Here is a 115322-nt window from a genome sequence, read left to right as displayed (position 1 = left end):
CTTATGTCTTATGGCGGTGGTCGCATGCGGCTGGGAAACCGGGGGTGGCATGCGTCTCTTATGTCTTATGGCGGGGTGGCAAGCGGCTCTTATGTCTTATGGCGGGGGTGGCAAGCGGCTCTTATGTCTTATGGCGGAGGTGGCAAGCGACTATTGCGTCTTATGGGTGCGGTGGTACGGTAACCCTTTTCAGTATAGGGATCGGTCGCACGCGGCTTCGTTGTTGGTATGTCGTACTTCGTGTTGAATATGTATCAAGTAAATAGTCACGTGATTGGTCCTTAATTAATGTGTATATTTCAAATTACGGTGAGTACGACAATGATATATCGTTATTCTTATGGACGCGGCGATGATTCGTAATTTCGGGTATATAGACTTACGAGCGGCATGTCGTACTTTCAGAAAAAAGGGTGTGAAATAGTTTGCTAAATCTAGGAATCACTCGCATGGTAATGTTTTGGTAATTAGTTTGCCACAGAGCCGGCGTAGACAGCGATTCAAATACCAACAATAGCCGCGTTCACATACTAACACTTCAAAAAGGTGTGAAATATTTGTAAAATCCTACGATCGCCCACAAGATAACACCTCAGACATAGTCATCTTTCACGACTTGATGTCATAGCCATACCGATCGCTCACGCGGTGGAATTTTAGTAATCAGTTTGTCACAGAACTTTATTTCGCTGGCAAGATTTAATAAGTAACGACTAACAGAACCGCCAGTGTCGGTAACTTGAATAGCAACAAATTGCCACTTATTTCCGGCCTAACCCTAATCCTTTGCGAGGTTACCGCATACTCAAATAGGTGTGAAATAATTATAAAATCCCACGATCGCTCACAAGGGTAAGGAATAACAGATCCACAACGGCAACGACTTGAACTCCAATATTTTTAAGAGTATAATCCTTTTGAAACTGAATATTACTTGACTTGACCAACTTTCAACTCCGTTTCCGGATCATTCACACATTCCACGCCGTTTTAACACTTATAGAATCAATATTAACTATCTCTAACCCGATAATATTCAATCATTTTGGTAATTTACCAACTTTAAATCCGTTCGTCAGATGTACTACAGGTAACTGAGATAATCAAAAATGAAATATTTTGACTTGACATAGTGTGAATTGAAATAGGATTGACAAACATGACTACCAACTTTCAACCCACCCATATTTCGAAATTATACGCACATTAATTTGAAACAAGTGACGAAAACTTACAACTGTATTCGCGAGTTGATTTTCCGTTTGTCAGTTTCAGTAAATACTATCGCGATATTTTAATGTGTTACTACACAAAATAGAGTCAATTAATGAAATATTGCCCGTTGTTGAAAACATTTCCAACTTGACAACCGCTTGCACATAACGCGATCGAGTTGCAATGCGATGAGTTGAATCGGAATATTTCAAGCTACTCTGTCATATCGCGATTTGAAGTAGGATTGCCAGACAGGTTTGGTAAACTTTCACTCCACTGCGTTTCAGATTTATTTATTCACACGATCACCATCTCGCTGTCTTTACACTTACACAATCGCGTACTGTTCCCACTCGCAACTTCGGTACGATATTTCAACTTGTCACAATAACTGATTATTCACATGTTGATTTGAAACAAAAGAAGCCTTGAACAAGTTAGCTGGGTATTTTTTGTCACAATCGAGTTAATGGAAATAGTATTACACCTCGAAATTTTAACATCTTACCAAAAGAGTCAATCATGAAAACCTTGTCAATTAAATCCGTTTGTAACTTAGCCAACTAACTAGACAGTACCCGTACAGAAAGAAGACAAGATTACGCGAGTACATACAATCGCTACAGTCTGAAATCCATAGCAAGTCCGGTTGTAGTCATGTACCGCCAAATCGTCTATTTTGTTCAACTGTAAAAGTCGATACTATTCCGTAAGATAAAGTAATTACTACTCGGTATATTTTATAAACCAAAGTAAATACCACTCGGTGTGCGGTTTGAGATTAACACATTGCATTTGAGTATACGAGATTTGAATGTCTGACCAACGTAATTGAGAATTCATTTCTTACAATCGAACGGAGGTGTTATATTGAAAATTTTCACGATGTAAACATATGAATTGACACATTGATTTTGACATATGAGATTTTGTGATAGTCGATCATGACTTGATTATTAAATTATGACATTATTAGACCAGGGTTGTGTTGAAGGTTAGTACGATACCAACAAACTTTTCAGAAACATTGTTATTAACATATCGATTTGTAAAACTAGATTAACATGTCTGAAATGTTTTGATTGGGAAGATTACGCCGTGTTCGTAAAAACCACGCAGCGTATTGTGGAAATGAGGAAATAATTTACAAATGTTATTTTCTCCAGTAACCAAGACTTAAGATAAAACAACAATTTCCTTTGTTGAACAATAACCGGTACAATACTTTATTGTCGTAATCTGCGGTTGAGAATTGAAACACTTTCGCGCATTATCCGGTGTCAAGATATCACACTATAGGTGAATTGACATACCGCCGCTTGATTAATGCTTAATCCGTTCACACCATTTCACACACACTTTGATCATTACAAAAAATAAATTGGAATATGTTTGCTAGCCACCTCCTATTCAACTATACTTGAGTAATACAGAAACCTCTTAACATTAATAAAATCGAAATATGCGCTACACTTAAATCTACAAAATGTGATTGTATTGTTGTTCATAGTAGTGATCATACATTATCATTGGGATATTCTAAAGTAATCGTAATCATAAAAAACCAAACTACTGAAAGTCATTTCCACCACAAAAACAATTTGTATGATATTTGTTAAACGCATCCTAACTCAGTATGCAGAAATTATTTATAGAGTACATACCGGCGTCGAAATCAGGGTCACAACCAACACCGAAAATAATAAACACGTTTCTCGTTACTATTGATACAAATTCATTTCTATCGGGCGAAATAAATTGATTTGTTGATTAAAGATTTTGTAAAATTTTGGATGAAATACAGCATTGACGCGAGACGTTGCATAATTATGAGATGAGCTACGCGTGATTGGTTGATATCGCAAGCCACGAGAGCAAAATGTCAAGTCCTATAATTTATAGGAGTGCGGAATGTTTGCTAGATAGCAAATGAATAACGATCAACTGGCTATTTAAAACGCGGCCGATAAACCGCCTGACTAACACATTGCAATGTTACTGATGGATGAAGATGCAACATTATATTGCATCGCATTTGTAAGTTAAGTTGCGCTTTAGTAGGCTCGCAATATGTATCAGCCAAAACTGTAGCTAGTGTATGGTCTGATGTCAACCAGAAGATTTGTGCAGCTGGTCGGTTATCAGACTTCCTTCGAGTTAGAAACCATAATTTAGTCAAGGTATAAGAAAGTTTCTCAGCACAGTATTTTGAGGCTAAATATGGAATGGAAAGGAATGCCTATTCCACCAGCAGTATTGCTTCTAGCAAATACTTTTGTTATTTTGCTGACTGCGCAGGAGCATTACATTATATTTTTAGTTTGGCGGAGTTTAACAACCATGAACACCACACCGTTGCAATCGCCGAGACCACGGGTGGGCAATTATCCCCCTCCGGGGGCCAAATGAGATGTAGAAATACGGTGGCGGGCCGAGTGAAAAATATTTGCTATATTTTCCAGCGTATTTTAATTTCATTCTTAATCACATAGTCATGGGAACGTGACGGTTAATTGAAAAGATACTCATTTGCCGTCATGATTCGAAACAATGGCGAAATGATTGCTAAAATTTCATGACCTTCGAAGTTTGTTTTTGATTGTTTTGTGGTATTCGTCGACATGTCATTTAAAACAGGCTGATGTTCTTCATTTTATTTCCGTAACGGCCGACTTATAGCACGGCCTACTCGTAGGCTTTTTATAAGACTCCACTTATACGCGGATGAGGAGGCGAGGAGGAGCCTAGATAACCCTCCAACAGTTAGGTAGGTATTCTGAAGTCGACCTCGGTCGGACTCGAACACGTACCCATTGACGTTGCAGCCTCGCTATCTCACCACTTCGCTAATGAGGTCGTACAACTTCGCTAGATTATAATTCAACTTCAACGCATCGCATCACATCCCATGTCCAAAAAAATGTCTGATAACGAGCAAATTTTATCTAGATATCGAATTCATGCGGCGCTACCTCTACAAAATTTGAAAAGTTGCCCGCGAGCCGTTTTGAGTTGGCGACCCCTGATTTAGACGAAGATGATCTGAAGCAGGGTTACCAGATTTTGGAATCAGGAAAGGAGGACGTATGGTAACCCTATTGTGAAATTATTGCTAAAATATTATGTCTTTCGAAGTAGTTCAATGCAACAAGACCAGCATATAATGTTGTTGAGACGAAGCTTTACAGTTGTCGATTTATGTTACTGCAGTCTCGGATCGTAGGTTCGGACGATCCCCAAAACATATGGTGCGCCGATCAATATGGCGTCGTGACAATATATGTAGGAATCGTAGTGGCATCTAACCGAAAATCAGTGATACCACTAATCCTCTGCAATAGATTCGCACAAAAAACGCCGATTGGATCCAGAGATTTATAGATATCCCTGGTTAGATCGAAAACTGGATAAGAACAATTCATTTGCATACTTAGGGCGGATATAATAAAGTTAGCTGATCAGGGAGAATGCTAATCATGTGAATAAAAACTGCTAATCGGGACACATTTTAGGCGAAGATAATAAAGTTAGCTGATCCGGAAGAATGCCAATCGCGTGACTAAATACTGCTAATCGAGGTGCATAAAGTTGGAAAGGGTTGCGCGATGGTTAGTCGAGGTGTCCGAGTTTTCAATCAAGTAGCGTTATCTGTTGCATCATAATGCGAAAATGCGTTACAGGCAATTTGTTGAATGAAACACCAGCCTGATGCTTATAACGATACCGCCACTGCAATAGCTAGAATTACCATCATGGGGAAATGAAAGTCCAGTTCGTTCGGTTCGGCTAAGAAACGGATTATAGAATATTGATATCGCTCTGCAATTGCAGGTACATAATTCGTAGATTGTTAGTGAAGCCATTACTTAGAAGAGAGTCGGCACGGTCATTATCGGAAATATTCGTGCGTAGGAATGGTACGCAGTGTACGCAGTTACACCAACTTTATGAGCTGCGATCAACCGGTTTCCTTAATCCTGGGTTGATAAATCTTGACGAACGCGATAATCGACTTTATTGCTAATCCAACTTTATTATCTCCGCCGTAAGTGGCACAGAGATGGATATGGCGATATAGACGTAACAATTATCACCGGTGCTGTTGTATAAAACTATCTCTGACAATGTTATTCCACTACCACCGGTGCATGCAAACCATGATTGCAACGTGTCCAACATCACTCGTGTAACCGGACAAATGCACCTACTGGGGCGGATATTACGTATATTCTGTCACATGGAAACTGTCATAATATTCTACTGGAATTAGAAATGTGCGTACATACAATGAGAATTTCAAATACTTTATTATACTGAGGATGAAATCAGAGCATTGCCGGTTGAATTTTCACCTTTATCGTATAAAGTGCCTCCAAGATGATCTGTGCCAAACCTGCTGGTAGAAGAGATGGTCGAACACTTCTTGCTAGTGTGTCCAGTATATGCCTTCCAAGTATAGGGTATGTGGAGTGTGTGGCTAAAGGCGGAACCATGACGACCTGATAATATACGGCCCGTAGTAGCGTCTATACATACAAGTCGGCCTGTTAATGAATTCGTATTAGATCGCCGATAAATGTAATGTTGCGGATTTTCGAAGTGGTCTGGTGCACACAAAACCATAGTAGTTACGCATAATTAACCCGACATATACAACAATAATAACCGCAATCGCATATTTAACTTCGTCGCTGTATGAGGCGAATTCTCAGTCGCCATGAATGCGACGCTGCAATACTTGAACTAAAGTTGATACGTAACAATGTCAATCAGCACATTTCCACGTATAATATTGAATGACCAACGGAAACAAACAAATCATATCGCTCGGTGACTTGAGTCAGCTTACATATCTCATAGGCCTATATCTCACTGAGATAAATCTATGTGTCATTGTTGATTCAGAAACTTGCTGCCGCGTGGATTGAAATATAAGTGATGTTAGCCAAGTGAATGGATCATACACTCTACTTATACCAGGGGTCGCGGGCCACTTTTCAAAATTCGTAGAGGCCGCATGACTTCAATATCGAGATAAAAATAGGCCACGCAGTTTGGCAACCACGTTTTGATAACTCGTCGTCAGTACAACGCTGTGCTCTCTAACATGGTTGACGGGCATAGTTAGTTACCAAAAGAGAAATAATAGTATATTGAAGAAATACAAACACAACAAAAAATATCATGATCCTCATTTTCATTATATTTTGAACGATGAGCACGATACCTGAAAACACTCTTCAGCAACTAAAGCAGGTATGGCCATCCTTTGTAGTATTCACGGCCGCATTTCGATTAGGCCTACTTGCGTAGCCTACGGCCGCATTCCAGTGAATAGTCGTAACGAACTAACTGACCAAATATCCACGTTAAAGGGTCCATGTTCAAATTCATTGACGGTGAACTTCGGACCTATTTAGCCTACTAATATTAGCTTACTATGCGCACCCGAATCGCGATTAGTCATGTTATGAATAGTCACAGGACAGTGTTGGGATTAAGTCACTACCTTCGAGTCACGAGTCATTTCGAGTTATTGCAGATTTTGACTCGAATCAAGTCAAGTCAATCAATTTTCGAAGGTGACTCAAGTCAAGTCAAGTCAATCGATTTTTGGCAGTGACTCGAGTCAAGTCGAGTCAAGTCAAGTCACGAGTCAAGGCACAATTCAAGTCAAGTTTTCTTTTCAAAGTGAGGCATGCTTGCGTCATTGCATTTTGCTAGTTGCCTGAAATACAGATTCAGTGGACATTGATTCGGAACCGATGAACAAATATAGAGTTAAATATGCACACAAGAAGTTGCTGTATCGCTCACATATACATATAAATGATAAACTAGGTATAATTACATAGCCTAAGTTTATAGTTACCAGCCAAAATAGAGAATAGAGAAACGAATTGGTAAGATGCAATGCATCACCCATTTACAAATTGATATGATACAATTCGAGCCTGTGCCAATGGTTGATGACTATATACCTTATTCGAATTCAATTTCAATTAAACAAGAGTTTTGGTTAAGGTAAGAACAAAAAACAGAAATATACATTTTGCTATTAAATTACTCTACTATACTAGTTTACGGCAGCGTAAGCTGTAAGCTACGATCACTTCATTTGCGGTCAATTGATTTGTGAGAGAACAATGGAGGCTCTGTAAAACACAAGATCATTGAATGATTGATTGGTTGCTTTCACGGGTCACACCAGCGTTTTGCGAACAATCTGACCATATGCAAGACACAGTGATTTTATCGACATCGATTATTATTATTATTATTATTGGTAAAAACGATGAAAAGATAGTGACGCTTTTCACATTAAAGCCTTTTGCGTCACACCATAGCATGCATATGAGAAATGCACAAACTTATCACGCAAGAAATATTAGAACGATGGAAAAATAAATCGTCGACAGAGGCATACGTAGGCATATTTCAGTGATCTGTTGGCACACATCAAATTCAGAGATATAACCATTACAAATTCATACATATAAAAATTTGAATACCGCGCCTTGTTTCCTTGACATATTGAATGACATGATCTAACATGCATTCACTAGGTAATAGGCATGCAGGGCTGGGCAAAATCGAGTACCTGAGTGATTCGATTCTGAATCACGTAGAATGCTTTGAGTCGAGTCGAGTAATCGAGTATCACTCATTATGACGCCATAGCAGAATATTATTTGTCAAAGTTCGAATAAGTACCTTTTAAGCGACCACAAAGAATATAATGCCTGTTATCCATCACATTAAGGATACTTTGTTATTTTTTTCGACCATACCGATTTCATTGCACTTGGTGATTGTGGGATGATCATGAATTCGGAAATGTGCTATTTCAGTAACGTTCGAAGCTTTGTACTTCATGTTCCGTATGCTACAATACGGCCAATCAAGGTTTCAAGGCTTCAACAGTGAAATTAGCATAAACTCGCTGATCGTTGATAAACTTCTCGTTGATAAATCAACTTTCAGTGGTGGGGAGCGTATAATTTCAGTACTCGAAAAAATCGTCTTTTACTACTCGACTCGAATCATTAAAATTATTACTCGATTCAGATTCGAGTACTCGAATCATTGTGCCCAGCCCTATTAATAGGTCTACTATATTAAAAAAGACTGTCATTATTAATATAGCGTTTCAGATTTGCACGTTGCCGTACATACTTCAAACAGTTTATTAGATAATGATCGACGGTTTCGGGCAACGAACATTGTTCACATAGAGGAGAATCATTGCATCCAATCTTATGCAGGTGGTAGTTGAGCCGACAATGGCCTGATCTCAACCGAAACAGAATGATTTGCCCTTTTCTCGATGCTAAACTTGGTAACCTCTTGTAAATCGTGTCTTTGATGAGCTTGTACTTACTTCCGGCGTCGCTTGTCCTCTACAGTTGACCCCAGGAGCGAGTACGCATCCCTGCGGAGACGAAGTCCAACTGTTGACGGGGCGGTGTTTCTGATGCTGTAGCGCGTCTTGCAAATAGGTCGGCGATTGCATTGTGCTGAATACCGCAGTGTGCTGGAATCCACATACAAGTGATATTGTGACCTCGCATTGTTTCAATTGGTATCTTCTCGACTATCTCGGTAATAAGGAGAGGGGCTGCGATATTGAAATTTGCTATACATGTTAATGCGCTCAAGCAATCACTGAGTATTGCCACTCTAATCTGGGTATTATCAGGGTTGTAATGACTCGAGTCATGACTCGACTCGAGTCTGACTCGAGTCACGATTTCTTTGTGACTCGACTTGACTCGAGTCATTTTCTTGAAATGGGAAAATCACTCGACTCGACTCGAGTCAATATTTGGAATGACTCGACTTGGACTCGAGTCATTGCGCATGATTCGACCCAAGTCATTGACTTGACTTATTATATATGACTTGAAGATGAAGAAATTTGCAAATCGTAATGGCTAGATCAACGCATCTGACGAACTCTGTCGCCATCGCTTTTTGTCACCACTGCTTCCGATGCACTCGACTGATATCAGACATGCCGCTGCAAAAACAACAGACAATGGTACATATTAGCAATGCATTGCACAAAATGATCCAGTAATGAAGGTGTAATAGATCCTCCGCAATCTGAGTACTCAAGACTTTTCAATTATAAAAGACTTTTTAATTATACAAGCAAACAATAGTAGTATAGTAGATCGTTGGCGATTCGTAATGGGCTCTTATGGGTGCGGTGGCATGCGGCTGGGAAACCGGGGGTGGCATGCGGCTCTTATGTCTTATGGCGGGGGTGGCATGCGGCTATTGCGTCTTATGGCGGGGGTGACAAGCGGCTCTTATGTCTTATGGCGGTGGTCGCATGCGGCTGGGAAACCGGGGGTGGCATGCGTCTCTTATGTCTTATGGCGGGGTGGCAAGCGGCTATTGTGTCTTATGGCGGGGGTGGCAAGCGGCTCTTATGTCTTATGGCGGGGGTGGCAAGCGGCTCTTATGTCTTATGGCGGAGGTGGCAAGCGACTATTGCGTCTTATGGGTGCGGTGGTACGGTAACCCTTTTCAGTATAGGGATCGGTCGCACGCGGCTTCGTTGTTGGTATGTCGTACTTCGTGTTGAATATGTATCAAGTAAATAGTCACGTGATTGGTCCTTAATTAATGTGTATATTTCAAATTACGGTGAGTACGACAATGATATATCGTTATTCTTATGGACGCGGCGATGATTCGTAATTTCGGGTATATAGACTTACGAGCGGCATGTCGTACTTTCAGAAAAAAGGGTGTGAAATAGTTTGCTAAATCTAGGAATCACTCGCATGGTAATGTTTTGGTAATTAGTTTGCCACAGAGCCGGCGTAGACAGCGATTCAAATACCAACAATAGCCGCGTTCACATACTAACACTTCAAAAAGGTGTGAAATATTTGTAAAATCCTACGATCGCCCACAAGATAACACCTCAGACATAGTCATCTTTCACGACTTGATGTCATAGCCATACCGATCGCTCACGCGGTGGAATTTTAGTAATCAGTTTGTCACAGAACTTTATTTCGCTGGCAAGATTTAATAAGTAACGACTAACAGAACCGCCAGTGTCGGTAACTTGAATAGCAACAAATTGCCACTTATTTCCGGCCTAACCCTAATCCTTTGCGAGGTTACCGCATACTCAAATAGGTGTGAAATAATTATAAAATCCCACGATCGCTCACAAGGGTAAGGAATAACAGATCCACAACGGCAACGACTTGAACTCCAATATTTTTAAGAGTATAATCCTTTTGAAACTGAATATTACTTGACTTGACCAACTTTCAACTCCGTTTCCGGATCATTCACACATTCCACGCCGTTTTAACACTTATAGAATCAATATTAACTATCTCTAACCCGATAATATTCAATCATTTTGGTAATTTACCAACTTTAAATCCGTTCGTCAGATGTACTACAGGTAACTGAGATAATCAAAAATGAAATATTTTGACTTGACATAGTGTGAATTGAAATAGGATTGACAAACATGACTACCAACTTTCAACCCACCCATATTTCGAAATTATACGCACATTAATTTGAAACAAGTGACGAAAACTTACAACTGTATTCGCGAGTTGATTTTCCGTTTGTCAGTTTCAGTAAATACTATCGCGATATTTTAATGTGTTACTACACAAAATAGAGTCAATTAATGAAATATTGCCCGTTGTTGAAAACATTTCCAACTTGACAACCGCTTGCACATAACGCGATCGAGTTGCAATGCGATGAGTTGAATCGGAATATTTCAAGCTACTCTGTCATATCGCGATTTGAAGTAGGATTGCCAGACAGGTTTGGTAAACTTTCACTCCACTGCGTTTCAGATTTATTTATTCACACGATCACCATCTCGCTGTCTTTACACTTACACAATCGCGTACTGTTCCCACTCGCAACTTCGGTACGATATTTCAACTTGTCACAATAACTGATTATTCACATGTTGATTTGAAACAAAAGAAGCCTTGAACAAGTTAGCTGGGTATTTTTTGTCACAATCGAGTTAATGGAAATAGTATTACACCTCGAAATTTTAACATCTTACCAAAAGAGTCAATCATGAAAACCTTGTCAATTAAATCCGTTTGTAACTTAGCCAACTAACTAGACAGTACCCGTACAGAAAGAAGACAAGATTACGCGAGTACATACAATCGCTACAGTCTGAAATCCATAGCAAGTCCGGTTGTAGTCATGTACCGCCAAATCGTCTATTTTGTTCAACTGTAAAAGTCGATACTATTCCGTAAGATAAAGTAATTACTACTCGGTATATTTTATAAACCAAAGTAAATACCACTCGGTGTGCGGTTTGAGATTAACACATTGCATTTGAGTATACGAGATTTGAATGTCTGACCAACGTAATTGAGAATTCATTTCTTACAATCGAACGGAGGTGTTATATTGAAAATTTTCACGATGTAAACATATGAATTGACACATTGATTTTGACATATGAGATTTTGTGATAGTCGATCATGACTTGATTATTAAATTATGACATTATTAGACCAGGGTTGTGTTGAAGGTTAGTACGATACCAACAAACTTTTCAGAAACATTGTTATTAACATATCGATTTGTAAAACTAGATTAACATGTCTGAAATGTTTTGATTGGGAAGATTACGCCGTGTTCGTAAAAACCACGCAGCGTATTGTGGAAATGAGGAAATAATTTACAAATGTTATTTTCTCCAGTAACCAAGACTTAAGATAAAACAACAATTTCCTTTGTTGAACAATAACCGGTACAATACTTTATTGTCGTAATCTGCGGTTGAGAATTGAAACACTTTCGCGCATTATCCGGTGTCAAGATATCACACTATAGGTGAATTGACATACCGCCGCTTGATTAATGCTTAATCCGTTCACACCATTTCACACACACTTTGATCATTACAAAAAATAAATTGGAATATGTTTGCTAGCCACCTCCTATTCAACTATACTTGAGTAATACAGAAACCTCTTAACATTAATAAAATCGAAATATGCGCTACACTTAAATCTACAAAATGTGATTGTATTGTTGTTCATAGTAGTGATCATACATTATCATTGGGATATTCTAAAGTAATCGTAATCATAAAAAACCAAACTACTGAAAGTCATTTCCACCACAAAAACAATTTGTATGATATTTGTTAAACGCATCCTAACTCAGTATGCAGAAATTATTTATAGAGTACATACCGGCGTCGAAATCAGGGTCACAACCAACACCGAAAATAATAAACACGTTTCTCGTTACTATTGATACAAATTCATTTCTATCGGGCGAAATAAATTGATTTGTTGATTAAAGATTTTGTAAAATTTTGGATGAAATACAGCATTGACGCGAGACGTTGCATAATTATGAGATGAGCTACGCGTGATTGGTTGATATCGCAAGCCACGAGAGCAAAATGTCAAGTCCTATAATTTATAGGAGTGCGGAATGTTTGCTAGATAGCAAATGAATAACGATCAACTGGCTATTTAAAACGCGGCCGATAAACCGCCTGACTAACACATTGCAATGTTACTGATGGATGAAGATGCAACATTATATTGCATCGCATTTGTAAGTTAAGTTGCGCTTTAGTAGGCTCGCAATATGTATCAGCCAAAACTGTAGCTAGTGTATGGTCTGATGTCAACCAGAAGATTTGTGCAGCTGGTCGGTTATCAGACTTCCTTCGAGTTAGAAACCATAATTTAGTCAAGGTATAAGAAAGTTTCTCAGCACAGTATTTTGAGGCTAAATATGGAATGGAAAGGAATGCCTATTCCACCAGCAGTATTGCTTCTAGCAAATACTTTTGTTATTTTGCTGACTGCGCAGGAGCATTACATTATATTTTTAGTTTGGCGGAGTTTAACAACCATGAACACCACACCGTTGCAATCGCCGAGACCACGGGTGGGCAATTATCCCCCTCCGGGGGCCAAATGAGATGTAGAAATACGGTGGCGGGCCGAGTGAAAAATATTTGCTATATTTTCCAGCGTATTTTAATTTCATTCTTAATCACATAGTCATGGGAACGTGACGGTTAATTGAAAAGATACTCATTTGCCGTCATGATTCGAAACAATGGCGAAATGATTGCTAAAATTTCATGACCTTCGAAGTTTGTTTTTGATTGTTTTGTGGTATTCGTCGACATGTCATTTAAAACAGGCTGATGTTCTTCATTTTATTTCCGTAACGGCCGACTTATAGCACGGCCTACTCGTAGGCTTTTTATAAGACTCCACTTATACGCGGATGAGGAGGCGAGGAGGAGCCTAGATAACCCTCCAACAGTTAGGTAGGTATTCTGAAGTCGACCTCGGTCGGACTCGAACACGTACCCATTGACGTTGCAGCCTCGCTATCTCACCACTTCGCTAATGAGGTCGTACAACTTCGCTAGATTATAATTCAACTTCAACGCATCGCATCACATCCCATGTCCAAAAAAATGTCTGATAACGAGCAAATTTTATCTAGATATCGAATTCATGCGGCGCTACCTCTACAAAATTTGAAAAGTTGCCCGCGAGCCGTTTTGAGTTGGCGACCCCTGATTTAGACGAAGATGATCTGAAGCAGGGTTACCAGATTTTGGAATCAGGAAAGGAGGACGTATGGTAACCCTATTGTGAAATTATTGCTAAAATATTATGTCTTTCGAAGTAGTTCAATGCAACAAGACCAGCATATAATGTTGTTGAGACGAAGCTTTACAGTTGTCGATTTATGTTACTGCAGTCTCGGATCGTAGGTTCGGACGATCCCCAAAACATATGGTGCGCCGATCAATATGGCGTCGTGACAATATATGTAGGAATCGTAGTGGCATCTAACCGAAAATCAGTGATACCACTAATCCTCTGCAATAGATTCGCACAAAAAACGCCGATTGGATCCAGAGATTTATAGATATCCCTGGTTAGATCGAAAACTGGATAAGAACAATTCATTTGCATACTTAGGGCGGATATAATAAAGTTAGCTGATCAGGGAGAATGCTAATCATGTGAATAAAAACTGCTAATCGGGACACATTTTAGGCGAAGATAATAAAGTTAGCTGATCCGGAAGAATGCCAATCGCGTGACTAAATACTGCTAATCGAGGTGCATAAAGTTGGAAAGGGTTGCGCGATGGTTAGTCGAGGTGTCCGAGTTTTCAATCAAGTAGCGTTATCTGTTGCATCATAATGCGAAAATGCGTTACAGGCAATTTGTTGAATGAAACACCAGCCTGATGCTTATAACGATACCGCCACTGCAATAGCTAGAATTACCATCATGGGGAAATGAAAGTCCAGTTCGTTCGGTTCGGCTAAGAAACGGATTATAGAATATTGATATCGCTCTGCAATTGCAGGTACATAATTCGTAGATTGTTAGTGAAGCCATTACTTAGAAGAGAGTCGGCACGGTCATTATCGGAAATATTCGTGCGTAGGAATGGTACGCAGTGTACGCAGTTACACCAACTTTATGAGCTGCGATCAACCGGTTTCCTTAATCCTGGGTTGATAAATCTTGACGAACGCGATAATCGACTTTATTGCTAATCCAACTTTATTATCTCCGCCGTAAGTGGCACAGAGATGGATATGGCGATATAGACGTAACAATTATCACCGGTGCTGTTGTATAAAACTATCTCTGACAATGTTATTCCACTACCACCGGTGCATGCAAACCATGATTGCAACGTGTCCAACATCACTCGTGTAACCGGACAAATGCACCTACTGGGGCGGATATTACGTATATTCTGTCACATGGAAACTGTCATAATATTCTACTGGAATTAGAAATGTGCGTACATACAATGAGAATTTCAAATACTTTATTATACTGAGGATGAAATCAGAGCATTGCCGGTTGAATTTTCACCTTTATCGTATAAAGTGCCTCCAAGATGATCTGTGCCAAACCTGCTGGTAGAAGAGATGGTCGAACACTTCTTGCTAGTGTGTCCAGTATATGCCTTCCAAGTATAGGGTATGTGGAGTGTGTGGCTAAAGGCGGAACCATGACGACCTGATAATATACGGCCCGTAGTAGCGTCTATACATACAAGTCGGCCTGTTAATGAATTCGTATTAGATCGCCGATAAATGTAATGTTGCGGATTTTCGAAGTGGTCTGGTGCACACAAAACCATAGTAGTTACGCATAATTAACCCGACATATACAACAATAATAACCGCAATCGCATATTTAACTTCGTCGCTGTATGAGGCGAATTCTCAGTCGCCATGAATGCGACGCTGCAATACTTGAACTAAAGTTGATACGTAACAATGTCAATCAGCACATTTCCACGTATAATATTGAATGACCAACGGAAACAAACAAATCATATCGCTCGGTGACTTGAGTCAGCTTACATATCTCATAGGCCTATATCTCACTGAGATAAATCTATGTGTCATTGTTGATTCAGAAACTTGCTGCCGCGTGGATTGAAATATAAGTGATGTTAGCCAAGTGAATGGATCATACACTCTACTTATACCAGGGGTCGCGGGCCACTTTTCAAAATTCGTAGAGGCCGCATGACTTCAATATCGAGATAAAAATAGGCCACGCAGTTTGGCAACCACGTTTTGATAACTCGTCGTCAGTACAACGCTGTGCTCTCTAACATGGTTGACGGGCATAGTTAGTTACCAAAAGAGAAATAATAGTATATTGAAGAAATACAAACACAACAAAAAATATCATGATCCTCATTTTCATTATATTTTGAACGATGAGCACGATACCTGAAAACACTCTTCAGCAACTAAAGCAGGTATGGCCATCCTTTGTAGTATTCACGGCCGCATTTCGATTAGGCCTACTTGCGTAGCCTACGGCCGCATTCCAGTGAATAGTCGTAACGAACTAACTGACCAAATATCCACGTTAAAGGGTCCATGTTCAAATTCATTGACGGTGAACTTCGGACCTATTTAGCCTACTAATATTAGCTTACTATGCGCACCCGAATCGCGATTAGTCATGTTATGAATAGTCACAGGACAGTGTTGGGATTAAGTCACTACCTTCGAGTCACGAGTCATTTCGAGTTATTGCAGATTTTGACTCGAATCAAGTCAAGTCAATCAATTTTCGAAGGTGACTCAAGTCAAGTCAAGTCAATCGATTTTTGGCAGTGACTCGAGTCAAGTCGAGTCAAGTCAAGTCACGAGTCAAGGCACAATTCAAGTCAAGTTTTCTTTTCAAAGTGAGGCATGCTTGCGTCATTGCATTTTGCTAGTTGCCTGAAATACAGATTCAGTGGACATTGATTCGGAACCGATGAACAAATATAGAGTTAAATATGCACACAAGAAGTTGCTGTATCGCTCACATATACATATAAATGATAAACTAGGTATAATTACATAGCCTAAGTTTATAGTTACCAGCCAAAATAGAGAATAGAGAAACGAATTGGTAAGATGCAATGCATCACCCATTTACAAATTGATATGATACAATTCGAGCCTGTGCCAATGGTTGATGACTATATACCTTATTCGAATTCAATTTCAATTAAACAAGAGTTTTGGTTAAGGTAAGAACAAAAAACAGAAATATACATTTTGCTATTAAATTACTCTACTATACTAGTTTACGGCAGCGTAAGCTGTAAGCTACGATCACTTCATTTGCGGTCAATTGATTTGTGAGAGAACAATGGAGGCTCTGTAAAACACAAGATCATTGAATGATTGATTGGTTGCTTTCACGGGTCACACCAGCGTTTTGCGAACAATCTGACCATATGCAAGACACAGTGATTTTATCGACATCGATTATTATTATTATTATTATTGGTAAAAACGATGAAAAGATAGTGACGCCTTTCACATTAAAGCCTTTTGCGTCACACCATAGCATGCATATGAGAAATGCACAAACTTATCACGCAAGAAATATTAGAACGATGGAAAAATAAATCGTCGACAGAGGCATACGTAGGCATATTTCAGTGATCTGTTGGCACACATCAAATTCAGAGATATAACCATTACAAATTCATACATATAAAAATTTGAATACCGCGCCTTGTTTCCTTGACATATTGAATGACATGATCTAACATGCATTCACTAGTTAATAGGCATGCAGGGCTGGGCAAAATCGAGTACCTGAGTGATTCGATTCTGAATCACGTAGAATGCTTTGAGTCGAGTCGAGTAATCGAGTATCACTCATTATGACGCCATAGCAGAATATTATTTGTCAAAGTTCGAATAAGTACCTTTTAAGCGACCACAAAGAATATAATGCCTGTTATCCATCACATTAAGGATACTTTGTTATTTTTTTCGACCATACCGATTTCATTGCACTTGGTGATTGTGGGATGATCATGAATTCGGAAATGTGCTATTTCAGTAACGTTCGAAGCTTTGTACTTCATGTTCCGTATGCTACAATACGGCCAATCAAGGTTTCAAGGCTTCAACAGTGAAATTAGCATAAACTCGCTGATCGTTGATAAACTTCTCGTTGATAAATCAACTTTCAGTGGTGGGGAGCGTATAATTTCAGTACTCGAAAAAATCGTCTTTTACTACTCGACTCGAATCATTAAAATTATTACTCGATTCAGATTCGAGTACTCGAATCATTGTGCCCAGCCCTATTAATAGGTCTACTATATTAAAAAAGACTGTCATTATTAATATAGCGTTTCAGATTTGCACGTTGCCGTACATACTTCAAACAGTTTATTAGATAATGATCGACGGTTTCGGGCAACGAACATTGTTCACATAGAGGAGAATCATTGCATCCAATCTTATGCAGGTGGTAGTTGAGCCGACAATGGCCTGATCTCAACCGAAACAGAATGATTTGCCCTTTTCTCGATGCTAAACTTGGTAACCTCTTGTAAATCGTGTCTTTGATGAGCTTGTACTTACTTCCGGCGTCGCTTGTCCTCTACAGTTGACCCCAGGAGCGAGTACGCATCCCTGCGGAGACGAAGTCCAACTGTTGACGGGGCGGTGTTTCTGATGCTGTAGCGCGTCTTGCAAATAGGTCGGCGATTGCATTGTGCTGAATACCGCAGTGTGCTGGAATCCACATACAAGTGATATTGTGACCTCGCATTGTTTCAATTGGTATCTTCTCGACTATCTCGGTAATAAGGAGAGGGGCTGCGATATTGAAATTTGCTATACATGTTAATGCGCTCAAGCAATCACTGAGTATTGCCACTCTAATCTGGGTATTATCAGGGTTGTAATGACTCGAGTCATGACTCGACTCGAGTCTGACTCGAGTCACGATTTCTTTGTGACTCGACTTGACTCGAGTCATTTTCTTGAAATGGGAAAATCACTCGACTCGACTCGAGTCAATATTTGGAATGACTCGACTTGGACTCGAGTCATTGCGCATGATTCGACCCAAGTCATTGACTTGACTTATTATATATGACTTGAAGATGAAGAAATTTGCAAATCGTAATGGCTAGATCAACGCATCTGACGAACTCTGTCGCCATCGCTTTTTGTCACCACTGCTTCCGATGCACTCGACTGATATCAGACATGCCGCTGCAAAAACAACAGACAATGGTACATATTAGCAATGCATTGCACAAAATGATCCAGTAATGAAGGTGTAATAGATCCTCCGCAATCTGAGTACTCAAGACTTTTCAATTATAAAAGACTTTTTAATTATACAAGCAAACAATAGTAGTATAGTAGATCGTTGGCGATTCGTAATGGGCTCTTATGGGTGCGGTGGCATGCGGCTGGGAAACCGGGGGTGGCATGCGGCTCTTATGTCTTATGGCGGGGGTGGCATGCGGCTATTGCGTCTTATGGCGGGGGTGACAAGCGGCTCTTATGTCTTATGGCGGTGGTCGCATGCGGCTGGGAAACCGGGGGTGGCATGCGTCTCTTATGTCTTATGGCGGGGTGGCAAGCGGCTATTGTGTCTTATGGCGGGGGTGGCAAGCGGCTCTTATGTCTTATGGCGGGGGTGGCAAGCGGCTCTTATGTCTTATGGCGGAGGTGGCAAGCGACTATTGCGTCTTATGGGTGCGGTGGTACGGTAACCCTTTTCAGTATAGGGATCGGTCGCACGCGGCTTCGTTGTTGGTATGTCGTACTTCGTGTTGAATATGTATCAAGTAAATAGTCACGTGATTGGTCCTTAATTAATGTGTATATTTCAAATTACGGTGAGTACGACAATGATATATCGTTATTCTTATGGACGCGGCGATGATTCGTAATTTCGGGTATAGACTTGCGAGCGGCATGTCGTACTTTCAGAAAAAAGGGTGTGAAATAGTTTGCTAAATCTAGGAATCACTCGCATGGTAATGTTTTGGTAATTAGTTTGCCACAGAGCCGGCGTAGACAGCGATTCAAATACCAACAATAGCCGCGTTCACATACTAACACTTCAAAAAGGTGTGAAATATTTGTAAAATCCTACGATCGCCCACAAGATAACACCTCAGACATAGTCATCTTTCACGACTTGATGTCATAGCCATACCGATCGCTCACGCGGTGGAATTTTAGTAATCAGTTTGTCACAGAACTTTATTTCGCTGGTAAGATTTAATAAGTAACGACTAACAGAACCGCCAGTGTCGGTAACTTGAATAGCAACAAATTGCCACTTATTTCCGGCCTAACCCTAATCCTTTGCGAGGTTACCGCATACTCAAATAGGTGTGAAATAATTGTAAAATCCCACGATCGCTCACAAGGGTAAGGAATAACAGATCCACAACGGCAACGATTTGAACTCGAATCTTTTTAAGAGTATAATCCTTTTGAAACTGAATATTACTTGACTTGACCAACTTTCAACTCCGTTTCCGGATCATTCACACATTCCACGCCGTTTTAACACTTATAGAATCAATATTAACTATCTCTAACCCGATAATATTCAATCATTTTGGTAATTTACCAACTTTAAATCCGTTCGTCAGATGTACTACAGGTAACTGAGATAATCAAAAATGAAATATTTTGACTTTGACATAGTGTGAATTGAAATAGGATTGACAAACATGACTACCAACTTTCAACCCACCCATATTTCGAAATTATACGCACATTAATTTGAAACAAGTGACGAAACCTTACAACTGTATTCGCGAGTTGGTTTTCCGTTTGTCAGTTTCAGTAAATACTATCGCGATATTTTAATGTGTTACTACACAAAATAGAGTCAATTAATGAAATATTGCCCGTTGTTGAAAACATTTCCAACTTGACAACCGCTTGCACATAACGCGATCGAGTTGCAATGCGATGAGTTGAATCGGAATATTTCAAGCTACTTTGTCATATCGCGATTTGAAGTAGGATTGCCAGACAGGTTTGGTAAACTTTCACTCCACTGCGTTTCAGATTTATTTATTCACACGATCACCATCTCGCTGTCTTTACACTTACACAATCGCGTACTGTTCCCACTCGCAACTTCGGTACGATATTTCAACTTGTCACAATAACTGATTATTCACATGTTGATTTGAAACAAAAGAAGCCTTGAACAAGTTAGCTGGGTATTTTTTGTCACAATCGAGTTAATGGAAATAGTATTACACCTCGAAATTTTAACATCTTACCAAAAGAGTCAATCATGAAAACCTTGTCAATTAAATCCGTTTGTAACTTAGCCAACTAACTAGACAGTACCCGTACAGAAAGAAGACAAGATTACGCGAGTACATACAATCGCTACAATCTGAAATCCATAGCAAGTCCGGTTGTAGTCATATACCGCCAAATCGTCTTTTTTGTTCAACTGTAAAAGTCGTTACTATTCCGTAAGATAAAGTAATTACTACTCGGTATATTTTATAAACCAAAGTAAATACTACTCGGTGTGCGGTTTGAGATTAACACATTGCATTTGAGTATACGAGATTTGAATGTCTGACCAACGTAATTGAGAATTCATTTCTTACAATCGAACGGAGGTGTTATATTGAAAATTTTCACGATGTAAACATATGAATTGACACATTGATTTTGACATATGAGATTTTGTGATAGTCGATCATGACTTGATTATTAAATTATGACATTATTAGACCAGGGTTGTGTTGAAGGTTAGTACGATACCAACAAACTTTTCAGAAACATTGTTATTAACATATCGATTTGTAAAACTAGATTAACATGTCTGAAATGTTTTGATTGGGAAGATTACGCCGTGTTCGTAAAAACCACGCAGCGTATTGTGGAAATGAGGAAATAATTTACAAATGTTATTTTCTCCAGTAACCAAGACTTAAGATAAAACAACAATTTCCTTTGTTGAACAATAACCGGTACAATACTTTATTGTCGTAATCTGCGGTTGAAAATTGAAACACTTTCGCGCATTATCCGGTGTCAAGATATCACACTATAGGTGAATTGACATACCGCCGCTTGATTAATGCTTAATCCGTTCACCCCATTTCACACACACTTTGATCATTACAAAAAATAAATTGGAATATGTTTGCTAGCCACCTCCTATTCAACTATACTTGAGTAATACAGAAACCTCTTAACATTAATAAAATCGAAATATGCGCTACACTTAAATCTACAAAATGTGATTGTATTGTTGTTCATAGTAGTGATCATACATTATCATTGGGATATTCTAAAGTAATTGTAATCATAAAAAACCAAACTACTGAAAGTCATTTCCACCACAAAAACAATTTGTATGATATTCGTTAAACGCATCCTAACTCAGTATGCAGAAATTATTTATAGAGTACTTACCGGCGTCGAAATCAGGGTCACAACCAACACCGAAAATGATAAACACGTTTCTCGTTACTATTGATACAAATTCATTTCTATCGGGCGAAATAAATGCCACCACAAAACTCAGAGCATGCAAAGGTCTTGATTGATATGCATTTCGATTTGTGTGTTATGATACCAGCAAGCATTTTAGAAATACTATGATTCGTTAAACCAAAGTCGTATGTCCGATTATTAATTGATTGGAAACTTGTTCACGTACCTTAACCATTACAGAAAAGTATAACACCTTTGTCCGACAATCTTTTACAAAAGGATCGAAAGCAAGTAACCCAAAGTCGTTGCCGTCACATAAACAATTTGTACGACGTTTGATAAATGTACCCTATACTTTGGTGTACTAGAAATATTTGTTGAATACTTTGTTGCGCCGATAGCAGACGATATATATAAACGTAAGACCTTGGTAGCTTTCACACTCTATTTAACGTCCACTTGCGAATGAATATAACTTTATTAGTTACACGAGCTTTTGGAGCGCTGCTCCTTCATTAGGTGTCAAAGCGAAAGTAACGCAAAAAGATTTTCAATTTGAACATATACATATTATGACTAGGGCCATTTTTATATGACCTTAAAAAATCAATTATATGACTTTATTTTATGGAAAATATGACTTTATATGACTTTATGTGAAAATAGTGTATTTTACATGTAACCAACGTCACTCATGGAACTGACGAGTAAAACATACACAACATAGCAGTAATAGCCTACGCATCCATTTTTATTTCAAACCACTATTGTAGTACAGTTTCATGTTGTGTGGAATGTTGGAGTCTTTAAAGTGACAATTTGGACGTAAAATGACTTTAGTAAGGAAAATGAACGCTCCACAGACGCTGATGTTGGTCGACACTTCTGCAGTTTTGCATACAGCGCTGGTGAAATGTCTTGCCTTTGTAGCTCCATAATTTGTTTCACATCGATTTCGTCCACTCGCTTCTTAATGTAATTTTTTAGCTCAAGCGGATCTCTTCTGAAATCAAGGGCATTTAGATCAGCATCCTCTATCTATATTCAGCCCTCGTCGGAAAGTATCAAATTTGTCGATATATTTTTGTTCGGTAGCCTTGCGGAGAGTAGCGTCTTCCATGTTCCCGACCAATACATTGACAGTCATGTCGCTCTCCGAGTGTCCAGCGGAAGAATAATGATCACCGACAGGCTTCGATTTGTTACCTTTCGAGATATCATGTCGGTGGCCATTTACTCTCTTGTGGAGAGGTTGACTGGTTTCTCCTACGTACCATGCATTCGTACATCCTTTTCGACAGCGAATCAAATATACGACATGATTTACAAGTAAAATGGCCTTTGATGTTGTGCCGGGCGGGTCCTCTTGTAATCACCGTGCTGTGATTGAGAATAGCACACGTCTTGCATGATGGCTGTCCGCAATTTTCCACGCCATTTTCTCGTCTTGACCGAGGTAGCCTACTATTTACCAAAATGTTACGCAAGTTGCGTGGTTGCCGTATGGCTAGAATAGGTCTTTGCGGGAACACTTCATTGCATTTCGGATCGTTGATTAGTATTCGCTGATGTTTTCGTAAAATCTTACGGATCTTTTCTGCTCCCGGGAAATAAGTAGTGACCAGCGGCACTCTGCGATCTTGAGTTTCCTCATTGTGATTTCGGCTGCAATCAAGGAGCTTTTCTCGTGGTACATTGAGGGCCCTTTTTATTTGATTCCTTATCAGCTGTTGATCGTAGCCAGAGTTGATTAGTTCGTGTTTCAAAACTTCCAAATGTTCATTTTTGTCCTCTTTCTTCGAGCAAATTTTATGAATTCGAAGGGCTTTGCTGTAGACTATTCCTTTTTTGCAGTGTATTGGATGGAAACTGTGGTAGTTTAAAATCTTACCAGAGTCCGTTGGTTTACGATAGAGTGACGTGAAAATGCGACCTTCTTCGATGTTGACAAGCGTGTCGAGGAATGAAACTGCAGTCATCGAGCTCTCCATGGTCAGACGAATGTTAGGGTGAAATTCGTTTATTGATTCATGAAACTTTTTCAGTGACTGTTCTCCATGGGTCCATATCATGAAAATGTCGTCGATGTATCTCGTATAAAGTATTGGCCGCAGTTTTTGTGTCTCCATGAAATCCTCCTCAAAATGATGCATGAAAAGATTTGCGTATTGCGGAGCAAATTTCGTGCCCATTGCCGTTCCTTGAAGCTGTAGAAAGATCTCTTCGTTGAATTCGAACGTGTTGTGAGTTAACGTGAAGCCAATAAGTTCCATGATGGATTTCTTTAAAGGATGTCCAATTTCTGCAAGAGATCTCTCCACAGCCTCCATGCCATCCTTATGAGGAATACTTGTATACAGGGATGATACGTCCATGGTGACTAATATCGTTCATGAGTTTGTTTAAAAAGTCCGTGGTGTCGCGACAAAAACTTGGTGTGCTTTTCACCAATGGTTTAAGGTGTTTTTCCACGTATCCGGATATGTCTTCCGTTAGAGTTTTGTTGCATGACACGATGGGGCGTCCAGGAATATTCTCTTTGTGCAATTTCGGTAGAAGATAGAAGCGGCCAAGAGAGGGATCATACGGGATATTGATCTTTGATTTCTCGTCTTCTTCCATATCCAACGATTTTATAATATTCTTTAATCGTTTTGTGTGTTCTTTCGTTGGGTTTGTAAAACACACTTTTTTTCGTTGGGTTTGTAAAACACACTTTGATAAAGAAATCGACGAAAAGATATTCTACACCTAAATCTGGTAAAACCATTTTACACTTTTTGTTCGTTAGTATAGTATCCATTTGAATTTTTCCATTTCCTCTCGTCAAAGTAGATGTAATCATAGTCGCTAAAGAACTTACTTGGACGTGCTTGAATTTTAGACATATAGTTCAGATTTACCCGACACAAGACCCAAAAACAACTTTAGTTTCAACCGAGCACACATATCCAAAATATCGCACACTCCACTAGTCCTAAAGCGCGAAAACCCGATACAAAATATTACTTAATGTGTTGTTGTGGTGTCATCTTCACAATATCGCACACAATTCAAATGATAATTATGTGTAACATGTCGTTGATTTGAATCAGACCTACCTGGAAGAGGATTTACTCACTCTCTACATAATGGATATTGACCAATATCACGTCCTCGGTGTGTGCCGTTTTTTCTAGATACGAATTATGTTAGTGTAGCAGAAACATTTTAGTGTAACGGAATAAAATTCCACTCTCCTGTATTATGAATCCAATGTGTTAGCGTTCATTCAATATTTTGTCTGTGTCAACTAGTTAGTTTGCGTGATACGATTGACGACCCCTGCGACTTTTTCCGATCACAGTATGAAAAATATTTACATCACGCAAAATACTCCACTCTATATTCTCATACTACGAAACTATGGAAGGATTGGTCATGCTTTCAAACTATAGAATGATTGGTCAGACTCTACAAAATGTTTTGGTAGCACAATAACTTTTTTTTTACACGAATGGTCACGCATCTAGATATTCAACTAATCCAACACACAACTATAGTAGCCTACTTGCGGAAATATCATAGTTCTTGTAACAACGTTGCAAGTAGTAGTATAGATCGGTCTGGGGGTGCCTGGGGCTCTTATGGGCGGGGTGGCGAGCGGCTGGAAAACCGGGGGTGGCGAGCGGCTCTTATTCCTTATGGCGGGGGTGGCGAGCGGCTATTGCGTCTTATGGCGGGGGTGGCGAGCGGCTCTTATTTCTTACGGCGGGGGTCGCAAGCGGCTGGGAAAACCGGGGTGGCAAGCGGCTGTTTTGTCTTATGGCGGGGGTGGCGAGCGGCTATTGCGTCTTATGGCGGGGGTGGCAAGCGGCTATTGTGTCTTGTGGTCGCGCGGTAACCCTTTTCAGCATAGGGATCGGTCGCACGCGGCTTCGTTGTTGGCATGTCGTACTTTCGGGTATAGACTGCAGGCGGCATGTCGTACTTTTAGCAAAAAATGGTGTGAAATAGTTTGCTGAATCTAAGAATCACTAGCAAGGTAATATTTGGTAATTAGTTTGCCAGAGAGCCGGTGTAGACGGCGATACGAATATCAACAATAGCCGCGTTCACAAACTAACACTTCAAATAGGTGTGAAATAGTTTGCAAAACCCCGCGATCGCTGACAAGATAATGTCTCGGAGATAACCATCTTTCACGACTTGGTGTCATAGCCATACCGATCGCTCACGCGGTGAAATTTTAGTAATCTGTTTGTCACAGAACTTGATTTCGCTGGTAAGATTTAATAAGTAACGACTAACAGAACCGCCAGTGTCGGTGACTTGAATAGCAACAAATTGTCACTTATTCCTACTCTAACCCTAATCCTTTGTGAAGTGTACGCTTATTCAAAAAGGTGCGAAATAATTCTAAAATCCCGCGATCGCTCACAAGATAACACCTAAGACACAACCATCGCTCGCGACTTGATTTTACATACATTTCAATCACTCACAGGGTATCATTTTGGTAATTAGTTTGTCGCAGAGCTGGATTTCACTGGTAAGATTTATCATGTGACGAATAACAGAACCGTCGCAGACGGTGATTCGAATACCGACAAATTCTCACTTATTTCTGATCCAACCCTAATCCTCTGTGAAGTTGACGCTTATTCAAAAAGGTATGAAATAATTGTAAAATCCTACGTCGCTGACACGATAATGCATCAGACGTAGCGGTCTAGTTATAGTACGGTGTCGGAATCCATTCGCGACATGTTCTATAGGTAAATTCAGATAATCAAGAATGAGGTATTTGGACTTTGACATAGTCTGAATTGAAATAGATTGACAAACATGACTACCAACTTTCCCGCAGTCCCATTTCGATATTATCTGCACATTGATTTGAAACAAGTAATGAAACATTGCAACTCTATTCGCGATTCCGCTTTCCGTGTGTCAAAGAGATATTTTAACATCTTACCATACTCAAAAGAATTATTCACAACATTAACAAGTGTTCAAAATCTAGTTTTCACTTACTTGATTATATCACAACAACTGACAAACTTGAATTAATTCATCTGGTTGTATTCATATGACCGATAATTTTTATTCAATTGTAAAGGTCGTTACTATTCTGAAGACAAATATTTACTAGTCAATGCATATACGACTTGACATGAACATATTATATTTTGAGTATATGAGATTTGAATGACTGAATAATAACTGAGAATTAAATTATCACAAGTGAATCCGTATATTACAGCGTAAAAGATATTGGAATGTCAGCAACTCTGTACGGTCATAGTTACTACCACTAATTTACCCGACCAACTCGTCATGATCATTCCTGAAATCAACACAAACACGACCACTGACTTGAGTTAACCACAAAACGGCATCAAGTTTTTAATCAGTTAGCAGCTGACAGATTATTCGAATGCATCGATGGGGAATATTATTGAACTCGTCGATATTGTTATTTCAACAAATTATCGCTTACGTCGACTGCGAAAGTTAATATCGAATGGTAAGACTTGATCGCATATTTGTTGAACACAGACATGACAAAGAACATTACCGAGCTTTTATAAACTAGTCATATTACTTTTCACATCTATCAATATCAGAATACAAGGCATCAAACTTTTTGTTAAATGTAACATAGCACTTTTGGAATCGGATTCGTTATAGTCATACAAATTGTATTAAACCCAACACCAAAACAAAAGGACTTTCAAGCTCATTGAAATCAAATCATTCATCTTCGACTTGCGCTTTATTAGATTGCACGCAACAATTCGTTACGAATGAGCTGTAACCAAAGTTAAGAAATCTTTGTGCCCACAGATATGGAAGATGAATATAGCTAACACAATCACGAATCGACGTTTCAGAGTATTTCACGGATGTAATAAACTTGTTAGTGTCGCCTATCTAAAATTATGCATGCGTTCGATTTCCATACCGACTGTTGCGATGTTTAGGATTCGCTTACAATAACCAAGAGTGAGGATTTAACATCAATGTCGTTACTGTCGGTATTCACAACAGAGAATCGAAACATTACACAGTGTGAAAATATATCTTTGATATCAAAGCACTATCCCAAGTACACGATTAATACTCAACTCCGTTCACACTTTCCATAGAACGTGCTAAATGCAAAATATCGCGAGGAGACTTTGATCATTACAAAAGTAAATTGGGGTTTGTTTGCTAGACGCATCCAATTCAGTTAGAAATTTCTGGTGCACAACAATCGTAATATCAAGGAAGTACTTGCTACACTGTAATTCACTAAACGCGTTTTGCATTGTTGGTCGTTTGTAGTATTGATTGAAATTGTTTTTCAACCCTCAAATAATAATTCCCGACATGAGACCAAACCGCTGAAAGTCATTACCATCACAAAGAAACAATTTGTACGATGTTTGTCAAATGTGTCCTATAGTTGGGTGTACTAGAATTATTTGTGTAACCCACCGACAATGCAATCAAAAATTTTTCCGTTGTCATTCACTAAAGTAAATGTCATCACAATACTCTGTCACTAAAAGACGTTACTTGTATGTGATTGAACCCCTAGCGATTAACTCACTAAACCGAACTCCAAAGAAATTTTACTCACTCGACGGATATGAAACAGCGTCGCTTAATCGGTCTACATCGTTTTTCTAAATGTAAATCATATCCACCCAGCAGAAAACAATTTTCACTCGCTTGGTAATGAAACCGAAGTCCCCATTTGATATTTTATTTTTGGTCAAATACTTTGCAAAGAACACATTTGAGTGGCTGAGCTTTACATCATCAAGCTGCCATCTGTAAATCAAGATTACATCCAACTTGTAACTGTATCGTTTAACTACCGGGTTGCATCAGTTTGCTATTTTTGTCATTTAGTGACTGCTGAACATACCAAACGATACACATTCACTTACGAAATACTGTGTTGATCGTAATTTCCATGATCGTGACAATCGAAGTACATTTGTTTCGAGTTCATCACAACCGACTTTTCTATGATATGATGAATTTTTGAAAAGTTTAGAAGATTGGCGCTCCTCGCGAAAAATAATATACTACTCATATGGATACTGTTACTCCATTGACCGGTATTTTCAAACGAGTCGATTTTCAACCGAGCAAAATTTATTACTTGAGTTGTCCCGCTTACTATATTTAAATGTAAACTCGCCCGTCTTTCAAAACCACAACAAACAATGACAAAAAAGTACACAAGCAAACACAACAAGTTTTACTTTTGTAGGACACTAATTATTATTCCACGCATCTCATTTCATACTAAGTGTATATGAAAGATATTCACGGTACACGAAAACATTCGATATTCCATGCTACGAACATACGCAATGATTGGTGACGCTTTCACACTATTTCGATTTAGTGTAACAAAATCAACAACAACAATTTTCACTCTCTCGACTTATGAAAACAACAGACGAACCTTCATTCAATATTTTGTTTTTGTCAACTAGTTACTTTTTCATGAGACCCCCACAACTCTTACAAAAGTACGAAAGATATTTACATCACACAAAGTAATCAACTTTACTCGATATTTTCACATTACGAAACTAAAGAATGGTTGGTTTGACTCTACAAACTGTTTCGTTACCTCAAGACCTTTATTATCTGAATGGTTGTTCATGTGTCTTAAGAACCAAATAGTTCAACACAGCACTAGTACCAACAGTAACATCAGAGTTGTTTACACAAAAGTTTGTATGTGCGCAGTATGCGAATACCACGTGTAAGTCCAGCACAATTGTAGTATCCAGCTGAGATTAGTTAACACCAATTTATTACAACGGAGCCACGTAAACTTTCGTGAATGTAAGGCATACTCACTTCTCGATATTCTGTCAATGTCATAGCAATAAACCAACTACTCCAAAAACAGAGTACATATGTTTTCTAGTTACGGTGCTTACATCTTTCACAGAGATCAATCTACTTTGCTAACGAAAAGCGCTGTGTCATCACATGATTATCCTCACAACAACCAGTAGATGGAGCTGTATTAAAATGTTCCTAACCCCTTGCACACCAGTGACAAATTGTTTTTCAGCGTCAAGTCCCCATGTTGAAGCGTACATTAAAACAGCGCAATTCAATTAAAACCACGAATCTATTTTCATTTCCTCACAAACTGTCACATACAGAAAAGTAAATTTTATATTCCCAACACATACTTGTAACCAATCGCTTTCATTAAACACACAACTCTATAAAAGTATTTACTTCCTACAACATAGACATTCCGATGTAGTCAAGAAATATTTTTATTAATCAAAATCATCGACTTCTGTTTACGGCGTTAGTGTGTGCATGTCATACATGTGGGGCCCGTATTGAAATGGACACGACACGACTGAATGTAAGGAGATAGAAGTCTATCGCATGGATCGGGACCGAACAAGTTAGTTAATGTATTCACGGTCATGATTGTGTTTGTCATATACGAATGATAGGGTTACTGCCAAATCTACATACAACAACCTTCTGGCACTCATAATAACAATTTCATTCTCCCCCATGATAACAATTTCATTCTCCCCCTTCGTAATTGCATACTCACGACAAGTATATTGTACAACTCGACAGCTACGTTTAACAATACCAACGACACTAAACATACGATACCTACCCAAGTAAAATTACCATTTTCACCTGGAGGTCAGGCGTTACCAGAGTAAAAAATACCATTGTCCTTTGGAGATTTATCGTTTACTCAGAGTAGCAATACATTTTCACTTGAGGGTCTATCGTTTCCTAGAGTAACAAACCTTTTTCACTTGGAAATATATTTTTTCACCGGGTAACAAACCTTTTTCACTTGGAAATATATTTTTCCCTGAGCAACAAACCATTTTCACTTGGTGGGTCGTCGTTTACCTGAGTAAAAATATAATTTTTCTTTGGAGATCCGGGTCCGCGATGTCCGGGTTCGCGCTTTGGATTTTCCAGAGTCAAAATGTCTGAATAAAACACCTCCTCGACTTTGGTAACTGGTTGGTACACGGATAATGATGTTCGGAAAACGGATGAATTTATGTTCCCCATCGCGCTAACAACTCTGTGTTACTTGCGGGTTTCCTCAGGTCTGTTTACTATGTTGTGTCTTTACTGGTCAATACATGTCGCTCCAGTCAGCTGAAACCGGATCACTAATATGAGAAAGTATGTGGACCGGATCAGGATATTCACTCATGAACCAACGACCAATATTCAAGTAAACATGTTACAGACCGTGTTTTGTCTCCATGAAAAAGACCAATGCATACACCATCACATCAAGTACGTCACGATTGTTCATACATACCAAGTATTCGCGTAAACGACGTGTACATACAATGTGTGGGTGTACAAACATCATGGAAAACAAATTCATGTTCTCAAGTCTCATCATGCGACGACTCTGTACATTCAATGTGGGCATAGATGACTTGGGGACAGACAAGCAGCTATATTTGGACGTAACACGATCTTAGTATGAACCGCCTCCACCCAACTTGTGAAAAATGCATCTCACACGAGTACAACACTTTCACGGGCTCACACTTTGATTTTACAAGATTGTTCGGATTCTCAGGTAGACTTGCATCGTGATCCAGACCTCGACATATAGTAAAATCGGGTTGCGTAACTCGCTCAATCCCCACGTATTGTTGGTCATAACCTGTGAACTTTTTTACTGAGATCGCAGTGATTCACCTTGGTTGGTTTAATGTATTTGGCGATTACCATCGTTATCAATCTTTCACGCGATGTATGTCGGATGTCGATACTCGCACATAACGGCTCCAGCTAAACATCGTGAACAGTGACTCCGGATTGAAATCGTAAACAGGGATTATGTGTATGTGTGAATCTCGAGTTCAATCACGATTTGATAATGTAATCCAAGGTGTGTCTCTGCGGGTTGAAGACTGATTTCGTGTTAACCACTCCACAAGAGGGTGCTGTCTCGTAATTCTACATGTCGTTATAAAACGCGGTTGGAAACTTTTGGTCTAGTTGACCCAGCTACGTATTGAAACGGCGAACCCACGCAGACCGCTGAGAAAACGTTGTCGTTACCTGACTATATCCACGAGTAAATATGGGACTACGCGTAACGTTCCATAGATTCCTCTGGCCCCACACCGTGGTTTTACGACACAGACAAGATGCAGCGGTGAAAATATTGAAAATGAAAAACGATACCTTGGTGACATTTGATTTGGATTTTACACCTGATGAACCATACACTCGATTGGTACATTGGGATGACAACTCTATCGTCGAAGTCGAGGGAAAAGAAATGTACAGATTTGTTGGTGTTGTGGATATTCAGCGAAAATCAGGGCATATGGTTGTGTATGGTTCGCATATTTGACTGAGAATATATCGGTATGCATAATGCATTGTCCATTGTATCATGTCGAGTGTCATCTATGCCCACATTGAATGTACAGAGTCGTCGCATGATGAGACTTGAGAACATGAATTTGTTTTCCATGATGTTTGTACACCCACACATTGTATGTACACGTCGTTTACGCGAATACTTGGTATGTATGAACAATCGTGACGTACTTGATGTGATGGTGTATGCATTGGTCTTTTTCATGGAGACAAAACACGGTCTGTAACATGTTTACTTGAATATTGGTCGTTGGTTCATGAGTGAATATCCTGATCCGGTCCACATACTTTCTCATATTAGTGATCCGGTTTCAGCTGACTGGAGCGACATGTATTGACCAGTAAAGACACAACATAGTAAACAGACCTGAGGAAACCCGCAAGTAACACAGAGTTGTTAGCGCGATGGGGAACATAAATTCATCCGTTTTCCGAACATCATTATCCGTGTACCAACCAGTTACCAAAGTCGAGGAGGTGTTTTATTCAGACATTTTGACTCTGGAAAATCCAAAGCGCGAACCCGGACATCGCGGACCCGGATCTCCAAAGAAAAATTATATTTTTACTCAGGTAAACGACGACCCACCAAGTGAAAATGGTTTGTTGCTCAGGGAAAAATATATTTCCAAGTGAAAAAGGTTTGTTACCCGGTGAAAAAATATATTTCCAAGTGAAAAAGGTTTGTTACTCTAGGAAACGATAGACCCTCAAGTGAAAATGTATTGCTACTCTGAGTAAACGATAAATCTCCAAAGGACAATGGTATTTTTTACTCTGGTAACGCCTGACCTCCAGGTGAAAATGGTAATTTTACTTGGGTAGGTATCGTATGTTTAGTGTCGTTGGTATTGTTAAACGTAGCTGTCGAGTTGTACAATATACTTGTCGTGAGTATGCAATTACGAAGGGGGAGAATGAAATTGTTATCATGGGGGAGAATGAAATTGTTATTATGAGTGCCAGAAGGTTGTTGTATGTAGATTTGGCAGTAACCCTATCATTCGTATATGACAAACACAATCATGACCGTGAATACATTAACTAACTTGTTCGGTCCCGATCCATGCGATAGACTTCTATCTCCTTACATTCAGTCGTGTCGTGTCCATTTCAATACGGGCCCCACATGTATGACATGCACACACTAACGCCGTAAACAGAAGTCGATGATTTTGATTAATAAAAATATTTCTTGACTACATCGGAATGTCTATGTTGTAGGAAGTAAATACTTTTATAGAGTTGTGTGTTTAATGAAAGCGATTGGTTACAAGTATGTGTTGGGAATATAAAATTTACTTTTCTGTATGTGACAGTTTGTGAGGAAATGAAAATAGATTCGTGGTTTTAATTGAATTGCGCTGTTTTAATGTACGCTTCAACATGGGGACTTGACGCTGAAAAACAATTTGTCACTGGTGTGCAAGGGGTTAGGAACATTTTAATACAGCTCCATCTACTGGTTGTTGTGAGGATAATCATGTGATGACACAGCGCTTTTCGTTAGCAAAGTAGATTGATCTCTGTGAAAGATGTAAGCACCGTAACTAGAAAACATATGTACTCTGTTTTTGGAGTAGTTGGTTTATTGCTATGACATTGACAGAATATCGAGAAGTGAGTATGCCTTACATTCACGAAAGTTTACGTGGCTCCGTTGTAATAAATTGGTGTTAACTAATCTCAGCTGGATACTACAATTGTGCTGGACTTACACGTGGTATTCGCATACTGCGCACATACAAACTTTTGTGTAAACAACTCTGATGTTACTGTTGGTACTAGTGCTGTGTTGAACTATTTGGTTCTTAAGACACATGAACAACCATTCAGATAATAAAGGTCTTGAGGTAACGAAACAGTTTGTAGAGTCAAACCAACCATTCTTTAGTTTCGTAATGTGAAAATATCGAGTAAAGTTGATTACTTTGTGTGATGTAAATATCTTTCGTACTTTTGTAAGAGTTGTGGGGGTCTCATGAAAAAGTAACTAGTTGACAAAAACAAAATATTGAATGAAGGTTCGTCTGTTGTTTTCATAAGTCGAGAGAGTGAAAATTGTTGTTGTTGATTTTGTTACACTAAATCGAAATAGTGTGAAAGCGTCACCAATCATTGCGTATGTTCGTAGCATGGAATATCGAATGTTTTCGTGTACCGTGAATATCTTTCATATACACTTAGTATGAAATGAGATGCGTGGAATAATAATTAGTGTCCTACAAAAGTAAAACTTGTTGTGTTTGCTTGTGTACTTTTTTGTCATTGTTTGTTGTGGTTTTGAAAGACGGGCGAGTTTACATTTAAATATAGTAAGCGGGACAACTCAAGTAATAAATTTTGCTCGGTTGAAAATCGACTCGTTTGAAAATACCGGTCAATGGAGTAACAGTATCCATATGAGTAGTATATTATTTTTCGCGAGGAGCGCCAATCTTCTAAACTTTTCAAAAATTCATCATATCATAGAAAAGTCGGTTGTTATGAACTCGAAACAAATGTACTTCGATTGTCACGATCATGGAAATTACGATCAACACAGTATTTCGTAAGTGAATGTGTATCGTTTGGTATGTTCAGCAGTCACTAAATGACAAAAATAGCAAACTGATGCAACCCGGTAGTTAAACGATACAGTTACAAGTTGGATGTAATCTTGATTTACAGATGGCAGCTTGATGATGTAAAGCTCAGCCACTCAAATGTGTTCTTTGCAAAGTATTTGACCAAAAATAAAATATCAAATGGGGACTTCGGTTTCATTACCAAGCGAGTGAAAATTGTTTTCTGCTGGGTGGATATGATTTACATTTAGAAAAACGATGTAGACCGATTAAGCGACGCTGTTTCATATCCGTCGAGTGAGTAAAATTTCTTTGGAGTTCGGTTTAGTGAGTTAATCGCTAGGGGTTCAATCACATACAAGTAACGTCTTTTAGTGACAGAGTATTGTGATGACATTTACTTTAGTGAATGACAACGGAAAAATTTTTGATTGCATTGTCGGTGGGTTACACAAATAATTCTAGTACACCCAACTATAGGACACATTTGACAAACATCGTACAAATTGTTTCTTTGTGATGGTAATGACTTTCAGCGGTTTGGTCTCATGTCGGGAATTATTATTTGAGGGTTGAAAAACAATTTCAATCAATACTACAAACGACCAACAATGCAAAACGCGTTTAGTGAATTACAGTGTAGCAAGTACTTCCTTGATATTACGATTGTTGTGCACCAGAAATTTCTAACTGAATTGGATGCGTCTAGCAAACAAACCCCAATTTACTTTTGTAATGATCAAAGTCTCCTCGCGATATTTTGCATTTAGCACGTTCTATGGAAAGTGTGAACGGAGTTGAGTATTAATCGTGTACTTGGGATAGTGCTTTGATATCAAAGATATATTTTCACACTGTGTAATGTTTCGATTCTCTGTTGTGAATACCGACAGTAACGACATTGATGTTAAATCCTCACTCTTGGTTATTGTAAGCGAATCCTAAACATCGCAACAGTCGGTATGGAAATCGAACGCATGCATAATTTTAGATAGGCGACACTAACAAGTTTATTACATCCGTGAAATACTCTGAAACGTCGATTCGTGATTGTGTTAGCTATATTCATCTTCCATATCTGTGGGCACAAAGATTTCTTAACTTTGGTTACAGCTCATTCGTAACGAATTGTTGCGTGCAATCTAATAAAGCGCAAGTCGAAGATGAATGATTTGATTTCAATGAGCTTGAAAGTCCTTTTGTTTTGGTGTTGGGTTTAATACAATTTGTATGACTATAACGAATCCGATTCCAAAAGTGCTATGTTACATTTAACAAAAAGTTTGATGCCTTGTATTCTGATATTGATAGATGTGAAAAGTAATATGACTAGTTTATAAAAGCTCGGTAATGTTCTTTGTCATGTCTGTGTTCAACAAATATGCGATCAAGTCTTACCATTCGATATTAACTTTCGCAGTCGACGTAAGCGATAATTTGTTGAAATAACAATATCGACGAGTTCAATAATATTCCCCATCGATGCATTCGAATAATCTGTCAGCTGCTAACTGATTAAAAACTTGATGCCGTTTTGTGGTTAACTCAAGTCAGTGGTCGTGTTTGTGTTGATTTCAGGAATGATCATGACGAGTTGGTCGGGTAAATTAGTGGTAGTAACTATGACCGTACAGAGTTGCTGACATTCCAATATCTTTTACGCTGTAATATACGGATTCACTTGTGATAATTTAATTCTCAGTTATTATTCAGTCATTCAAATCTCATATACTCAAAATATAATATGTTCATGTCAAGTCGTATATGCATTGACTAGTAAATATTTGTCTTCAGAATAGTAACGACCTTTACAATTGAATAAAAATTATCGGTCATATGAATACAACCAGATGAATTAATTCAAGTTTGTCAGTTGTTGTGATATAATCAAGTAAGTGAAAACTAGATTTTGAACACTTGTTAATGTTGTGAATAATTCTTTTGAGTATGGTAAGATGTTAAAATATCTCTTTGACACACGGAAAGCGGAATCGCGAATAGAGTTGCAATGTTTCATTACTTGTTTCAAATCAATGTGCAGATAATATCGAAATGGGACTGCGGGAAAGTTGGTAGTCATGTTTGTCAATCTATTTTAATTCAGACTATGTCAAAGTCCAAATACCTCATTCTTGATTATCTGAATTTACCTATAGAACATGTCGCGAATGGATTCCGACACCGTACTATAACTAGACCGCTACGTCTGATGCATTATCGTGTCAGCGACGTAGGATTTTACAATTATTTCATACCTTTTTGAATAAGCGTCAACTTCACAGAGGATTAGGGTTGGATCAGAAATAAGTGAGAATTTGTCGGTATTCGAATCACCGTCTGCGACGGTTCTGTTATTCGTCACATGATAAATCTTACCAGTGAAATCCAGCTCTGCGACAAACTAATTACCAAAATGATACCCTGTGAGTGATTGAAATGTATGTAAAATCAAGTCGCGAGCGATGGTTGTGTCTTAGGTGTTATCTTGTGAGCGATCGCGGGATTTTAGAATTATTTCGCACCTTTTTGAATAAGCGTACACTTCACAAAGGATTAGGGTTAGAGTAGGAATAAGTGACAATTTGTTGCTATTCAAGTCACCGACACTGGCGGTTCTGTTAGTCGTTACTTATTAAATCTTACCAGCGAAATCAAGTTCTGTGACAAACAGATTACTAAAATTTCACCGCGTGAGCGATCGGTATGGCTATGACACCAAGTCGTGAAAGATGGTTATCTCCGAGACATTATCTTGTCAGCGATCGCGGGGTTTTGCAAACTATTTCACACCTATTTGAAGTGTTAGTTTGTGAACGCGGCTATTGTTGATATTCGTATCGCCGTCTACACCGGCTCTCTGGCAAACTAATTACCAAATATTACCTTGCTAGTGATTCTTAGATTCAGCAAACTATTTCACACCATTTTTTGCTAAAAGTACGACATGCCGCCTGCAGTCTATACCCGAAAGTACGACATGCCAACAACGAAGCCGCGTGCGACCGATCCCTATGCTGAAAAGGGTTACCGCGCGACCACAAGACACAATAGCCGCTTGCCACCCCCGCCATAAGACGCAATAGCCGCTCGCCACCCCCGCCATAAGACGAAACAGCCGCTTGCCACCCCGGTTTTCCCAGCCGCTTGCGACCCCCGCCGTAAGAAATAAGAGCCGCTCGCCACCCCCGCCATAAGACGCAATAGCCGCTCGCCACCCCCGCCATAAGGAATAAGAGCCGCTCGCCACCCCCGGTTTTCCAGCCGCTCGCCACCCCGCCCATAAGAGCCCCAGGCACCCCCAGACCGATCTATACTACTACTGTTGCATATGTACAATACTTATCGTAAGTCCTACACATTCACGATAGCCGTCCGAGTTTGACTTTTAGAAACATTATACCGACATCGCGACATCTTTCAAAATTAGAACCACGGTGGCTACTTGAGAGATCTATCAATGATATCGCAGTAATACAGTTACTTCCACAAAAGAGTATGTATTCGACTTACGTTCCACAAATCTAACGCGTAAAACAATTTACTTTGCTAACGAAAAGTGCTGAGTCATCATATGGTTATCCTCACAACAATACAACTAAAACATACTATCATACAAAATGGTCGTTATAGTTTGCACACCAACGGTACATCGTACAAGTAACAAGTCTCGAGAATCCAGTTATTCAAAAAACGTGAAAGCGTTTCTACGCCAAGTCGTTATGTTGACGAAAGCGTGTATTGTAATATCATGATCGATTTGCATTCGTTGGTCGCAAAATGTCACTACTCTAAATATTTATTTTTCACTCAAACACAAACGCATACTTGTCACCATTCGTTTTCATCAAGCACGAGTTCAAGAAACTTACTTACTACGACATGAATTGTTATTTTTATGTTGTGTAAATATAGGTAACAATTAATTTTAGTAACACTATATCAACATCATCGAGTTGTGCGAATAGATTTACATGTGGTCTTGTGGTTTTAATCGAAGTATACAGCACGGTCTAGTGTAGAGTCATCTCTATTGTACAGTAACCGGTAATCGAAATGTATGCATTGAAATTTAAACAGTGATCTTGTTTCGTCACGCGAAAAATATGTTCATCATCGCGATACTCTGCACAGGACGTGCAAATCCTTTTCACACTCGTAATACTATACCAACGGCTACCGGCGACAACGTTTAACAATACCAACGACACTAAACATACGATACCTACCCAAGTAAAATTACCATTTTCACCTGGAGGTCAGTCGTTGCCAGAGTAAAAAATACCATTGTCCTTTGGAGATTTATCATTTACTCAGAGTAACAATACATTTTCACTTGGGGGTCTATCGTTTCCTAGAGTAACTAACCCCTTTTCCTTTGGAAATCTATTTTTTCCCTGAGCAACAAACCATTTTCACTTGGAAATATATTTTTTCCCTAAGCAACAAACCATTTTCACTTGGTGGTCCGTCGTTTAGCTGAGTAAAAATATCATTTTTCTTTGGAGATCTGGCGTTTACCCAGTGTAACAATACATTTTCACTTGGCCATCTCGCTTTTCCTAGAGTAACAAAACCATTTTCATTTGGAAATCTGACAAGTCCGAGTCACGAGTCAAGCTTACTTTTGTGGTTTTGACTCGAGTCAAGTCGAGTCATTTTCAGTTCATCACCGAGTCGAGTCCGAGTCCAAGTCACCGTTTAAAGGGTCAAGTTCGAGTCATAGCGTTATGACTCGAGTCCGAGTCCAAGTCAAAGTATTGAAGTCATGTTCAAGTCATGTTTTCAATCCTGCTTGGGTGATATCGAATTCCTATGCTACAGATAGACGAGACAGACAGCCGATATGATAACTCTAATCTTAGAACTTAAAATCAAATATCTGTCTTGTCAGTCTGATATACATCACAAATACAAGCATTCAGTTTTTATTACGAGCACTTCGACGACAGCTCACAAATAGCTGATAGAGAACCAACGAATTCACGTCTAGATACCAGCTGATAGAGAATCAACAAATGCATGTTTATGTCTGGAGCGGTATTTTCACCAGGCCAGCATGCTGTAAAAGCGGGCATGCAGCTATGTACAGTGACAAAAGAACAGATACCTTTTGATACTACTAAAGGTTTTACCGATTGCATTACAGACTACATCGCAGTTACAGCACTGGAGAAATAATTGTACAACGGAGCTGTTCAAAATCATTTTTTCAAATTTTCCGACTACTTCTGAAAATTGTGCATAGCAATCGTACATAGTAAAGTCATGCTCGTGTCACATCGATAAGATTATTTATCTGCCTGATGCCTGTGTGCAATGCACCACTGAGCTATATAAGCACCGCACACGTGGTGGTTTCCAACCGTTTATGGTCGCGACTCCATTTCCAATACGAAAATGTTCCATGGCCCAGCTCAAAATTTGATAAGCTGATTACTAATGAAAGGTCGGCACACTTGCGCGGGCTAGTCCACGGCCTATTTGGAAACTGAATTGACTTTCCAACACCGTTGTCAATTCGGTTTTTACTGTCGCTGTGTGATGACACAATAGGTTAGTGCACGTGTTGTGACTTTCGTTTAGTATGATGGATCACACTATGCAGCGTTTTATATCGTTGATTCGAGTATACGAACATGAATTCCTGGCGATGCCAGAACTGCCAAAAATAAAATTGGAAAAATGCCCAAAATAAACTATCTTTGGCAAATGCACAAAAGAAGACGGCTTGAATGACCGATTTCTTTTGATGCACCTTGCGTATAAAAGTTTTTAACTGTAATAGCAGAAAAAGTATGCAGGTCTACTATATGTTCATCGAAATTGCTAGTATAAATGCTAAAAAACTATATCTAGATACCTTTTCTAGTAGCACAGTGAGCAAAAGATTTTTCACCTGGGAAATCTATTTCTTCGATAATATTGGTTGTTTCATATGTTACTGTCAATATTCATCTTGCCGCACGTGATCAGATTAACTGGTGATGCTATGATGGAGGGGGTGTCTTCGAAAATTCTGGGCGACAGATTAATGTGATGCATATCCCAGCTTTTATTTGCCTCTTTTTCGTGTTTTGTTATTCTTTGGCCTCCCATCAGGATTGTGGGCATAGTCGAAATGTATACTGGAATTGATACCAGAAAAACCATCTTTCGTAAGACTCGTGTGACTCCAACTTCGTATCTTTATGGGTTAGGCCTACATCATTTTCCTCTGCAGTTTGCATTTGTACGGTGGGGACAGATTTCACCATTTGATTAAAAACGAATTTACCCTGAATCTCGCCATGCGATAATCTAACTTTCAAGCTCATTAAAAATCTCTTAAGTATTTAGGAACCAATTCGTTAACTCGAATTACACGCCGCCGACCGCGAACGTCTGCGGTGTAAATGACCGCATTTAGGTATAGCGGCTGCATGTGTCTGACCCATCCGTACCTCTGCAGATTGGCTTCCTCTGAGCTGTTGAAATAAGTATGAACAAGGCAGCAACGTATTTGAAATGCTAAATAATAATCAGGGCTCGATTTTACCACATCACAATCTAGCACAGTAGTTCTCAACCTCGACCCCTCGAGACCTGGCTATACGCTCATGCAATTTCGTACACTTCTCTATTTAGAAGCATCTCACGCGAAGAACCGATTTAAATGCCTGATGTCTCGCGGCGCTTTCGTCAAGAATCATTATATACTGATATTGCATGCTGAACACAGGTCAACTCCATCTTGCTCTACTCCAAAATCAACCAATAAGTCCATTACCAACGTTTAAATGATGAGAGGAAGTATTAGCCTATGTCTTTCAAAAGAATGTAATATACAAGTTGCGTACATCTGATATGAGCATTGTACGATATTGCACACACGGTAAACGTCAACATGTTCTGTAGCATAAACGTGCCTATTTATTGCGATGGTTAGTCATCGGTCCACTGTAATGCGGTTCTGGTACACCCAGAAACACCCCATCTGAGCGGTTCACCTCTGCGATGTACGATGCACCCTGTTGAAGAGCCCTGCCCTAGATTACATAAAGGGTAGACTACTGTCTGAACGTTCGGCTTCTTGATCGGTATAGAGTGGGTTTAATCTACGTGTGACTCTGTCCGAAGACATGATCAGTAAAGCTGGTATCCTGCTGGCCATTTGTTTGCATGGATAATGTGACTCTGGTTGCTGGAATCGTCAGTATAAAGACGACTCGAATGGCATAACCTATAGTCAGTTCGTGATATTCAGATAACACGAACTGACCAGGTTATGCCATTCGAGTCTTTAGACTTACGATTCAAACGATTGTATTACTTACGATTGTATTTTCAGGTTTATCTCATGCAGTTACAATATATTATCACGTTTTCGTAATAATGGCTGAAAGGTGTGAAGAACAGAATTCTGGAGTGACCGATATCCCTATGTCGTCATCTTCCGGGACAAGCGGTACAAGCGGTGAGTATAAACCCTGAAATATTTTAGTTGCTAATCATTTTATCAAATTTATTAACATAAAATCTTTTCAAAGTTAGTTAAATACTATATATTATAATAATATCATACCAATATGTGACCTAATACTTGTAATTGTAACGCTGAGACGGTTCAATTGTCCTATCCTTATACATTGATCCAACATTTGAAGTATGCATAGCAACATCGTATATTATGCTAGTATCGTGGTGTCTCAGGATCTGCGACGCTGGCAGAAGGTGAAATCGGCAATCTGCAGATCATGAACAGCACGGTTAACATTGTGTCTGGAAATCTGATCATCAACAACATTAGAAATGATGAAAACGAAGCAAGTCATGCTCAAGGTGAGTGTAATCTTGTTTTATTCGGAACTAGAACTAGAACTACTCAATTTTTAAAATATAGCTAGTACTAAAACTAAAACTACCCGACTTTTAAAATTCGCAACTAGAACTAAAACTACCCAGATTTTTAAACTCGCAACTTTTACACTAGAACTAGGACTGCCCAACTTTCAAAATCCGTTAATAGAACTACTCAATTTTTAAAATATACCTAAAATTACAACTACCCAGTTTTTTATACTCGCAACTTTTATTAGAACTAGAACTACCCGATTTTCGAAATCCGTAACTAACTACTCAATTTTTAAAATATACCTAAAGCTACGAGTACCCGACTTTCAAAATCCGTAACTCGAACTAGAACTATCTAATTTTCAAAATCGACAAGAAGAAATAGAACTTGAATTGGTCAATTTTCAAAATCAGAAACTAGAACAAGAACTACAACTATTCAATTTTCAAAATCAGCAGCTAAAACTAACCTAGAACTACTCAAAAATCGTTAGTTAGTTGACCATCAACTAACTGAATGGGTAGTTCGCACAAGTCAGCCTGCGTAGCTTTCTGGTAGCCCCACAGATTACATCAGATATGGTATGCACCGTGCACACTGTGTATATTTATGTTTTGTGACTCACTGAAAATTAGGGGTTCACTGAATGCTTTTAGATTAGCGTAGGGCAGACCTGGGCAAAGGGCGGCCCCCGGGCCAAATGCGCCCCATCAAGCCATTCTGTGCGGCCTCCGAAAGGTTGCTTGGAATTCGTAACATAAAACCTGCTTTTTAAATGTTGACTCGTGGACTAAAACCATAGGCTGTATCAAGTAAACAGATAATTCGTTGACTTTGAAGCCTGTTCATTAATATGCCACGATTACGCTGCCTACGTACCGTACATGCCTAATCCAGATTTAAAATAAAGGCAATGTGGCTAAGTATGAATAGCAAGTAAAGTCACAAGAAATCCCTGCGCACTGCCGGGAAGGCAGCGCAATAAACATTGTTCTATGCCATATACGTTTAAGTACAGTAGTTTTCGAAGTGGGGGCGTGAAAGCATCTGAAGAGGGGTGCGAAGCCGTAGTTGAATTAATTTTTTTCGCGCTCTGCAAGATTTATCCCGTGCTTATGGTAACATAGTTATGGCTCTGTGTATTGTCCTACTTTGATATTTAAGAAATCTCTCATTATCAGCCACAACCTTCCATGTCAACAAACCACCCGTAGGGGGTTGCTAGCATTCTCGATGCTCTATTTAATATTTTGTGATATCATGATGGCGAGGGGGGTCGAAATTTTTCGTTATCATAGAGGGAAGCTTGCCTAAAAAAGTTTGAGAAATACTGTTTTAGTGTCTTTATGAAAGAACGTGGAGAGGGGTTTTATTGGAGTTTAAAATGCACCATGTTCAACATTGTTCCCAGATCAAATAGATCATTTTGTAATTAACCGCCACTTTCTCATTACCTAACATCAGTGGCGTAGGAGCATATGCTGCCGCCCATGGCTTTCGTTGAAAATGCCGCCCAAATTTTAAAGTAGTTTTATATTTACTGGAAATCTTGTTATGTTAATTAAAAAAAGGTCATCACTTGTCCTCGACTCGGCATTACCCACCTTTTTTAGTATTTCTGTATATAGTGTTGACTAAAGAAACAAAAAGGTCATCACCTCACATTTTGCCGCCCATGGCGCAGAGCCACTGCCTAACATTAACACATTCACTGAGCAGCATAAATAACAACGTAATTTAGAAATAAAATTAAAATGCGCTGGAATATAAAGCTAATTTTTTTCACTCGGCCCGCCAACGTATTTTCTACTTCTCATTTGGCCCGCAGAGAAAAACAATTGCCCACCCCTGGCGTAGGGTATACCCGAGTATTTTACGGCCCGCGGAGCAATTACGGACAATACGCGGAATTGCGGAGAGAAGTTTTAAAAAAAATCTGCCGCAAAAGACCCTATACGAAATAATTTGGATTCACTTTCGAGTGTTTTCACATTTTGAAAACTTTGCTTCACTTTTTGCAAGAAACATGGTCATAATATTTCTCATCAAATCATTTATCTTGTCATGAAAAATCATATTGCGTGCCACTTTTGGCATGTGTGCCAGGAGTGGCTGATCCCTGACGTAATCTATATTGAAAATGAAGTTGATATAAGCATACAGTCATTCGACTGAGGTTGCGAGAAGACAAATGCGTAAAACCTGCCTGTGAAACTACCAAAACAACAGGAAGATTTCACGCGCCGAAAGTACGATTTTTCTTTGTAGTGACTAGGTTATCATAGTCTTATTTTAAAATAGATACCGCCGCTCTCCAGCCCAGAGATCGTTATTGGGAGGGAACATAAAACTACCAGCTAATTTCGCATTGCGGAAAATACTGTATCTATTCCCAGATTTAAAATGTTCCTTGTTCACTCTTTCAGGTATCAATTATGGAAAACTAATACAAATTTGTAACTACAATACTAAGAAGCTGGCCGCCATTGATATCCTCGAGGACTTCACATTTGAAAAGCTTCAGCAACCTGACTTTGAAGTTTATCCGCAGATGCAACAAGTAGATGTGTACGATTATTACAAAGGTAACTATAGCAATAATCACCTGGTACATGAAGTTGGATTTCTAAGCGAGTACAGAATCGGAGCGGGAAATATCGGAATCAGCGACGTAGTGGCATCTATATGCCAGAAGAAAAAATTAGACCTATCAAAACCAGTTGGCATAACCGCTATTGTGGCATCGGCCGGATCGGGAAAATCCACACTTACACGAAGAATAGCTAGTCAAGTGCTCGGTGTAACAATGAATCAGGTTGAAGACCCGTCCTCTTATGGTAAAAGAATGGTGCATTACATTGAATTGAAGGATGTGGAAGTGGAGGATAAAATTAAACCGTCAAAATTTTTATTTGGTGGGCTTTACGAAAATGAATTTGAAGAGGATCAGGCATTCAAATGGTTGGATGAAAATCAATCTGAGGCAGTTTTAATATTTGACGGGCTTGATCAAGCAAGATGGGATTTTGATGAAAATAATCTTCGTCAAATAAGAAAGCACGAAAAAGCAAGCTCTTGGACAGTGATGTATAACATTCTATCCCGTAATATCCTTCGCCACGTTAAAGTCTACATAGCGTCACGCGAGTTCAAGATTTCGGAGTTACCAGCAAAGGCCCGACCCGAAACCATCGTCACGCTTAATGGTCTAACTCTAGTAGACGCGCATAAGCTGTTCGCCTCTCTACTCCGAGAGGAAGGAGAGGTTCTCTGGCAGAAAATTGAAACTATGTCCCCAAGATTGCTCAATTTAGTTTCGGTTCCCGTTTTCTTGATTCTAACTGCAGTTGTGATGGGAAGAGATCCAAGTAAACCTCCTCCGACAACGGTAACAGAACTATACAACAGAATCATATCATCTCTACAAAGCGTCGAAAACATTCGTAACCGGCAACAAATTTTAGCAATCGTCAACAAACTAAAGGTATTGGCATTTAAAGGTATGAAAGAAGGACGGGTCGTATTCAATGAGGCAGACTTGAAGTTATTTGGAGTTTCTGCGAAGGAAGTCCAAGATTTAATGACTAAAGTTCCGGGGAACAATTTACTGAGCCGACATTTGATGCAAGGAGACTTCATATTCTTCTTTTGCCATCAAAGCATTCAAGAATATCTGGCAGCGATCTTCGTAGCAGAAATGGAGTTCGACGAATTCTCTCGCTTCGACGAAGAACATCTCCATTTAAAACGATGGTCCGTCGTGCTAAGATTCGTGGCAGGCGTCGTCTTCTCGAAATCTCAAAATGATATTTACAGAGGTCAGATATATTACATGTGACTCAGTTAGATGATGTTTACTCCATAACTCAACGCCAATGGTCAGACCTACGCCATTAGGGTGAACGTAGGCGTTCTTTGTTTATAGTGGGAAATCTTGATGGCTATTGCTTTAACTGGGCATTTCATGAATCAAAGAATCAAATGAATAACTTCCAGGCGTTAAATATCAATGACCACATATGTGGAAACACCGGAATTTGGCGATGAGTTAAGACAGCAACTATAAATCGTTTCAGCATCATAAAGTATGAATTCGAATAAAATATTCATATTTATTCCCGAAGCTTTATTCGGCTGACCCTCGTCAGGGGATATCGTATAACCCTGAACACAATATGTGTAGATACATTTTAAAAGTATAGTGAGCGGATTTCAATAAGCCAACTCACTTAGGTCATATAGCGAAGCTGGACTTAACTTTCAAAATGGTGCATGATATATTTGACTGGCACATATTTTAATTGTTGGCGTCAACTTCTACACATGCAGTCATAATCACACGGATAACCTTCTTTGTCTCTTCTGTATGGAATCGTTCTAAAATCATGTTGAATGAGTATGGCCGAATTAAGGAATGAGCTGCCCGTGGTAAAGTATCGAAAATTATGGTAGGCTCTGCACTGTGAATTGTGACGCTTGTCGCCAAGAGGGTCAATCACCATCATGTTTCGTGTTTCTTCACAGTGTCGTCTCAAACGTTTAAGCGGCAAGTCCTCCGGCGATCAATTCGTTCACAGCTCGAGAAGAAGAGACTCGGCGGCAGCCGCGTGCTCATGGAACTTTACACGGTGATCTACGAATCAGACGACGACGATCTCATGGAACAGCTTGACGTTATCAATGTATCTGGCATCCGATTGAGTCGTGACCAAGCGCACGTCGTTGGAACGCTCGTTGCGAAGAGTCGAGGACTTGAGTGGCTGCATTTATACAAGTGCGATATAGACGACGAGATGTTGGCCATCGTCGCGAGATGCCTCAAGGAGTCGGTCCACGTGAGTAGCTTTATAACGTCATTCCTTCAGCAGTAGACCAACAAAACCGTTCCAGGCTAAGACAGTGAATTTGCAACGCAACAATTTCTCAGCGCGCGCGCTCCGTTCGCTTCTCGGACATCCTCGGATCGAATCTTTGTCTGGAAACTTGCTCTGGGAGGTCAGTCACGAGATCTATGAATCAATGTCCGTGACGTTTGACGCTTCACACGTCACGTCACGCTTCTCGAAGCTCAGGTAGTCAAGCTCGAGATGGAGCGGTGCCGCTTGGAGAACGTGGTCGGCGACGTCATTACGATTGGTGGGAGCGATAACATCATCTACTCCGTTATGATCGGCGTGTCGGGTCGCTTCAACATCGAGGTTTGTTTTACCTCTGAATGGCGTTAGTGACAGAACTGACGTAATATCTTCGCAGGAGTCCAGCCTGTCATTCGAGAGGGTTCCTTCCCAGAGAGAATTTTTCGAGGAACTTTTTGGCGCAAAGTTTAAGAAGGTTGATTGAAGATTTCTGCGCATTTGACAACCCGCTTTCATCGCAATTTATCAATAGACCCGAACAATTCGGACTTGGACTCGGACTTGCAAGAGGATTACGCAGTGCGTGCGGCCTATATTTCGAATGACCTGTGCGCTGAATTATTTCCCATCCAGCCGTGTGCTACTATCGATTATTACACTAGTCCAATCAGTGCGAAATAGTGTGCTAAATCTATGAATCAGTCGCATGGTGTTACTTTAGTAATTAGTTTACCACAGAACCGGCGTAGACGGTGATTGGAAAACCAACAATAACCGCGCTCGCAAATTCACACTTCAAAAAAGTGTGAAAAATAGATTGCAAATCCCACATCCGGGATTAAAGTGGAAAACGGTTGGATAGGCCGCACGCACTGCGTAATCCTCTTGCACAACCGATCGCGTTTCCAAAACGGACGTAGTTAGTGGGTCACACATATCAAATCGCAAGCGCAAACATCTGTTTTTCAAAATCGCACAATGTACTGCGGTTTAGTGAATTTCCCCGTCGGAAATAAGTGACAATTTGTTGGTATTCAAGTCTCGCCGGTGGTGTATCTGTTATTCGACACTTATTACACTTATCATGAAATTAGAGTGAGAACATAAAGCATCAAGTTGTTGTTTTCGAATAGATCGATATGCCGGAAGTGGTATCTTGTGAACGATCGTAGGATTTTACAAATATTTCACATCTTTTTGAAGTGTTAGTTTGCGAACGCGACTATTGATGGTATTCGAACCGCCGTCTACGCCGGCTCTGTGGCAAACTAAATTCCCGAGAGTACGACTTACCGCCACCGCTTATATCCGAAAGTACGAATCACGACCCCGAGTTTTCAATACGAGTCACCGCCGCAGCCTATACCCGAAAGAACGAATCACGACCGCGCCCATAAGAATAACGATATATCATTGTCGCACTCACCGTAAACGTTAGGATTACCTGGATTCGGTCATATTTAATAATTTGCGATATACACATTAACTAAGAATCAATCACGTGACTATTTACTATACCTGATACCTATTCGACATCGTGCGAGAGATGCCTGTACCCGAAAGTACGAATCACGACCGCACCCATAAGAACACATGGCGAATCACCAACACAACCTATAGCAAAAAAGGAACAACATTAGTTCACTACGACACAAGAATCCGTGGGCACATCGCCACAGCATATATCTGAAAGGGTACCATCATCACCACATAGGCACATCATCACCACATGGGGGTCTGAAAGGGTACCATCATCACCACGAGTTTTCACGGCACGTCATCACCGCAGCCTATACCCGAAAGGGTACCATCATCACCGCATCCATAAGAACACATGGCACCTCACCGCCGAGAGGGGGGGGTCAAAAGGGTGCCATCACCACCACGAGTTTTCAGGCACCTCACCGCCGCACCCATAAGAGCCCCTGCCACATCATGAGCGATCTATATAACTACTTATAGCAGGCACATTTACGTCGTATGCCCACCACATCGGTTAGCAGCTTGATCTAACAACGACATGCGATACAAAACGATCCTTGTACCCAAGTGATCAAGTATCCTCTGACATACACGGCATCGTTAGTGACTGCGATACGCATCTCATTCGTACATTATTTGCTTCGACCTGGAAGAGCGGCACCTAGTTGGATATACAATATACATTATACAAACAAATTATATAGGATCGGAAACGAGATCAAAATCAAATTTCTGGGAACAAAGCCCCACATATTACCAATATTACCGGTAGGTTAGGCTACATCGTTGCCTTTATTCTACATCTACAGCAAATCTGCAGTGTGTCAAGTTCACGTGCTGCTACAGCATAGAAATATTTTTAGATTCATCGACACAATTCTCATTGTGCAAATGAGTGCAAGCTCCATTGATGTTGAGGATCTCGAACGTCGTATGTATTGTATAGAAGTACAGTAATCAAATATGTAGGCTGTATAACCGTATATCGCCGACTCATCATAGACCTGATACAGAAAGGAAGGATTGTATCAGCCTGGCATTATCCCATTCACAGCTATTGAGGTATACGAAAGATAACAAACTATGGAATTGTTTGCAACTACGTGTCCTATAGCGTGGCAAAGACATATCAGATCGGGGGAAGCGGAATGTTATGTGGATTTCACAGCTTTTCTGGAACTTGAAACAGTATTTTCTTGGTTCTTTGATTCCGTAATTGTTTCGTTCGGGTACTTCATTACGGTATTTAGTATTGAAAACTATAAAACAGGTAAAATGACCGCATATTGACAGATCCAGTATCTCGATGGAACAGATTATGCATTCAAGAAGGTATACAGTCGAGTCTACTTAAGCGTAAATGGAAAATCGGCAGTGAATTAAGACAAATTCCCAATACAGTATTGTATTATTCATAAATTCATCAGGGCAATCCACAAAAGATTTTGAACTGCCCCTGAACTGTTTGTATACAAACATCCTTAAACTGCATGATATCAAATATATGTATTACTTATTCGCATCACAGACTCATCATAAACGATAAACATGGTTGAAAATGATTTGTCTGGTTTAGGTTCGTGGTGTTTTAATTGGCCGAGGAGAACTTCAAATTCCGCAAACACTTCCTCATTCTTGACAGTGGTAGGCGGCAGGCATGGATCCATGGCTTCTGCTCACTCTTGGATTACTGTAGAACCCGGCAAACTTTTAGGCAATATCCTGACAGAGTGGAAGATCGACTACATCGAACACCTCGAGAGCCATGCCATTACACTTAGACTAACAAAGAACAGCTATAATATCGCAACCGCTCTCGAAAACACAATAATTACAGAATTACACAATAATAAGTCAGAATGGAATAGCTTCATTTAAAAATAGATATCATTTGTTTTTTACAATGACTTATTGTCATATTGTATATTTCATTGTAGCAACCGACGGTCTCTTTTTAAATCATCAGGTTGGAGAATGTCGGAGAATAATTGTCCTAGAATTTATTGGTCAAATCAACAACCTTTGGCCAACTCTATTTAATCATATATATTTGTAATGATACTTTCTCAAGGCCAACATACATTTAACGCAAACTTTCACCATGATTGTAGCAGGTAGTTACATGTATAAATATACCAAAATCTCAATATGTGTTGGTGATCACTGATCAGGTAGTTTCATAGCTTTAAATAAATCTGATAATAGTACCAAAAAAATGAAAAAATATAAAAATGAAAAAAAAATGTTACTAAATACAACATGTATCGTGTGTAATGTGTTTACATTTTGATTATTTGTATTTGTATTTATCTGTATCATGATACAAACAAAATGCAATAAAAAATAACTAACTAACAAAAATTACCAAAAAACATTTGTTGAACATATCTGTGTCATACCAGCGCAAATTCAATTATGTAGGATTTTCTATGTTCCATCATCATCTTGTGAGCACTTTTTATGTCTTAGTACAGTTGACATCAGGAGAAAAATTGGATAATAATCTAACCTAGTTTATAACGTCCATTACCAAGATATTTCATTCTCAATTTCTCATTGAAGTAATATCCTAAAGTTAGCCGCCAAAGAGGCGAATTATCAATGTACAACGATCTGAATTTCTGATGATCGTATGAATGCGATTCATTATTTCCTTTTTACTGAGACTTTTTGATTAGCTGCTTGACATGCTATAAATTGTATTGTTTTCATGCTATGGAATGTGTGGAATTGGTTCGAAATAAACAATAATTAGTCATTTGAGGTTCACATTCCGTTGGTTATCAGAATGTGAGGAGATTTGTACTATGGGGTGCGTATAAAGCGACAAGACGTGGCGTAGCAATTCGGAAAAAGACCAGATGATCGTTGTATGTGTTAGAACTTAATTCACGGGTGAGGTAGGTAGGGGTAGAACAGATGTGAGGATACATATTGCCACATTTTAGTTATGCAAGGAAGTGTGGAAGGCGAAGGCAAATTTAAAACTTGAGTGAGTACTACAAGTGGAAAAATTGACTCAAGTATACTCCGATAAAGTAGAGTATTTCGATGATATTTGATGTAGAAGTGGAAGTAGCATGAAGACACATTCATTTAATCAAGTCCTGCGAGTAGGAAAATCTAGTTGAGTGCATCGAAAAAGTAGAGATAATTCAACTAGATGTGTACAGCGCTCATTTTTTGCATATTTTGACATATTTTGACATATCTCACTCACAAAATCCAGATTACTGTCAACTTTTAAAATTAAAAAGTGCGCAGAGTCAGTGGATTTATCGGAAAAACTCATGTAGAATTATAAAAAGTAGCAGAAAATAACACTGGTAGTGCAAGTAGGCCAAACCTACTTGAATAGTTTGAAAAAGTAGAAGTACTTCGTCACTGAATCCCATGACGCGATCGCTGGGTTGCTGTAATACCTTCATCATTGAATTATTCGATTACAATTTCTCAACAGCATTCTACAATTGCAAAGTTGAGATCACTCAACGTGCCATCAAAGTTTCCTATATATTACGAGCCTACTAGGGTTGGTAATGAGAGGGGGTCAAAGTAGTCAAGATTAAACCTTAACTACTTGAAGTAATAAAAGAATTGGCTGGCTTTGAAAATTACTTAAATTATTTTAGGCATGTTCCCGTGATTACAAGTTTCGGTAATTATCAAAACGTCTCAATCCATTTGACAGTAGAGTAAGCGTCGTATCAATTTGATTCAACGGGATGAGGTAGCCTACCTATTCCATGCTCTATATCAGTCATGAGCGAACTATGATATTTTTCAAAGCACAAACTCCACTTCTATTATTGAAAAAATGAATAACCGCACGTTTCAGAGAATCATTGAACTTCGTGCAGAGTTGTAACCAAGTCACAAGGCTCCGAGTCACAAGTCAATCTCACCTTAATAGTTTTGACTCGAGTTAAGTCGAGTCATTTTCAATTAACCACCGAGTCAAGTCCGAGTCCAAGTCATTGTGTTGACAGCTCAGTTTCCAGTTAAAGTCTCGTTAAAAATGCTTTTTATAACTCTATTTGGTGATATCGAATGGTTCCCATTGATAATATACTAATTTTCCTCACTTTCAACAGTTTCTGTGGCATTTTCAAATGCCAGTGCCAATAGACGAAATCCCAATAATGTCGTTAATAGTTTACTATTCTTTGAAATTGCAATAAAATATCGGTCTTGGCCGTCTGAGTCTCGAGTCATATGACTTGGTTCGAGTCATGCATAATGACTCGAGTCTAAGGCAAGTCAAAACAGAGATTGACTCGAGTCGAGTCATGACCGTATTTAAAGAAAATTACTAGAGTCAAGTCGAGTCATCAGAAAATTGCAACTCGAGTCGGACTAACGTCGAGTCATGACTCGAGTCAATACAATCCTGATTTCGTGTAATAGAAGCCGGGCCTAAAATACACAACATGTACGATTATGCCCTTCTCCTGTATGCCTACTACACATCACAGTAATGTTCATTCTACGTTAAAGCAACAAGACAGCTATTTTAAACTAGCAAAACTGCGTGTCTATATATAGGTTTACCTGAATAATCACAAAATGTACAATGTATAATTCTAGCCTACGTATATATGCGTAATGCCGAAAGAGAACTTGTGACATACTGAACAAACTTGCTAGTATTTGCTTCGGCAATTCAATACGCCATAGGTTAACGTTAATCAGTGAAAATGAGCTATACCTTAGTGACCTTTAACAACATTTTCGCCTGACATGTGACCGGTATTCCCACTATGATTGGGTTTCATACAAACTATAAAAGACTACCACAGTGCCAACCACAGTGCCACGCTTTAAAAAGAGGAGACCACCATCCACTCTGCGACGGTCACATTCGCAAAATTACTACCGCTCTCAGCGTGGGGGTTTTTGCACTGGTCCTGACATTACAAAATAAAAACTTCCTGAAGCAACGACTTTTCTCGTGTCTCCGATCGTTCCGTGGTGCTGATTTCGAAACCAACGTACCCCAGTCCCGATTTTTCCATGCTAAAAGTCCAAGTCAAACGGATCCATTTAAAAAAAAAATCACAATCCGCACCCAACGAAAATAACCCGTAGTCCGGATCCTATCCTATCCAGTCCAGTGCTCATATCAGAATTAGTCCGTTGAAACCACTGAAACCACCGAATCTATCAATCTCTCACGAATAAACCTCTAAATCGGGGGTGTAACCATCAAACGACCAAAATCTCTCGGGTAGCCTATATGATGTTGAAGTTTTCATTTAGGTTTCTGTTGTTGCAGTCGTCCGCAGGTCAGAATTGTATATTGTTGGGATATGAGAAATATTCACCGATTACATTACCCGAGTATCAAAACACGATCTGTAGTTGTCAGATACGGGTCCGATTTAGAAGTTGCTGAATGATAACCATTGTTGCGCTTGTGATGAAATGCACGGATACCGTGTCAGTAAGTGGGGTTCGGGGCGACATTCTTATTCTGAATCAGTCTTTTTTGCGAAATAATTTGATGCAGATGTAACAAAACGACTCAATTCTGATATCCTATTGTCATACCACATATAGATCACATTAACACTTTGACTGCCAACAATCCCAAATTTAGGATTTTACTCAATCCCTTAAAGTGCAAGCGATCCTATATTAAGGATATTTTTGAAATGCGTACAGTAAAGTCCGGAATTGGTTATATCCCCGGATTACGGCTGTATCCGAGGCTACTGAATAGGCTTGTTGTCATAAACCACCATTTTTGTTGCCGGAAGTATTTTTTTTAAATTACATCTGCATACAATAGGTCAACCTTTTTTTTTGGTTTGACCACTAGGTGGCTTTTTATAAATGAGCAGCAAAAAAATTGAATCATTTTTATAATTCATTGGTGCTTATTTTTTCATAAGTTCCACAAGGTTCGCACTTATCCGCACGCCCGATTCCAGCGAAATATCCAACTGGTCGAAAATTCATTGTTCGCTGGCGTTTACCGGCAATTTCCATAATAGGCCTTGTTGGCTAAAGTGTTAATACATTTTAACAGACAAAATTGCTTCCTTCCAAATGCACTAGTTGAGCTTTACCTCCGCCTCTGTTAAAAAAATGAAGCGCATGCCTCACCTGGAACTATGCAATTCATCATAAACAGCTCTGAATTTGAAATAACGGGAACTACTGGAGTATTATGGGAATTCTGAGCTAAAATCAACGGATCTTCTCAGAGTGTGTGGCTATATGCTGACAGTCACTGTACAATGTCCACGGACCACATTTACTAGCGCAGTTATAATTCGTATCAAGCTGTTGTTTTATAAATAGTTTCGATTCTCTAATTTCAATTATCTCATTTCCGATTCTGATAATTCTATAGAACTGTGCAGTGCGAAACCGGCCACGTATGATGTAAGGGCATTTGTCATCCTCGTGCTTATGATAATGAAGTGTTATTTGATTTGAACTGAGTCTGGTTGTTGTTGTAATTCTTTCTAATACCAAATTTATTTCATTATTCACGTTTTTGCAAACCCGGCGCTACAACTCATATTCGTGAACTGCCAAGTTATAATTGTGAAAGAGAAAACGGACACAGAAAATTGTACATGAAAAGCGGTGGCGTAACTGCCAGGTACTGAACGTGAATTTTGAACTTGTGTCAAAAAATTTGGATATTTTATTCGCCAACTTCTGAGAAGCCACTTTTTACAAATCTTAACCAGTGGTTCTCAACCGGGGGTCCACGAAGCATTTTCAGGGGGTCTGCAAAGCCTCAAAATATTTGATAGACTATTTTTAAATTCGGAAAATCACGAGGCAGTCTCGCTTCATTACAAGTAAAACTCCAGAGCTCACATCAACAGAATGGCCGTCTAAGAGGAAATATCCTAGTGTGGAGACGCAAATGAATTGCTAGATTGCCAATAGCCTACTGATACAAATATTTTGCGGTTTAGGTAGGGTTACCATATTTTTGTGAAGCAAATTCCGGACACTTTTTAGCGCCCAATAGCGGATTTTAAAATGAGGTGTAACACATTGACCGTCAATATGACGTTACACTAGCATAGGGTTGTCATTCGTCCGGAATTTCACTGAAAAATCTGCGTCTGGGAGGAATTTCTAAAATATGCCTAAATGGTCGGAATTTTGACGGTTTGAAGCAGGCTCAAACATTTTTCGTAAATCAACATACACAATATTATTTTCAAGCAGATTTATGCCACTCAAAACTGTTCTTGCCGCCGCGCGCGAGTTAATGCAACGTATGGTGATCTCAGTATGAGCACCAGGCACCATAACCTCGTCAAAAATGAAATCAAAATAAATAACCATCATTTACTGAAATAAGTCTGATTGTAATCGCAATTTTAAGCTAACGGTATATTCCTAGAGTTGGTTGAGGCCGATTGGATGATTCAGTCACAGACAGTGGTTCCAAATCTTGGGGTCGTTTGCCTTTATCTGGGGATCGCGATGATGTTGGACGTAATCAGCTTCCTAGGCCGTGAGTAAGTTTGGGCAAGCTGAATTTTTTTAGTAATTAGCTTATCAAGTGTCGGGCTTTGCCACGGAACATTTTCTGGTGGGAAATGAGGTCGCGAGCATAAAAGGTTGGAAATCACCGGATGTGTAACTTGCTGGTGCATTTTATAGTAGCCTAATATATGGAAGAATCAATATTACTGACAGAATTCATACATAAAACTTAACAGCCAAATGCATATAGTAAGTACCCAACAAGTTACATCGACTAGACTACCCTATGGTGCGTGAGAATGTACGAAAAATGTGGGTGACGCTTGGATACGCCAGTACGTCGGAGCTGGTGATAGACTAGTCAGGATAATCTAATTCAGTGGTTCCCAACGTGGGCGATATCGCCCCCCAGGGGGCGATTTATCGGTGCAGGGGGGCGAAAACGGACGAAGGGGGCGATGGCGCGTTGATATGGCTATATTGGCGTCCATGACCGTAACTGCCACACCCAAACCCCCCATTGGGATGGGGGCCCGAGCTCGAAGGGGACCACAATTCTTTCGTGAATGAACATTAATTATTGTGGAAATTTAGGCAACTTTTTCAAAAAATTTCCGCGCTGCGCGCCTTTTCGTGGTCTCATATTCTTACTTATTGGATACCCTTCCTCCAAGAAATAATATGCATGAGTTATAGACATGGGCATCTCGGCGTCAGTCATTATCACACCATGACGCACCAAGACATATGAAGTCTCAGGCCATGTAACATGTGACTCCGAGAAGTGTGCCAGAACGAGAAAACCTTAGGGAAAAGTACTGCCTTTATGCTGACCGACTTCGATATATATACGATAGACATATATATTTAATTGTCAATAGGCGCCTAAATGGCTGGCGCCAAATGTTCCTGTCGTGGCAATCAGAAACCCACAAAAAATGCTATCTCACAGAGAAAAATTCATTGCCTGTGCATACATACCAATTTGAAATCGCGTGAATCTTTTAGTTTACTACGTATGGGCGATTTGGATATCTTTTGACATAGCAGACAGGCCACGAATAGTGGTTACGTAACGAAGTCATTATACCCACGGGTCCGCCAGAATATGTTCAATTATTATCTACGGGCCCTACATTTTCGAAGACACCTCACTCAGCTTTACCGGTAAATCTGAATACATGAGCAGAGAGAGGATAAGAAATTGACAGCAATATATATGTAATCCCCTATCATATTGACCGATTCAATCAGAATGATGTAAGTTTTTTGCGCTTCGCGCGAGTTAAGCCGACTAACTAATGAGTCCAACAATTTGTGCTGAGAAGTAGCGGTGAAGAGGTATTGGGGGAGTAGGATATGAGGGGTGCAGAAGTTTGCTTTATCGCCCTATGGAGGGGGGTCAAGAACAACGTATTGCGGGGGGGGGGGGCTGACGAAGTGCTGTTATGGTCCTTTTGGAATCAAGTCGGAGAAATCACCTTTTTTGTTACTCAACTCACCAAAATTTAGCTGGGAAAGTGAAATTTCGAGGTCGAGCCGATAAGTTGACCTTTTTTCTTAGTCAACTCGCAGGTGATTTCAGTCTGTACGCCCATTTTTCGGTTCCCAATATTTGGGGGGCGATGATCGGTGTGGAGTTTGAAAAGGGGGCGATGAGTCAAAAAAGGTTGGGAACCACTGATCTAATTCTTGGTTGGCCTTGCAAGTTCACAATAAATTATACCTCGGTAATATATTTTTGATGAAATAGCTAGTTTCGATAATTGACTGGCGGGCCACGGGTAGGCCGCCACTGCGTGCTAGATAGAAAAAGCCAGGCTTGCCGTAATATGCTCATTAAAAAAATCTGTTTGTCAATTCCGGTGTTATATTTGTTGAGATCACACCCAAATGTGTCGTCGGACGCGTTACGCGGGATTATTACATTCGTCGACACCCATATTTGTGGAAATGGGTTTTGGCACTTGTTGATATCACAGTGAGGTGCGAATTTTCAGGAAACGACCATGCATTTCGAGAAAAATGCAGTTACAGGATTCGCTTTGAAATAATCGAAGTCATCCAAATTTCTACATGAATGGTATGATCTTCTGTTCAAAAAAAGTCATTTCGTTGCTGCTTATCCCTAAGCCTACTGTTAGCATTTGCACAAGAAGGTTGACGGTTGCACGATAAGTGAGCCAAATTTGAGCTGAAACTTCGTGGGGGTCCGAAAGGAGTCCGCGAAGAAAAAAAGGTTGAGAACCATTACACTTGTTGATAAATTTTTAGGTTGCCTAATTGAATTAGGCTCCCTTCCAACCAGTAGGGGCAGCGCTATAAAAGAGTAAAAAATATTGGATTTATAAAATATGAAACGAAAATCCCTCAAATTATACTGGCTACCACATGAAATAGTTCCATTGTTTAAAGAACGATGCACAACAAATTCGACTCAATTTCAAGTATTGAAGCCAAGTTATCGGAGTGGCACATCGAAATGATAGAATTTCCCAGCAAATACAAATTTTTTCAAATCCCAAATTTTTGACACCGATAACTTCGCTTCAACGGGTTGCAATTGATTCAATTTTGACAACCAATCATCCTACGATCCATAAGCTGGGTCGCATCAAAAACAATGAACATCGCTTAATCAATAATGATTACTACGAAAAAGGACAACACGCATTTCAAAGAAATTCCTTATGTTAGGCAGTATATGGAGCATGAACATTTTGTAAGATTTGTCTCAAAAACTGTTGCAACGAATGGATGGTAGAAGGAAACTAGGAAAACATGGTGTCACGTAACGAATATCACTGATTGGTTGGCAAAAGACAAGGCAATAAGCAAAACTTATCAAAGAATCAGCCACACTTGTTGGAATATTGACAACAAAGCTTCATCATATGTTCATATACTACACAATATAGAGTTCAATTTTTGTACTAATGAAACAGGCTGTTACCGAGGACGAGAGTTCAAAGCAGCATTATCCAGGATATGGTCAGAAAAGTGGTGCATTTCAGCAAAAACTTTGCAAATCGAGAATTTGAAGGTTTCTATTCCGAAGCGAGCATTTGAGCGCCATTCATTACAATGTCATAACAGTACGAATGATGTGAAAAGTTCAAATATCAAACTTTTATGCGATCGCAAAGAATATAATGCAAATTCTACAACCAATAGATGATATATTTTTCGACCATACCTATTTCCTTTAATACTATTAAAACTATAATTCTCGGTGCTCAATTACCTCTTCGTGGCAAGTAGTATGTAATTTCACTGCTTGTAAAAATCATCTCTCATTTCTCGGCTCGAATAGCTAGAATAAATACTCAATTGAGAATGGTGTTCTCAAATCATTCTGCAACACTCCAATTTCAGCGTGAACAATGCTTGAGGATTGATTAGGGAGATAGACATTTGACCGCAGGACTTGTTTGGCAATCCTGTAGCTATCCGTGAGTTTCATGCACCGTTATAACAAATATAAAGGGCTTAACGTTAGCAAGATTTCAAAGATGAAGAGAACAAGTATTAATACTAATGATTTGAGTGGTCGTATCAGATCGGAAATGACATATCCGTGAAGTGATGACAAACTCATGGGATTGTGACAAAAACGAAATAAGCATGGTCAAAAAATTCCAGATTATCTTTACTATGGCGTAGAACAGGCGTCATATTCTCCGTGCTGGCGTAAAAGGAACATATATGAGCTTTCCATTCATACTGCTGTAACACCATAAATAATATTTGAATACTCGACTCAAAGCCTAACATTCGATACAGAATCTTGCCTGGTGCCTGGCAGCACGTTTTTTACTCTGTTGATTTCTCAGGATGGTTCTTGGACGACAATGATTTCAGCGCAGTCTTTTTTTGCGGCAAAATACTGATCATGCTGGTGGTGGGCCCTGTACGTTTCTGTACGATCGCGATGGTTTTTAACGAAGACACAGACAATCCTTTCAGGCTCATCAAATGAGCCGATTTGACCCGGTTGCTTTTGGTGTAACGGAGTGGTATTTCGCGACAACGTGCCGCCGTTGTGTACGTCGAAGTTGTTGATTGCGATGCCGTAACTGCAGACACTGCCGTTTGTAGCTTTTTCTTGTGCTTTGCGATGGACTTGAAGATTTTCTGTTGATTCGACTGTGATAGAGGATTACTTTCCGTGAGAAAACATGAATACCATGATGCTATTGTAGTCGCGCAGTTTGTACACAGCCAGAGGTGCATAGCCAGCCGATAGAAATGGGAGGGGTAAAACTAAGGAGAAGAGGGATATTTTGAAAAGAATGTTCTAAATCAGGGGCGGGCAACTTGAAACCGGCCAATGACTGAATTTTGAACGGCCCTCAAGACAGATTCTACCCTGAGAGAGAAATTTCAACCTGAACCTTGCACAATTTTTTGCGTCACTGAATGAATCCAAATTTACCAACTTGGAAAAGATGGCCTTGGTCGGGTCTACAAACGATCTCGAGCAAATATTTTCGTTCATGAACATGAACAAGACCAAGCTGCGTACCAACCAGCCTTAAAAGAACTCGTTGACAACTCTGATCGACCAAAGATGTCTCGTCGACTGCAACGGCTATTGAAGTACATTACATTCATAGATTCATTGAATACGGTTTTGGTCTATATGCTTTAAACTTAAAGTTTATACATTATATGCGATTTTATTTGTTGATTCCGGCCCGCCTACTTCATTCTCCCATATACGGCCCCATCACGGGAGAAGTTTCCAGCCCCATTATAATAGGGTCACTTGGTTAAATCTAGGTACAAATGTCAATGCACCAAGGATCAGATCATCTTGCTCGTGTTAACACTTCTCTATACGTATAAACATTATGGCTGTTCAAAAATATTATCTTTTTATATTCAGCTTGAGTTTTTAGTAAACAGCTTTAGTCTTGATCGTTGGGTTACCAAAAAAGAAACTGCACAAAAATTTTGGCTCCATTCCAGCCAGTGGACGAAAAGTTATTGCAGTAGAAAATTTTAGACCTATTCACTAATTTTCAAATTTCACTGGGTACTCCATGAAATTGTTAGGTAGCTTTGAAGAGCGATGCGCAACAAATTTGCTCCGATTGCATCCCATACAAGCGAAGTAATCAGAGTATAAAATATTGGATTTGAAAAAAAATCATTTACCGTGGCAAATTCTCTCATTTTCTATCATACATCTACCAACCTAAAATACAATAGTTCAAAATCCTAAATTTTCCGTACCTCCAAGCAGAGCATTCGTGATACCCTTTCCATCCCTTTTCCGGTGAAATGATCAAGATAGTCATACTTACGATAGTGAACGCTGGTTCGAACACATCAGGCGGCTTCCGTCTTCTGCTCGTCTTTCTGCGGCCGTCGGCAGACACAACACTTCCAGACTTTACGTTTTTTGCCTGGACCTCGCCATTGCCGTCATCATCATCACGCTCGTCCACACAGTCCGAGCATTCCCTGAAGCAGAGCATTTAAAATAACTGCCTGTGTTCAATGATGAAAAATTGAAGCAGTTTCTAGTCCACACTCACCACAACGAATATTTTGAAACTGGATTCGCCTTTAACGGCGGCTCGCAACACTCCCAATGGTAGCGCTTCTTGCACGTGCTACACTGCACGATCCGGGGCTGATCCCGCGTATCATCACATACCGAACACGCCACAGGCGTACATGGTTTCGGTTTCACCATTATTTCATCCGGTGAGACGCAGCCGTCATCATTTTTCGAAGCAGAAGTGCCTTCCATATCATTCGAGTCCGATTCAGACACTTTTTGATAGTATCTTAAAGGATCGGCAGAATTTTTCCAAGGAGACACCGTGAATTGGTACATTTTCGCCTTTTCCCCGCCTTTTTTCAAAGGTTTCGCGGCCGCAAGATTACTAGACTTCATATACTCTCCTACAGACATGATGGGCGTTGGTTTGTCCTGCAAGTTTTGCGGCACAGTCTTATGAATTGCGATAGCACTGTAAGGTATTTGATAAGATTTTCCATCGCTCGCCACGATAATGTTGCTGTTTAACAGTTTGGCAGACACTGTTTTGCTATCGTTTGAAGAGATATTACTGGACATTGTGTCTGTTTTCACAGTCGTCGTTGGATTGGCAACGATGTGTTTACTAGGGGCGAATCTCTTGGTTGCTACTGACATGGTTGTAGACGCGATACGTCTTTTTAAATTTGCGAAGTTTCGGCTTTTAACCTTGTTACCTGCGTCGGCACAAGAGTCGGCACCTTGCGAAGTCGTTGCATTGGCATCCGGAGATGTTATGCGTCTTTTTAAATTCACAAAGTTTCGGCTTTTAACCTTGTTACCAGCACCGACACCAATGTTGGGACCTTGCAAAGTCTTTGCATTAGCATCTTGAGGTGTGATCCTTCTTTTCAAGCTCACAAGCTTATGTCTTTTAACAGGTTTACCTGCGACAGCTATAATATCTGTACCTTTCGAAGCCTTTGTGTTAGACACGTGAGATGTGATACTTCCTTTCAAGCTCACAAGCTTTGTACAAATAACAGGTTTACCTGCATCTCTGACAGTGTCTGTACCTTTCAAGGTCTCTGCATTAGATTCGATTTGAGACGACTGCTTAATTTCCGTAGGCAGAACGTGCAAAGGGTTGCACACAGTCTCTTTAGCACACAAACTTTGTTTCTTAGTTAGTCCAGATTGTGTAGAGACACTTTTGGCTGATATATCTATAGAGTCGTGATGGGAAATCGAAGGCAGCACTGGCGTAAGTTTATCTTCTCCTATTCTCAGTACGGAATCAACTGGTTTTTTAACCCTATCGGTGAGAGTTGGTTTTGTTTCCGACTTTTTAGCAGCTTGTTTTAAACCGGCCGGTCTCGATCGGTTGTGAATCGGGAAGGCTTTCTTCAAAATTATGATTTTCCTCAAATTTTTAGGTGTTGCTTTAGCTGCGACGGATTGCCTTTGATTTATTATTGGTGTCCTTGCAGCCACACTGAGATAATTGTCGCACGACACGCCTAGCGATAAATTTGCAGACGCCTGTGACGCATAAGCAGGTTTCGCGGTAGACTGAGTCCTGCATTTTGGGTAATTGTCCGATTTCTCCGATTCCGAGTGCTGGCTGGCGCGCTTTTCGCTTGAAAATTCCTGTCTCGCTATGTTTTCGAGGGCCTCGCGAAGTTTCTTCTGGTGCTTGTGCATCAAACGCGACTGTTCGGCCTGAAAAGAAAGAGACGATAATAAATAAAGATAAGAAGCCAACTTTTAGAGGTATAGAACTTCAATATGATGTTGAATGATGTATCCATATTGAAATATACCCAAATAATTTCGACTGACACTCGGTAACTAGTAGAGAATTCAAAGACTAATGGTATCTCTTGATAATATGTCACCAGCAGGAAATTTCGATAATCAGGGCAAATAGATCACTTATGCTAGTTTATTTCTCTAGAAGTAGTTCGAGTGTCACCTGAAAATGCTACATTGAGTTTAAGCGATGTCTCTACCCTGGTTGCTTGAAATTTCATGCTGGTGACGTCTTATTTGGTGATACAATTGTAGATACACAATGTTCTAGCCAATTCACATCAACATTTTGGCGTTTATAATTGGTTTAGGTTCTAGCAGGAGCATTCGTTACGCCAATACCCTAAAATACAACCAAATTTTACACTATCCAACTCTAACCTTAATCTTCTCAAGCTTCTGTAGGCTACTCCATATTTCCATAATAATTATTTGCAACTATAAACAAATCCTCTCTCTCACAGTTCAGTACAGTTTACACTAAGCAATTCTTACAATCATGACTTGGCATATATTATTCCTACACAATCAGCCCACCATTTGCCTCTTAGTGGCCCTGTCCAAAAATCCTATAGCCAGCTTTTCAGGGACTCTCCTAACGCGTCGCGTGGCACGTCGTCCGTCGGTGCAGATGAAGCTTCCTCGGTTGAGATTTTCAGAATCGCTCGACGATGAACTGCTGCTGTCCGCGCACTCGGAGCATTGCCTGAAACGGGGTGGTCAGATAAGTAAGCCAGGGCCAAATGAAATGGTCGCCTCGAAATCAAGTAATCAACGGGAAAATGGCATTGAAAGAGCCTCTTGGAGGCACACAACTGCAATGTACAGCTAAATGATATGTTGATATTGAAATAAGCGTGTACATCACGCTCGGAGAAATATTCGCCCCTGAAGCTGGATTCGAAACAGGCAAAGGCAATAAATTCTTCTATTGGTAAACGTTTGTTGGATAATCCTGTTTGTGTGAAAAATTATTGAGGCAACAGATTTCACGTGGTCAGGAGAGGACGTTCACACTTTCATTTTATCATAATACGCCGACCTAGTATCTGCCAACCAAAGGTGTTTCGAAAAAATAAATGATGTTTTACATGTTCACATGGAAGTGCTACCTCTTCATCTGGCTACTATGTACTTCAAGTATTTTTCACGTGTTTTGGCAATTGCTACTTCCGCAGATACCCACCATAAAGCAAATTTGGTCCGTTTAGGCATCTGGGTCAATGGCGGGTCCAGGCATCCCAGGTGCTGCCATTGCAGACATACGTCACATTTAGCTAGCAGGTGCTGGTCGTCTTGCCCGTTGCAAATACCACAGGTCTTCAGCCCAATGATGGAATCTGAAAGATGAATGACAGATACAAATTTCGATGAACTGGGATTATCATCTTGAATAATATGTTTATATAGAAATAAACCCGAGTATTTTTGCTGACATTCATCAGTGGTAATCATGGACAACTAGTAAAGAACTCCCCCGCAACCGTCACTAACTGGACGCCAAATACCCATGCTAAACTGGTAACCGGACTAAACACCTTTTCCACAAGTTTCCGAGTCACAAATCAACCTTACTTTTATAGTTTTGACTCGAGTTAAGTCGAGTCATTTTCAAGTCACCACCGAGTCAAGTCCGACCTCCGAGTCATCAAGCAGAGGGTCGAGTCCGAGTCATGGTATTATGACTCAAATTCAAGTCCAAGTCATTGTGTTTACTGCTTAGTTTCCAGATAAGTCTTGTTAAACCCACCTCTTATAACTATGTTTGTTGATATTGAATGGTTTGGATTTATAATATACTAATTCTCCTCACTTTTAGCAGTTTCTCGTCACATTTTCAAGTATTTTCAAGTAGCATTTTCAATAGTGTGGTTTCTTTACTATTCTTCGAAGTTACAATGACATGTCGGTCTTGGCGGTCTGAGTCTCGAGTCATATGACTTGGTTCGAGTCATGACACACAGATTGAGTCGAGTTATTTCCATATTTTGAAAAAATGACTCGAATCAGGTCGAGTCATCAGAAAATCGTGAGTCGAGTCATTACAACCCTGGCACAATGACTCGAGTACAAGTCAAGTCAATACACAAATTGACTACAGTCGAGTCACTGTACACATTCGAAAAAATGACTCGAGTCAATTCGAGTCAACAAAAAATCGTTACTCGAGTCATACAACTCTGAGTCAAATTTTGAAATCCGAGAGAAGAAACACACCTGCGTCTGGTATGGGCTCTTTTGACAACGCGGGAGACCCCGGGAAAGTCACATCTTTTTGAGGCGGAGCACTCGATTTAGATGATGTTGACTCAACTTTCGCGACACTGCCATCGAAAAATGAATACACGTCTATTATCAACTTGGTAACTGCTAGTGTAGAAGACTTACCCAGATCCCGGCGCCTTGTTCTTGGCTATGTCCACGATCGCCGAGAACAATTTCTTCAGTTTGTCATATTCCTTCTTCAACTCCGACTTCATGCTGTCTGCTTTGATCAAAATATCTCGAACCTAGAACAACACATCGCTACCTCAGCACAGTGGAGAACAAAAGTCAATTAAGTTCAGTCAAATCAGACTCCGGAATACCAAGTCAACTCAAGTCATAACTCGGTGTCGTCATTACACTTTTACAAACAAAACTGCCAAATAAAATCATCCTTACCTCGTTATACCGCGACTTTTCCCGATTCTGTTTCTCTAATAACGTCCGGTTGACTTTCATGGCCGCATCCAGCTGGACCCTTTCCTCCTCGATACGCAGCTCCCTGTCCATGAAATACGCAGCAAACTCCGTGGTCAGAGTCGGGGCTACGTTGTGTTTCTTCCGAATCTCCGTGGGCTTTGGTATTATCAATGCAGGGTACTGCGGACGAATGATATATAAAGAGACTTCAGTTTACAATCAAACAGCATATTCTTATGAAACAATGACGAGAGAGAGTCCTAAATACGAATATATTCAGGATTTAACACAGATACAGCCCCAAAGGAAAGGAAAGGACGTAGTTTATTTTTGTCCTTGATGTTTTTGCGGCATATACTCCGACTCATGATACACATACACACGATCTGCGCATATGCATACCATGAGTGCATGATGTGCATATGCCGCTGGACAAGGAAGTGCAGATATAGCCTTTACGACTTTCTAAGTCATGCACCACCCCTCCATGCTATCCCAGTAATGCATGAGCGCCAAGCAGGGAAGCCATGGATACCAGTGTTACTAATCAGGTCTTTGGTCTGACCCGGTCGGGAATCGAACCCACGACCTACCGATCAAGAAGCCGGACGCTTATCCATTACGCTATCTTGATCGGCCAAGCCACAAAAGCCACAGATACAAGTTGTAGTGATCGGCTATCGGTTTGCAGCAAGAAGCCGGAAGCTCCACCATTACGTTATCTTGCCTCAGTGGTTAAGCGGAACTGATTTCCAATCATTTGCTGCACCGTAAGCCACGCACCTTTGTGTTGATTCCAAACATCTTCTCCGCTTTGTAGTTGAGCAGCTTTGTGAAATGCGCGTTCGAAGATAAAAGTCTCGGGGCCTGTTCCAAGGGTGCTGCTGGGCTGCGAAACGCGTTTCTGATATCGTCACGGCTCTTTCGAAGGTCATTCAACTTGTTGACAACCAATTCCTGTGAGAAATTGAAGTTTAGATCGAGATTCAAAACCGACAAATCAAATTTAATAGATTGAACCAAATCAAGCTTTCACATTACTGCATCCATAACATACAGTGCAAAGCAGGGTTGTAATGACTCGAGTCATGACCCGACTTGAATACGACTCAAGTACGGATTTTCTGATGACTCTATCTGTGTATTGACTCGACTTGGACTAGAGTCATTGCGCATTACTCAAACCAAGTCATATGCCTCAAGACTCATGCGGCCAAAACATATGTTACATTGTAATTTCGAAGAATAGTAAAGTAACCGCACTTTTGGGATTTCGTGTGTTGGTGCTGGTGCTTGAAAATGCGACCAGAAACTGCTAAAAGCGATGAAAATGAGTATGTTATAAATGCGAACCAATCGATATCACCAAACAGACTCATAAAAAGTGGTTTTGTCAATACTACAACTTGGGGTTACCATATCCTGGAACCGGGAAAGCAGGACAATTTCTCAAAATTTTCAAACTCAGAATACCGGTGGAAAATCCTGAAAAAGTGGCAAATTTCTACCACTTCGTAGTCGGTTGACTAAAAGGAAAAAAAAAGGTGAACTTACGATCAGCTCCCGAAATACCCGCCGTAGCGTCACTTTGGTGCTGATTTACGGCATCTCAGTCGAATTTTGCTATAAATTTGACCAAAATTCCTAAAAAAGAGGACAAATCCTCCTGAAGGACGCATGGTAACTAGGGCTGGGCACAATGATTCGAGTACTCGAATCTGAATCGAGTATTAATTTGAATGATTCGAGTCGAGTAGTAAAAGACGATTATTTCGAGTACTTAAGTTATACGCTCATTGACATTGAAAATTAATTTATCAACGAGAATTATAGTTTCGATACTAATTATAACCGCGGAAGCCTTGAAACCTTGATTGGCCGTATCGTAGCATTCGAAACATATAGTACAAAGCTACGAACGTTACTGGAAATAGCACATTTCCGCAGTCATGATCATCCCACAACATTGTCACCAAGTGCGATGAAATCGGTATGGTCGAAATAACACCAAAGTATCTTTAATGTGATTGGTAACAGGCATTATATTGTTTGTGGTCGGGTAAAAGGTGGATATTTGAACTTTTACATATTACATTCTGTTATGACGTCATAATGAGTGATACTCGATTACTCGACTCGAAGCATATTACGTGATTCAGAATCGAATCACTCAGGTACTCGATTTTGCCCAGCTCTAATGGTAACCCTATATAACTGGAAACTGAGCAGTCAACACAATGACTTGGACTCGAGTCATACTAACATGACTCAGACTCGATCCTCAGCTCGCTGACTTGGACTCGGACTTGACTCAGTGGTGAATTGAAAATGACTCGACTTGACTCGAGTCAAAACTACAAAAGTGAGATTGACTAGTGGCTTGGTTACAACCCTGCCAAATTGTAAAATTTAGCACAACTAAGGGACGAGCAGGAATTCCATGTAACATTACAATTAACAGTGGCAGCCAACACACTCACTTACTCTTTCGCTATAAGTTTCTGTCAGCCTTCTATACTTTTCCAATTCCACGGATTTTTGCTCCACCAGGAACGACCTCTGTTTTTTCTTCATCTGCTCTTCCACGCAATGCAAGGGGCAGTTGACGATGAAGGTCTCTTGCAACATACGAGCTGCCGCAGGCCGTGTCAACAAACCGTACTTTTGCGCGCACGTAACGTGTACCGAGGACTTGCAAAGACCTGCGTCGCATTTCACGCATACGCCTAGAAAATGACACTCGTAAATTTGTTTATAGTTAATTTCCGATCAGAATCAGTTTTTGTCTAAATTTGGTTAGAATTAGATTTACAGCTACAGTTTTCTCCAAATTGGATTATAGCTGGTTTGTAGTACAGAACTTGAATATAGCTTTCAATACAATATCCATTGTATAATAATATTTATAGTTATAATTACCGGTATGGCTACACACAGTTTTCTCCAAATTAGAATTACAGCAACGCGGCTTCGTCCAAATTAGATAGGAATTAGTAATGTAGCAACACAGTTGTTACAATTATAGCTACATAGTTGCCTCCGATATAGATTAGAATTAAAGCTCCATTGTTCTCTTCAAAGTATAATCGAATTATAGCTACAGTTTTCTCCAAATTAGAATTACAGCAACACATTTATTTTTAAATTAGATTAGTCCTACAATTATAGCGGTACATAAGTTGCCTCAAAAATAGATTGGAATTATAGCTACACAGTTCTCTCCAAATTAGAATCGAATTATAGCTCCTTAGTTTTTCCAAATTAGAATAGAAATATAGCTCCTTAGTTTTTTCCAAATTAGAATTAAATTATAGCTCCTTGGTTTTTCCCAAATTGCAATCTAATTAGGGCTACACAATTTTCTCCAAATCACACTCAAATTGGAATGATGGCAACACAGCTTTCCAAATCACACTAGAATTGGAATTCCCAAAAACTTGAAATTCGCTACATTCCGTATTGGAAAGAAATACGACAAAACTCATGTTAAGTTCGTATCAAACCATTGTTGGTTCTCACAAGCATGAAAATGGCAAATGTCTGTACACAAAGCTTGGTTTGTTCTGGGCTATAAAGTTATTCTGTAGCATTTTCAGGATGACCAGAAATTAGACTTAAAATGAGCTTCTAGAAGTAGGTTAGTTGCTCAAGTCCTGGCTAGTACACTATCAATCATACCTGTTTTGGCAACAAGCCTATCCTCACACAGAAGACATTCTTTAGCGCCGTATCGCTTCCTATTCAACTCATCCAGTTGTATAGAAAAACCATAAGACGAGACAGTATGCGAGAGACAGTTAGACAGAATACTCCTGAAAGAACATGGACCGAAATTGAGCCGTGGCGTACAGGCTACCGTGAAGGCGTTTCCTAGGCCAGGTACCTTGCGCAAATTACGTGCACCCATCTTCCACACTTTGTTTCTTTCATACACCCAAATAGATTCGGACAAAATTCGCAAACCTGAATCAACAACAGGCAGGCGATTAGGCCAGTTTGTGCAGTGAAAGTCACAGTATTTCGGTTTGGAGGCCAATACATTAACACTAGAACGATCAAGTGGCTTTTTTGACGCATTTTCATTTCTGAAGAGCTGGCATTCAGTCATATCTTACGCTGTTCGGCTGAAACTTCTTGACTTTTATTTATTTTATGTTGGCCACCTTACCAATGATTTTCATCACTCATCTAGTACAAATAAAAAAGTTATACACAGATCTACCTAGAATTACCGAGTGGCCTTTTTGACGTATTACAGTTTTTCTACCTTAAGGCATCGCAGTTTCATATTCTTGAAAGAGGTTTTGTATCTGCTAAACGCAGAAAAGTCGTTTATAACAACAGAACTTTGTTAATATCGACTTGGTCTATCTGTGTTAGCAACAACATCCCTTGTAATAGAAGGTTTTGGATCTTCCTCGTTCCTTGTCACCAAAGCTCTGTAATGTTATATTTCTGAAGCTCAGCGTCTTACAGGACATGACATTTGAAATTTACCATCAGACCAAGCCGACATCTGTATTGTCCATACTAATATACTAGGGTGGTACAAGGGCAAAGGGCCTTTGCTCTGGTCTACGAGATGGATCTTCGGGGGGAGAAGGAGCTGGATCTTGTAAATTAAATGCATATGAGGGCATGAGTGCATTACGTTTAGTCAGACCAAGTTTATGGAAGTCATGAGCTTTTTATGGAAGTCATGAGCTTTCCATTGACATAAGCAGTAAAAAAGACGTAGACTCGATAAAGATAATATTGTTTTCGTTTATTACATGGTCGAAATGCCAGCAAATATTGGGGTAAAATGTCAGATGGTGGACGCTGCTGCTACCAAGTATATGTACAAGGGCGTCTCATATTTAGGCAAGGATAGGACAGGACACCTCTTCTATATATATTCTATACATTTGCCAAGCATAGTAATGTGAAGAGTCTGATGAACTCCATCTTGAAACAATGTTACGTGAATGTGGCTGTATACGCTTGGAGAAGCAAACAAAGTCCCAGTTGACACTATTGTGAAAAGTTGCTTGAAGCTACCAAGGACCAGGACCAGCTTCATGTAGCCACACTTTTTAAAGCTATCATCTTGTTGATAAGCGTAACGGCGAGATGCCAGTGTAGAGAAGTTGTACACATATATATTGAGTAGTTCACTCCAACCGGGGGTAACTGTTTCCTTCAGAAACAACACAAACAAGAAACCAGTGACGGTTAAATGTTATAAAGAAACAAAACCAGGGGGATATCATTGGCCAGGTTGCAATGCAGTATTCTACGAGGGTACCAACAAGTCGACGATGGTCCGCGCATGTTTTATTAGAATGTGAATTATCTTCTACTTGCAAAATGCCGATACTAAAAAATATGCAAATCGACGATTACTTGTGAAATTGCATTATGCAAATCTTATCTGATAAGCTTTGTGATATGCCAGCAATAACCAATAATGGTGATGTGGCTAAAGCGGATCTAGAACCTACTCCAAATTTTTAAAGAACGTGCTCAAATACCAAATGCGCACCAGAACAACACTTACATGTTACACCAATAAACGGCGATTTGTGATATAAGTATTGCACTAAGGTGTGTCTAAAATATTGCAGGTAACTGTGAGCGCAATAAACCATGGTTTCTGGTGCCGTTTGTTGAGATTTGTCCTTATTTTTAGGTCCGTTGAATGCATTTAATCGAAGAAAATTTAACATGCGTCAAAAAAGCCACAAGGTAGTTCTAAGTAGTTCGAAGTTCCGGTAGTTCTAGTGTTAAATCAGTGTTTCTCAGCCTTCTAACCGGGGACAGTGGTTGTATTGAACAGGCATATAACCAGCCAGGAGAAACGGAGGGAGATGAAGGGATAATTTGAAATCAAACAATGTTCTAAATTCTAATAAATTAATCTACGTACAAATGCAAATGTGACAAGGATCAAGTCTTCTTGCTCTTGTTAACTTCTCTACACACATAAACAGAATATTAAAATGTAAATTTAGATCAAATGTATTCACTTCTATACCGATATGTGAATAATGACGAACTCACAAAGCTGAGTAAGCGAATCACAAACAAATTTCGGTTCCACTATTGATGCATGTTGTAGGGATACTCATCTCAGGCGAATGGTTAATTATAAAGATTTCAAGTCGTAAGACAGCGTACAACAGCTGCGTGAAGAAACAATATGCGAATGCATACAGAATAAGGGATAAGCAAGTGACTCTCTCCAAGAGAACAATAAACGATTATAAATGGGGATAGAGTCGAGCTTGGAAAGGGGGTAGACAGGGCGGGATTATAATGACTAGAGTCCCGATTTACCGATGACTCAACTCGAGTCATTCTGTGTATTGTGCATGACTCGAGACTCAGACGACCAAGACCAACATTTCATTGTAATTTCGAATAGTAAAGTAACCACGCTATTGGGATTTCGTCTATTCGTACTGGTACTTAAGAATGCGACCAGAAACATCTAAAAGTGAGGGAAGTTAGTATATTGTCAATGCGAACCATTCGATATCACCTAACAGAGTTATAACAAGTGGTTTTAACAATAATTTCACTGAAAACTGAGCACTGAGCAGTCAACACCACGACTTGGACTCGAGAAATAACACCATGACTCGGACTCGACTCAGTGGTGAATTTAAAATGACTCGACTTGACTCGAGTCAAAACTATAAAAGTGAGATTGACTTGTGAGTCGGAGCCTTGCGACTTGGTTGCAACCCTGGTACTCAAAGCTACAAACAATACATTCTACGCTAGGAAGCAAGTACTCACCACGTCACTACCCCCATAAACGCACGACTCGCAAATCCACACGTCGGACGATTGCTTCATACTGGCCCTGCGTTCCATGAAATAGCAATCTGCGAAAGAAATTATATAAAATTATATCTGATATTTGGGTCGAAGATTATAGTTCTGACTCCCAATTACCATGGTGTGACGTCATGAAAATTGATCATATTTTTTACCTCTGATAGTAACACAGACAGACTCACCCTTATGGACAGACATGGAACACACGCGACAGGTCAGAAGGCGTGGAGAATGGCCTTCGTTCAAGCAGACGCTGCAGAAGTGCCCAGTCAAATTTGTCATGCTCTTTACCTGAATCGATACACTGGTCAAAAGGATTTCAAAATGACGAGATGTTTGATCTACAATGTTCTTTGGAATTCATAGCTAGTTGCTGACGATTACCCTTGACAAGTGTCAGCCTAAAATATTCGAGTTTATTTCAATGAGAAATTGAGAATATATATTATTCAATTGTATATTTAAGTTCTGAAGTGGTTACTGGCCATGTTTCAAGACTACTTGATTGAAATTGACCAATGACTGGATAAAATAACGGTGTCCCAAGTCCCAACACATGCGCACGAGACAGAATATCTCATTTGAAAAGTCATCGGAGAGCGGTTCCTTTTACCTAAGAAATGACAATTTTGACCTTAAAAAACTCAATTTTGATCTCATGTATGTAAATGAGGTGCTTTCCCATATAATGTAAGAACTGTAGCCTACAACTTATCTTCATCCCTGATTGGAACTGTCTGTCCTTACAAAGTAGTTTGACCTGTAAAAACTTTTTGACTTAAAGACTGACAAATTTTTACATGAAAAACTTCATTTTAACGAAATCTGGACCTATGCAGAATTCCAGTAGTTACATCACGCATTATGGTAGAAATACTTGTTGTAGTACAACGAAAGATGCTCTCCTACATTCTTGGCTTGAAAGTGTCTGTCCTTACTAAGTAGCTAGCCAAGAATGGAGGAAGAACGCTCAACAGCAGCAGTTGTTGGCTGGTAACACCGTGTCGCTTCATTTTGACAATGTTGTCTACATCCCAATTTTTTATCATGCGCTTCTTGATATTAGAACCAATGCCCACGCAGTCTTGCTTCAGTTAGGATATTGTGGTACGTTAAGCATAACATCATGTCAACGTCTTTGCTTCATTTGACTGTTTATGATTCACAATGAAAATGGGCTGTCTACAATGCTAGGCTTATAAAGTAGGCCACAAGCTGTAAAATGTCAAATGAACAAACGAACACAAACACCAACGAAATGCAGGTAGCAAAAACATTTTGACTTTGTAAAAAATTTTGACATTTTTTGACTCATCTTGACATGTCAAAAAAAAATCACCCTAGTCATTAGTGATTTTGTGTTATTCATGAATCGCTAACTTTCACTTTAAATTCAGGAGAAATATACAGGGTTACTTTGATCACCCCTATAATACCATGAAACATTTACCGCTTGCTCTGATTGCGCCAAGCACTTTTTGGCTTGCGTCAAGATCTTCTCTCCGAACGGGGTCATACCGTAGTACTTTGACTTCAATTTTCCTGTCACTTCACCCACAGTGACGCTAGGTACCGCTACCGAGCGACGTTTTCTTGACTTACGCCTACTGACTAACGCAGATGTACCAGGCTTGTCTGCGTCGCTGTCTTCATCATCTGAGACAATACATCACAATTTAGTATGAAATTTAACAATCCACAGATGTGTTCATGAGTGGGGCTGGATACAATGATTTGAGCCCTTGATTATGAGCAGGTCCAATTTTGAATGATCGCAATTTACCGTTTGAAGATTCCATCTAATAACTGGATTGTATATTAATGAACGTGCAGGAGTGGTATTGAAGCGTCACATGACTGGGTCAACGCTCAGCATCATGTACAAGTAAAGTGGATTCTAGTGCAACTATGACGTCAGAAGACTCCACCACTCCGTACAAATGCAAAAGTGCCTATGGTCAGAGGATTTGTGTCTGAAACTTGTTGAGAAATCGGGCCTGGTGTATTTCTCTGTAGGACAGAAATAGATCACGTCCAATTCTTATATTTATCACCCTCGCTATCACATAATTCCTTCATAATATCGGCTGACAACTAGGGCCTGGGCCTGTAGAAAGTTTGTTCTCCGCGTGATTGCATAATCGCGTTGAGCACGTGCGACGGTGAAGATATCGCGATGAAAATTACACAACAGGTGAGGGGCTAGGCTACCCCTCGAATTACTAAATCAGTCACACACTAATGACACTAATGAAGTTGGACATCCTAATTTTGGCAAAAATTCAATGAAAATTGGTCAACGGTTTTTCGACTTCAATTTAATTTCATTTTTCAAACTATTTTTTTTGCGAATTTTTTTCTGACAAAATTTCTCAGTGCAATTTTTCCCGAGTGCTCATGCTCATTCTAGGTTTTAATTACCCCATATTTCTAGATGAAACTCTTTTTTATCCCAACAAGGGTTACTATCTGAAAAAAAAATTGAAATTGAAATTTTTGCAAACTTCCGACTGAGGACTGAGATGACCTAAAGGGAGGGATCCCTCACTAATAAAAAAAAATAGTTTCATCCGAAGAAGCATCCCAAGATACAGATACCTGCAAATTATCAGGTTGATTGGACAATTTTTTTTCTGCCTCAAAAATGATTGATAACTTTCAAGGTGCGAAAAAATAAAATTTCGAGAAAGGGCCACTATAATTTCGTAACATGAAAAATTCACACTATCACTCTAAAAATTCAAAATTTCACACAGTTTATAGTCTGAAAAGCGCCAGGATGCTATATTCTCCTCCTGCATTGCAGCTTTGGCAGCTGGAGTGGAACGGCTCTTACAAAAAATTCATTTAATTGCAGCTCCATTACAGAGGCTTTCTGAAGAAAATATTTGCGGCTCAAGTTTTTTTTTTGATCTGTGCTTCAATTTGACACTGCATTATTCTTTAGAGCGCGGTGGCCCTTCAATTGAAAATTACTATTTCTACTTGTAATTCAATAGAAATTTACGAGGTTGTTCAATTGTTCATACATCTACTTCACTGCCGACGATGACTATACTTTGGCGATCTCTGGTTACGGCACGAATTATGTATTATTAAAGCCTCAGAAAAGTTTATCTATCACATGTAATTCTGTTTCAGAGACCGCACAAACCTTTGCTTTCGTCAGTCGAATCCGAGCCCTCAGTACTTTCCGAGTCTCCACTGGAATTGTTGTCGCCATAGTCTGTGATTAAATCAAGCAGTCAATCGAGCTGAGTTCAATTATAGAGAGTTTCTTCTCAAGTTCTCATAAGCACTAGTATTGCAAATGTCTGCACGCAATATTGGCTTGTACCGCACTATACTCTTGTGTAGCATTTTCAGGAAAACGAGAAGTTTAATTAAAATTAAAATGATAGCAAGCATGAAACATTTCACAAAATAGATTAGAATTACAATGAGTGCATAGAAACATTTCAGAAATGAGAATATAAGTAGATCAAAGGCACTTCGCTTCAATAATGTAATTTGACAACTTCATGGAGTTCTCGAGTTGACCAAGTGTTCATAAGCAAGCAATAACCAATATGATAAATCCATGGGTAATGGATTAGTTTATACTTTATAGAAATGTGGATGATTTTGAAACTAAATCTACCTTCTTTTACAACGTTCTTGTCGCTGGTTATAGTAAAATCCTCGTCTTCCTCGTCGTCACCATCAGAATTGTTCATCAGCTGCAGAAGATTCTCTTCGTTAAGCTTGATTTTTCGCTTGTTAGGCGCCCGCGTCACTGATGCAAATGAATAGTAGGAATTCGTAAGTTTTGCGTATCTAGACGACACCTACGACTAATTCACTCACTCGACGCTTGGTACATAAAGCTCATGCCGACCTGGAACTTTATTTGTCGCTTACTTTGTAATGTAATTTTGGTTTGATTTCTTCCCACTCTCGATATTGACAGAAAATGTGAAGTTCCAAATAATTCTTGAAATCACTCGAGCATGTAGCAGTGAGAGAGAGAGAGAGAGTAAGAGAGAGAGAGAGTGTGTGTGTTTCTATTTTCAGTTCATGTCATTGTTCTCAACCGGGGGTTCTCATGGTGTACGCGAGACCTCTAAATTTGCAATATCATTGAAAATCTGATATGTAATTTTTAAATTAGGTAAAACATGAGGCAGTTTTGCTCCACAACTACTAAAACCATAAAACCATAGCAATTTACAACGTTATTGTAAATTGCTATGATAAAACCATGGAGATGGTAAAGTCAATCAGGGCGACTTCGAAATGTTTATAAAACCCAGGGACCCAAGATATCCCTGATAAAACCTTTTCGATTTGAAGTTGTCATTCTCATCAAATTAGTGAGCAGCCGTTTGAAATAAAAATTCCGAAGTATTTTCCCTAATTTCATTTGTCCCAATGAAGGTGATATGTTTTTAATAAAAATATGTTTCTTCATTTTGGTGCCATAAATCTTGCAAGCACGCCATTTTATTTTGAAGACAGTTTGTATGCCCGTTTTCGGTTCTCAATATTTTGGGGGCGATGATCGGTGATCGCTCCATCAAATATGCCGGACCTGATGTATGGAACAGTATCCCGCCGGCCATCCGACAGTCGGCGAGCATGTCCACATTCAAGTCGAAATACAAGCAATTACTACTAAATAAATACAGTCCATCCTCAAGATTACCGGACCACGACTGACCTATCGATCTCGCTTCCCATGACATGCCGCCCTATTTCTTGTCGCATTCTTTTTCTATGCTTTCTTCTTTACCTTCATTCAGTGTGCATGCCTCCTCTTTACATCGCCTAGGCCAAGGTGGGTGTCAGATTCCATAGACAACCTAGTCGCTTCGACATCTTCCTTTCTTTCATTGTATCGCATTTCTGTGGTGTATTGAACTGATAAAATTGCTAATAAACCAATGATGATGATGGAGCTTGAAAGGGGGGCGACGACCGACGGGTCGAAAAAGGCTGGGAACCACTGTTCTAGCTCGTCACGCATCGTAAAGTTGGCGGCATCAACTTCGATGTAAGCAAATAGCAGACGGCCGCGAACTCCATTGTTGATAACGACGGAGAGAGTTGTTTTTATTTGCTAAATCGCCGAATACGATGGTGCTGTACAGCGGACTGTCGAATAGTAATTGAAACAGGATAGCTGGTATGACAAATGAGATAGGGTAATGGTAAAGGATGCAGCTTCTTACGCGGTATATTGTGAGTTCTATCCGCGGCCGGGTCAGGATCTGACTCAGTTTAAAGAATGAATATTTGATCACTAAAACTAATCTTCCCGGCTTGCCCGCTATAGGCCCTCAGCACATTGAATTTGGTGCTTCTTCAGTTGTTACCCCACTTTATCAAACACAGTATCAGTTGATATGATACTTATATTTACTATGAAGTAGAATATAGGCAGGCTATACTTGAGATGTTATCACGTTTGTTGACAATATATTGTGAGAGAATTTACAAATGAATACAACTATAGTGTCGATCAAACCATAGGAAGATTATCAATCAATCGGAAGTTAATTTTTCTTCAATTTTCCAAATATAGGCCTATAAGTGAAACAAGAGAAAATAACGGTAGCGATGTGGCTGGGTAAGATTATGTCAGGTGCTCCAGAAAAAATTGAAATGTGCCCCCACAATCTCAGATTTTCATGAAAATTGATAAGCCTGGAAAACTTTTCTTTCTGATATCGGAAAAACAAATTTTATAAAAATCGGTCAAGTACAGCCGAAGATGTGGACGTTCAAAAATTGCTGTTTTTGTGCTCGCTCAAACGGAAAAAACGTCAGAACTTTACACCCGCAATTTAAATTTGCTATATTTTGGTCAAATTAGGGTCTTTGAGGGTGACACTTTCACACTTGTTCATTTACATCCTACTTGATACTTTGTCCCCTTCTTCGACACCTGGGGTTGCATAGTCTGACCTTCAACCCCATGATTCTGTTCATGTCTTCAAAAATCCCTCACGCGTGCCGTCATTTTTAATTGCGAATATATTTTGGCTAAGAGGTGGTGTCATCAAGTGTAAGGTGTCATTGGAAAGCTCTTGACAAGGACTATCAAATTCAGCATTAAAATTACTGGATATTTGATATTTCGAAATTCAACAATTTTTTCAACACTTGTTGGCAACAAATTTTTTTTAATGTGATGATGAAATATCCACTAATTTTATTGTTGATTTTGAAAGTGCTTTCCACGAGCTTTCCAATGATATCTTACACTTGATGATACCGCCTGTTAGCCATGAGATATCTGCAATTAAAACGGATGTCATGCATGAGTGCCTTCAAAAATTATAAATGAAAGCATGGGTTCAAAGGTCAAACTAGGCAGCCCCAGGTGTCAAAGAAGGTGAAAATGCATTAAGTGTGCTGTAAATGACCAAGTGTGAAAGTTTCGCCCTCAACAGCCTTAATTTGATCGAATTATGGCAAATTCAAGTTACATGTATATATTTCTGCCATTTTTTCCGTTTGAGCGATCACAAAAATGGCAATTTTTGGACGGTCATACCTTCGGTTCTAGTCGACCTTTTTTGATGAAATTTAGATTTCTGAAATCAGAAAACAAAGCTCTGTAAGTATGCCAATTTTCATGACGTTTCGAGAAGGTGGGAATTTGGCATGGAGCACCTGAAATGTACTGACCCGGCTGCGGCCTGCAGTTAATGGATATTCAAAGTAAATTGCAGCCCTTGAGCCCTAGTTGAACAGAACCAAAGTAATAGCCTACTTAAGGCTGAGGGATAATATAGGGAATTACTTCGCCTTGGTTTTCATTTATGGCAATTAGCAAATGAATGAATGAATAAATAACCTACCGTACTGGGTACTATAATAATTCTTTGATCATTTGCTATCATCGTGTGCTTTTTCTTTCATTTTCCTTTCTTTAACTAACATTTTTTACAGCCAGACTGTTTGGAGTCAGGTGTACCTGTTTAATGCGGGTGTGATCAGACTAGTTGACCCAAGGTCGTATCGATCATCATTCCTATCTAATAGTAATACCGAATGCTGTGCAAGTGTGCAGTGCATGCATATTTTATGTACCACCATCATCATTGCCGTGTGTTGTTGTGTATTTTGGTTGGATGAAATTAAAGACTCTCTCTCTCTAATAATAGTGAATATATGTGTGTCCTCCTATGTTAGAGAATATGTGCAACAATATACCTTGATTACTCTTTTTCCGCTAATAGATCTTCAATGGGCCTACTGCTTTCAGAATTATATTGTAGACTATTGTTATAACGATGCTGCTCAGGTCCGATAGTTCTGTGATGCTTTTGTTGTTACATTTTTGTTTTGACCTCACTTTTTTAATAAACTTTCAACCATCATTGCATTGTATAGCCTACAATCGTGTGTCTTGATCGAATGAAAATATGTAATCCGACAATTACTACCATCATTCAGCACAGTCTCAACGTAAATCATCGCTTTGAGACTTCCGTACAAGACAGAATTATTGGCCTATTTAGCTAACTTTATGCTTGTTTTTGGGTATTCAAATTCTATTTCATCTTCTACTACATTCTCTGTGCAGATCATATATAGTTGGTATTCATGTCAGACTCAGATAATCTACAAGACAACGAATTGCATTTAGCCGTTCACTGTGAAGATCGCGATGGCGCCAAAACAGCCCTGGATAACGGAATAGACCCAAACTCAATAGGATTGTTTGGATGGAACGCGTTGCACGAAGCAGCCAATAACGGAGAACTGGAGTTACTAAAACTACTCGTCACGCACGGGGGAGATTGTAACAAAAAAGATTACCTTAACGGATACACGCCTTTGCATTACGCAGCCTCCGAAGGTTATTCGGAATGTTTGGAATATCTGTTATCAGCCGGTGGGGACTTAACTGTGGAAAGTCACAAAGGCCAAACTGTCTCTCAAGTAACGCGGCATAAAAGTTGTAAAATAGTGCTTTCAAAGTACGGAATTCATGTAAAAAGCTCGGTACAATTTGATAAACGTTCTGTCAAAAAAACGCATCACAAAACCACAAAAAGTGGTCGAAAAAACAAAAATATTGATGTCGGCTATTCAGGCAGTTTACCAAAACTAACGATATCTGACGAATCCGAATTTGACGGCGGTATTAAACCAGTGACTCTACGGACACTGTCGTCAAGTCTTTCTGGTGAATTTTCAGCCAAGTCCTGTTCGTCATTGCAGAGTTTGACGTCATTAGGCTCTTCAATCGATGATGGCATAGCTGGATACCTGACCCTCGCATTTCAGTACAACAGAAAAACTTCTAAGCTCGTAATTTCGATATCGAATTTAATCTTGACGCGTTTGCAGACTTTCGAACTGTCCAAAAAAGATTCATCCATTCTGTTACACATCAAAGGATGCATTAATCACGATGTAACCAAGGAAGAAGTCACTTCTAAATCAGATGTTATTAAACTTGACACAAATGGTACTGAGGATTCACCTATACGTGACACTGTGACGGGTCGTGAATCATTCTGGAGCAATGATTCGGCCATCATCAAATTCAATCCCGCGTTAAATTTAGAATTTCTATCCATCAGGAATGAAGATATCGCACAACAAATTGTTACAGTGTCAGTTTTTATGCATAAAAAGAAGTCATTTCTGAAAAGCAATGACCATGTCGCAATTGCGTCAATGCAATTGCCTCTTCGCGACGCTGTGAGAAGAATATTGAAGGAAAGATATGAATTGGGATCGTGCCATGATGAACAACTACACTTAACAGGAGACATGCTTTCAGATATTGTAATCAGCAGTGGGTCTGTTATCAGTGATTCAGTTATAATCGGTATCAACAGGTCGTCATCAATTGATACAGCCAGATGTGTTAGTGACGGTGACTTACAATATGTGTCTTCCGAAAAAGTCACCTCTAAAAAACACCTGTCTCCTCATTCATCCGTGTTCATTCCTGAAGATGGCAAGCCACGCTTGCAAGTTAAATCACACTCGACACCCCCTAGCCCTCAAGTCGAAATCAGAATGCCAGCTACCTCGCATTCGAGCGACGATGACTTGGAAATTGTCGTCTCCCAGTAAAGGTTGGAGTTGATGCATGACTCGATTTCACAAGTCAGATTTTTAAAGATGGTTTAAAACAAAAAGTACATACAAAGTACGTTTTTTGGTACAGTGCTCTTATGATCTCAACTAGAATATTGCCATTTCTCCTGTCTAATTCTACCAAGTTGAAGAATGCGTTGACTTATGGACTATTACATAACACAAGTATATACTAAATTTGGGGCTCCTCGACCTCGTCACAAAAGTGGTGTTTTTGAACATTTGCGGACTTTTACTTTGCCATGTTTTAGAATGTTGTGCTTGCGGCCTTTCAGATATTCTAATACTCTGTAATTTTGATACACCCAAACTGTTAAAACCACTGATCAGTTATCATGAATATCCACTATTTCACAAACTATTTTGTACAGTGATTTCATATGTTTCTTTATTCTATTTGATATTTTTGTGGAATCAAATCTTGAAGTTCGACACTCATTTTAGGCCTGTAGGGTTTGATTTTCTTTCCTCAATTTATAATATTACTTAGCAATTGATATCCTGTTATTGCTTCATGCTAATATTTTTCTAGTTAGCTTCTCACAAATGTGAAAGGTATATTGGAGGCATATTCTAACTGTTCTATAAATATATTGTCATCTGCGCCATCATCCTTGGTTTTCTTCAGCTAGATTTGCTCTTCTTAATGTTGATAACCCAAAACTGGCAGAAAATATGAAATGGTTTTTGAAATATTTCGAAGTAAAGTTTGGTTCTTTTAAACACACTTTTAACAAGAGAAGTTCGACATTATTTCTGCTGTTGTGTTGGTTGAATGCAATGCTTTCATCCTAATTTAGCTATTTCAAACTGTTTTGTCAATTTTTTATTTGTGAGTCTGCGAAAGAACTTACTACTACATAGCTTCAGTTTTATTCATATTGGAATCAAGTTACACGTGGCAAATTTCCATATCATTTTGCACCGCTATATTGTACACCCTCCGATACTGTTGATTGCGTTATATTTTCAATTTCATTGTAAAGTAATTTTACTCATACTACCTGCAGATAGAAGCGAGAATATATTTTCGTAAAAATTTATGCCACTGTATTTCAACTTTTTACACTTTATGATCAACCATTGTGATAATTATTAGTAGGCCTATGCTGTGCGCTGTGTGTTAATGATTTAATTACCTGGTAATTTAGCGATTATCAAATATTAAAGTCTGATATCGATATTTATTGTATTGTCAGTATTGGCGTAATTTTACCAGCAGTTAATTACTGTGATGAAATCTTAAAGCTTATTTTATTACTATAGTAATACTCATGTAGGTACGGGTATAGCATATAATACATCATAACCAATGATGTTCCCTTTAATTTTTTACGAGTCTGCGCACACTCACCAACTCACTGCGCAGACCCTTGGACAACAGTGCGTAAAACTAAAAAAATAGTCATCACTCCTTATTTTTGTGCGCAAATTAGATTTTCTGTGCGCAGAGACCGTGTCAGCACTGCGCATTTGCGCACGTGCGCAGCTTAGAGGGAACATTGATCATAACACTCCACCATCCAACTGTTTCATGCATTAAGCTTAGTTGGAATGGGTTTAGCCTAGCTAATAGACACCTTTGGAATGATTGGCTTAAATTTGTAAATTTATTTCTCAAAGGCTGTCTTCAGCGTCATTGTGACTGTATCCACTGTCCATGCCATGCTAAAAATAATTGTATTAAGCCAACCATTGTGGACTATATTACATTGATAGTTATCTCATTATTGTATTCTAAACCCGCAAGGTGTTCAATCAATTATTATTTCAAGCTTGTCTAAGTGAATGTAGGACCTTCATTTTGTAATGATGCACCACACAGATTTGTAATATGTATTCTGGATCAAATCTGCTAAGTGATTCTCTAAATTGCCGCGTCTGTTCGACCCATGTGTTTTAGTATGACTGATATTCACACCAACAGTTGTAGTGATAACGGTGGATCATCAAGTCTACTAAATTGAGTTTAAGTAAAAATTGTCAAGCCTGTGATGTGATAGCTAGTGTAATAGTACGTTAGGCTGCTATATCAGTATTGTAACCAAGTCACAAGTCAATTCTTCTTTTAGAGTTTTGACTGAATTTGAATTATTCTCCATTAACCACAGAGTCAAGTTGAAACCTGCACAGTTTCTGGCCTTATTTTACAAATTATACGAGTACAGATAGTAAATACCAAAAGTGTGGTATAACTTACTATTCTTACAACGAAATGACTGTCTTAACGTTCCGAGTCTCGAGTCATTTGACTTGATACACGTCGAGTCAATACTGGAATTGACTCAAGTCGAGTCACCAAAAACTCGGTACTTCAGTCATTACAACCCTGCCATATTATACCTCACAGCAGCCACGAGCCATGACTAGTAATTCAAGCCTTCAGTTCCTTCCTTTTTGGTCGCTTTTTGTACTATTATAATAATTATCAGTTCCCTACTATGATGTCTTTGTGCACATATATCAATATATATTTTTGTATGTTTAGTTTCTTAGTGTGATTATACATAGAGAAACAATATGGCCAGCCATCAGCAAATGCATGAGGACAGCGGCAGTGGGACTGACAGTGATATGGAAAACGATGGACAAGTGAGGAAAGTTGGAAAGAAACGCGGCAGAGGAGGAAGAGTAATTGTAAGCTTGAATTAACTTACTTATCGTTTCGATTCAACGTATTTAGGCTCAAGATAATTGTAGCTGTGCCCAGCCAAGGTATGAGTACTATTGGGTACAATGATTCTAGTGTTAATTGTGATGATTCAGGTACTGAAATTATATGTTCCTTTCCGCATACCATACTCAAATTCACACTTAAGTACGGTACCAGAGGAAGTAGCGATTTGCAACTAAAGTAAAAAAAATTGACTTGACTTGGTTACAACGGTACCAGAGGAAGTAGCGATCTTGACTTGGTTACAACCCTGCTTCTCAGTCACAAGTCAATTTTGCTCTTATAGTTTTGACTCAAGTCGAGTCATTCTCAATTCACAGCTAGGTCAGGGTGGAAAGGATCATTTCCGAGTCGTAGCGTTGAAACTCGAGTCCAAGTCATACTGTTTACTATCATTCAGTAGCGTTGCTTATAATTTTTTTTTTAGGATTCGTGGGATTCTCGAATTAAATTGTTATATTGCCTAAAAAACGCTATACACCGACTTTGGTTTGATTCCAACTGGTAGATATAAACGCACAGGAGTTTGAAGATTTTGAATTTCTTTAAAAGAATTCGAAGATTTTATTTTACTGTCAAACCCATGAACAACACCCCTGTTGTCTTAGAGAATGGTGTTTAACAATTTTTACTCCCTTCTTATCGGTAGAAGGGAAGCGATTTCAGTTGCAAATTTTGGATTCGCAATAATAGCCGTTCACATCTACCATTTTTTTGGGCAACCTAACAATTTAATAGGTGAATTCCTTAGATCCGGAAAAAAAAAATTTCAACAACCCCACTGTTCAGTCTCGAGATTGAACCAAGGTTCAACTCATTTTTTACTAGGCTGAAATGAATCTGACGCATTCATAGAGTACTCAATGGTCTCGCTCTTAACCAGAGATTGTCGATAAGGGGTGCCTCTTCTTTTTCAGAAGTAAGACTTACGGCCTAAATTTCTACTCTAAATATGTTAGTATTCCATCCCTGGTTTTGTCTAAAAAATCTGAGAACACGAGTGGAAGCAGCCTAAAATCATAGCCATCTGAGAGAGTGTTGCCAAGTAGTTAAACCCTAAATGATCATTTCTTTAGAAGTAGCCTACTTCCTAAACTCGAGTATCTACTTTGAGGACTTTGCTCTGCTTATACTCGTGCAATCACATTCCTCTTTTTTTTTCCGCAGCATCCTCCGAAACGTTTGAGGCAAGACGCCAACGTGGCCGGAACTCTTTTTGAAGTTGTGAAGCAAGGGAAGATGGCCATGACTGCTATTGTGGACGATTGGATTGAAGCCTACAAGGTACTGCTTAGCTGGTTTGATGGCTACCTTTATTGTGATGTCAAGGGTGCCTGACTACGGTAATTTCGCAAACAGAACAACCTTCAAAAATCAAAGCTTGCCCAAAATGTAATCACGACAAATCAGACTTATACAGGCTACTGCGCAACTAGAACTAGAACTACCGTAATTTTCCATGAATAATACGTCCCATCTATAATGCGCACCCCGGAAATAACATGTAGATTCTGGAAAAAACCTTTATCCATGTGTAGTATGCACCCTGCACTCGCAGTACATGAATAGTACATGCGTAAATGCCGATTATACAAGCTTCTCGTGTTCACAAACTAGCGTGTATGATAAGTTACCAGCGATGGTTATGTTTTAGTATTAGTGGAAATCGAATACGCACGTTGAAGTCTGCTCGCCGCGATCCGATGTCACTATTGAACAATCATGACATAACAATCGCTAATCATTATAAACTTGACGGCATTGTCTCTAAACGATTGTAAATAGGAGCCAAAGCCTGTGAGGCCCGAGACGTGATAGTTGAGGCCAGCCACGATATCTTGCGCACCAGGCCTATTACAGATGCGATTGCTCAGGCCAACAATTAAATATTGCGCACAAGCCCAGTGGGAGATGCGACTGTTTAGGCCAGTGATTATATCTTGCGCAAATGGCCTGTTGTAGATATGCGGCAATCAATGAACTAATTTCGCTCGCGTACAAATCAAAAACCAACTCAGCACGAGATCGCATGCTGTGAAGACTTATCTCACTAATTGGCAACATGCTTCTCGCTAATTGGCAGCTCCAACACTGCTAATACGAATTACTGGGCTGGGTGGATGAGTGTGGTGCACGGTTGACAATAAACACGAAGAAATGTGTGATTTCAAATTTTATTTTGAGAGGGATTTTTTTCAAGAATTGTTGTACCCATGCATAATGTGCACCCCCTCAATTTTAGGACAAAAATTGGGTAAAATTTGGCGCATTATACATGGAAAATTACGGTAGGCCTACTCACTTTTCAAAATCGCAACTAGAACTTACACTTACACTTAGTTGTACAAGTCTGTAACAGAGTCTTCAATTTATTGCGTTTTTTTGCCGCAGGTTGACCGTAACGAAGCTCTCCTGGACCTGATTCAATTCTTTATCAACGCCTCCGGATGCAAGGGTACTGTGACGGCCGAAATGTTGCGTGACGCCTCCGAAGGCTTTCAAGACGTCATCAAAAGGATGACTGAAGAGTTTGACGAGGTTTGTGGAATGGCATAGCAACGTTCGGAGACCTTTTCTTTCGGTAGAGTATCGAGTAATAGGCTTTGAGTCAAGTATTTGAGTCAGGGATGTAACCAAGTCACAAGGCTCTGAGTCACAAGTCAATCTCACTTTTATAGTTTTGACTTGAGTCAAGTCGAGTCATTTTCAATTCACCACAGAGTCAAGTCGAGTCCAAGTCAGTGAGTAGAGGGTCAAGTCTGTGTCATAGTGTTGGGACTCGAGTCCGAGTTCAATTCGGGTAAATCCATCTTTTCAATTATCCTCGAGTGATATAGAATGGCTCGCATTCATAATGCCGTAATTTTCCTCCGTCTTACTTAACAGTTTCCAGGCCAATTTTTTAAGTATCAGGACTGATAGACAAAACACCAATTTTGTAGTGACTTTACTACTCTTCCAAGTTACAAGAAAATGTCTGTCTTGGCCGTCCTAGTCTCGACTCATATGACTTGGTTCAAGTCATGCACAATGACTCGTGTACAGGTAGAGTCGATACACAAATTGACTCTAATCGAGTCATATACGCCTTTGAAAAAATGACTCAAGTCGAGTCACCATAAAATCGTGACCCGAGTCTGACTCTAAACGTTGAAAATGTTAACATGTTGTCTTGCTATTACAGGACAGTGGTGATTACCCGCTTATTGCGTCTGGCGTGAGCTTGAAGAAGTTTAGGACAAACTTTGCGGATTTTGTGCAGGTATTTGTTATAGCAAACACCCTCTTGCGTATTTTTTATTCAAAAGAAGAGATGCTTGCAGAGGACTATATGACACTTAATCAATAGCACAACACACTATACACTGTAGGTTATAGGCTTTGCATTTGTATGCCACGAATCCCACGATTATTATAGTATTTGCAGGAATTATAGCTACAGTTTACCATTCGACTTATGCAAACCTTTTGAAATTTGCTATTCCTATGTATAAGACATAATTTCGGGTAATATATTAATATTGAAATGAACCTGAATATTTTCGGCTGACACTCGTCAGGGGTAATCGTCAGCAACGAATAGAGAATGGAAAAGAACGTTGTATATCAACAATCCTATCACAAAATATCACGTCACAGGCATGAAATTTTCAATAATTGAGGTGAAAAGCTTTCTTGAGCTCAATATACTTTCTAATATATATCAATATGAATATATTATTCAATTGTATATTGTAGTTATGGACCTTCAAGAGTGTCTTCAAGAGCATATTTTCTACAAAAGTTTATAGACAACATATCAATTTCTAAGTTTTTGGAATCATTTTTTGCAGTCGATATTACTGAATTGTCCATAACAATAATACATTGAGGATATTTTCTGATGATTTTGAAAAAAAAATTATATTCTGTTAATTTTAAAAACTTGTATTTCAGGCCCTGGTAAGGCAGTGCCAGTACCAGATCATCTACGATCAGTTTATGATGGACAACGTGCTGACGCTGTTGACGGAATTGAGCAATTCGCAAGTGCGAGCCTTTCGGCACACGGCGACATTGGCAGGTATGCGTTTGGTTGTCTGTAAGTTGTCTAAAATCAAAATAACTTGATCAGTACAAGTATGCTTTCTGAAATGTGAATGTATTCTGCCAGGGCATTTCAAAATTATGACTTGTATCATTGACCTCAATGTTGAATATTTTCAGCTATGAAGCTGATGACCGCCCTGGTCAACGTGGCGTTGGCTCTCAGCGTCAACCTGGACAATACGCAGAGACAGTACGAAGGGGAAAGGGCGAAGGCCGCCAATAAACGCGCCACGGAAAAACTCGATTTGCTGCTGGAAAAACGGAAAGATGTAAGGAGTTTTTCATCACAATTGTTATTGTTACTCTGTAAGGCACAATAAAAACGGTATTAGTTTGGTGTTTAGCTAAAAGATTACAAATCGAGGTGTTAAAAGCTCGCGTAGCTAATGAAATCAGTTTTCTTGTTCTACTTCTGAATAATATGTAGGCCTACTTATTGATAGAATCTCGAATATTTTCAGCTGACACTCGTCAGGGGTAATCGTCAGCAACTAGTGGAGAATTGGAAAGAATATTGTATATCCACAACCGTATCACAAAATATGATCAAGATGAACAGACTGCTAGTTTTAGATTGTACACCTACTTCAATATCACAACTCAATTTAGTCGAAAAAGTCATTTTGACTTTCTCAACGTAAAGCACTTTTGCTCAGTATTGACCGGTGATATATGTCCATAACTTCGCATGTGTCCAGTAACTTGCATTTATAACAACTATCGCTATGATGTCTGTTACAGCTTGAAGACCAGCAGTCCGAAATCGAGAGTATGCTGAACGGGATTTTCAAGGTGAGCTCATTATGTCCGTATTCCTTACATTCAAAATTCGTACCCAAGTGTTGGAGGTTTATCTCAGGGTTGTAACCAAGTCACAAGGCTCCGGGTCACAAGTCAATCCCACTTCTATAGATTTGACTCGACTCAAGTCGAGTCATTTTCAATTCGCAGTCGAGTCAAGTTCGAGTCATATTGTTTTGACACTAGTCCAAGTTCAAGTCCATGTTGACTGTTTAGCTCCGCGTTAATGCCATGCGAAACTCACTTTTTACAACTGTGTTCGTGATATCGAAAGCTTCTCATTCATAATATACTAATTTTCATCACTTAAAACAGTTTCTGGTCGCAATTTCAAGTACCAGTACTGATAGGCGAAGTAGGCCTAATAATAGAGTGGTGACTTTACTATTCCTCGAAATTACTATGAAATGCCTGTCTTGGTAGGCCCAGTCTTGAGTCATGTGACTTGGTCCGAGTCGTGCGCAATTGAGTCGAGTCGAGTCACCGAAAAATCGCGAGTCGAGTCATTACAACCCTGGTTTATCTTGGCTCCTAGTCACCATCTCAGATTTCAGATTTCAGATTTTCCAAATTAGTATATATTTGAGATAATCGCTACACATATTTTTCTAAAAGATTAGAATTAGAGTTAGCCATGAACTCGCAAAAACTTAGAAATTGAATAAAACTCGAAATTAGAAAAAAAATTCAACCAAAATCACTCTGTCTGATTACATTAGCTACCCTGACATCATTGTTCAGGGTATCTTCGTACATCGGTACCGTGACTTTCTGGCCGACATCCGCGCCCTCTGTATGGAAGAAATCGGCGTCTGGATGAAGATGTTTCCGAAAGTCTTCCTCACCGACAGCTATCTGAAATATGTGGGGTGGACGCTCCATGACAAGGTACTGATATTAATAAAATTTCATGTAAGATTGAAAAGCTGTTCTGGGAGAGAATATGTTATAACTAGCATTTCAAATAATATTTTACAGTACTTTAATACTCAAGAACAACAAATTTGGCTCAATTCCAATCTGTATACGCCAACACAGAGCCAATTGAAATTTTTGTATTCATGATAAAAAATGAAGAAATTTGGTTTTAAAATTTTTGCGGTATAACCATGAAATTGTTGAACTGTCTACGAAAACGTTGAAAAACAAATTGGACGAAATTCCAACCCAAAGAAGTGATGTTATTGCAGTTGAGAGTTTTGGATTTGCGAAAATAGCGTTTACGATTGAAAATACCGGAATTATGAAGGAAAAACTCAAATAACTTGGCTTCTACGGTTTGAAATAGCGTCAAATTTGTTTTGCATCGTTTTTGCAGACAGCTTAATAATTTCATGGCGTTGACAAGTGTAATTTGGATGAAAAAATTTTCACTTTTTATCATGATTACAAAAATTTTAATAGGCTCTGTGTCGGATTCTACTGGAATTGAGCCTAATTTAGTGTGCAGCAAATTTTTAGGCAACCTAGCCATTTACACAGTGAATCCCTGGAATCTGGTAAAAAAGTTATTTTCAGCACCCTCTTAATAGAAACATACTCGTTATCCCGGATTTATTTCCCAGCAAAAGGAAGTGCGCATGAAATGTCTCCAAACCCTGAACGGACTCTATCAACACGAAGACATGACCAAAGACTTGAAGCTGTTCACCAGCCGATTCAAGGACCGCATTGTGTCTATGACTGTGGACAAGGAATATGACGTGTCCGTGCTGGCTGTAAAGCTGCTGATTATGATATTGGAGTGAGTTTTTTTGTGTTATGTGTTAAGTCAATTAGAAGCTCTTGTTCAGTTTCAGTTTTCTTAAACTTCTTTAAACCTGATAGCATACTCTACCCTAGCTGCAAAATAATTGTGATATTTATTGCACTCCCAAACTATGTTTGCGCTTGTAGCGTTTGCATGTCAAAAAAGTCAATAATTCGTCAAAATTGTATCGTTAGGTAAAAAAATTGTCAAAATTGTTGACAAAGTCAAAATTTTTTTGCACTGTCGTTGAACTTATCATTTCACATCTTGTAGCCTACTTTATAGGCCTACCGTTGTAGATGGCCCGTTATCTGCTCATTGTGAATCATAAACGGTCAAATGAAATAAAAAGGTGGACATGGCTCCGAGTCACAAGTCAATCTCACTTTTATAGTTTTGACTCGAGTCATTTTCAATTCCCCACCGAGTAAAGTCCGAGTCCAAGTCAGCGGGCAGAGGGTCGAGTCCGAGTCATGGTATTATGACTCGAGTCCGAGTCCAAGTAATTGTGTTGACTGCTCGGTTTCCAATTAAAATCTTGTGAAACCCACTTTTTATAACTCTGTTTGGTGATATCGAATGGTTTGCATTTATAATATAGGCTACTAATTTTACTCATTATGAGCAGTTTCTGGTCGCATTTGCAAGTTACCAGTAGGCCTGCCAATAGACGAAATACCAATAGTGTGGTGACTCTACTATTATTCGAAATTACAATAAAATGCCGGTATTGGCCGTCTAAGTCTCGAGTCATATGACTTGGTTTGAGTCATGCGCAATGACTCGAGTCCAAGTTGAGTCAATACACAAATTGACTCGGGTCGAGTCATTTCCTTATTTTGAGAAAATGACTCGAGTCAATATAACCCTGCTAATTTGCATAAACGAGGTCAAAATTCTGTCAAAATTAAATTTTTAGAGGTCAACAAAGTCTCAAAATTTTGATATTTTAGGTCAAAATTTTCTGTTTTTTAGGTAAACAAAATCGCCCTATTTATAACCTTACGCAGTTGGTGATAGCATAGGCGCCGAACCTGGGCATGCAAGGCATGCCAGGCATGCCTAGACATTTTTTTAGGCATGCGGCATGCCTAGAATTCGGTTCGGCATGAATCGGCATAATCCCCGATTGTGTTATTTAGAACGAATCGCAATGTATTTCCGTTTACGCCATTACCTGCTACCGCTTATGTGAGCGAGGTAACCCATTGCGCGCGGCCAATTAGCTACAAGCGCGTTGCCAATTAACGAGATATGTCTGTGCACAATGTAACGCGACACGATCTCCCGCTGAGATGATCGCGAAATTGTGTCATTGATTGCCGTGCGTTCGGCAATCATCGCTTGGGACGCTTGCCTGCTTTATCGCGTCTCCTACAAGCCTAGTTTCACTCGCTTGAGCATGATGAACAATCACATCAGCAGTAGGCCCGGTGCCATCGCTGCCTGCACATTCGCATCTGCATTGGCGCACACGATATTATCGCTTGCCTACACAATCGCATCTGCAACAGGCCTGGTACGAAAGATATCATCGCTGGCTAACTATCGCGTCTAGAGCCGAGCATGCGTTGGCTCCCATCTCTCGAGCCTAGCGTGCGCTAGCTCAATTCTTTCGATGGCTTGGTGACAATGCCGTTAGGTGTTTGTTGGTTAGCGATTGTAATTAAAGAGCGACATCGCTAACCTGAATGACATCGAATGTCCGCAGACATGTGCGATTGTGAGTGCGCCGTGCATGCGTAAGTGAATCCCGCTAATACCTAAACATAACCATCAGAAGATGTGTGTCAACTGTCAAGGCTTGAGTTGTAAAAGACGGGAAAGGTTTGAATAACCTGAAATCGGTGCCATTATAGAACAGATTCCATAACAACTCTGACATTTTGCCTTGCGCAAATCGTCGCCGAGGTTACGTGAAACGCGTTGATAAGCGGCGTATTTAATTGTTCGCTAGCGATCAGGGACTCGCTAATTGACAGCACTTCCGGACTCGTTGACAAGCTTATCATACGCGTAAGTTGGTTAACACGCAGATATTGCATAATCGGCATTTATGCAGGCACTTAACCCTCATGAATTGATGCTATATTATCCCTAATTATCAATTCCGTCGGATCATGACGTCATTCCTTTGTGACGTCATCGAACTCGCATGCCTAAGGAAAATTAGCGTTCGGCGCCTATGGGTGATAGTATTGAAACTATAATTATGACTGATCAATTCAATCTTAGTATCAAGAGGTGTATAACTCTATTACTCGAAAAAATATCATCTGTCGCGTCAAAATTCTAGACTTGAATTTGGATCTTGAATCCTGAAAAAATTTGGATAACATCTTTCAAATCATCTGTCAATCCTTCTTCTCTTTTCAGCCATTGCGGTTACGACACGCCTGTGCTATCGTCTGGGGACGCGGAAAGCGTTTACCAGCTAGTTTACTCGGTGCACCGGCCCGTTGCCGTGGCGGCCGCGGAATTCCTGAACAAGCAGCTGTTCTCGAACAAGGAAGTGACGCCCGGGTACACGAAAAGAGGGCGCAGGAGAAGCCCCAACGCGCCCCTTATCACGGACTTGGTGCTGTTTTTCATCGAAAGCGAGGTACAGTGATTTGCGCTGATTTCAATTCTATACTAGGGGACTGGAATTGAGTCAAAATTTGTATCGACTCGATATATACTCAAGTCATTGTACAATGTACATGACTCGAACCACGTCATATGACTCGAGACTACGACGGCTAAGACCGGCATTTCATTGTAACTTCGAAGAATAGTAAAGTTGGCACATGATTGGTATTTCGTCTATCAGTCAGACTGGAACTTGAAAAATAGGGCCAGAAACAGTCAAGACTGAGGAAAATTACTATGTTATGAATGTGAGCAATTTTATATCACTCAAACAGAGTTGAAAAAGTGGGTTGAACCTGATTGAGCTCAAAACGGAACAGCTAACATTATGACTTGGACTCGGACTTGAGTCGGTGATGAATTGGAAATGACTCGACTTGACTCGAGTCAAGACAATAAAACTGAGATTGACTTGTGGCTCGGAACCTTGCGACTTGGTTACAACCCTGTTGAGTAGCGATAACCATAATCGAGTCATTCTATACTTATGAAGTAGTGAGCTTTGACTCGAATATTTGAGCACGTAATTCATTCGATTTTAATTTTAGTATTAAGCCTTGGAATTGAATATTTACTTGAGTCGAGTATCGAGAATGAGTTAGTATTAAGCTTCAGAACAAGTAAACTTTGAGTCGAGTATGTGACTCATTTGATCTTAAATTTGGTATTGATCTTTAAGTCAAGTATTAATCTTTGAGTAGAGTTTTAAGCTTCGAATCAAGTATTAAACTTTGAGTGTGAGTTTGAGTCATTCGATGTCAAATTTACTATTAATCTTCGAATCAATTATTAAGCTTTGAAACAAGTATTAATCTTTGAGTCGAGTATGTGACTCATTTGATCTTAAATTTGGTATTAATCTTTAAGTCAAGTATTAATCTTTGAGTAGAGTTTTAAGCTTCGAATCAAGTATTAAACTTTGAGTGTGAGTTTGAGTCATTCGATGTCAAATTTACTATTAATCTTCGAATCAATTATTAAGCTTTGAAACAAGTATTAATCTTTGAGTCGAGTATGTGACTCATTTGATCTTAAATTTGGTATTAATCTTTAAGTCAAGTATTAATCTTTGAGTAGAGTTTTAAGCTTCGAATCAAGTATTAAACTTTGAGTGTGAGTTTGAGTCATTCGATGTCAAATTTACTATTAATCTTCGAATCAATTATTAAGCTTTGAAACAAGTATTAATCTTTGAGTCGAGTATGTGACTCATCTGATTTGAAATTAGGTAGTAATCTTCAAATCAAGTAATAAGTTTTGAGTCGGTGTGTGAGTTATTAAATTCCGAAAAGTGAATAGTTTTAGTTGTAGTTGCGTACTTCGAAAATGCAGTAGTTCGCACAGGTCTGGCTCCATCACCACCCATTTAAGAAGCTGACATTGCTTACTGGAGTGCAAAATGTGCTCTTGTCTCTGAACTGCAACTGTTGTCAGCCAAATATAGCTTGGTCCTGTCCGTTTCAGCTTCACGAACACGCCACGTACCTTGTGGACGCGCTCTGGGACGTGGCGGGTGGCATGTTGAAAGACTGGGACTGTATGTCCGACCTGCTCCTGGAGGAACCCGCCAACGACAGGGACCAGCTGGACACGCGCCAAGAAAGCGCGCTAGTCGACATTATGGTGTGCAGCGTCAAGCAGGCCGCGGAGGGGTGCCCGCCCACCGGTCGGCAGGGCCATTCGAAGGTGAGAGTTTTGTCATCCATTGTTAATACAGAAGAATTGATAAATATAAATAGGAATATTTAGTTTGGTGGGTGATACTGCTTGATTGCGCTATCATCCATAAACTAAAAATTAACGGCACAATGACAAGTATATAAACCTGGGATACCCAAACTTTTTATGCCCTGGCCCCTGGCCTACTTTGCAGATTTTGAGAAATCAATGACTTAAGTGTCTTTTAAAAAGTATAAACCGTTTTTTGGACTAAAAAAACTGGAGTAATGGGTTGACGAATCATCGTGCTTGTAATGATTACTGACTCTACCCAAATTTTTTGTACAGAAACTCCCGATTCGAGACAAGAGAACGGTTATCGAGGACAGGGTGCGGTTGACGGAGCACTTTGCAGTCGCCTTGCCATCGCTGCTTAACAAGTACCAGGTCGACAAGGAGAAAGTCACACTGCTGCTGCAGATTCCAAGGTTTTTCGACCTGGAGCTTTACACGTCGAGCAGGTACGCCGTAATATTATCATATGCCTATACCCCGTGTTGGCAATTGATGGCATTCATATTGAAATAAACTCTTAACATTTTCCAGGGGCACCCATCGGCGGTATTTGTGTTGTGTCATCAACTAATTGAGATTTCCAAAGGACGTTGTATAGCTATTAGCAACACTCATATTATCATCAGTGTAACCACACTTTCAGCCGAAAATGCTGCAGCTCAAAATGATCGAGAACCTTTGATTTAGCGATAAGCTTCAATCTGAACGTTTTTCTGGATTTCATTTGATGTGAAAATTTGCTTTCAGATTCAGATGTCTTTGAGTGTTCTACCATCGATATGGTAAAATCCTAGCGTTTTGTGGCGGACAGAATTTGGATTTCGATTTTAGGGGTCTTTTTCGGTCACTATCAAATGTTTTGATTTTACCACTCCTTTGTTATTTGGATTGAAATTGATTAAAATCAATTTATTTAACACAATATTCACAAGTGTAACATTATATATAATATTGTATCACTATATGATAATAAAATGGTATATATAATGATTTTATTTAGTTTCCTTTAATATTATAGTCGATAATAAAGTTAATAGGGTTGTAACCAAGCCACAAGGTTTCGTGTCTGTCGAGTCATTTTACGTGTTTTGAAAAATGGTTCCAGTCAAGCTGAGTCACCAAAAATCGTAACTCAAGTTGACTTATGACTCAAGTCATTGCAACCATGGTTAATATCAATAATTTTAACTCCACCTTTAGATTTTACCACTCTGACATTACTCCAAAATGATTGGTTTTGCCAATTTTTTTTTCTAAAATATTGAAGATTTGGTCACATCGAGGCTTTATCGACTTCTTGGTTGAATTTTTCGTAAAATCAAGATTCTAATTTTGTCCTCGTAGACTGGAGAAACACTTGGAACTCCTACTGAGTCAGTTGGCTGTCATCATCGACAAGCATACTGATATCGACCTGTTGGAGCAAGCTTCTATGACGTATCATTCCCTGTGCGACAATGATTACACCATGTCGGCCAAAGCCCAGGTCGGACGTCAGACCGTGATCGATTCGTGGGCCGAAAATTTCAACCTGGCCCTGGACATATTTAAAGACGCGGTGAGTTGGATGCGATTTTTCGTGGAACTTTACAGAGACTTGATAGGAATATTGTTTTATTGGACCTACTCGGAGACGTATAAGAACTAGGGCTCTGAGTACTGAAAATATCCAGTCCTTGCCACTACGAATTAATTTTTCAACGAGATTTATAGTTCCGATACTATTTTGCATTGTGGAAGCCTTAAATCACAATTGGTCACATCACAAAATAGTTTTTTTTCCAAATGTGACTGGCTACTTGATAAAATTGTTGGGTTACCTAAAAAAAACACTGCACAATAATTTTGAATCGATTCCAACCAGTGGAAGCGGAGTTATTGTAGAAGAACATTTTCAATTTATTTAATGAAACAAATATACAAATTTGTCAAGTTTGACTGGCTACCCCATTAACTTGTTAATTTGCCTGAAAAAACTATGCGCAATAAATTTGGCTCAATTGCAACCCATAGAAGCCAAGTTATTGATTTTCAAAATTTTAGATTTCAAATCATAGTATTTACGGTGGGTAGAATTTGCCGCCGTAAAAACTGTTTTGTCCAAGTCCAACATTTTGAACACCAATAACTCTGCTTGTACTGGTTGGAATTGAGTTAAATCTGGTGTAGAGCGTGTTTAATTGAATAGTATATTCATATTGAAATGAACCCGAATATTTTCGGCTGACACTCGTCAGGGGTAATCGTCAGCAACAAGTAGAGAATCGGAAAGAACAATGTAGGCCTATATCAACAATCGTATCACAAAATACGACGTCACCAGCATGAAATCTCGAACGAGAGAGCGTTCAATGTACTATTTTTAGATGGTACACGAACTCCTTTTGTTGACAGAGTTTTGGTTGGTGTATTTTGTTAAAGTCGACTCCAAGGCACACAAATGGCAGTGTGTTTTTGGAAAACCTTACAATTTTAACAAGTAGCTAGTAAAATTTGACAAAATAGAGTTATTTTGAACAGCCCTAGTTGACATGTGGTATCTGTGCATTGTCACAAAGTGAAATGAAACTGATATGGCCGAAAAAATAACAAATTTCCTTTACCCGGTTTGCTCTGGTTGCTTCTTCCGAAAAATTTTGCTTCAATGTTCAAAACTGAATAACACGACCTAAATGGGATGTGAAACCAATAAGTAATATATCGTTGGATTCAGAAGTTCAACGCCTAACCAACTGCACCACGAAGCTAGGCGAGAGCAAGGCAGCCGTGCGTGTATATAATCGAGAAGACGAGATTACCTTGTGAAAAGAGACAAGTTTTTGTTAGTTCCTTATGGAGTACACAGCGTATAATACCTAGTATGAATAAGTACGTGATTATCACGGCAACAGAGATGTCTTCTTTCAAACAAGGCATGAGTGAGCAGTGACCTCTTTTGCTAAACTAATTCGATACTGTAAAAACAAGGTAGAGTGTTTCACCACAAACACGCTGTCTGACCCTTTTGCTAATACGAGTTCTCTTCTCGCATTCAGGCTGCTGACGCTACCACTGGCGCCGACGACGAAGAAGTCTATAACGTGGTGCAGGCGTTGAAGCGTTTAACTCGCTTGTACATGCACAACGATTTGACGTCTTGCAACCTGACTGAGCCCGTATTTTCCATCGTCAAAATGCATCTTAGCAAGCCAACCGTTGTGCCTGACGATGTGAGTTTTTGGGCTTGACATAATGACGGATTTGGTCGATGTGTGGCTTGCTGAGATTTTCCAAATTCAGTTAGATTTAGAGCTGCAGTTTTTTTTCAGATTAGATTAGAATTACAGTTACTGAATTCAAAACATGGAAATTGACTTAAATTTCGAACTAGAAATATCTACAACAAAAGTAAAGTTTAATTCCTATTAAATCATTCTGATAAGCACGTGAATGGGAAATGTCTGTACACCAGGGGTGGGCAATTATATTTCCACGCGTGCCAAATAAGAAGCAAAAAGTAGGTCGGCGGGCAGACCCAAAAGTTTAAAGTTACATTCCGTGGCGAATTTTATTTATAAATACACACCAGTGAATTACATTAATGCCAAGTGGATGTGTTAAATTAGGTTATGAGAAATTGAGGGTTAATTTACAAGGAAAATACTATACATTCAGTGTCATTATTTAAAACAACGCGAAACATGAGACATTTTTAACTCATCTTGGACTCGGGCTTGACTCGGTGGTGAATTGAAAATGACTCGACTTGACTCGAGTCGAAGCTATAAAAGCGAGATTTTGACTCGGGACCTTGAGACAGCTTCTGGCCTTATTTTTCAAGCGCCAGTAACTATCGGAGAGATACTAATATCATTGCGACTTCTCTCCTTTGGCAGATGTTGGAGCAGGCCGTCCGATTCCTGCACGTGGACCTGATGTTCGTATTTGCGGTCATACTACAGCAAGACGAAGAGGGCCGGTCCGGTTTACAGGAGCACAAAGACGCGATACAGCGCCTGCGCCAGACTGCCACTGACTTCATGGAGATATCGGAGCGCATACTGTCGCATTCCATGCACCCAAAAGTATTAAGAGAGGCCTTTTACGAATTAGAATGGCAGCTACGCATTTTTTTTCAAATTAGATTAAAATTAGAATTGGAGCTATAGTTTTGTCTAAATTAGATTCGAATTAGTATGGTAGCTAGTTTTTTTCCAAATTAGATTAGGGTTAGAGATTTAAGTACATAGTTTTTTCGATCAAGATAGCGTAATGGTGAAGCGTCCGGCTTCTTGATCGGTAGGTCGTGGGTTCGATTCCCGGCCGGGTCAGACCAAAGACCTGATTAGTAACACTGGTATCCATGGCTTCCCTGCTTGGCGCTCATGCATTACTGGGATAGCATGGAGGGGGTGGTGCATGACTAAGAAAGTCGTAAAGGCTATATCTGCACTTCCTTGTCCATGCGGCATATGCACATCATGCACTCATCTGCGCATATGCGCAGATCGTGTGTATGTATATCATGAGTCGGTGTATATGCCGCAAAAACATCAAGGACAAAAATAAACTACGTCCTTTCCTTTCTAAATTACACTAGATTAAGAATGATAGCTATTTTGTTTCAAAATAAATTATAATTATAGGTTCAAGTACATAGTTTTTTTTCGAAATTCTACTAATATTTGAATAATTACTGCACTTTTTTTTCTTAAATTAGATTAAAATTAGGATTAGAGCTTCAATTTTTTTCAAATTAGATTAATATTAGAATTACAGCTTTTTTTTCAAGTTGGATTATAACTAGAGTTTTAAGAACATTTTTTTTTCAAATGACACTAGAAGTACAATGGATGCTAGTTTTTTCCTTCAAATTAGGCAACAATTAGCGTTTCAAGTACATAGTTTTTTTCCATACTCCACTAAAATTAGAATGATAGCTCCACATTTCATTCTCAAATTAGATTAAAATTAGAGGTAAAGTTACAGTTCTTCGTAGATTAGAAATAGAATTGTAGATAGTTTTTTTTCCTAAATTAGATATGAATTACAGTTTTACGTACTGCATCCCAGCACATAGATGTGTTTTCAAATTACACTTAATGAATTAGAATGATTGCTAAAATGAATTAGAGCTACAGTTTTTCCTGACTTCGAATAGAATTAGAGTTTCAAGTAGGGCCTACACGGTTTTTACTAAATTATATTAGAAGTAGAATTATTGAATTTGCGATTTTCAGAACATTTCACTTTTCAAGAAAGTTTTACTCTCCACTCACCGTAATTACTATTTAAATCAAAAACGTACCTATATATATCTCAGAGATATCTAGGTTGGAGTCTTGAAGGTTGTACTGATATGTGTATGGTTATTGGTATCAGTAGCCTGTTTTTCACTGATATGTCCTCAGCCGTGGCAGACCAGATGTAACACAGGCGCAGAACACTGGCAGCAATAGCGGATGTCGGCTTGGTGTAATTGAGCTGTACATGGATTAATGCCAACATTTATACTTCATGGGGTTATTTTAATGTCCATATGTATTTCTGTTTTTCCTGAAAATGCTACAGACCACAGAGTCAAGTCCAAGTCAGTCCGAGTCATGGTATTATGACCCGGGTTTGAGTCCAAGTCATTGCGTTGAATGCTCAGTTTCCAGTTAAAGTCTCGTCAAAACCACTTTTTATAACTCTGTTTGGTGATATCGAATGATTCGTATTTAGAATATACTAATTTTCCTCACTTTTAGCAGTTTCTGATCGCATTTTCAAGTAACAATAGACGAAATATAAACAGTGTGGTTATGATACTATTCTTCGAAATTACAATGAAATGTCGGTCTTGGCCATCTGAGTCTCGAGTCATATGACTTGGTCGGGGTCATACGCAATCACTCGAGTACATGCCGAGTCAATACACAGATTGACTCAAGTCAATACACAGATTGACTCAAGTCTAGTTGCATTACTCTTTACGAGCTGAATTGACATACAACCACCCTGTGTAATAGACTCTGTAATACACTAACTGAATATATTTTTGTAAATCGTGATTATGCTCAGCTTTGTTTGCTATTCTGTGTTGTGAGAAGTGACCAATTGTAGTGAAAACAAAAAAGTTTATTAACTTATTTTAATATCGGTATTTTTAAAAATGATTCCTGTATCCTTCATCTCGAATCACATTAGTCCTGTAACACTTCTTTTCTTAGGTGAAGGAGGCCTGCTACATGGGCGTCTGCGACCTGATCATCATATTCGCGCCCCAACTGGCCCATTCCAAGCCGCAGCTTGTGTCTCTCGTGCTGCGGCCCTCGGACGCCCTCCAGCATCACCTGGTCGACTTTGTAAACTCGTACGTCTTCACGCTGCCCAACGAAGAGGAAGAGGGTGAGGATACATGTTTTTTAATAATGTTTTTCCCATTTTTTCATTAAATTTATAGCTTTCGATTTTTTTAAATCTATTTTTAATATTTTTTTTGTTTTGCTTTTCATACTTGTTAAAAGTAGGTTATAATATACTAATTTTGCTCAATTTTAGCAGTTTCTGGTCGGATTTTCAAGTACCAGTGGGTAATATTATGTCAGGTGCTCCAGAAAAATTTAAAATGTGCCCCCACAATCTCAGATTTTTATGAAAATTGATAAGCCTGGAAAACCTTTCTTTCTGATTTCAGAAAAACAAATTTTATAAAAATCAGTCAAGTACAGCCGAAGATGTGGACGTTCAAAAATTGCTGTTTTTGTGCTCGCTCAAACGGAAAAAACGTCAGAAATTTTCACATGCAATTTAAATTTGCTATATTTTGGTCAAATTAGGGTCGTTGAGGGTGACACTTTCACACATGTTCATTTACATCGTTCTTGATACTTTTTCCCCTTCTTTGACACCTGGGGTTGCATAGTACAACCTTTAACCCCTTGATTTTGTTCATGTCCTGAAAAATTGCTCACACATGACGTCGTTTTTAATTGCAAATCTATTTTGGCTAAGAGGAGGTGTCATCAAGTGTAAGGTGTTATTTGAAAGCTCTTAACAAGGACTATCAAATTCAACAATAAAATTACTGGATATTGGATATTTCGAAATTCAACAATTTTTTCAACACTTGTCCACAAAAAATTGTTCTAATGTGACGATGAAATATCCACTAATTTTATTGTTGATTTTGAAAGTGCTTTCCAAGAGCTTTCCAATGATAACTTACACTTGATGATACCACCTGTTAGCCATGAGATATCTGCAATTAAAACTGACGTCATGCATGAGTGACTTCAAAAGTTATAAGTAAAAGCATGGGTTCAAAGGTCAAACTAGGCGACCCCAGGTGTCAAAGAAGGTGAAAATACATTAAGTGTGCTATAAATGACCAAGTGTGAAAGTTTCGCCCTCAACAGCCTTAATTTAATCCAATTATGGCAAATTTAAGTTGCATGTATATATTTCTGCCATTTTTTCCGCTTGAGCGATCACAAAAATATCAATTTTTGGACAGTCATACCTTCGGTTCTAGTCGACCTTTTTTGATGAAATTTGTTTTTCTGAAATCAGAAAACAAAGCTCTGTAATCACGCCAATTTTCATGACGTTTCGAGCATGGAGCACCTGAAATGTACTGACCCCAGTACCAATAGACGGAATCCCAATAGTGCGGTCCCTTTACTATTCTTCCAAATTACATTGAAATGTCGGTCTTGGTCGTCTGAGTCTCGAGTCATGGGCCATGAGGTTCGAGTCATGCGCAATGACTCGTGTCCAAGTCGAGTCAATACAAGTCATTTCCGTATTTTGAGAAAATGACTCGAGCCATTTCAACCCTGTTTATTTTTAACTTACTCATTCAACTTCTTTTTAAAATCATATTTAACTATTTTAATTACTTATTCGTTATCTTAATTGGCACATGCGACAAGGGTATAGCTTTTTTTTTTAAGTAATTCTTTATTAAAATTATTTATTTTTTTGTATTTTCTTTCAAAATTTTTTTGATGTCATTTTTCTCGCTGTTTTTTAAACCTTACCTACTACTGCAGACGACTAAGGTAGTTAAGTTTGTGTGCGTTTTTAAAAATGTTTCATTTCGTAACTGAAATTTTTCATCATTAAACTTTTTTTCAATATTTCTACTCATTTTTAACGGTAATAATCGCAGACGAGGAGGACACAGCTAAAATCGACGCGCTGCATCATCGCAGGTCGTTACTGGCTGCTATTTGCAAGCTCTTCACGTTCAACATGATCGAGATACGTCTGGCTGCTTCCGTCTTCCAGCAATACATCAGGTAACTCCGCCGACCAGGGTAACCGTTGAGGCTACACAATTAGAAGTATACCGTGCTTTTTTTTCGCTCGATTACGAGCAAATGTTGTAGAAAATATGAGATTTAGTACAAAGGCATAGTCAGCATAAGTTTGGTTTTATTTTGATGTGATGATATTACTCCGCTCCTTGGTAAATGAAAGGCAATGTCTTTTGAAATCACAGTGAGCTTGTGTAATTAACCGTTGCTGACCGTGTGTAAATAGCGTGTTGCTATGTGGCTTACTATGTTTCGCAGATTTTATCCCGATTATGGAGACATCATAAAGGAGACAATCAGCAAAACGAGACACGCAAACAAGATGGCTTGTGCGCAGACGCTGGGGCTTGCGCTTATGACGGTGAGATGTGCATTCGCATGAAACGCAAGGCAGTTTTTGACTTCAAGTCGAGTATTTTGTTATCACTAATTGCTTGAGCAATTTTATTTTACTAAAAAACGGGAAGATTTTGATCATAAAAAAATTGATTTTTACAAAATTTTGACCTCTTGTACGTAAATTAGATGTTTTCGCACATAGTGTTAGAATTGTACTACTTATCTTTGTTTCTGGTTGGAACTGTCTGTCCTTATGAAGTAGTTTGGCCTGAAAAACCGTTCAACTGACAACTTTTTACACAAAAAACTTTATTTTAACGAAATCTGGACCTGTGAAGAATTCCATTAGTTACATCGCGCACAATGGTAGAGATAATTAAAAAAAAAATTTAGTTCAACGAAAGATACTTTCCTACATTCTCGGGTAGAAAGTGTCTGTCCTTACTAAGTAGCTTGCCCAGAATAAAGGAAGAACGTTCAACAGCAGCGGCTGTTGGCTTGACAAACCGTGCTGCTTCATTCTGGCAATGTTGTCTACATCACAATTTTTCATCATGCGCTTCTTGATATAAGAACCATGCAATGCCCACTCAGTCTTACCTCAGTTATGATATTGCGGTCGTTGAGCATAGCACCATGTCAACCTATTTGTTTAATTTGAATGTTTATGATTCGCAAATGAGCAGATAATGGGCCATCTGCAACGGTAGGCTTATAAAGTCTATACTATAAGCTGTATAATATCAAATGATAAGTTCACAGACAGTGCAAACATCTACGACACAAACGAAATGCTGGATGCATAAAAATTTTTGACCTTGCGCAACAATTTTGACAAAATTTTTACTTTTTTGACATAGCTGTGACATAGTTTAATTCTGACAAGTAAATATCAATCTCTTTCAGCTGTTCCGCGAGACGTTACGACTGCACGGCGGTAAAATGGACCACAGCTCGCAGGAGTACGGCCACATGAAGGAACTGGCCCGCAGGCTGTCCCTGACTTTCGGGCTGGACCAGGTCAAGTGCCGGGACGCCGTGGCCGCGTTGCACAAGTATGTGGCTTTTATTTGGTTTTGAGGAGGTTATGAGGCAGGATATCGGGCCAACCAATTATTTGGTAAAATTTGACCATACTTATTCCATTGCATTTTGTGACAATGCTGTATGTTGATCACGACTTTACTAGTATGTCATTTCCACTAATGTGTGTAGTTTTTTTTTTTCAAATATTTACGGCTATTAGATGAAACTGTTATGTTTGCTAAAAAAAAACATTGCGCACCAAATTTGGCTCAATTCCATCAAGTAGAAGTGAAGCTATTAGACTTCAAAAATTTTGAATTTTTCATAAAGATTTTTTTCAAATTTTATTGGCTAACCCCATGAAATTGTTACGTTGTCTACAGAAACCGTGCAAACCAAATTAGAATCAATTCCAGCTCGTAAAAATGAAGTTATTCATGTTTTTCATTAATAATTCACGGACTACCCACAGTAAATACTATTTTCTTTCAAATCCATGATTTTTGAACATCAATAACTTCGCTTTTACCGGTTGGAATTTAAAATTTGAACTTTTTTAAAAATTTGTTTTATAGTATATTCAAAATTATCAAGCTATGATAGCATCACTTCTACTAGCCTGGATTGAGTATAATTTTTGCTAATAGCCGCGACAATCTGTAAATAAAAGCTATTTTTTTAACAACCCTAGTGTGTGCCTTCGTACTACATGTTATGCATGCTGCGATTTCGTTAATCCAGCTTTACAGCATTCCATACTGTATTTAATACTATCAAAACCGCAATTGTCGTTGATAAATGGAGTCGTATTACCAAGGAGCATACAATTTCAGTACTTGAGTATCATTTCTTACTACTCAAATCATTGTGTCCAACCTTCGTAATAAGTACCGTACAATAATGAAGATCTAGTTATCAAAAATCGAAAGTAATTTACATTCACAAGCCCTAATATTTTTTTATCGATACACGTATGATATTCAATTACATATTGAAGTTTTGTACCTCAATGAAGCTCTCCACAATTTTTATATTAAATCTGTGACAGAGAAGGCATCTTATTCGCTTTGAAGCGTGCCGACGATCACGCGGGCGACTCCGTACCTCCTGAAAACCTCAGCTTTCTCAGCATACTGTGCGAGTTCTCGTCGAAGCTTATGCGTCAAGATCGCAGGACTGTGTGAGTGCTTATCAGTTGGTTTCGATTAGCGAGTGTTATTAACGGTATGGGCATCGCAGCGTCAGCTATTTGGACAAGCACATCAAGCCGCACATGTTAAAGATGCAGACTGCAGGTATGACTTTGCATGAATTTTGTCGTGCGTGGTCGATGGGATCACTGATTTTATTCTGTTGAAAATGTGGCTTGTCAGATGCGGTCAACGTGATCACTAGATCTAGGCAAAATCGAATAGCCGATTAATTCCATTTTAAATCCAATACTAGACGCTAAGTATTTGAGTATCCCTTGTATTGTAGATGTGTGAAGTTGATATATGTACCTTTTATGTGACCACAAAGTAGATGTAAAGCCAGTTGTACATCGCATTCAAGATAATTTAGTATTTTTCGACCAAACCTATTTCATTGAACTTCGTGGTAATGATATGGGTATGGTCAAGACTTCACAGATTTGTAATTTCCACGAATGTGCGTCCCAGGGTTGTTCAAAAATATTTTTTCTTTCGGATTCCAGGGACCCGATGATTAATTTGTTGGCTTGCCCGAAAAATGCTGCACACAAAATTTCGCTCGATTTTAACTTGTAGTAACTTTTAAAATTTTGAATTGATTGTAAAAAAACTTGGAAGAAAATTGTCAAATTTCACTGTCAGGCCCTAAAAATTGTTTAAGTTGTCCAAAAGAACGATGCTTACCAATTTATTCTCGATAGAAACAAAGTTATTGCAGTTGAAATTTTTTTTTTTCAAAATTGCCAGGACGGTGAGTAATCCCAGAATTATGGGTGAAAAACTTGGATAACTTTGCTTCTACAGGTTGGAATTGCGTAAAATTTGTTCTGCATCGTTTTTGTACGCAGCTCAACCATTTCATCGGGTCAACAGTAAAATTTGAAGAGTTTTTTTTGGTAAATTCAAAATTTTCATCTACCAGTTGAAATAGAGCCCAATTTGGTGTGTAGTGTATTTTTTATATGGCCTAACAATTTAATCACTGAATCCTTGGAATCCAGATGAAAAAGTAATTTTTGAACAACATCAGTGTGTAGCTGCACGACCAATCTAGGTCTACAGCTTTCCACAGTGGAAAATAGTATTGAAATTATAATTTTTGGTGAATTTAACTCTTATAGCATGGCAAGGAATAAATTGATACTCGAATCACCGACAATCTTCGCCCAACTGTTTTTCGTTTATTTTAAATTGTTTTCCGACCAGGTTGGATCCCGTTGGTGACTTACAGAAACTCTTTGGTGCAAGGGGCAGAAGATGTAGACAACGCCAAACCATCGTCCAAGGTAATATTCTGCCGTGGTTGTATAGACGGGTAGGCCTATATTCCGAGGTGGCCTTCAAGGAAGTAATGCCACTATTTTCAAGTACCCAATTAGGTTTTAACATCTTGAACAACTTGAACGGCTTTGTTTTGAGAATACTTCCACTTGTAGGTCAGCAGTTTTGTAGGGAATACTTCAGACACTTAGGGTTTTGCGAAGTATAGAGTAGTTTTGAGGTAAGATCGTGCCACGTTTGTAAGCGAAATTGTCAAAAGAACAGCCTGAAATACTAAATTTTAGATTGAATAGTATAATGATATTGAAAATTGAAATGAACCTGAATATTTTGGCCGAAACTCGTCATACAGTGATCGTCAGCAACTAGTAGAGAATTGGAAAGAACATTGTATATCAACAATCGTATCACAAAATATGACGTCACTAGCATGAAATCTCGAAAGAGAGCGTTCAATGTACAATTTTGCAAACAAACTCTTTTTGTTGACCCAGCCATGACTGGTATATTCTGATGAAAGTCGAGTTCAAGGCACACTAATGAAATTGTGTAACAGATTTCGAGTGGTTGGGAGGGGGCCGTTCACACTTTGATTTGTGTGCCTTGGAGTCGACTTTTATCAAAATACAGCAGCCAAGTCTTTGTCAACAAAAACGATTCGTGTGCCATCTGAAAATAGTACATTGAACGCTCTCTTACTTGAATTTTCATGCTGGTGACGTCATATTGTTGATATACAATGTTCTTTCCAATTATCGACTAGTAGCTGACGATTACCCCTGACGAGTGTCAGCCGAGAATATTCTGGTTCGTTTCAATACGATTATACTATTCAATTGTATATTGAAATTTTGTACCTCCAAGAAGAATTTTTGTTTCAAAATTTTTGAATTGTAATAATAGTATTTATAGTAGGTAGCTCTATAATAAATAATGAAAGAATTGTGAGGTTGCCTAGTGCCTACTCTGCATTTTATAAAGTAGCTAATTCGTGGGGCATTGAAGTCCTATTTGTAAAGCCAATTTTAAACCAACCACACACCTTCAAAGTGCATTTTGCAGTCATTTTATTAGTGAAGCGGAATGCCACATGGATTTTTTTCATTTTTACATCACCCCGTTTAAGGTGTAATTAACTTGAAATTCGTTACTCGATTCATAATTGATAGTAAATCGCTCTATACTGTAATCATCTTGCAAAATGCAATGGTTTGAATCATGCCTCAAACTTTGGAAATTCGACACAAGTCAAATTGTGCTATGACTCGAATTGACTTGTGACTTGATCCCAACACTGATTATTGGGTATAATAAAGACCAACGTCAACATTTCTCACCCCAGGGTCGTGGCAGGCCAAGACGAAAGAAAGGAGATTTGGATGGAGATGGGCCCCGAACCCCGATGACCCCCGCTACCGCCATGAGTCCAGCGCCTATGACTCCGATTAACCCACAGGTGGGTCAATGCAATCATTGGAATCGCGTGGGTTTTATCGTTTGTATTGCGTATTGCAGCATGCGTCTACCGCACCGCGTGATGTGATACAGCCTCGTCAAATGCGACGGGAAGACATGGGATATCAACAGTGAGTCTTGCGAGTTTACATCTCAATTATAAAGTACAAGATGTTGGGCACTTTGTCCATTGAGGAGAGATAACAAGCATCAAATTTGTTTAAAAATTTAGGATTTAGAAATTTTGAAGGTATTTTCTCCAGCATAATATAGATTTTGTAACACTTTACTAATGAGTCCATTTTGGGTAAAATTTGTCGTGGGTTATTATTTGTGACCAGGGTTGTAACCAAATCACGAGGCTCCAATTCGCAAGTCGATCTCACCTTTATAGTTTGGACCCAAGATAAGTCTAGTCATGTCCGAGCCCACTTTTCCATCTCTATTCGTTCATAATATGGTAATTTTCTTCAATCTTGACTGTTTCAGGGCCCTATTTTCCAAGTATCAGGACTGACAGACGAAATAGCAATCATGTGGTGACTTTACTATTCTTCTTCCTGTTATAATGAAATGTCGGTCTTGGCCGTCCTAGTCTCTAGTCATTTGACTTGGTCCGAGTCATGCACAGTCGAGTCAGCAGAGGAATTGACTCGAGTCGAGTCATTTTACATATTTGAAAAAATGACTCGAGTCAATTCAAGTCACCAAACAATCGCGACTCAGTCTTTATAACCCTGTTTGTAACGATACTGGATTCTAAGAATATGACCTCTGGTGTACCATATAACAGGTGTAGTATCAAAAAGACAGCAAATTTGTCAATTGGATTGAAGGCTCCTCCTTTTTAGAGGCGTATATTTTTCGTGGTTAATTTTTGGGTTGATTTTGATTATCAAAGATTAAATTTGTTTTGAAACTTTACCAGGCATCAAAGTATAAGGGTTGAAAAGCTGGCTCTAAATTTTACGTGGATTTATATAAGTTGTGAAGTTTTTCCCGTTATTTCTCTACAATTTTCAAATTCCTTGCTTTTGAATTATAGTCTTGCCCTGTAGCAAACAAGATTTTCATCTCGGCAATAAAACCGAATTTGAGCTATCTTTCAGCGAGAAAAAGAAAAGGCTCGAATCTTGGTTAGCGACAGCGAAGCTTCAGTCCAGAACCACCCGTTCGCGAAGCACTTCTCTGTTATCGTCCATATTCGAGACGGAGGAGACAGGCGGGAAGGTGGACGACATCAGCGACAGGATGAGAAAAGCGAGCGTCAAAGATTTTGAGAGGAAAAACAGGAAATACGACTTTGCAGATCAGAACAGCAGTGCCGTTTCCGATTTGGATAATAATATAGACGAGTTCAGCCCTGAGTTTAGCGGAAGCACTTCCAAAACCGACACCTTGCTTAATCTACACGAAGAAATTGTGTGCGGTTTTGAGGGGGAAGGGCGTATCGAAGGCGATTTAACTTCTCAAGATGTGAGAGAACAGCTTTCGCAAACTGATGACTACTACACAGATGGCAATAAGGATATGACGAAATCTCCGCAGAGAAAGTCTCAAAGGATCGCTAAAACTGGTAAAGCAGGAAAGAAACTTACGGAAAATGTGGATAATAATGAAAATGGAGAGTCTACAGAGGATGACAATGAAGAATTTTATGACGCGGTCGCCCACGTACAGTTTAATAAGGAAAAGAACTGGAAATCCCGTCAAAAAGTGACAAAATTACCTTCAACTACAAAGGGTGGGAAATCATCATCCACAAACACGAAAGGGAAATCATCTTCTACGTCAGACAGTGGTGGGAATTCATCGTCTTCCAGCTCAAAGGTGAAGAAACATACACCAAAATTATCCTTCAAGGCCGGAAAACAAAATCGCGCCCCTAAAAACAAGAAAACTGCCTCCCCTTACCAGACGCGCAAGAGAAAAGCGGATGTGTCCTACAAGGAAGCTTCTTCTGATGATGATGAACCCAAAACTTTGAACGTAGACTTAACTGCGGCCGCTACAAGTCGAGACCCTGGCAATGAAAGTAATTTTTCCGACATTTTGAAGAGAATCGCTCAGGTTTCGGACTGTGACGTCACGTTCGAAGATATAACCATCGACGAGGAGGTGATGCAAAAGTGGCAGGACGCGAAGGAAGATATCGAAGGGTCTCGCGTGCATGACGACAGCAGCCAATTTACTGGGGATTTTCAATTTTCTCCGAATCAAAAGAAACTGGACGAAAAAGTGTCAAATGGTGTAAAATCGAAGGGAAAGCCTTCCGGAGACATTTTTGATGAAAATATGAGTGTGGAAGACACAAATTTCGAGACTTTATCGGAAATTAGCGAAGCGAGTCAATCCGAGGGGCTCTCTGTAAACCCGTTTGCAAAAATAGCAGGAGCTTTCCGCAAAAACGTGTCTGATATCGGAGGTGGTGATGCCGAAATAGCCCCAGAATTAGACGTAGAGACCCAAAAGAGTACGGCCACCGCGTACACTCATATTTCAGACGTCGACAACGTAGATTTCTTGGAAAAAGGGGGAAAAAGCGGTGAAGTCACTAAACGATTTGATGTGTCTGAAAAATTCGGGGCGTTCGCGGACGTAATCAGGGAGATTCACAGTCAGGACAGTCAAAAGCCGCCCAGCCAGCGCATCCAGGATTTTATGTCCGAGGACGAATCTGACGATAATTTCTCTGATGCGGTTTCGAATCAGAAGAACGACTCATATCTCTCTCCCTTGTCTAGTGACGATGATGGAGACGACAATTTCGCAGCTATGTTTGGATTCAGGGAGAAGAAGAAAGTGGTTAAGAAAAGGTTGAGATTTTGTGTTGTAGTCTGTGTTAGCTTGCCGAGATTAGCAACTTTTTGTGTTTTTCAGTTCAGTTTTTTCCAAGTTCGATTAAAATTAGAATTATAGCTATGCAGTTTGTTTCCACATTAGATTATAATTATGGTAACTCAGTTTTTTTTCACATTAGATGAGAATTAGAATTATATCTACACAGTTATCTTATCTGAACGAGATTAGAATTAGAATTATGGGTACACATCATTTTTTCAAAATTTGATAAGTTAGAATTATAGCTGCACAGTTATTCTTTCTGAACTGGATTAGAATTAGAATTATAGCTACACAGTTATTTTTTCTGAATTAGATTAGAATTATAGCTGCACAATTATCTTTTCGGAACTAGATAAAGAATTAAAATTGGAACTACATCAGTTTTTTTTTTCTAACAAAATCATAATTCGAATTATAGCTACACAGGTTTATCGAATTAGATTAGAATTCTGGCTACCCAAATATTTTTTCCAAACTAGTTACAAGTAACATAATAGGTACACAGTTTGTTTCCTAATTAAATATGAAATAGAATTATTGCTACTCCCTTTTTTTCTTCCTAAATTCAGAAATTATATTGGAATCAAAATTATAACATAGAAATAGATGTAGATGAAATAGATGACTTGACTTAGCAGTAAAAAATATTCTGGTCACATCAATAGGAATATATTATTTAATTGTATATTGTGTAGAGTGGAGATTTCTACCTTCTGAATTCAACCCCATATATCGCGTAACTATAAGACCTAATCGAATTTAGGGTTGGCAAATGTATATGGCGATGTCACACGCTCAATTAAGCCTCTATTTTCTAATCCTGTAATGTAGGCTTTCAGTTTACTATTTTTGAGGCTACTTTTTTTTGTTTGCAGACAACCGAACTTGATGGGCGCGGCTTTACAGTCACCAAACCACCACATGCAGTCGCCAATGCACGCGGGTATGGGACTTTTTTCTTTCGACATGTATCGATTTGCAAATTTGTCCTTACAAGCATCATTTCAGCACTGGGAATAATCATCATCATCACTTGACACAAATCATTATCATTATAATTAATACTCGATTATCCAAATCATTTTGTCCAGCCCTAGTAATGAAGTACTTCTACTATTCTGTAGTACTCAAGTAGGTTTCCAATACTTGCTTCATTTACACGAGTAGTTTTTTATTTGTACACCACTCCTATCTCAATAGTTTTTTGATACCAAAATATCAAATTTTGCATGCCTAATATTGTCCATTAAGCGAAAATCCAACTCTCACATCTTCGTAACAGGTTACCACCAGGCAAGCTACCAACAGCAGCAAATGCCGGGCACTTCCCAGCAGGCTCAACAGCAATATGTCGTGCCTCAGCAACAGCAGATGATCTACCAGCCTCAGCAATATCAACAGATGCAGATGCAGTCCCCGATGCAACACAACATTCAAGGACAACAACAGGTGAATGCTGTCTAGTACATTGTACAATTATGGATCATTTGTCGATCAGTATATTGAAAATACGTTTGGAATCATAGATGCGTATTAGTCTGTTCAATTTGAATTAACTCCCCGATTTGTACTCGAAGAAGTAGCGAGTTTGAAAAGTTACAAGTTGGTTCTAATAGTAAATTTGGTTGAAGTACCTAGCACAAAACCCTCATCTAGTTTTCAACACCAAAGTGTAAAAAGTTGGTGGTTTCGCCTGAAAACTAGCAAGAGTGGCAAGTACAAGTGGAAGTGGCCTAAACATAACCTGATCTAGTAGTGCAAGTACTTCGTTACCGACCTCCATTGCTCTTATATTTGCTTAACAAATTCTCTTATTCTTTTTAGTTCTACGGAAATTGAAATGTTTATCGACCCAGTGATGTTCGTTACACAAAGGTCCTGAGAGATTATGTTGATCTGTGACCGTTCGCTGCCTATGATGAAGGAGTTTCTAGTTTAACGCAGTTTATTCGGCTGTTCTTTTGTTCAGTGGTGTTTCCGCCTTGTATTTGTGTTGGTCCCATTTACGTTCTTGCAATAAAAGATTTGTAGAAATGCGTGGTGGTTGATTGTGAGGGTTAGTGGATGTGTGTTGCTGTTGCACGGCGTTACAAGAGATAACGTTGTTGCAGTACTACACGGAAGGTGATTTTTGTGAGAAAAAATATTACATCAGCATTATCTTCATTATGTAGAAGTATAGAAATACAATGGACAAATAGACAGTGAACAACAACTCTTCGTGTATTCCCTGCTTCTACGTTGCCAGCATGAGACAGAGATTTTGGAAGAATCTGCTGTTACTTCTATTCGTCTTCCAAATATTTTAATGAAGCAAAAAAGTAACAAATTTATGGCAAAGACACCCTTGCATATCTTCCAACGTGTACGAGTTGGGAACAATATGTGTCGGATTATCAGACCGGCGTCACGATGCCCAACTCCGTTAGAATGCGATATTCGAAGCTGATGATTCGGTGGGTTCCAGGACCACGAGCGAAACAAAATTTATATTTTCGCATTCAGTATTGCGGTAGCTTTCGATTGATACCAATTTTATCAATCTTCGCTCTCGGCAAGATGGTAAAAAATAGCCTTTATAAAATTTCCTTTGGCCAAATGGAAAGTGGGACGTAAATAATCGCAGTGAGCCCTGAGATTTGCTTGTGTCCACGTATATAGTGAAACTAAAAGT

The 115322-nt window shown here is 39.2% G+C and overlaps 5 protein-coding genes and 1 long non-coding RNA gene across 10 annotated transcripts; 4 read left to right on the top strand and 2 right to left on the bottom strand.

Moving 5' to 3' along the window:
• Positions 1 to 23238: 23238 nt before the first annotated feature.
• Positions 23239 to 24396, bottom strand: LOC145441799 (uncharacterized). Its single transcript, XM_080319741.1, has one exon. The coding sequence runs from the start codon at positions 24394 to 24396 to the stop codon at positions 23239 to 23241; it is 1158 nt and encodes a 385-aa protein (XP_080175867.1).
• Positions 24397 to 42372: 17976 nt separating this feature from the next.
• On the top strand, positions 42373 to 48172 carry LOC145441788 (uncharacterized). Its single transcript, XM_080319732.1, has 7 exons — positions 42373 to 42454; positions 42691 to 42819; positions 45229 to 46650; positions 47357 to 47667; positions 47723 to 47827; positions 47905 to 48030; positions 48086 to 48172. The coding sequence occupies exons 1-7, from the start codon at positions 42373 to 42375 to the stop codon at positions 48170 to 48172; spliced, it is 2262 nt and encodes a 753-aa protein (XP_080175858.1).
• A 10142-nt stretch (positions 48173 to 58314) lies between these two features.
• Positions 58315 to 58789, top strand: LOC145450043 (uncharacterized). Its single transcript, XR_013918414.1, has 3 exons — positions 58315 to 58387; positions 58442 to 58482; positions 58653 to 58789. It is a non-coding gene; the product is annotated as an uncharacterized LOC145450043 (long non-coding RNA).
• Positions 58790 to 60437: 1648 nt separating this feature from the next.
• LOC145450022 (uncharacterized) lies at positions 60438 to 77449 on the bottom strand. 4 transcript variants are annotated; one of them, XM_080328492.1, is made up of 19 exons: positions 77291 to 77449; positions 77085 to 77219; positions 76599 to 76670; positions 74895 to 75100; positions 73627 to 73735; positions 73403 to 73491; positions 70503 to 70582; positions 70298 to 70431; positions 69104 to 69345; positions 67403 to 67576; positions 66599 to 66799; positions 66323 to 66444; positions 66152 to 66258; positions 65121 to 65274; positions 64472 to 64640; positions 62965 to 63844; positions 62175 to 62859; positions 61941 to 62100; positions 60438 to 60777 (listed from the first exon to the last, which is right to left on the bottom strand). In XM_080328492.1, exons 1-19 carry the CDS (start codon positions 77313 to 77315, stop codon positions 60445 to 60447), a joined length of 4077 nt encoding a protein of 1358 aa, XP_080184618.1. In that variant the 5' UTR covers positions 77316 to 77449; the 3' UTR covers positions 60438 to 60444. The 4 variants fall into 4 exon arrangements, with proteins under 4 accessions (XP_080184618.1, XP_080184609.1, XP_080184604.1 ...); XM_080328483.1 differs by having other exon boundaries at positions 62175 to 62883; positions 62977 to 63844; XM_080328478.1 differs by having other exon boundaries at positions 62175 to 63844.
• A 2724-nt stretch (positions 77450 to 80173) lies between these two features.
• On the top strand, positions 80174 to 85037 carry LOC145450097 (uncharacterized). The gene has a single exon (XM_080328582.1). It carries the CDS (start codon positions 81038 to 81040, stop codon positions 82523 to 82525), a length of 1488 nt encoding a protein of 495 aa, XP_080184708.1. The 5' UTR covers positions 80174 to 81037; the 3' UTR covers positions 82526 to 85037.
• On the top strand, positions 85037 to 114682 carry LOC145450075 (cohesin subunit SA-2-like). 2 transcript variants are annotated; one of them, XM_080328558.1, is made up of 28 exons: positions 85044 to 85186; positions 86391 to 86507; positions 87615 to 87761; positions 88408 to 88485; positions 89160 to 89286; positions 89430 to 89581; positions 90054 to 90104; positions 90855 to 91001; positions 91679 to 91857; positions 94240 to 94465; positions 95959 to 96180; positions 96502 to 96674; positions 97573 to 97786; positions 99264 to 99437; positions 100104 to 100292; positions 102420 to 102597; positions 104363 to 104492; positions 104769 to 104871; positions 105756 to 105904; positions 106924 to 107055; positions 107115 to 107170; positions 108275 to 108354; positions 109692 to 109805; positions 109865 to 109935; positions 110914 to 112620; positions 113524 to 113591; positions 113931 to 114097; positions 114473 to 114682. In XM_080328558.1, the coding sequence occupies exons 1-28, from the start codon at positions 85070 to 85072 to the stop codon at positions 114485 to 114487; spliced, it is 5283 nt and encodes a 1760-aa protein (XP_080184684.1). In that variant the 5' UTR covers positions 85044 to 85069; the 3' UTR covers positions 114488 to 114682. The 2 variants fall into 2 exon arrangements, with proteins under 2 accessions (XP_080184690.1, XP_080184684.1); XM_080328564.1 differs by lacking the exon at positions 110914 to 112620 and having other exon boundaries at positions 85037 to 85186.
• The last annotated feature ends 640 nt before the right edge of the window (positions 114683 to 115322 follow it).

This window comes from Botryllus schlosseri, chromosome 1 (assembly GCF_051294905.1).
Source record: "Botryllus schlosseri isolate E-star chromosome 1, Bs_hap1, whole genome shotgun sequence".
Classification (NCBI taxonomy): domain Eukaryota; kingdom Metazoa; phylum Chordata; class Ascidiacea; order Stolidobranchia; family Styelidae; genus Botryllus; species Botryllus schlosseri.
Note: the sequence above shows the minus strand (reverse complement) of the source record. Positions and strands in the feature narration are given on the sequence as shown.

Bases quoted from the DNA above. Each gene is read 5' to 3' on its own strand.
- LOC145450097 (XM_080328582.1), top strand. From the start codon at position 81,038: ATGTCAGACTCAGATAATCTACAAGACAACGAATTGCATTTAGCCGTT.
- LOC145441788 (XM_080319732.1), top strand. From the start codon at position 42,373: ATGGCTGAAAGGTGTGAAGAACAGAATTCTGGAGTGACCGATATCCCT. The intron at 46,651-47,356 runs GTCAGATATATT...GTTTCTTCACAG, and splicing joins TCAAAATGATATTTACAGAG to TGTCGTCTCAAACGTTTAAG. The intron at 47,828-47,904 runs GTCAGTCACGAG...CTCGAAGCTCAG, and splicing joins CTGGAAACTTGCTCTGGGAG to GTAGTCAAGCTCGAGATGGA.
- LOC145441799 (XM_080319741.1), bottom strand. From the start codon at position 24,396: ATGGACGTATCATCCCTGTATACAAGTATTCCTCATAAGGATGGCATG.
- LOC145450075 (XM_080328558.1), top strand. From the start codon at position 85,070: ATGGCCAGCCATCAGCAAATGCATGAGGACAGCGGCAGTGGGACTGAC. The intron at 86,508-87,614 runs GTACTGCTTAGC...TTTTTGCCGCAG, and splicing joins ATTGGATTGAAGCCTACAAG to GTTGACCGTAACGAAGCTCT. The intron at 108,355-109,691 runs GTAATATTCTGC...TTCTCACCCCAG, and splicing joins ACGCCAAACCATCGTCCAAG to GGTCGTGGCAGGCCAAGACG.
- LOC145450022 (XM_080328478.1), bottom strand. From the start codon at position 77,315: ATGAGCTTTATGTACCAAGCGTCGA. The intron at 70,432-70,502 runs GTACCTGGCCTA...ATGTTCTTTCAG, and splicing joins GTGCACGTAATTTGCGCAAG to GAGTATTCTGTCTAACTGTC. The intron at 60,778-61,940 runs GTAAGTATGACT...CCTCTATCACAG, and splicing joins TCGAACCAGCGTTCACTATC to TCGAATCAACAGAAAATCTT.